General features: G+C 40.0%; 3 protein-coding genes and 1 pseudogene across 6 annotated transcripts in view; 2 read left to right on the top strand and 2 right to left on the bottom strand.

The window, feature by feature from the left end:
- UTP23 (UTP23 small subunit processome component) overlaps positions 1 to 46 on the bottom strand; it is a 7,089-nt gene extending 7,043 nt beyond the window's left edge. The window contains exon 1 of the mRNA XM_081111639.1: positions 1 to 46. This exon is cut by the window's left edge and continues 342 nt beyond it. The gene's annotated coding sequence lies outside the window, so the exon portion shown is untranslated.
- A 15,044-nt stretch (positions 47 to 15,090) lies between these two features.
- On the top strand, positions 15,091 to 19,439 carry LOC308533252 (E3 ubiquitin-protein ligase RLIM-like; the record flags this gene model as incomplete). Its single annotated transcript, XM_081111090.1, has 2 exons — positions 15,091 to 15,328; positions 17,266 to 19,439. The coding sequence occupies 2 exons, from the start codon at positions 15,091 to 15,093 to the stop codon at positions 19,437 to 19,439; spliced, it is 2,412 nt and encodes an 803-aa protein (XP_080967216.1).
- A 10,159-nt stretch (positions 19,440 to 29,598) lies between these two features.
- On the top strand, positions 29,599 to 115,270 carry EIF3H (eukaryotic translation initiation factor 3 subunit H). 3 transcript variants are annotated; one of them, XM_081111560.1, is made up of 9 exons: positions 29,681 to 29,815; positions 46,575 to 46,625; positions 46,701 to 46,731; positions 99,457 to 99,624; positions 101,098 to 101,197; positions 102,390 to 102,539; positions 109,582 to 109,702; positions 113,008 to 113,140; positions 115,020 to 115,270. In XM_081111560.1, exons 1-9 carry the CDS (start codon positions 29,684 to 29,686, stop codon positions 115,115 to 115,117), a joined length of 984 nt encoding a protein of 327 aa, XP_080967686.1. In that variant the 5' UTR covers positions 29,681 to 29,683; the 3' UTR covers positions 115,118 to 115,270. The 3 variants fall into 3 exon arrangements, with proteins under 3 accessions (XP_080967685.1, XP_080967687.1, XP_080967686.1); XM_081111559.1 differs by having other exon boundaries at positions 29,599 to 29,815; positions 46,575 to 46,731; XM_081111561.1 differs by lacking the exon at positions 102,390 to 102,539 and having other exon boundaries at positions 29,663 to 29,815; positions 46,575 to 46,731; positions 115,020 to 115,248.
- On the bottom strand, positions 32,991 to 33,480 carry LOC308533166 (large ribosomal subunit protein mL42-like; annotated as a pseudogene). The gene has a single exon. The product of its transcript is annotated as a large ribosomal subunit protein mL42-like (transcript).
- Positions 115,271 to 144,179: the final 28,909 nt, after the last annotated feature.

Raw genomic sequence — 144,179 nt, 5'->3', positions numbered from 1 at the left:
CGGTTTACCTCACCTCGAGCGAGCGTGCGCCTCACCCACGTGCCCGCGCTCTAAGGGGCGCCCCCTCGGGGCCGGAGCTTGGGCCCGCGGCGGAGCTTGGGCCCGGGAAGGACAAGCACTGGGGACGGGACGCACATGCGCAGTTATGGGCTAGAGTAAACCTTTACACCGCGTTCAGCGCGTTTCCGGCGTGCAGTCAGCTTTTCAGAGACTGGCCATGTAAGAGTCAGTGGTAATATTGAGCCTTAATACGTTACAGGCACTAGTCTAAGTAACTTAACCTACCTTAGTCTCTTTAATGTTTATAATTCCCAAGTGAGGGAAGGAAAGGGATGGAAGTATATCGGACAACTATGCGCAGGTTTGTACTGGTTATCCTATATAATAAAAGCATAGTATGCAAATTGTCCCCTTGACCCAGAGTAGTCCGGGAGTTCGACCAGCCCGACCAGGGGAAGGGAGGGAATACCCGGCCGGTGGGCAGGCAGCCACTAGGGACCCTACCAGGGCCTCTAGTCTTATTATAGGGTGTCCCAAAATTCACGCAAGACTTGAATTTTGAGTGAGCATTAACAATAGCAACAAAAAATAAAAGCCTAATTTTACTTGGTTTATTGAATCAGATTCTAATATCTGTTGCCCTTTGATTTCAATCCCTTCAATTTGATAAGCATTACCAAGTACCAATTATGGCCCAGGAGCAGGGACAATGAAGACCAATGAAGACCACGGCTTTGCCTATGTGCCAGCAAAGCCGTGGAGGCCATTTACGCGATGTGCTATTCCATACATAACCCTATACTGTATACTTTATGAATCAATAAAAAATTTACAATTTTTAATTATAAACCTGTTTTCTTTTAAAAAATATATATTTTATTGATTTTTTACAGAGAGGAAGGGAGAGAGATAGAGAGTTAGAAACATTGATGAGAGAGAAACATTGATCAGCTGCCTCCTGCACGCCCCCTACTGGGGATGTGCCCGCAACCAAGGTACATGCCCTTGACCGGAATCGAACCTGGGACCCTTCAGTCCGCTCTATCCACTGAGCCAAACCGGTTAGGGCAAACCTGTGTTTTCAATCAAAATTACTTCTTGCGTGAATTTTGGGACACCCTATATAAAGAAATGAAATATTAGATACCTTTACAGAGGGCACATGGTTCTTTAATGTCAGAACCATCACTGGAACCCAGGTCACATGCCCTAAATGCAGATGTTCTTGTGGCTTGACCTCCCCCCATCCCCGACTAGCCTCCATCCGGAGCCAAATGTCAGGGCAGAGTCCCACTGTTTTGCGTCTTCTCCCCTTGAGACCCTCCTGAATCGCCCACAGCGGGTGTGGTGGGAGGAACCATCAAGAGCTTCGTTTTCTGCTCCCAACCCAAGCCCACTTGACTTCTAACAACTACCCATGAAAGCTGGGTGTAGCTTTCACACTGTCCAACAGGGTGGCAGGACTAGACTGTTTTTGAGAACCCTTTTTATGTCTATACATAGTTTCTGCGGCAGGAAGACGACATGCTGGGCTAGTAACAGGGAAGTACAGAGCTGACGGAAAGTTTAGAAATTACTTGGTCAACTTGATTAACGAAGAGAGTGAATTAGAAAAATTTGAATCCCCCCAGTGGCTCATTGCCAAGTATCCACTTCAGTTCGAGGCAAAATAACCAAAGAATGGGGAGTATAGAATTTTGCAGTTTTGTCCTCACCTGGAATCTGTCCCAGCTCTAAGTTTTGGCTAAAGATTCAGAGAAAGAACCAACACAGAAAAATGATTTACAAAGTGAATTGAGATGTATTATTTGTACTTGGGGGTTTTATTTGAAGATATAGATTTATGGAATTGGAACTAAGATATTCTATAATGTCCTGATTCCCAGCACAACATCACTTAGATGACTGCTTTCATTTAACAGAAAATAAATTTAGGAATTGGAAGCCATGAAGAGTTATTATAGGATTGGGCTGGTGGTTCTTGAGTATAATTACTCACTATTTTTCAATCTGAATCCCCTCTTTATTCCTGTGTGCCAAACCCCCATTCTAACTATACATCCACCACAGAAATTATACCACTCCAGCCCTGAAAAACAGTCAAAGCATTTATAAAAATAGGCTCACAGATTTATCTTCCAGCTCCATCACATTGGCCATGTTTCACTACTGAAGAAAATGTGGTCCAGGACTAAGAATTTGAGTCATATTCTAGTTTTGTTTGTTTTTTTTAAATTTACTAAACTAGAGCATAACTTTTTTCAAGCTCTATGTTTATAGCAGTGCCATTTGCACACCTGATCCTTACTTTGCAAACATGAAGACAGTTTATAATGGTGAAGATCAAGTTTAAAACAGTTTTCTTTTATATCAGTGTTTCTCAAAACGTGATCCTGAGACAGGCAGGAAAAGATGTGGTTGTTTAAAATGCCCATTTCTTTCTTTTATTTTGTTTATTTTTGGTTAATCCTCACCCAAGGATATTTTCCAATGATCTTTTAGGGAGAGTGGAAGAGAGGGAAAGACCGAGAGAAACATCAATGTGAGAGAAACACGTCGATTGGTTACCACCTGCACATGCCCTGGACAGAGCCTGGGCCAGGGAGGACCCTGCAACCAAGGTATGTGCCCTTGACCAGGATTAAACCCGGGACCCTAACCTTAAGTCACTGAGCCAAACCAGCTAGGGCTAAAATGCCCATTTCTGATTCAGAATAAGTATTGAGGGAGAGGGATACTATTTAGAGAGGAAGTGACATTTATTACAATTTCCCCAAGTCATTATTATGTATATTAGTGTTTCCAAATGACAGCTTTCAATAAAGCATCATTGTTTATCCAATATAATATGCTTATTAAGTGGTCCACTGAACACTCTTTGGCCTAATGCCAAATAACCTAGTATGACCACAACCAAGGCAGAAACCAAATATGGCCATTATTTCATGATGTATTTAGATATAAGTTTAAATCTGAGATTTTATTTTGAAATTATTATAATTTTATTATTAAAAAGTTGAATAGTCTTTTTTTTTTTTTTTTGGCCTGATGGCACAGGATCAATAATGTCTCGTATTAATAGCTGCTAGTTCTTTTCTCAGGTCACTACACAGGACATTTTCTATGCTAAACAAACAGTCATCTAGGTAGGTAGGGGACTGATTTATTTTTCTTTATTTTTTTGTACTCTTCATGTTCTTTATTATGTCTGGATAAAATATAATTTATAATGTGATGTTGTTGTACATGATTTACAAGGTTTTTATTCGTGAAATTTTGATGAAGCCAAGCTGACATGAGAATGACTTATTCCTATAAGGTGTGACTAATTCCCAAATAAGACTTTTTCATAAAAGATTCATGGCCTAAATGTCATTTACCTATTTGTAAACAATAAATTCAATTCATGAAGGTTATTCATTTAATTTCATAAATGCTAGAATACCAGGTAGTTCAGCAAAGATATCTATTAAGATATTATTCTGCCTTACATTATATTTTAATACTTATAAACATTTAAGTATTTATACTTAACATTCATTAGCTCAAAAAAGAATGCAATGTTCTTCCTCATGTTATCTTGCTAGTACACTCTCTAATCAGTGGTTCTCAACCTTCCTAATGCTGCGACCCTTAAATACAGTTCCTCATGTTGTGGTGACCCCCAACCATAAAATTATTTTCGTTGCTACTTCATAACTGTAATTTTGCTACTGTTATGAATCGTAATGTAAATATCTGATATGCAGGATGTATTTTCATTGTTCGCGACCCACAGGTTGAAAACCGCTGCAAAAGATTTCTGTAAATAAATCTTTTAAAACAACTATAAATTACAAAAATAACACATGCCTAGCCCAGGCCGGTTTGGCTCAGTGGATGGGGCGTCGGCCTGCGGACTGGGCGGTCCCAGGTTCGATTCCTGTCGGGGGCATGTGCCTGGGTTTCGGGCACGTCCCCAGTGGGGGATGTGCGGGAGGCGGCTGGTCGATGTTTCTCTCTCATCGATGTTTCTGACTCTCTGTCTCTCTCCCTTCCTCTCTGTGAAAAATCAATAAAGTATAAAAAAAAAACAACACATGCCAATTATAGCAACTGGAACAATGGAACAGCACAAAGATATTCATCTATTCTCCTCTTGCCCAAATAACACATGTTGACAACCTACTGTGTATTGTTCCATATTCATTTACTTATACAGTTGACCCTTGAACAACTGGGGGTTAGGAGTGTCAACTCCCACACAGTTGAAAATCTGTGTATAACTTTTGAATCCTCAAAATCTTAATTATGATTGTCCCTTGGTATCCACAGGAGACCCCCCTACCCCCTTCAGATACCAAAATCTGCAGATGCTCAAGTCCCATATATAAAACTAGAGGCCCAGTGCACAAAAATTTGTGCACGGGTTGGGGGGGGGGGGCCCTCAACCCGGTCTGTGCTCTCTCACAGTCTGGGACCCCTCGGGGAATGTCCACCTGCTGGCTCAGGCCTGCTCCCCAGGGGAACAGGCCTAAGCTGGCAGTCAGACATCCCTCTGGCAGCCCGGGAGCCCTCAGGGGATGTCCACTTGCCAGCGGGGAGCAGGCCTAAGCTGTAGTCGGACATCCTTAGCGTTGCTGAGGAGGCGGGAGAGGCTCCCACCACAACTGCTGTGCTGGCAGCTGTCAGCCTGACTTGTGGCTGAGCAGAGCTCCCCCTGTGGGAGCGTCTGCCCCCTGGTGGTCAGTGTGTGTCATAGTGACCAGTCATTCCCAGTCATTCTGCTGTTAGGGTCAATTGGCATATTACCCTTTTATTATATAGAATGACGTAGAACAATTGCATACACTCAGCCCTGCAAATGTGTGGACTCCCAAATGCAGATGGAAAATGCTGGTTTTGATCCACAGTTGGTTGAGTCCTAGAATTAGAAACTTGGGGATACAGAGGGCTGACTGTATTTATTGAAAAAAATTCACATATAAGTGTACCCACGCAGTTTAAACCTGTGTTGTTCAAGAGTCAACTGTTTATCATTTGCATATGTATATGCATACATATGTAGAGATTTTTGTCATCCTATATTATTTTAAAAATCAAACCATATTTTATCACTTCTACTCATTTTTCTTTTTTCACCCAATATTCCTTGGGGAATTAGCATAGCTCTCATTCATTATTTTTAATGGCTACATGAAATTTCCTACAAAAGCACCACATAATGGAAATGTGGTACAAACTGTGAATTGCCACCCAATATCTCATCCCTTCTTTTTAGTAACAGAACCCTGATTTTATCTTGAACAGTAATGTGCCAGAAAAAGAGAATCCATTTCCCAGTGTCTGTGTAGTTAGAAGTATATGATGAAGTTCTAGCCAAGGCTATGGAAGTGTTACAAGGGACTTCTGGAAAGGCTGCTTAAAGAAGCCAGCTTAGCTTGGTGCTGGGCATTTCCCCCCTACCCCCTTCCTTCCTACTCCCTGGAATTTGGATGTGGTGAATGGAACCCTAGCAGCCCATTTTAGACCATGAGGTAGTCTTGAGGATGGAGACAACCTCCTCCTCCTCCTCCTCCTCCTCCTCCTCCTCCTCCTCCTCCTCCTCCTTTCTTCTTCTTCATCTCCTCCATCGCCTTTTTCTCCTCTGTCTTCCCCTCCTCCTCCTCCTCCTCTTCCCCCTCCTCCTCCTCTTCCTCCTTCTCCTCCCCTCCCACTTCCCTCCCCCTTCCTCTCCCCTTCCCCTCCCTGCTCCCTTCCTCTCTCCTTTCTTTCTTTCTTTCTTTCTTTCTTTCTTTCTTTCTTTCTTTCTTTCTTTCTTTCTTTCTTTCTTTCTTTCTTTCTTCTTTCTTTCTTTCTTTCTTTCTTTCTTTCTTTCTTTCTTTCTTTCTTTCTTTCTTTCCTCCTCCTCCTCCTCCTCCCAAAGATAAACCTACATTGACACATTAAACTTCTTTTATATGCAGCCAAACCCAATCCTAATTGATAAAGTTAAAACTACTTGTCAGAATTAGAGAATTTTATGCTAACAGATTTTTCCATGAAACTTTGAAGTTAGTTAGTGTTTGCCAATACAATTGCCTTTTCTTTGAATAGGTTCAAAGCCCTAGTTTATAAGTTTTCTCTTAAAGGTAGAATACTTTCTCAAAGAAAAATAAACTAATTCCTTTTTATATATTCTAGAAGCTATCTTGACATTTGTTTCTTTTGTAAGTATAAATTTGATTTGAACTGGGTATGTTAGTGAGATGTATATCCTGTTGAGGAACCTTAGTTAATTATGAAAAACCCAGCTGCTTGGGCAAAAGAAACATCAAGGAAATATTAGTGTAATTAGTGACAATCCAGTTGTCAATGAAAGCAAGCAAGCAAGATTTTTCTGTCTGTTGGTCCAGCTGGTATGCAGCTCTTACTGCAGGTAAATGGCCACCGAGAAACTGTCTCTTAGAAAAAAAAGTTTCAAGGGAGGTCTGTTGGTCAAAAATATTTCTAAACCAGACAGTAACTGGATCAGACGACAGTTGTCATATGGCTGTAAAATCAGACCTGCAACTTTTCTTGCTATAATAGTTTATTTGAACGAAATCACACAGAGACCAAGTGAAGTAAGTCGAAAGGAATTCAGTAGTTCACTGTCATAGATCTGAATAGTGCTCTCCACTGGGATTTTACAACATGTTTAATGGTAATAATTAAAGTGGTAACACGAGCTATTAGAGAGGAGCAAAAACTTTGGAAGTGGCAGCAATGAGCAAAATGTTTTACTTTGATACATAACAAACTGCCATTTGAAATGTAATTAAATAATAACTGAAACTGGTCATACTGTATGGGACCTTTTATTTTAACCTATCAAAGCACTTTAGAAGATTAATGAATTCTTATAAAATTACTCTAGGTCAGCAAATATTATTACTATTACTTAAAGGAGTTTAAAAATTAAAAATTATGTCAGATTATGGCATTAAAAGGATTTTCTAAAAACACCATTTATTTATATTGAACAAAATGTTGAAGACAAGCCTTTCACTCTTGGTTTCATATATATTTTTAAGCAGCAGGAGGACTTCAGGGCAGAAACTGAACTCCTGGTGGCAAGAAATTAAACAGGCTTTCAATAATCCAGTAGAATATTATTTCAAAGTCTCACACTTATTATTGAATTTCACCAATACGAGGTATTAATTTCATGATATTATACTAAATAAAGTTCCCCTTAGAATCTGAGCAAATGTTTTCAATGCAAGATCACTTTGTTTTAATATTAGTTGTAAGTCATAAATCAAAATACCGGGATGAGGAGGTCAAATGTCGTTTTTAACATTATTATTTTAGCAAATATATAGAAAATATCCACATGCTGAGTCGTATGTATGAATACTTTTTCTTTTTATTGGCTCCCTGTTCACCCTCCCCAATGTTCCTTTCATAATATTGAACAAATCACTTAGCCTTTCCAAGGGTAACCTCTCGTAGTCTCATTCCACATAAGTACACAGAAAGGAGGCATATGACTCAAATTGATCCCAATTAGACTAAAGAGAAATACTTTCTTTTTCCATGGTCAAGAGAGAGGTTTTCGTTTTCTTGCAATAAACATTTTTAAAAAGTGTGTTGTGTCCATTGTTACTGGCAGGTATTTTGAGATTGTGGGGTAGTCTGTCTGTGGTCAGAACCAAAACATGGCAGAAGACAGAGTCAAGAGAATCATAAAGATATGGAACTGGAGTCTTCATGCTGCTTTGTTTGGAGTATGCTCCCCTCTAGACATTTAGTTATGTGATGGAGTACATCCCCTTCTTGTTTAAAATGATTTTCCCCCACTTATTTGGTTACTCGTAGCCTGAAGCATATTAACTAATGGAATATTTGTTAAATCTAGGCAAACAAAATGTATTTAAAATGATAGTATTACCTTTTTGATACCTTGTTTTAAGGAAAGTTAAGATGCTCTGCGTATACTCTTGTTTTATCCTTATTGTGAAGAGGCTGCGATGTGGAAGTAGCTGTTGCAATTAGCTGCTTTCAACTGTCTCCCAAAGGAGTCTTTTCCACTCAAGTTAAATATTAAGCAAAGTGTTCAGTGTTTTAAGCCAAATGAGTCTCTTTGGTCAAATGAATATTTATGGCCTTCTAAAACGTGTAGTAATTGAATCCAGAATTTTGGTTTTGGCCTATTTATATGTTGTTTCTTCTGACTTTGCTTGCGTCTAGTTTTTGTTTCTTAGACCTGGCTCATTAATTGTGATGGCACCATGTATTTCTTGGGCAGGGGGTGATGGGAAAGTTATTGCCATTTCCTACTATTCCCCTGGTGGTCAGTGCGTGTCATAGCGACCAGTCAAACGGTCGCTCGGTCACTTAGGCTTTTATAGAGAGATGGGGCTTCCTCGCTTCCTTTGTTTCTAATAGGTACCTGAGAAGAACTACCCCTGGGTCGTATGCCATGAATGCAGTTACTTCCCAAGGAGAGAGTAGTTAGAAAGGTCAGATTACTTTCCACCCTTTCCCTTCACACCAGATGCTAAGTTGGTCCTATGGAGGCTGGCTGGGAGCTCTGAGCAGTAGTGCTCTATGTCTATCGAAACACCACTGAGAGCAGAGCAGGCTCAGCTCAGGTCCAAGGCTGTCAGATGTTCAAAGGTACCTTGCCTTCCACAGAGGTCTGGAAGCAGGCAGCAACTGAATAGGAATACATTGACATTTAAAAAAATTCTCTTGCTCATCTGACTACTGAGTAGGAATAAAGTGACATTTTGAGAAATCCTTGGGCTCCTCTTTGGTGTCTTGACTCTTTTCTTTTATTGCATTGAAGATACTTCGGTAAGTGTTAGCCAAGCAAGGAGAAGCAGCTCCAGCACTGACTGGTTCGAAGGCATGGAATGGTCCAGTGTGACATTCACTGGGCTGCTTTCCCTGTGGGTAGCGTTACTATGCCCCAAAAGCAGAACTAGGCAGACTGTTTATTTCATTTTCTTCACTCAGGTATGCCAAGCTTTCCTTTGCTTCCTGTCCCCATGTAGTACTCACCCATGGGCAGGGCCCACAGCTGGCTTTGGAAGGCCCTCACCATTCTTTCTCTTTTTGCATCTGACTAAATTTGAAATTATTTCCAGAAAATATAGAAGGACATTACAAACTTTAGCTCCTGTGACAGAGATAATGAAAAACATATTGTTGGGAAATGGTAAATTTGTTTTATCCACCAACTGAATATCAACAGTGAAATTAAACCCACAATAACAAACTGCATTTTGTGGGGATGGGGTGGCAGAAGTACAACTTGTAGTTGTGGGTGAGAGAATATATTCAGTATTCTGCTTTAATCTGTTATTTTAGTTCATTAGATTACTTAATCTGTTCTGCATGCTTTAGGTTTATTTTGCCCTTATTTTTCTAGGATCTTCAAGAGGGAGTTTAGGTTATTGATTTGAGATTTTTCCTCTTTTGTAATGTTTGCATTGAGCTATAAACTTCCCTCTCAGCCCTCATGTAGCTGTGTCCCATACATTTTGACATTTTATATTTTCACATTCATTCAGTTCACTGTGTGTGTGTGTGTGTGTGTGTGTGTGTATTTAAATTTCCTTCAAGACTTCCTCATTGGCCAATGGGTTACTAGAAGTATGTTGTTTAGTTTCCAAGTACTTGCAATTTTTTTGTTATCTTTACATTTTGACTTCTATTTTGAATCCATTGTGGTTAGAGAACATATTTCTGAATTATTTCAATGCTTTTAAATGTGTTGATGTTTGTTGATAGCTCAGGATATGATCTATATATCCCATGGACATTTAAAAAGAATGTGTAGCCCAGCTGGTGTGGCTAAGTTGTTGAGCATTGATCTATGAACCTGTCCGGGCAAATGCCTGTGTTGTGGGCTCGATCCCCAGCAGGGGTTGTGCAGGAGGCAGCCGATCAATGATTCTCTCTCATCATTGAGGTTTCTATCTCTTTCTCCCTCTCCCCTTCTCTCTGAAATCAATAAAATACATTAAAAAAAGAATGTGTAATCTGTCTTCGGGTAGAATGCTTTATAAATGTTGATTAGATCCTACTGATTGATGTTGTTTACTTCCTTTATATTCTTGTTGATTTTCTTTCTAGTTGTTCTGTGAACTGTTGAGAGAGGGAAATTGATATTTCCAACTATGATTGTGGAATTGTGTATTTGTCCTTCGCATTTTATGAATTTTTCCTCACATAAATTCAATTTTGTTGTTGGGGCGTACACATTTAGGATTCCTAGGTGGTTTTGGTAATTGACCATTTTACCATTACAAAGTGTCTTCCTCTGTCTCTGGTGATTTTCTTTGCTCTGAATTCTTCTTTATCTGATACTAATATGTCCATTCCTGCTTTCTTTTGATTAATGTTGGCATGATATCTTTTTTCTATCATTTTACTTTCATTATGCCTTTATCATTATATTTGAAGTGAGTTTCTTTTAGACAGCCTATGGTTAGGTCATTTTTATCCATTCAACCAATAGTTGTGTTTTAATTGGTATATTTAGAATAGTTATATTAATCTAATTATTAATATATTTAGACTAAAACTGCTATTTTGTATTTTTTCTCCTATTCTCTTGCATTTTATTTCTTTTTTCTTTTTATTGCATTTTGTGGTTATTGAACATTCTTTAAATTTTCATATTGATTTATCTAGAGTGTTGACCTTTGTAAAACTTCTTAGTGGTTTCCTTGGTATTATATTAGATTTGAATAACTTGCTAGTTTACTGTTAAGTCATTTCACCAGTTTCAATGAAGTATAGAAACTTTACTTCAATATGCCCATTAACCAACTGTTTTTAATAATGTAATTGTTTTAAATATTCTACATATTTTTAGAACCACACTTGGCACTGTTATAATTTTTGCCTTTTTAATATTTTTATTGATTTCAGAGAGGAAGGAGAGGGAGAGAGAAATAGAAACATCAATGATGAGAGAGAATTATTGATCGGCTGCCTCCTGCATGCCCCCTACTGGGGATCGAGCCCGCAACCCGGGCATGTGCCCTTGACAGGAATCGAACCAGAGGCCCTTCAGTCTGCAGGCTGATTCTCTATCCATTGAGCCAAACCAGCTAGGGCTAATTTTTGCTTTTATAATTTTTTGCTAATTTCATAGAATAGGCAACAGCCAATGAGTCTTACATGGAAAATTTGTTTAAAATTACTTTTTGATATCTAATTAGATTACTGATTGTATCACTCCCCTGTTGCAATTATTAGGATCCTTCCAATCATAAGTGATGAACTTCCTTCACAACCTTATGTTAAAAAAATGAAATACAATGTTTACAAGATCTAAACATCCTATGGCACAACTAGCTTCACATATAAGTCATTTTTATTTTCTTATGTATCTGGCTCTTTTCCTGTTTTATTTTCCTCTGTTTCTTTATGTTGATTTTCTTCATTCTCATGTACACAAGATAGCCATGAGTATCTTTATATTTACATACTACCAGCTTAGCAACCGTAGTGAAAATGACTTCTCGTTTTAGTTAACATCTCAAATTTAATTTTTAAATGTACGTTAGGTCACATGCCCATGCTTAAACAATTACCAGAACCAGAAATTTGAGATAAATTAATTGGACATGGCTGTGTTCTTCCTTTAGCCATGACAGTGAATTCAATTAAACCTAAACAAACAGGGCTAACATTGGAGAATTGGGTTTTCTCCCAGGAAAATCAGGGTCTTATTATCATAAGTATTTTAGGTGGATGCTAAGGAGGCAAAAACAAAAGTCACTGTTTTTTTTTTTCTCAAAATAAAACATCTTAACCAGTGTCCTATTTCTTACAGGGAAAAAAAAATACCTCAATTTATACTCTGTGTCAATTATTCCTTGTGGGATTAATTTCAAAACATTTCCACCTCAACCCCCACATGGTGGCCACAGTTACCCAAACAAGCCAAGGTCTCTTCAGTCTATTCCTTTGTCTGACATAGTCTCTCTTCACCAACACATACCCAACTGCCACTCTCCATCTGTAGAAACTCACAATACTATTTAAAGATTCAGATTTAAATGTAATATCACTATGAAACATTCCCCAACTCCCATGAAATAATCAGACAGTTCTCACACTTACACAATACTACATAAATAAACCTATTACAGCATATAGTGTATTCTGATAGTTTCTATGTGATATTTCCCTCACCTGCACTGTGACTTACTTGGGAGTACAGACTGCTGCAACAGTTAACACATCTCTGAAGGCTAGGGTGCTAACTGACGCAGTTTATGTTTGACAATTTAATTATTAAATAAATCAAATGCCATAATGTCTCAAATTTAGCAGCCCAATCTTGTCTTTCCACGAACAACCTGAATGAAGGATTTCCAAGCAAGTGTTAAGTTCTGGTAATATCAATGAGTCCAGAAACTCTTAGAGGTCTCCTTCAGATAGGATTGCAAAGGAGCATCATTTTTACCAAGCCATCCTGGCTGCACTAACGTACATGGAATAAAATCAGCAAAGCTCAGCATGAATTATGGCAGGCAAAACAACTATTGTGGATCTGTTTAAAAAGTGTCTGTGATGTTCTGGCTAGTTTTGTTTAAGTACTATTTATAATACTGATGAGAAAAAAACAAAAATGAAACGGGATGCATTTGTAGAGAATTCCTTAAGGGATTCTTTGCATGAGAGAAAACCAGCCAAATTTGTAATTAATGTTTTGGGGTTTTGTTTTTGTTTTTTGTAAACAGAAGCTTGAAGTGTCACCATAGTGATAGCTGGTTATTGATGGGAAAGGAAGCAAAGGGGGAGACATTGCTGAGCATGTTCAGCTGGGAAGCAGAGGCCTGATTGCTTCACCAGGAAGCTACAGCTTGACACCCCAAGAAATTGCAGAATTGTCCCTCCATGGGATTAAAACCCCTCACTTCTCTCCTCCAGTACTGGATTGTAGGGGTGGGGGGGAGCATGGGGAGGTAGGGACATGCTCAGTAAAAGTAAAAATGGCACAGGGGAGAGGCCCTTCAATCTAACCTGGGGGCTGACTGGTTATTTTGAAAAAGCTCTGGTTCCTCCCAAGCCTGAGAATACCTAAGTCCAGGTGAGCAAAGCTCTTTCTCTTTTGCTCGTGGCCCAGCCTTGTTCCACGCACTCGCCTGTTCTCTCTCCATAGTCATGTGGTCTTGAGCCACGTGGACTCCAAACACGGGCTCCAGGTGGGAGCCTGGATACCACAGCACAGCAATGGATGGCAGCCAGGAGCACAAGCTAAGTCAGCTGAATGCTGGACTAAAAAGCTTTAATATGGCACAGAACCTCTGGACATAGACTCTATTTCTGGCCCTGATTTTCCATGGCAAGATGGACAGAGATGGAACTCAAAGGACAGAACAGGACTGATAGCTGTGTCCTTATCCCCACTTCCAAGAAAAAGCCGCAGAATGTATCAGTTACTCAGCCTGCCCTTATCTCAGCCAATGGGAAAGCGGGGGAAACTAGCCCAAGGCCAAGAGTATGCTAGCCACCCCCCTGTCTTTGTGTAACCAGACCCTAGCTGCACCCTGCCCTTGCGTCACTAGCCCCCAGCCCTCACTCAACCAATCGGAATCGGCCAAATCAGTGGTCAGAGTGTGCCCCCACCCCCCCAAACCCAAGCCCTATAAATTCTTTGTTCCCTTGGGACTCAGGGCTCTCTCTCGCATCCAGTAATGGAGGCAGGGCGGGGGGGGGGGGGGGGGACCAAGTCCCGGGCTTGAATAAAAGACTCTATGCTTTTGCACTGGACTCGGCTCCCTAGTGGTCTGTCTTGGGGGATCTTGAAATCTGGGCATAACAGAACATTGGGGAACTTCTTTAATTTTGCTTCCTGAATAAATTTTGCCATCAGATCTCATCCTTTCTTGAGGGTCCCTGGAAATGCTTTTCCTCGTGAGACCGCAAGAACCCCACTGCCACCCACAACAGAGGAGTTGTGTAATGCAAGATGAAGCCTTTATAAAAGGGAAAGGACCCAGTTAAACAGATTCAGCTATGGGCCTGGTGAAATATAAAACAATGTGGGCTTTCCTAGTGAATATCCATGATTTAAGGAATTATGAGGATAAAAGACAGAAATCCTGTGGCACCTGAAAATGAACACTGTTGCATTTAACTAGGATGACTTTGGCAAGGCGTTGTTTTTTTTTAATCCTCACCCGAGGTATTTTTTTTTTAATATATTTTATTGATTTTTTACAGAGAGGAAGGGAGAGAGATAGTCAGAAACATCGATGAGAGAGAAACATCGATCAGCTGCCTCCTGCACATCTCCTACTGGGGATATGCCCGCAACCCAGGTACATGCCCTTGACCGGAATCGAACCTGGGACCTCTCAGTCCGCAGGCCGACGCTCAATCCACTGAGCCAAACCGGTTTCGGCCCGAGGTATTTTTCCATTGGTTTTTAGAGAGAGTGGAAGAGAGAGGGAAAGACAGAAATATCGATGGATGTGAGAGAAACACATCAATTGGTTGCCTCCTGCACGTGCCCTGACCAGGGCCCAGGCTGCAACTGAGGTACGTGCCCTTGACCAGAATGGAACGTGGGGCCCTTTGGTCTGCAGACTAACACTTTATCCACTGAGCCAAGCCGGCTAGGGCAGCATGGCATTTTGAAAGAGGCTGTCATATCTACTGGAACCAGCTGCATCTGGGTTCTGTAATTTAACATACAAATAGCTATAGCTCATCAGAACCTGAAAAGCCGTCCGAAAGCCTGAGAATAGGTTCATGTGGGTTAAAGGAGGCTTGGGATTGTGCTGGGTACACAATAAGCCCTTGTCAACATTTGCTGGTTTGGACTGAAATGCAACCCAACCTGAATGAGGTCCCTATTTGGTAACAATGGTGAAGATCATGGTTGCCTAGGCAACAATGACTAGAATGCTTGGTATAAAGGTGGGTCTCAACAGTTGACTCACCAGCAGCTGTACAACTGCAGCAGCAGGAGAGGTGAGAGAAACTGAGAGAACCGTAAGCTGAGGTGGATCGGTGGATCGACTGAGTCGTATCCTGACACCGAAGCAGGAAGTGTTTGTTTGTGTATCACCATCATTTTGTAAAAGTCTGATAATTTTCCACTTGTTCGTCAAGATGGAAAACTCAGATTCTGGCGATGAAGGAGATGAATCTGCGGCCCAGCGCAGAAATCAGACAAACCGATTAGCTCGGGATTTTTATCGGTTTGTAAATAACCTGAGTGAAGATGAGTACAATCTTATGAAGAGTAACAATTTGCTAGGCAATCCAGGCGAAAGTACAGAAGAGGAGTTGCAGAGAAGACTTCACCTAGTTAAAGACAAACTACTGGGAAACTCAAATGAAAATACAGGTATACTTTGTTTGTGAGGGGAATAGGATGGGATGGATAAGGAACTTCATAACAGTGAGTGTCAACCAGAGATTATACCAGAGGTGGGCAAACTTTTTGACTCGAGGGCCACAATGGGTTCTTAAACTGGACCGGAGGGCCGGAACCAAAGCATGGATGGAGTGTTTGTGTGAACTAATATAAATTCAAAGTAAACATCATTACATAAAAGGGTACGGTCTTTTTTTTTTTTTTAGTTTTATTCATTTCAAACAGGCCGGATCCAGCCCGCGGGCCGTAGTTTGCCCACAGCTGGATTATACAGAGTGGCACAAATTAATCTAGTGCTAAGTAACTTCTCAACAAACAAACCACAAACCTAGCATTTATTCATTTTTTTGGTGAGAATGTCAAGGTACTTCTCCCCCCCCCACCCCCCCCCCCATTCACATTTGCGTTGTTTTATTTGTGAAATAGCCTATTGATATTTTCTTTGGTTTTCCACCTCAATGGAAAATTCCTCCTCCTACCTGAATTATTTTTTTTCTATATAGACCAGCGTTTCTCAACCTGTGGGTCGCGACCCCTTTGGGGGTCGGACAACCCTTTCACAGGGGTCGCCTAAGACCATCGGAAAACACATAATTACATATTGTTTTTGTGATTAATCACTATGCTTTAATTATGTTCAGTTTATAACAATGAAATTGGGGGTCACCACAACATGAGGAACTGTATTAAAGGGTTGCGGCATTAGGAAGGTTGAGAACCACTGATATAGATATATGACTTCCTCACCAGCAAAAACAAGTATTTCATATCCGAATCAAGTAGTTCTCAACTGGGGGCATTTTACAATATCTAAATATATTTTTGACATCCTGGGGGCAGTGGCTAGGAATGCTGCCCAGCATTCCACAAGGCACAGGATAGCTCCCTAAATAAAGAATTGTATCATGCCAAAATGTCAGTAGTGTTGAGAAACCCTGCTCTAACCTCAGGGCTGGTGGTTCTCTCCCAGTGTGAAGTAGAGACTTTTACTATGTACTGAAGAGGATACTGAAATAGTTTGGTTCTTGAACATGGTCCTATATGCACTATGCTAGGTTTAGTCTACTCATTTATCTAACCTTCAGTTTCATGTCAATTCAAAATCTTGGTAACATTAATAAGTATTCCAATATGTTAAACCTATAAACCTTCTTTATATTTGGGTAATGGCTATAATAGTCTTGTATTTTAAAACAATTTTATATATTATCAAAAGCACTTAAGTCAAAAGCCTAGAAGTAATGTGGACTAGTGAAAATTACCTAATAATGTAAACTGAAGAAAAATAACAAGCACTGTACCTTACCTGGTATTTGTCTTGTTTAACTGCATTAGTAAATTTCGACAGTGGAGTGAAAAAACTGTTGTCACTTGACAGTCCTCTCCCAGGATGTGTATATGATGAACTATTAAAAATAGACCTCCATATTCATTTTTTTAAAATATATTTTATTGATTTTTTTACAGAGAGGAAGGGAGAGGGACAGAGAGCTAGAAACATCGATGAGAGAGAAACATCGATCAGCTGCCTCCTGCACATCTCCCACTGGGGATGTGCCCGCAACCAAGGTACATGCCCCCGACTGGAATCCAACCTGGGACCCTTCAGTCCGCAGGCCGACGCTCCATCCACTGAGCCAAACCAGTCACAGCATTAATAAAACAATTCTCTAAATTTATCTAGGATTATCTCTGTCTTTCAGATAGAATTGAAACTTTCTTGCCTGTACTTGTCAGTTTGCAGCATGGTTTACAAAACAGTCATTCTATAAATGTAAAATTTGTTTACAAGATCTGAGTATTTATCACCATTTTAGTTTGTTTTTGAAACAACGTTTCAGAGTGCTATCCTACGATACTCTAATCTTGGTATTTCCTTTCTGAGCTCCCCACTTTTTTGTTAACAGGTGAAGGAGACTCTCCCGATGATGTGTCTAGCAGTGACTCTTTAATAGACTGGCTCATCTCTTTTGAACCAACGGAAAATGTGACAAGTGGGCAAAGAGAACCCCAACCTTGTAGAGAAGTGAGCCAGGTTAGTCCTCCCAGTGATTTCAGATTCAGTTCTGGCAGTTCAAGTGTGGAGAGTAAATATGTACCATCTATAAGATTTCCCAGAGGACAAAGCATGGAAAATGGCCAATATCACCTGGAAAACCCACAAGCTGAACCACGATTTATAAGACCATCTAAATCAGAACAAAGTACACCCAGGCCATCAGTAAGAGTCACACCTACTAGAAGTCAGAAAAGGGGAAGAAGCAGAAGCCCAGACCACAGTAGAACCAGAGCAAGAACTGAAAGTAGGTCACCTCCACGTGCACTGGGCCCACTTGCACAAAGACTTCATCAGAGTCAATCATCTCCAACGAGTGGCTCTATTAGAGACCAGCTTAATGCTTTCGAGCAAACTAAAAATGTGCTATGTGGGCAAGGAGAACACCAACCTTGGAGAGAAGTGAGCCAGGCTAATCCACACGGTGATTTCAGATTCAGTTCTGGCCATCCAAGTGCAGAGAATAAATACGTACCATCTACAAGACTTCCCAGAAGAGAAAATATGGAAAATAGCCACAGTCACGTGGAAAACCCACAAGCTGAACCAAGATTTACAAGACCATCTAAATCGGAACAAAGTACACCAAGGCCATCAATGAAAGTCACACCTACTAGAGGCCAGAAAAGAACAAGAAGCAGAAGCCCAGACCACAGTAGAACCAGAGCAAGAACTGAAAGTGGGTCACCTCCACGTTCATCGGGTCCACTTTCACAAAGATTCCATCACAGTGCATCATCTCCAACTTTTGAGCAGCCTTTCGTGAGAGAGACTGGGAGATTTTTTAGAACTCGGCACCAAGAAACATCGACACAGCGAACAGCTGCACTTGAATCGCAAAACAGGCATCTTTTTGCAACGTCTGGGACAAGGAATGGTGTTCAAGGAGAATCTTCTCCAGACACAACCGATGACAGTGAATCTTGTGGATTGAGACAGACATATCCAAACATATGCCTCTGTTCTGCAGTAGGACAAGTTCATCCTGTAGCATATTCTGAGAGAGGCAGCATAACTAATAGAACTCAAATAACATCTGAGATACCAAATAGCACTGCCTCTTTAGACAGTGAACAAGGAGAACTTAGGCATATGTTTTCACATTATGAACCGGCAGATATGAGAGCTTATGTTAGTACCATTGGAATTCCCTTTTGTGGAATTTTAAGTACAGGTTTAAGTGATACAATACCTGGTGCAATTCAAAGCACATTAAGGCAGACAGTGACAGATTTTAGTGGCTCAAGTAATCCTATGGACAGTGAGAGTGATTTAGAGAGTATTCAGTCAGTGCCAAGTCGATACATGGAAAGGGCAGAGTCACCCTATGGAAGAGAGAGTTCTCATGGTAGGAGTTTTAGTTCCAGCTCAAATTCTAGCTGTGATTCCTGTTTACATTCCACATTGACTTCTAGTTCAAACTCCAGCTACACATCCAGTTCCAGTTTCAGTCTGATGTCCAGTTCCAGCTCCAGTCTGATGTCCAGTTCCAGCTCCAGTCTGATGTCCAGTTCCAGCTCCAGTCTGATGTCCAGTTCCAGCTCCAGTCTGATGTCTAGTTCCAGCTCCAGTCTGATGTCCAGTTCCAGCTCCAGTCCGATGTCTAGTTCCAGCTCCTTCAGTGATGAAAATTCAGAAATTAGCACCCTGTTCTCTGAAGGCAGTGATGAAAGAAGATTCTCATCATACTCATCAGAAACCTGGGGTGACAGTAGATCTATGACCCCAATAACATCAGATGAAAGTGACTCTTGGGCCTCTCTTGATCAATTTTTATTCGTGAATGATTATGATAACCATCCAACAGGACTCAGCAAAGCAGAGATTGACAACTTGGCTATAAGACCTTTTTCTGAAAATGATACATCGAAAGTCTGTATAATTTGTATTACAGAGTACACAGAAGGCAACAAGCTTCGCATACTACCTTGCTCCCATGAATATCATGTGCACTGTATTGATCGCTGGCTGTCTGACAACTCTACCTGTCCTATTTGTCGCAGGGAAGTAGTAGGTTCTGATTAGAGAGAAAATTTTAATTGAGATCTGAATTCTCAGCTATATAAACTGTTATAATGATGGACAAACAACAGTCACCTGGCTTATACCCACTTTTGGAGTGATGCTTAAATATAACAATCTGAATTTAATTGTGAATCTAAATGAAATAATATGTACTGAACCACTGGTTCTTGAAGGAATTATTGTACTTTCCCAAATTTCTGTTTGAGAATAAAATAAACTGTATATATTTTTCAAATTATTTATTTACTTGCATATTTTTTATTAAGTAATGGTGTCAAGATCCTTTTTTAAAAATATGTTCTTATTGATTTCAGAGAGAGGAAGCGAGAGAGAGCGAGAGAGATAGAAACATCAATGATGAGAGACAATCATTGATCATCTGCCTCCTGCACTCCCCCCTACTGGGGATTGAGCCCTCAACCCCTGCATGTGCCCTGACCTGGAATTGAACCATGAACTCCAGGTTCATAGGCTGATGCTCAACCACTGATCCACACCTTCTGGGCAATATTTTATTTTTCAAATTATAAGAGAAAGTTTATTTAGAAAGTTACAGAGCTAGTAGAAGCGAGCCAGCTGGGTTGCATAGGCTCAGGAAACAAGTTACAGAAGCAATAGAAGGGTCGATGGAGCTTAGGACAAAGAAAGGCAAAGGCAATGTACCTGGGAAGGGGAAGGGAAAAGTGTAGGTGTGCCTCTAAGGGGGAGAGTACACTGAGAATAAAAGGAAATACTACAAAGTCAAATAATATTGACATAATTGACAGTAAAAATTCATACTATAGCAAGTGACGGAATTTCTAGAAAAAAATTAGCAGATACACTGGGTTGGGTTGATCCTTACTTCATAAGAGAAATGTCTTAATATGACATAATCAACCCACATAGATCCTGGGAGTCTTACCTAGTCATGTAAATTCCAGACATCTATCTATAGCCATGCCCTTATATTGGATATGGATGCAAAGAAACAGGAACTCAGCCACAATAATTTTGCAATTTAGGAATTAATTGGAGTCACGTAAGTCATGTTACATTCATAGAATGGTGCAAAAAGCTTTGAAAACCTCTTCCTATCTCTCTCTCCTATCTCTCTTTACCACACCTTAATACTACCTTGACTTTTTCTCCCATTCCCCACTACCAATGTATCAATCAGAGTCCTGGCTGAACATTAACAACACACTTGGAAAAAGTGATGGAATAGCATTTAATAAAGAGACTATTTTTTAAAATGTGCAAGGAATGGAAGAGATGATGAAGTACCCTGAGGCTAGCAACTGTGGGAAGCCTGTATTATCACTACTAGGCTTGAGGGGGCATACAGACTGCAACTCAGAATGTGCTGTAATGGTAACAGAAGGCTACCCAACAAGAGCTGTGTCCTTAAGTAGACAAATGGCAGCCACTGAGGGGATTCATGGAAGTAAATACTCTTACCTTGCTTTCCTCCTGACTTCTAATCTCCTGTTGGTAGTTCACATTAGCTAAACCCAATCTGAAGACACAGAGCAAAAGAGACTGGTTGATAAAGACTGGTCAGCCTCCTGGAATCACAGATTAGGGTAGAGAAGGATGGTGAGTGTATCTGAAGAGCAAATCAGAGACCACCTACCACAACCAGCATTCCCAACTCTCTTCACACCCAGTCTGTCTATGTTTTCTTGCTGCTTCCTCTTGTTCTTTTTGACTCAGCAGTTTAACAACCCTCTTAAATACTCCTACCTTGTATGATAGAAAGGACAAGTACATTTTATCTTTAGAAGTGATGAGGTGAGAAACCCTTAGAACTCAATTCTCTTAAACATTGGTTTGCACTTTGGTTTGCTGTGCTTGTTAACAACTAAAGAAAAAGGGCAGTATAGGTATTTCTTTTAAAAAAATACATTTTTATTGATTTCAGAGAGGAAAGGAGATGGAGAGAGAGATAAAAACATCAATGATGAGAAAGAATCATGGATGGGCTGCCTCCTGCACGCCCCCCCACTGGGGATCAAGCCCTCAACCCAGGCATGTGCCCTAGGCCGGAATTGAACCTGGGCTCTTTCAGTCTGAAGGCCAACGCTCTATCCACTGAGCCAAACCAGCTAGGGCAATATAGGTATTTCTTTAATTTTTGCCACACGAGTATATTTAAGTTTCAATATGTTTTTATATATAAGTTTAGTTCATATGATTATTTTAAGATAGATTCTTATTTCTCATAAAGGGTTTTATGGTTTATACATGCCTCTTAATCTTTGTGCGAATGATCCCAAAGCACTTAGTTGCTGTTGGAGCCTCCTGAGTTGCAATCTGAAAGTCTTAAAAATAAAGCCTGAATTAAAACATGTCTACTAACTCAGTGTTAATTGTCCCCAGTAAAAATAAAAGTATCACCCCAAATCATTACTTAAAATCAAATTTCAGAGTAGGCTTCCTTTCCAATCCAAACATAGTTAAGGGTTTTTCTCATAATGCAGCCAAAAAACTCCCTTTTTTTTTGGAGGGGGGGTGGGCAGGGAAGGGTATATTGGCCAGTCCAGAATATTTTACTTAAAAATTTCAATCCTGGTTTAGTTGAGAATACATTATATTAAGACCTACAGTAATAATCATAATAGTCATAAATTGTGTGCAGTATGAAACCTATGTAAGTGTGGATAGTGTTAAGCATAAACCTGCTCTAAAAATTTAATCAGAATAATCTCTGACCTTTATTTCCTATATGAATTGCTAGTAGCCACAGTAATTGCACAGAACTATAAAACATAATGGGAAGCGGAGGTGAAGTTTTTAATGTGTCTTTGAACTAGCATATTTTTCACTCAGAAGATACTTGCATGGCCAGAAATGTAGAGTTAGATCAAGCCTCTAAAGTTTCACATTAAATTACAAAAGTTGTGTGAATATTCTGGTTTTTTTTAATTAAGTATTTCTCATACCAGGTCTACTTCATTTAAGGTAAGTAAAATAATTATAACAGTAGTTGGCTTTCTTGCTATCCTAATTTTTTGCTTTAACCCTAAAACATTTAGGAAACTCAAAAGAAGGAAAGTCTACTGGAATTACCCACATTTTTGTTTATTGTGCTCTTTCTTCCTTAATGATATTCCAGGTTCTTTCTTTTATTGTTCCTTTTCCTTTTAGAGAACTACTTTTAGTCATTCTTTTGGGGTAGGACTGCTAGTAACAATTCTCTTAGTTTTTCTTTATTAAAAAATGTTTTGATTTCCTTTTATTCCTTAATAATATTTTGGTTGAATACAGGTTTCTAGGTTGAGCGTTCTTTTTTTTTTTTTTTTTTTTTTTTTTTATCAGTTGAAAAATATTATGCAACTGCCTTCTGGTCTTTGTTTTCTATTGAGAAATCCATTTTAGTTCCAACTGTTTTTCCCTTATAAAGTAGGGCCTTGTCTCTTGCTGCTTTCAAGATGTTTTCTTTGGCTTTTAGAAGTTTCACTCTGATATAACTTGGTGTGCATTTCTTTGGATGTATCCTATTTGGAGTTTGCTCAAGCTTCTTGAATCTGTAGGCTATGACTTTCCCCTAATATTAAGGAAGTTTTCAGGCGCTATTTCTTTAATAACTTTTAATCCCTGCTCCCTTTCTTTTCTCTTTCTAAGACTTCTATGATAGGATTGTTATATTTTATTTACTTACTTACTTATCCTCACTTGAGAACATGTTTTTATTGATTTTAGAGAGAGAAGAAATGGGGAGGGGGGGTGAAGAGAGAGAGAGAGAGAGAGAGAGAGAGAGAGAGAGAGAGATCAATGTGATAAACATCAATCGTTGCCTGCTGTACTCACCCTGGGGATCAAACTGGCAACCTAGGTATATGCCCTGACCCAGAATCAAACCCACAACCTTTTGGTGCACGGATCATGCTTCAATCAATTGAGCCACTAGAATAGGGCAGGACTGTTATTTTTTTTTTCTTATAGTTCCACAGTTCCCCAAGGCTCTGTTCATTTTTTTGTTTTTGTTTCAGTCCACTTGTTTTTTTTATTGTGGAAAAATAACACAAACTTTAACGTTTAAACCCCTTTTATTTTTTTATTTTTTTAAAAGATATATTTTAGCCGAAACCGGTTTGGCTCAGTGGATAGAGCGTCGGCCTGCGGACTGAAGGGTCCCAGGTTCGATTCCGGTCAAGGGCATGTACCTGGGTTGCGGGCACTTCCCCAGTGGGAGATGTGCGGGAGGCAGCTGATCGATGTTTCTCTCTCATCGATGTTTCTGACTCTCTATCTCTCTCCCTTTCTCTCTGTAAAAAATCAATAAAATATATTTTTAAAAAAAAGATATATTTTATTGATTTTTTACAGAGAGGAAGGGAGAGGGATAGAGAGTTAGAAACATTGATATGCCCTAGCTGGTTTGGCTCAGTGGATAGATTGACGGCCTACAGACTGAAGAAACATTGATGAGAGAGAAACATCGATCAGCTGCCTCCTGCACACTCCCCACTGGGGATGTGCCCGCAACCAAGGTACATGCCCTTGACCGGAATCGAACCCAGGACCCTTGAGTCCGTAGGCCAACGCTCTATCCACTGAGCCAAACCAGTCAGGTTAAACCCCTTTTAAATGTACAGTTCAGTGTTATTGTGTCCACATTATTGTACAACCATTACTATTTTTCCACCATCCCAAATTGAAACTCTCCACTTATTAAATAATAACTCCTTATTCCTCCCTCTTCCCACCTCCTGGTAACCATTATTCTACTTTCCCGATAAATTTGACTATTCTAGGTACTTAATGTAAATAAAATCCTATAATAATTGTTTTTGCATCTGACATTTCATTTAGCATATTTTTAAAATTCATTCGTGTTGTAGCATGTATCAGACTTTCATTTCTTCTTAAGGCTGAATAATATTCAATTTTATGTATATGTCACATTTTGTTTATTAATTTATCTGTTGAATAGTTTTCAACTTTTGGCTATTTTGAGTAATGCTGCTATGAATACTGGTGTACAAATATTTGTTTATGTCCCTGCTTTCAATACTTTTGGGTATATACCTAGACGTGGAATTGCTGGATCATTTGGTAATTATTTTTTAAAAATATATATATATTTCTTTATTGATTTCAGAGAGGAAGGGAGAGGGAGAAATAGAAACATCAATGATGTGAATCATTGATTGGCTGCCTCCTGTACGCCCCCTACTGGGGATTGAGCCTGCAACCCAGGTATGTGCCCTTGGCCGGAATCGAACCTGGGACCCTTCAGTCCACAGGCTGACACTCTATCCACTGAGCCAAGCTGGCTAGGGCGCATTTGGTAATTCTATGTTTAATTTTTTAAAGAACTGTCATACTCTTTCTCACAGTGGCTGTACCATTTTATATTCTGTTCATCTGTGTACAGATTGGGTAATTTCTATGTTGCATCTCCAGTCACTGATTTTGTTTCTTCTGTCCTTTCCATTCTGCTGTTAAGCCCATCAGGTTTTTATTTTTAGTTTTAGTTATTGTATTTTTTAAGTTCTAAATTTCCATTTGGTTCCTATTTATATCTTTTATATCTTGGCTGAGACTTTCAATTTCTTTGTTGAAACATTTTTTAAAAAATATATTTTATTGATTTTTTTTTTTTTTTTACAGAGAGGAAGGGAGAGGGATAGAGAGTTAGAAACATCAATAAGAGAGAAACATCGATTAGCTGCCTCCTGCACACTCCCTACTTGGGATATGCCCACAACCAAGTTACATGCCCTTGACCGGAATCAAACCCGGGGCCCTTGAGTCTGTAGGCCGAAGCTCTATCCACTGAGCCAAACCAGTTAAGGCTTTGCTGAAACATTTTAAGTGTGCTTATAATTGGTAGTTGAGACAGTATATGATAGCTGCTTCAAAATCTTTTCAGGTAATCCTAACATCTCTGTCATGTCGGTGTTGGCATCTATTGATTGCCTTTCTTCATTCAGTTTGAAACCTTTCTGGTTCTTGATGAGATGATGACTTTTCAACTGAAGCATCGATGTTTGCATATTTTGTTATGACACTCTGGATCTCAAGGCCGCCTGTTTTAGGTGGCTTTCTCTGACATAGCTCTGGCAGTGGAGGGAGGGAGCCCTTCCTTTTACTGCCCCATGAGGGTACCAACAGAAGTTCCATGTTCAGCCTTCACTGGCTCTCTCAGGGGTGGGAACAGTTCTTTGTCACTGGTGGGGGATGGAAGTTCCTGCTCCAGCTAGGCGTCCAGTGATACCTCCTGGATGAAAGGGTAGGATTGCCTTATTACTGCTTTCCAGGATTCCTTCATGGGGTTGCTGGTCTCCTTACTGCCGTGGGGGATGGAGTGGCTGCCTCATTATTGTCTGATAAGGGTTAAAGGTCAAATTCTATACATCATCGCCACTGACAGTGTGCAGTTATCGGAGGCTTTTTGTGTTGTGTTTTGTTTTGTTTTATTTGTACCTGTTGGTGTTTCCAGGTCACTGGACTTCAGCTCCAAGCATGGAACATATGTGGCAATCACACCTCTCTTGTTCTTTGGGTCCCAGTGTCCCTAGCCAGTCTTCCTTCTTCTTCCCACCTTGCAAAGTCTTCTCATTTTTCTTCTACCAATAATGCCCAGGGGTTTCGATGCACTTATTAGGAGAAGTAGGGAAAAATATTTTTACATCTTCTCAGAAGAAGTCTGAATTTTGAATACATTTTAAGATGGAGCCTAGGGGAGTAACTGATGGATCAGGGGGTGGGGTGAGAGGGAAACAGAGGAGTCAAGGGTTTTGGTCTTATTAACGAGAAGAACAGAGCTGTCATCAAATGAGATGGGGAAGACTATGTGAAGAATTTTTTTTTTTTTTTTTTTTTTTTTTTTTTGCGGGGGAGGGAAGTTGGAGCTCAACTTTGCAAAGGTTAAGTTGGAGGTACCTGTTGGACATTTCAGTGGAGATGTTGAATAGGCAGATAGGTAGACATGCTGGTGTGGAGTTCAGTAGAGAGGTCTGGGAAAATATAAATTTTGGATTCATCAGTATAATGCATAAAGTTTAGAGGTTTGAGAGTGGATGAGGTCACCATGACGGAGTAGAGATAAGGGAACGAAGATGTAGAAGAATGGAACTCTGGTGCAGTTTCTTCAATATTAAAAAGTTGGGGAAGGGTAGAGAAATCATCAATGGTGACAGAAGAAAGGAATAGCCAGTGAGATAGGAAGCAAACCAGAAATCCAAATGAAGGAAGTGATATTGCTTCTATATTGACTTCCTATTTCAAATTCTACTTCATGTGTCTCTCCCTTCCTCTCTTTGTACAGATGCTCCTAGATTTATGAGGTTAGGTCCCTATAAACCCATTATAAGTTGAAAATATCTAAGCTGAAAATACATTTAATACACCTAAACTAATATCATAGCTTATCCTAGCCTACCATAAACATGCTCAGAACACAATATGCATAAGACGGTGGCAACACAGTATACTGATGATTACTTACCATCTAGATCTCAATTTGACTTGGGAGCTGTCAATATCATACCACATATTGCTAGCCTGAAAAAAGATCAAAATTCAAAATTTGAAGTATTAATTGCTTTATTAATTAATTTGAAGTATGGTTTTTACTAAATGGTTTTGCACCATTATAAAGTAAAAGATATCTTAAGTCAAACCATTGTAAATTGGGGGTGTCTGTATTTATATCTCTTGGCTGTGGGCTGTTTCATGCACAGGGGGCCACATGCACTGTTTTCTTTTTTTTTTCTTTTTTTTTTAAAATATATTTTATTGAGTTTTCACAGAGAGGAAAGGAGAGAGACAGAGAGTCAGAAACATCAATGAGAGAGAAACATCGATCAGCTGCCTCCCGCACACTCCCCACTGGGGATGTGCCCGCAACCAAGGTACATGCCCTCGACCGGAATCGAACCTGGGACCCCTCAGTCCGCAGGCCGATGCTCTATCCACTGAGCCAAACCGGTCTTGGCACACTGTTTTCGGTCAGGTTGAAAGAACCCATGTAGTGTGATTAGCACACATGTCTGGAAAATCTTAGTGGGATATTTCCAAGGCTAAAATATTACAAAGCAATTTAAAACTTTACTTACCAGTTTTATTGTGACTAGTAATATTGGTATTGTAATTTTGAAATGAAACCATATATATAGCAGGATAAAGCAATCAGTAAATGTATTATTATTTGTAAGTAACCTGGATGCTTTCTGGTGCTCATCATTCCAGCTAGCCAATGACAGGCACAAACTTCTAGATCTGGTTCTTCCATGAGGGATTTTCTTCTTTTCTTTTTATTTTTCTCTTACTGATTTCTAGTGTAATTCTACTACAATCAACCTTCAATAGTTCTAAACTTGTGGAGACTCTCTCTGTGGCCCAGGTTGTGGTCTGTTTTGATAAATATTTCATGTGTACTTGAAAATAATGGATACAACTTTTTATGTTGTATCATTAGGAATTTTTCAGGTGTAACTGTTTCTGTTCACAGATTGTAATATGAAACCAGACCCTCACAACAAAAATCTCAGGGCAGGAAATACCCTTCATTGGTGTAACCACTTCATCAGTTCTGCCTAGATATTTATTTAATAAGTAAACATTTCCAACATAAGGACTAGGCAAAATGTATTTGGAAGCAGAGAAAGTTATAAATTCCTTATCTAATATGATTTTCTAAAGCTGTCAAGTATTCCTTTAGATACTTGAGACTTGGCGCTAGCCAGTTTGGCTCAGTGGATAGAGCATCAGTCTGCAGAACTATGGGTCCCTGGTTCAATTCTGGTCAAGGGCACATACCTCTGTTGCAGGCCCCTCACAATCAATTGATGAGTTTCTTTTACATCGATATTTCTGTCTTCCACTCTCTCTAAAATCAATGGAAAAATATCCATGGGTGAGGATTAAATAAATAAATAAAAATAAGTACTTTAGATGTGTATTTCACACAAGTCAGTGTTATTTTTACAGAATATATTCGGAATCATACTTCAACACTTTGCATAAAATAACTTCTTGGTCCTTATGTAATCTTACATGAAACTAATACCAGCAAAGGGCTATTCTGGTAATTCTGAAAAAAGAATTTCTGTATAATCTAAGTCAGCCGTGGGCAAACTATGGCCCGCGGGCCGGATCCGGCCCGTTTGAAATGAATAAAACTAAAAAAAAAAAGACTGTACCCTTTTATGTAATGATGTTTACTTTGAATTTATATTAGTTCACACAAACACTCCATCCATGCTTTTGTTCCGGCCCTCCGGTCCAGTTTAAGAACCCATTGTGGCCCTCGAGTCAAAAAGTTTGCCCACCCCTGAATTCTAAGTGGTTAGAGACAGTTATCTAAAATTACATAAGACAAAATGCAATACTGCTCACCAGTAATGAACAGAATAAGGTTGGATAATTCACGTCTGTTTCCTAATGTGTGTAATGGGAGTTAGTGAAACTCGTCATAGTTTGCAAGATTGGGAATTGGGATTAATAAAAAAATTAGAAGTGAAAGCATTTTTACACATGAGACATCATGTAAGTGTGAATTACAATGCTATTATCAATAGCCTAATAGAGACTGACTAAACATAAAGTGGAAACATTTTATTTTTTTCACCAAAATAAAAAGATTAAAACGGCAAATATTCAATATCGTTGCTCTCAAACTCTTTGCACACTATAAGTTAATAAGACTAATGTTTTAAACATTAGTTTTTCACCTTTACACATTTTTCAATATCTATTTCAGTGGATGTTTTATAATGTGCATAATACATCAATACAGTAGCACATAAATAAGTTGTATTAATTTCTTAGGGCTGCTGTAACAAAGTACCACAAACTGCATAGCCTAAAACAGCAGAAATGTGTGGTCTCACAGTCTGAAGTGGGGGTGTCCTCAGGGCCATGCTCTCCCTGAAGGCAATAAGGGAGAATCTGTTCCATGCCTTTCTTCCATGCCTTTCTCTTTGTTTCCGGTGTTCCCGGCAATCCTTGGGCTCCTTGGCTTCTCGACACATCACTCCAATCTCTGCCGCGTTTGTCACAAAGTCTTTTTTTCAAAAAGTCCACTTCAAGCATTTTATGGGGGGGGGGGGGGGGGGGGGCAAGCCGCAAACACACAATGCGCATGCGCAAAGGATTCCGTTAGGGGAGGAGTTGAAGGGAGGCGGGGCCCTAGTCTAGCCTTTCCTCCCCGCTCCGCCCCTCGGACGGCGCACTGCGTATGACGTCACGTGAAGCTCGTACTTCCGCTTCCGATCACTCACGTTTCTCTTTCTTCCTGTCCCGCTGGAAAGATGGCGTCCCGCAAGGAAGGCACCGGCCCGGCCACCACTTCTTCCAGCTCCGCCAGCGGTGCGGCCGGGAAAGGCAAGGGCAAAGGCGGGGCCGGAGATTCGGCCGTGAAGCAGGTGCAGATAGACGGCCTGGTGAGTGGGGTGCCGTCTTCCCGGGCCCCCGCGGGGAGCGCAGTTCCCAGCTGGGTGCCGCCCGGCGCGCTTGCCGGCTGCCTCCCCTCTGGGCCACGTGAGGCTGGGCCAAGGTTTTCCCTGAAAATCCTCCTCTTTCGTCTCCGCTTTTTGTTCGGGAGGCGCTGCAGCTTTCTCTGCCATCTGACGGGGGAATTGAGGGCTGAGAAAGGGGACCGAGGCTCGGGGCGTGTGTGACAGGTCCCTGGGGCCTTGTTTGGAGGTGCTTGGGAGAGAGGACTTGGAGACAAACTCTTCTGGGCGACAGGTAGGTAGGTGACCCCTGGGTGTCGAGAAGGAGCTAGCACTCGGGGGCTATGGGAAGGGGAGAGCAGGGTAAACTTGGCTTCCGTCTGCTTTTTATACTTCTATTAAAAGTGTGTGAAAGTCCAGATCTTGTTAACTGCCTTTCTGAAATGTTTTCAGTGGCTTTGCAGTGAGTTCAAGGCCCACCAAGATGTCCTTGCTTTTGTGTTTAGGTTTAATTCCTAGTATTTCCAAACTTCCTAGGAACTGTACATTCTAGCCACACAGAACTATTTGGTAAGCCTGATGTTGAATAGTATTTGTTCCTGACATCTTGATAGTGACCAGTTGTTTTTCTTATATTCTTGAACCTTTTCTTTCCTACCTTTGGTCTTATTTATCAATTCCTCTGTTTCTTTAATATTACCTTTCCCTTCCTGTCTTAACATTTTCAAGACATTCCCATAGTAAAATGTTCAGCTCTGTCTCTTAGCATTCTGTGTTCCCTTCTCAATCCCCATATTTTTCCTCTTGAAGTCAGTGGTTAAAAATTGTCTATAGTAGCAGTCTTCCACTTTTCTTTAAGTCACTGCTTTTAGAATCTGCCACCACCAATTTCCTATGTCTTTAAAAATATAATCGATAACATTAGCAAAGAAGTGTAAAAAGGAAATCAAAATGTCATACATGCAAAATAGTGTCTATAATACATCTATAAAAACAAAAGCCTAATATGCTAATTAGACTGAACAGCCTTCCCAACGACCTTTCAGCCGAAGCTGGGACTGCGAGGGAGCCCGGATCTGGGGTGCCAGAGGGAAGCTGGTGCCGGCAGCCGGGGGAAGGAAGGCCTACTCCTGCACGGATTTTGTGCATGGGGCCTCTAGTGATTTGAATAATCACAAAATACATATCCAGTCACCCGCTATTCAGCTTCAGAAACAGAACATTACAAATATCTTTGAAGCCCCTTTCCATTTCATCCTTTTCTCCTATCCCTTCTCCTCACCCTATTATCACTATTGTGATCTTTGATTCAGTAATTTTTTTTAGTAGCTTCACGACACAAGTATTCCTAAACAGTTTGTTTAGTTTTGCCTGTTTATATTAATACATATGAGTGAATTAAATCATAGTATGTTTTCCTATGTCATATATATATATATATCTGTGTGTGTATATACATATATATACATATATACACACACACACAGTCACACCATGACTGAGATTAGTCCATTCTAGAGTGAGTAATTGTAATTCATGGATTTTCATTGCTATACAGCATTTCATTGTATGGCTATAACATAAATTTCTTTACCTGACTGTTAATGGACAACTACGTGGCTTTTTTCCTTGTGTGAAATGGTATCTCCCAATCATTTAACTGTCCATTCTGTTAGACTTGTCAATGTGTTTTTTACTGTACCCTGCACAGAATCAGTGCTCAGCATATCTTTTTGGGATGGAGGAGTGGATCTTCATTGTAGTCAAATGGTCTCATTGTTCCTAGACAAGATCAAGCTAATTCTTCCTGTTGAGCTTATATAAAACCTACTTTGTTCTCCCAAACCAGAATGAATCTTATCTTTCTTATGTGCATTACACTTTTGATACTTACAAAGTATGGTCCATGGACCAGCAAAACAAGCAGAATTGGCCTCGGGTAGCTTGTTAGAAATGTATAAATAAAGTATCTCACAATCTCAGGCCCCTTTCCTGACCTAGTGTATCAGATGATTTATAGCATATTAATGTTTGAAAAGTACTGCTCTGGTCCACATTGATCTTTTCCTTTCTCGGAACTTTTTATGATGATGGCTTGTATTGTTCATCTTGGCATGTGATCATACACAGTTAATTAATGGCTTACTGTTTATGTATTTTTCCTTTGTCTCTGAGATGGTAATCTGAAGGCTAAAGTGTAAAACATTTGTGTCTTACATAGTTCCAGTGCTTAAAATCCATTACCTTTTTTTAAAAAAAATGTTTTTGTTGAGTTTTAGAGAGAGAGGAAGGGAGAGGAAGGGATAGAAGCATCATGATGAGAGAGAATCACTGATTGGTTTCCTCCTGCATGCCCTGTACTGGGGATTGAGTCTGAAACCCCCGGCATGTGCCTTGACCAGGAATCGAACCCGCGACCTCTTGGTGCATGGGACAACATTCAACTAACTGAGCCATACCAGGGGACAAAAATCTATTAACTTTTAAATTTTGTTTTCCCTTTTATGTAAAAAGTTGCCTTATTGTTTAAAATTATTAGCTACCTCATCCCTCCTTTATTGGAAGTAAGGTGGAGAATGTTACTAATAAATGAAAAAGCCTGAGTTATATATACTACTTTTAAAAAATATGTATTTGATTTCAGAAAGAGGAAGGGAGAGGGAGAGAGAATCATTAATTGGCTGCCTCCTGCATGCCCCCTACTGGAGGATCAAGCCCACAACCTGGCATGTACCCTGACCAGCAGTCAAACTGTGATCTCAAGAATGTGTGAGAAAGCTAGTATAATCTTTCTAATCTGTCATATTCTAGGAGAAGATTTGTAGCTAAAAGAAATCAATTTAGTAAATAATCTAAAGTTGGAAAAAGGCAACCTTTAGTCTCTGGGTCATACAGATTAACATATTGGGGAAAACAAGGTATATTAAGGAAAGTTAGGGAAGAAGTATTGGTAGGTATTCCTAATTAAGGTAGTTTCCTAACTAAGTCCATCTGACTTTTCCATCGCAGTATGCTTCTAAGATTTGGATAAATCCTGCAGATATTCTGGCCATTGTTTCTTTTCCTTAAGGTCAGAGAGCTTACTGAAATTGAAACCTATTGCCTTTAAAAATATTTTTTCTAACAGGCCTCCTGTGTTCATGGCATGCACATAGTAGTGAATATATCTGATTGCATTTTCTCAAATGGCAAATGAGAACAGGACAGCATTTTACTGAAAACCTCAATATCATCTGTCTTTTGGAGGATTCAGTTTCCTACGATGTGTATGATACTGTCCATAAGGATACCAACGGTGATTAGTATTGAACATTTTGCTAAGTTGTTCTATCATGGGTCCTTGCTCCAAGTGTTCATCTTTTACTTCTAATCTGGTTTTCAGTATTTGATCCTGTGTTTCTTCATAATTATGCACAGGATCTGGCCGAGGGATAGGCTTGGTGTGTTCATATGGAATATCCACAGAAGGATGGTAGCAAACTACCATCCTGCCATCAGATGTCAAAGCAAGTTCTACTTTGCAGTTATAGTCATCTGGAGGAGAAGAGTATGTGGATTTATAACAAACAGAATAAAGCTCCATTTTGGATTGGAAATAAATGTTTCAGAATAGTTCTGTTTGATATTACCCATTTCACTGCTGATACGGCCATGGTGAATCAAGATGCTTATTAGGTGGTATGGAAAAAGATTTGAAGAAAAAATGCTTTTAAAATTTGCTTCTAGGCATACCTATTTTCATCCCTTGATGTCTGCTCACCGCGAGCCCACCCTCTTGCCTCCAGCCTGGCTTCTTATTTCTTGTCACTTTTGGCTTCAACTAGTCTCTATAAAATTATAAATTCTGATCTTCTGCTTTATACCCAGGATTTCATGAGTTTGGCTGAGCAACTCGAGGTGTTTTACACCTTGGCAGCATTTTCTGGATTTTTAGCTCAGTTCTAGCCCCAGTATTGGGGAGAAAAGCCTCTACAGAGCATTGGGCTTTGAAGAGGGTTTTTGCCAGTTCTAATTTTTGTGGTCAAATATTCTCACTTTTAATTTACCAACTCCACCTTGGTTTCTCTGATGAGAGCTTCCGATTTCAGCACTTACATGAAAATTTAGATGCATTTGCTTTTCTCTTGTAAATTAGTTTATAAGTTTGTTTTTGGAAAATATTGAAAGTATGGTACTTGGATATTATATCATTTGGCAACTTATGAAAAAATATACTCCAAGGCAAAATATACTGAAAACTGTAGTTTTTCTAATAAGCTTCTATTTGTAGATCATTCTATAAAATGGTTATATCCTGTAAAGATTAAGATTTAATAGCAAAGTATAGTATAATTTACACATCCATCTATGTGATGGCAAACTGTATTGTTTCATTAAACCTGAAAGGACTGAAATGTATACTACTTTGTGCCAGAATAGTGTGCTGTATTTTTTTTTTTTTTATGTTTGTACCAAGCCCAAGCATACAAGAAAAAAAAAAAAATTGATTCAGCAAAATAATGGTAACTCAGTATTAATTTAGTCAAAATACAAAACTTTTTTACTCTTTGAGTCTAAATATCGGCTGTATTTTGGCATACAATGTTAAGATTTATATTCCCCCCAAATAGTACCTAAATGTCAAGGGTATAAAACAAAGACAGCCCTACCTGGTTTGGCTTAGTGGATAGAACTTTGGACCCGGCGGACTGAAGGGTTCGGGGTTCTATTTTGATCAAGGGCACAATGCCCAGGTTGTGGGCTCGATCCCCAGGAGGGGGTGTGCAGGAGGCAGCCAGTCAATGATTCTTACTCATTGATGTTTCTCTCCCTTTCCCTTCCTCTCTGAAATCAACAAAAATATATCAAAAACAAACAAAACCACAAACCATTATTTGTAAGCAAAGTTTGGAAAAATCACAAAAAACACACAACAATAATTAGCTAGATTATAAGCTCATAACAGGAGGTTGGTTAGTACCATTAAGATTTTGGGCTTTACTAAAACAGCATAGTGTTTTTCCTATGCTTTAGTAAATGCCCAAATTGAAGTTAGCAGGTTAAAGGTTATGCATTTTCTTAAGTGTGTTGCCAGATTGTTCTCCAGAATAGTTGTATATATGGTGCAGTTTACTCCGCCCCCCCCCCCCCCCCCCCCAGTATTGGAGTGCTGTGCTATTTCTTGGCACTGAAAGTTGTGATTTTCAAAAATCTTTGTCTTTATTTTAAAAATTAACCATGCTTGTTAGTATGCTTATTACAGAGATTCAATTCAGTAAATATTTCTTGTCTGTTAGTGGTAACACCAAGTTACCCAGACTTCTGGTATCATCTTTGATTTTTCCTTGGATCCTCTTGAGGTCACTTATATTTTAATCTTATAACTGTATTGTCTGTACTCTTCATTTCTTGCTCTCCTTTCTGGTTTCAAAACGTTTTTATTTGCATATTAAAAAATTGTGCATACCAATAATTAAAAGGATTTTAACCAAAAGAAAATGGCACTCTGGTTACTCTGCATTCTTCAGCCTGCAGGACATCTTGGACCAGCTTGATGTTTACTCTGGATTTCACTGTTGTCCCACCGAGTTTCTTCCTTCACCAACACATGAGTGCTGTTCCTTCCCTGCCAGCCAGACAGGCAGATGGAGAGGCAGGTGCCTCCTCCTTGGTCAGTAGTTCTCTGATGGGAAAAGGGACAGCTCAGTCATTTAAACTTGATGGAACCTCTTTGCATTTTACAAAGTTAAGCAGTTAAAAGAAGAATGCAATACTTGTGGAATGTATAGTCCATACTGATGGTGCGTGTACGATTTTCTTGCTTGTTTCTCCTGTTCAGTCATTTCTTTTGAAGGCAGTGGTTTTTCGCTCTCGCATTTCTGTCTTCAATTTTGACTTACCAAATTTCTCAGTCTCAGCCATATCAGGTTTGTCAGACGTGGTTGCAGAAGAAGTGGAGTGAGGCCGAGAACGAGAGGAGTCAGATCTGCTCAGTGGCTGCTGCCGAGCCTTGGTCTCTTTCCTGAACTGTTGGAAAGGCCTCATGTGACAGACTGGCCTTACAGATTCCATTGTGTACTTGACCATCACACACAGTGCTGCTGAATAAATAATCATATTCATATTAAAAGGACTATTGTAGTCCTAGAATGCAAAAACCTGTTGGAAATTCTCACTACACAAAATCAAACTTTATAGCTTGACTTTTAAGATCCTCTTTACCTTTTGCTTTTAGTTGCCAAGAGATGGCTGTAGGTACTGTTTTCAAGTTTGGTTTAAGGGTAGTCTTTGAAACAATTAAAACCAAGATTTTTTTTCCTTTGGCTATAAGAAAACCCCTGTTTTAAATTTTGTGCAGATGTGCCTAATCTTCAGTTTTGTTTCGAACGACCTCATTGGCAAGGGGGAGAATTTCCCTCTCTACTCCGTTTTAGTTTTTTCTAGACTGATTAGTTCTGGACTAATAATAAAGCTAAAAATAAAACAAGACAAGCTACATAGAAAAACTGATTTAACACATGTGCATGGGAGAAATCACAATATGATGCTCAGATCATAAAATGAAGCTCAAAGAAGTGATTGAACCAGGCACCTTTTAATATTTTTTAGACAAACAATTTGTGAAGAATTCACAGGACAAAAAGTTAGTGCTCCTGAGAAAGGAATCTAAGCAAGGTTTGGGTATTAGTGAGGAGTCTGAACAAAGTTTGGGCTTGGGTAGTAAATTAATAAAGTGTTTATAGAAGCTCTTTGGCTCTGGATCTCTTAGCTGTAGTGATAAGGGTGTTTCTCAGCCCTCCTGGAGCAGGGAGGGCACCTTTCACAGGGGAGATTTATTTCCTGCACTCAAGGAGACAGTGGAGGGTCAGGTGCTCTTCTGTCACTGGCTGCTTGTCAAGTAACCTTAATTCAAAGTAATCAATATGCCATTAGGGGACATTTTGGGGTGGCCTGTCTCAAGCCCAGCATCCTCTTCAGGAGAAAGAAGGTGAGTAATCACTTCCTGCGATTACTGTGGCATACTTCTTATACTGAAAAACTAAAGCCCTTTTAATTTATTAAACCTATTTAATGAAACAGCCATTACACTAGATACACATGGTACACAAATCAAAAGATGAAAAAGAGTACGTAGTGAAAACTTTCATTTCTGTCTTCAACCACCGTCTTCCCAGAGGCAGTCACGTTACTCTTTAATGTTTCCTTCTGGACCTGTTTTAGGAAGCACTGCTTCCTGTTAAAGAAACAAATGAAAACCAACCCAAGTCACTGAAAGGCCTTTTAATTATGCAGTGGTCCATGCTTTTTGGTGTGTGTGAGATTGGGGGAGGGCCAAATGGGTGAAGGGAGTCAAAACTATAAACTTCCAGTTATAAAGTAAGTGTTGGGGATCTAACATACTATCGTTAATATTGTAAAGCATATTTGAAAGTTGAGATAGAGCTTGAAAGTTCTTATCACAAGAGAGAATATTGTAACTATATGATCACTTACATGAAGTACCTAAGAAGTTAAACTCATAGAGATAGAAAGTTAAGGGTAGTTGCCAGGGAATGGGAGCGGGGGAAACGGGGAGTATTGATGGGTATATACTTTCAATTTTTCAGGATTAAAGTTCTAGAGATCTGTTGCACAACAGTGTGAATATACTTAATACTTCTGAACTGTACACAAAAATTCTTGAGATGGTAAATTTTAAGTTATGGTTAAAAAAAAAGCACTTACATATATAAACTATTGATTTTACAAAGATTTCAGATTTCCGACCAAATTTTTTGGTCTACTAAAATGAGTTCCGATGGAAGCATGTTTCTAGTTGTTGTGTGTCTGAGTTTATTCACGTTTCTAGAGTACTGTGTGTTTGGTTGTGTGTGCGTGGGTGCATGTGTATGTTAAGTGAGAAAATAGAAATAATATAGGAAGAGTGGGCCTGGATCGCTAGGGTCTGCTAGAGTGGCAGGGGCTGGCAGAGGGCGGTGAGGGGCGGTTGGGGACTGCCACACCGTCCTGAGTGGGGCATGCGGCAGGTGTGGGGGACACACGCGGTCTTCATAGGTGCCTGCTCTGTCAGGATGGGGGAACTGCCCTGCATCTTCCACCTGGGGCTGCTGTAGTTCTTGGTGTGCCCGCCCTCCAATTCAGATATCCATGCTTCTGAATTTAATGAGCTAGATGTGTTAGGAAGAAGACAGCTAGTTCATAATAGTTTTGACATTTTTTTGTTTTGTTTGATGGAGGAAAGAAATTTTGTTCCAGCTAAGCCTGTTTAGCACTCTTTTTACTTTAGAAAACTACTTTCCAGCTACGTGTGGGAAAATTTGCAGGTTTATGTTGAGTTGGTAAAGTAAAAACTTAATGTTATGAATTGAACATCATTATCAATTAACATTTAATTGTTTTAATTGCGAGTATACATTTGTATGTTTGATTGCATCATTGTAGTTTGTCATGACTGATTTTTATGATGAGAACAGTGCTATTTTGTTGAATTTCTTGAGGCTACATTGCCTTTCTCCCCCTTTCCCCAGCAATTATTAGTTGATTTAACTTTAAAACTGTGGACTATCAGTGAGCATTAGATCCAAGAGAATAATAATGAAATATGCTCTTTCAACTGAAATATTGAAGAAGTGATATTGATTAAGTGTATTGGAGCATTGTAACTAATCCCATATGTGTCAGAGCAAAATATCTTTTTCCCCCCATTGAAGTTCCTTAAAATTCTTTCACATCAAAACTTAACAGCAGTGATTTAAATCCTGTTTATTATTTGACTTAGCCAGTTATGAAATGGAACCCCAATCCCACTCGAGTCATAAAATGTGTTAAATTTAAGGCTAATGCTGCTTTCTGCTTTTTGAATTTACATTTTGGCAATAACTACCTTCTTTGTTCAGTGTTAGAAGAAATGATCTAGGCTTAACCAAATAAGAAAACTGCCAAGTTCACAGATCAGTCATTGAAAGATGCCAGAATTAAATGAAAGTCTAGATATTGATTTTACAGAACATGCTAAGGGGAGATTCTGTGACATTACAGTTTCTTTGAGACTAAAATTCTTTTACAGTAATAGCTGTTCTTTGATGGTGACTGATGTGAGAAATTCAGGCTGTGGACCTTACCTCCCAGAATCTATGAAACTGGAATAAAGCCTGCTAGGAATCATGCATCCTGCCCTGACCTCTTCAACTGGTCAGCAACTGGTGCAGTTTGGGGTTTGTCACTTTATTTCAGACTTTTAAGAATCTTCGGAGTGGATTTAGTCTTTATTTTTAGCAAGGATAATGATGTTTATAAGGAAACATATACATATTTAAAATATATATACATACATACAAACACATGTACACACAAATATTTTGAATAAATCAGTTTAATCTCACTTTTGACTTGAATACAGATTTTTAAAATGTCCTAAATCCCTGTAGGTTGATATGACTAATAAATTTTTTTTTTTTAAAATATATTTTATTGATTTTTTACAGAGAGGAAGGGAGAGAGATAGAGAGTTAGAAACATCGATGAGAGAGAAACATCCATCAGCTGCCTCCTGCACATCCCCCACTGGGGAAGTGCCTGCAACCCAGGTACATGCCCTTGACCGGAATCGAACCTGGGACCTTTCAGTCCGCAGGCCAACGCTCTATCCACTGAGCCAAACCGGTTTCGCCTGACTAATAAATTTTTATAAAAATATAAGTTGGTGTCAGGTGGTTGATTTTTAATAAGCATTTACTAAGTTACATCCTTTGAGGAATAGACTCTGAACGTTGTGGGGAGACAAGTCTCAGTGCCATATCTTGCATATTCTAGTCACTAAATATTTGTTGGATAGATGGTTGGATGAGTGGAGGAGGTTAGATGGAATATTTATTCTAATAATAGTAGTTGTAACTTTTTGCTGAGAATTTAATATGCACTGTGTACTTTGGATGTCTTTTTAATCCTTGCAATAATGCTATAGGTAGTCACTGACTGACTTATCTCTATAGGATTTTCATACCTATTTTAGCTAATAGCATCTCCCTCTAACCAGAGTCTAACAATATTTAATAGGATCATATCTAAAATACTGTTGTGATCACAAAATACTTGATTTTCTTTTTTTATTAGTTTTAGTGGTAAAATGTTTTAATAGTTTCAGCATTTCTTCATCTGTGAGTTTTTAAAAAAGATAACAGGTAAAGTCAGCATTTGCTAGGTACACCATACAGGTTGCAATCTCTTAGTATTCTCAATGAACTCAGCTTTATAAAGGTAGGCTAAAATGATAGATGGTATTATACAATATAAAATTACTTTGTCCCTAATAATTTTACTGGTTTTCAACATCCTTTTTATGTGTATTACAAGGATGGTGGGAAACCCACTGCTTTCCTGGTGAAGATTTATTATCATTAGTTTGCACAAAGTTTGAGTTCATAGTTTGCTGATTTATAATTGGCTTATGTTAGGTTTCTCTTAAACAGATCTCTCTGCTTGTTAAAAAACAATCTATATTCCCCTGATAGTGTATACATATACATATTTTCTGGTAATTTGTATATATGTGTGCAGTAGCAAATTTGAATAGTTGAAGAGTAACCATAAAAACAGGAGATTAGAATTTAAAGTCAGCTGTTCTAAAATATGAGCCTTGTGATAGCAAAGGCTTATGTGTTTCAGTTTCATTTTCCCAGGGCCTGGCAGAAGTAACTAGCCTTCAAAGTCACTCAGCAAGTAAATACCTAGATGAATGTATTAAAGAGTGAACAAAAGAATTTGAAAATTGCAGAATTCTGGTGATTCTGGGCGGGGCTTTCAAATATTTCTGTAGTAACTAGTTTTTGTAGACATCATGTTTGATAGAAAATTATTCTAATTTATCAGACAGCATAATTTTTATTTTGGCCAGATTTAAATTGTTCCTTGGTACGTGAAAGTTTTTGATAAGATTTTGGTAGAAAGGTCTTAGTGATTCTGATAAACGTTCCTTTTTAGGGCGGATGGAAGATTTTATTCCTCATGCTTATTAACTCAGATTTTAGGTTTATTGACTTCTGGTATAATTTGGATATTTTAGGTTATTATTTTTATTTATCTTATAATATCAAGAATACTTTCTGTCTTAGAAGTGACTGTGTTGCTTGTATGTAGCCTTTTTGGAAAAAGCCCCACACTTTAAAAAATAATGTGTTCCTTAGAAATTACAAACTAGTCTGCTTTGCTCTTTCAAATTGTCTGCACTGAATAATAATAATAGAAAAAATTGGTTCTTCTTGAGTAATTTCAGCAGACAGGACATCTGTTTACTATCTTGCAAGTTGGGATTCCTTGCTAAGATCCGCCCAGCCTGAGAATGTGTAAACCTCAGAGCTGGAGATAGTTCTAGAGACAGCTGACCTATTCATAGAACAATACTCTTTGGGGCAAATCAGGTAGGTTAATAAGCATTTAGAGCCATACTATGACAGTTTGGGAGGTGTAGAAGAAGTTGGTAATTTAAGGTTCTGCTGCTCAGTTTCCATTCCTTTAAGCATAATTTATAGAAAAATCCTTATTTACCCACAGTTTTATAGGATAAAGGAACCTGGTCAGCATTAATACGTAAGCAGTCTTAAATATGGGTCAAGCCATGAAGCCTAAAAGTCTTTGTTATGGGACACTTGAATGCTTCTCAGATGGGTTGCAACAGCACTTTTCCTCTCATTTCTATACTGTGGAGATTCTTCCAAGGGCTTGAGTACTGCTCATGAGGGGGTGATATTTATGCTTTTATACTAGTAAATAAAATGTTCACTTTTAAGCCTGCAATTCTCAGTGTACTCACTTTTCAGCAACACAGGGAGTCTTAAAACAGGAAAGGAAAGTTGTGTTTCAACCAGTTATGTGCATTGTAATCACCTGAGGAGTTAAAACAGAAAAGGAAGGCTGGTCCATACTCTCATTAAAAGTTAGAATGAAGCCCGGCCAGCATGGCTCAGTGGTTGAGCATCAGGAGGTCATGGTTCCTGGAGGAAGGAACCAGGAGGTCATGGTTCGATTCCTGGTCAGGGCACATGCCCAAGGTTGTAGGCTCCATCCCCTGTAAGGGGTGTGCAGGAGGCAGCCGATCAATGATTCTCTCTCATCATTGATGTTTCTATCTCTCCCTCTCCCTTCCTCTATGAAATTAATAAAAATATATTTTTAAAAAGTTAGAATGAAGTAGAATTTTAGAATAACCCGCAGAATCGAAAACCAAAAATAGGAAGAAACACCCCCCTCCCCCCAAAAAAACAACAATAACAACAACAAAAAGAAAAACAAAACAATATTGGAGTCCCAGCTCAGGTCAGTTAACTCTGAGTTTCAGAGGTTGGGTTCAGCATCAGTTTCTTTCTGTTTATTTTTTAAATACTGATGACTATAAGACTCCTCTTCATTTAAGGCTCCTCAGGTCATTTTGATAAGCTGAGAACAAGTGCTGTTCTAAAGTTCCGGAGTATGTGGGGTCATTTGTGACACTTTATAAACCAAATCTAATATAGGAGCATGTTTTTGTTTTGGATAACTATTAAGCTTTCCATATATCTATTTTTAAGTAAGAACAAAAGCAGCATGGAATCAATAAGATTAATTAAAAGCGTTAGCACTGTTTTATGGATAGAAGCATGTGATTGGTTGGAGGGAGAAAAAAGACATGGAGCAGGACAGAAAGGGAACTTCTGTGACAGAACGTGTGGCTTGTGAGAATAGTGCTGGTGATGATTAAAAGCTGCATTGCATTCTTGCAACTAATGGAGGTTTCCTGCTGATGCTACTTGACTTCTAGTGATTAGGGCAGGACAAATTTGACCTCTATCACCATTCCCTATAGCCGTGATGGCGAACCTATGACACGCGTGTCAGAGGTGACACGCAAACTCATTTTTTAGTTGATTTTTCTTTGTTAAATGGCATTTAAATATATAAAATAAATATCAAAAATGTAAGTCATTTTTTTTACTATGGTTGCAAATATAAAAAAATTTCTATATGTGACACAGCACCAGAGTTAAGTTAGGGTTTTTCAAAATGCTGACACGCTGAGCTCAAAAGGTTCGCCATCACTGCCTATAGTCTTGTCTTACTCCCTCACCCTGTAACTCCACACTGAACTACTCCACGCACAAAGTGCTGCTTCTGCCACCTAGTCACAGGGATTTCTTCCAGGTCTGTTGCCACTGCATTCTATCTGTTTCAGCCTTCTTATTATAAACACTTAATGGGACACTTAAAGTTACTCATTTATTGTGAGCTACTGTAACTAAAAGTACTTTGGGAGTCAGAAGTGAGATCACCTTTCTGATTTAACCTGTACGATAACCTGTTTCCTTATCTGTCAAGTAAATGGGAAAATAATATTACTGACTTCATAGAGTGGTTATAAGAATTATTTGAGTCATTGCATGCAAGATAGAGGACTGCTTGACATAACATAAATGATAGATAAATGTTTACCATTCACCCCTTCAGCAAATGTATTTTGAGTATCTTTCATGTGCCAGCACCTGTGGTAGGCACAGGTGAGTGAAGCATCTCTTCATGAGCAGAACATTGATTCAGCCACTTAAGTACCCATAATCTGTGGAACATTTTTATGTATACAGTAAATTTCTGGTTATTTACATAGAATATTAAAAGCCCTTCCTGTATGTCAATTAGTTACTTTTGATCAGGGATTTCTTTTGAACATCTCTCAAGTTTGTAATATAATTCCACCACATTATTTTTGAACAAAAGAATTGAGATTTTTAGTGTATGTGAAATAGGAAGGCCATAAAATGTCAGATTGAAGAATGTCAGCTTAGTTCTGATAAAAATGGTATTTTTGTCCCCTCATAATGCTTTATTTCATCAGATTATATTAAAATGGCAAGATCATATACACTGAGTGGCCAGATTATTATGACCACCTGAAGTTTGTAGTCACATTAGCTATAATTTCGCGCTGAAGTTGCTAGAGGGCCAGACCATTATAAATAGGAAAGCAGGTTGTTTACCACGACAGTAGAAGTGATTTTTTTCCTGAAGATACGGGTAAACAACGCGATTTAACAGCCTCAAAGGCTGGTAAACAACCTGCTTCCCTATTTATAATGGTCTGTCCAGAGGTCCTCAAACTTTTTATTTTTTTTTATTTTTTTTTTTAGTATTTTTTTTTTATTGCTTAAAGTATTACAAAGGGTATTACATATGTGTCCATTTTATCCCCCCGCCCTAGACAGTCCCCCAGCCTCCCCTATCCCCCAGTGTCTTATGTCCATTGGTTATACTTATATGCATGCATACAAGTCCTTTAGTTGATCTCTTACCCCCCTACCTCCTGCCCCCCAACCCTCCCCGGCCTTCCCGCTGCAGTTTGACAGTCTGTTTGAGGCAGCTCTGCCTCTGTATCTATTATTGCTCAAAAGTTTATAATGTTCTCTATTATCCATGAATGAGTGAGATCATGTGGTATGTTTCCTTCATTGACTGGCTTATTTCACTTAGCATAATGCTCTCCAGTTCCATCCATGACGTTGCAAATGGTAAGAGTTCCTTCCTTTTTAGAGCAGCATAGTATTCCATCGTGTAGATGTACCACAGTTTTCTAATCCATTCATCTACTGATGGACACTTAGGCTGTTTCCAGATCTTAGCTATGGTGAATTGTGCTGCTGGTCCTCAAACTTTTTAAACAGGGGGCCAGTTCACTGTCCCTCAGACCGTTGGAGGGCCGGACTATAGTTTTAAAAAAAACTATGAACAAATTCCTATGCACACTGCACATACTTATTTTGAAGTAAAAAAACAAAACGGGAACAAATACAATATTTGTATTTGCATGTGGCCCATGGGCTGTAGTTTGAGGACCCCTGGACTCTGGCCCTCTAGCAACTTCAGCGTGAGATTGTAGCTAATTTGCCTACAAACATCAGGTGGTCATAATAATCTGGCCACTCAGTGTATACTGTAGTTGGAAATTATTTTAGTGCTCATTATGCTTTTCCTGAAGGCTTTTTATTTTGGACAGCCACAAATGCTAGAGAGAATTCATCCTTAAAGTGGCAAACTTCTTTCCTGAAACGATTATCTGTCCTAAGCTTGCCTTCTACAACAGTGGTCCCCAACCTTTCGGACCTCGCGGACCACTGGTTGGCAACCTCTGTTCTAAGACACATCCTCTGGTGCCTCAGTATTTGGAAAGTGCTCATTGTGATTGTCCCTACTCGAGAGAAATTTTAATTCATTGAACTTGCCCTCCTCACAGGGTTTTAAGCTTTCTGTCTTATAATTACCCCTTTCTGTGTGTACTTATTCACACTCATTGATTTTGCCAGGTAGTTAAACCACTGTGCTTTTCCCATTTCTCATTTGGGTACTGACTTTTTGGTCATCGTAGAGAACTGAATATAACAGGTCAGCTGTGCTGCAAAATGAGATAATTTCTCTTGGAGCACTGTACTTCTGTTGATGCTGATAAAAGTTGCATTGACTATGGGCAGGCATATCAAGTTGCTGTGCTGTTTGTTTACATTGCCCCTCCTTCAATCCCTTTAAAATTCATTTTTGTTAAATTGAGGCAGTTTTTAAATAGAAGACTTTTTGTTTGTTTTTAAATTTGTACTCACACAAGGATATTTTCCCACTGATTGATTATTTATTTATTTACTTATTTTAAAGAGAGTGAAGGGGAGGGAGGAGGGGGAGAGTACTATTCAAAGTGCTTTACATATATTAAGCACCTCATATATATACATATATTCGTGCACCGGTGGGGTCCTTCGGCATGGCCTGGGAGGATCCGGCCAAAACCAGCTCTCTGACATCCCCCAGGGGGTCTCAGATTGCAAGAGGGTGGTTCTCGGGTGACGCACCCCAGATCAGGCTCTCTCCTCTCTGGTTCCGGGTGTGTCATTCGAGAACCTCAGCTGCCAAGTCACCACAGCTGGGCAGCTCCTGCACTGAGCGTCTACCCTCTGGTGGTTAGTGCGTTTCATAACTACGGGTCAGAGTGTCTGCCCCCTGGTGGTCATTGCGTGTCATAGCTACCGGTCGGACGGTCACTTAGGCTTTTGTATATATAGATGGTTACTGTTACTGTGAACTTTTAATTGTCCAATGGAACAGTGGTTACCTCATCTTTATGGAAATATTACAGGAAATATAAGAATTGTTTTTCCTTAGAGGTTATTTGGTGTATCTTTCTGGTTGAGGAAAATTAGGTAGTGCTGGAGTTTTGGTTTTTGCTTTGTGTTCTGTTGCCAGTCAGGTCCCTCTTTGTTTTATGTTCCTGTTGGTGCTTCCTCTGACGCTCTGTTCAGGAACCACCTTGAGATGTTGAGAACTTGTAAGAGGAATAGTTCTGCTTTCAGACATTCAGATAATTGAAGTCTTTATTTCTGTCTTATTGATGGTTCTGTCAGGAAGTTAACGGGATCACTTCCTCTGTAATAACCTCAGGTCGAGGTGATATTGTTTGATTAGACTGAACAAACTCCTGGATGCCAGATCCTCAGGGAGCCTTGACCTGAAAGGCTTGAGTGCTGCATGAGGATATTTTTGACATGTCTTCAAACTCGAGGCGTTTCAGATGTACAATTAGACTATGTGCACTTTATTGTTTGTGTAAGGGTAAAGGAAATGATTTGAAAGAAATTTGGTTAGTCCTATTATATAATTTTGTGGTTTTTGAAACCCACTAGTATGATTTATTTTTTCTTTGAAATAAAGGAAATGTAACTATAAGAATGGTATTTAAGCTCGTTTCTGTGTTTTCTTTTAGGTGGTATTAAAGATAATCAAACATTATCAAGAAGAAGGACAAGGCACTGAGGTGGTTCAAGGAGTGCTTTTGGGCCTGGTTGTAGAAGATCGGCTTGAAATCACCAACTGCTTCCCTTTCCCCCAGCACACAGAAGATGATGCTGACTTTGATGAAGGTAAGCATACTCATCTCAAATGTGTCTTTGCAGTACACACAGATGGTTATTAATATAATTCCCACTATAACATTTGATTATTAATACAATTAATAATCTATCAGGGTGGCCTAGTTCACTTGATTTCTGAGATTTTTTAAAAAATTATATAAATTCTCTGAAATGAGGATGCATATAAAAAACTTTATTAGTTTGGCCTTTACTTACTTGGAATTTGTGATTCTTATTTTAGTAGTTTGGATAGGAGCTTTACATTGTGAAGCACAGGGATCATCATTATGTGTCCATCCATTTTTTTCTATGGTATTTTGACAATGTTTATGAAGAGATGAGCTGAGCTCTCTGTTTCAGAAAGATTCTTTTCGAGCATTTCAGTTTTGTGCTACAGGTATAATTGCTTTGTTGGCAAAGGCTAATAGTTAAAAACTCACCAAAGGCCAAGGGTGATAATCTAAAGATTTTTTAAAAATCTAGTGGAAAATAATCTCCCTGACAATAATGTTGAATATCTTTTCATATGTTTCTTGGTTATTTGCATGACTTCTTTGGAGAAATGTTTATTCAAGTTCTTTGCTCATTTTATAGGAGTTTTTTTTTGTTCTTGAGTTGAATGAATTCTTTTTCTGTTGCAAAATATTAATGCCTTATCATATATATGGTTTGCAAATATTTTCTCCCATTTCATAGATTGTTTTTTCATTCTGTTGTTTCCTTTGCTGCATAGAAGCTTCTTAGTTTCATGTAATTCAACTTATCTATTTTTGCATTTGGTATACTATTTAAGAAATCATTGCAAGACCAATGTTATGATGCTTCTTCCCTTTATTTTTTTCTAGGACACTTATGCTAGTATTAGAGTCCCAGTGCATGAGATTCATGCACTGGGATGGGGGGTGGGGTCCCTCAGCCCAGCCTGCGCCCTCTTGCAGCAGTCTGGGACCTCTCGGGGGATGTCCGCCTGCTGGCTTAGGTGGTATTAAAGATAATCCCTCTCACAGTCTGGGACCCCTCGCTTCGTACTGCCCACCTGCAGCAGATGTGTGAGAGGCCACCGCCCCTGCACTCGCCAGCCGTGAGCCTGGCTCTCTGCTCCTTAGTGCTGTCTCAGAGGCGGGAGAGGTTCCCGCCACTGCTGCTGGGCTTGCCAGCCATGAGCCCAGCTCTGGCTGAGCGGCGCTCCCACGGAGTGCACTGACCACTCTACGTTGAGCATCTGTCCCCTGGTGGTCAGTGCACGTCATAGTGACCGGTTGTTCCGCCATTTGGTCGATTTGCATATTACTCTTTTATTATATAGGATTATACCATTTTGGTTGCTGTTGCTTTGTAATATGTTTTGAAATCAACAAGTGTGAGACCTCCATATGTCCCCTCCCCCCCAAATTTTCCTATTGTATGGGTATATCCCGGAATAGAATACTTTTACATGCTATTTTAAGTTATGCTAAAAACCCATTGTTTTGCTTACTGCTTTTCCTTTATTTTGTGCCAACTCAAACTATTATCTTCAGGGAATGATTTTTTTGTTATTGAGCAAGCACTGGGCTAGCACTTGATGTTTATTTTTTTTTATTTATTTTAAAAAATACGTTCTTTATTATTCTTTTTAGAGAGAGGGAGGGAGAGGGAGAGGGAGAGGGAGAAGGAGAAACATTGATGTGAGGGAGAAATATTCATTGATAACCTGGGTATGTGCCCTGACTGGGAATCAAACCTGAGACCTTTCTGTGCACAACGCTCAACCAACTGAGCGACGCTGGCTGGGGCAATGCTTATTTTCCCATTGATTTCTACCTCCCTGTGTAGGAAGCACGTGCCTTGGCTTCATTTTATAGGTGAGGAAACTGAGGCCCAGAGAAGGGACAACCTTCTCAAGGCTTTGCAAGCACCAACTGGCCCACCAGCTTCAGGGAAGGATCTTTTCTTCTGTCTTCTCCCTTATTGAAAGTAAAATACTCACCAACTACTTCATAATTTTAGTGATTACGTATTTTGAGTTGCTTACCTTTTTCTTCTTTTTTTAAATTAAAAATTTTGTTTTTGTGCCTCAGGTAAAGCATACATTTTAAATCTATGATCCAACAGTGAGATGTTTTAAATTAGGGGTTGGCAAATTAGAATTCTTGGACCTACTTTTACATGTAACATATTATTGGAACACTGTCATGTCCATTCATTTCTGTATTTTCTGTGGCTGTGTGCCTGTTACAGTGGGGTAGTTGAGTACTTGAGAAAGACCATATGGGCATCAAGCCTGAATTTTATATGTCTGACCCTTTAAGAAATATTGACCAGCCCCTTTTTTATATATAGTTTTTTCTTCTTTTCCCTCATTAGGTTGAAGAATAAAGTAGTAGTTCTCTCTTTTCATCACAAATTGATGACCTTTTGTTTGTTGTTTATTTCTTCTACATGTTTCCCTTAACATTGACTGAGTTCAGAATGTATTGTGGGCACTGTAATTAAAATGTTGCTATTACTGGATGTTTGTTTCACTGGTACATCTGGAAAGTATAAGAATAGGTAGTGTTTGCTTTAATTTAAATCCTTTTTGCCTTTAAGAAAACCCCCATATATTGAATTGCCGCTGCTTAGGGGAACTGTCTATATACGTATATATAATAGGGAAGAAAGGCAATGAATTCATGGTTGCAGACTTGTGATCAGATATTGTGGAAAGGAAATGGTGTGAGGCCTATCAACTTGGGTGGGAATCGAAGCTCTTTACTTATTAGGATCTGTATGACACTGAATAATTTCACTTCTGATCAGATTTTTTTTTCTGACTTCGTAATATCCTTCATTGATTTAGTACATATTGTTCTTACTGAGTACTGGAAACATAGCTGAAGGATAATTTCCTTATAAGATTATTAACATTTTGGAGAGTGCTACCTTAGATTATGTTCAATAGATTGATCAAAATCAAGGAAACTTGGGGCATGAAGCTTTTCTCTTTTTGTTTCTGCCATGAATTCACATTTTGTTGTTGAACATGTGATAAACTCTCCTTTGAGTGGTTTAAATCTTGGATACACTTTTATATAACAGAATTAACTTTTCCAGTTGCAAGTAAAATAACTTGCTCACATTAGAAAATATAGGCTTAAAAAAATGAGGAGAAAAACTCATATTAAAATTCCCATTAGGGGGCACTATTATCAAGCTTAGGAGAAGTAGAGACTAATTTGTTTTCTCAGACATGCAACCTGAGGCTTGCTAAAAGGGAAAAATATTTTCATCTGATAAGATTCAGATACTGTTTTATACAACTGAATTCCTTAAATATGTTATAAAGTGCACTGAATTAAACACAGATCCAATAACTCACTGTCTTGTTTTTCAGCAGACTAAATCAATTTAATATTGCAGGTGATATAGGAAGCCTACTTTATTCTGCATCAGAGCCAAATCCATAATTTTCATATTTGGAGCGGACAAATTTTTTATTTTGCTTTCTTTAAGTCAGCCCAAAGGATGATCCTTGACTTTAAATAAGTTTCCTTCCAAAATGAAGCATGGAGACTGTATTTTACTACGAAAAAATGCAGTTAGGGGAATGAGTTGATGTCTTATTCAGATAGTATTAACGTGTGCAGGATTTGTAATTACTAAAATAATTCCACACAATGAAGTAATATATATGCAAAAATATATAAAATGAACAAAGTAGCTTTTTTGTTCCTTTTTAGGTACTTGAAAATTATTTTCTTTTTTTTTTTAACTTAAATTTGGTGTTAGAGTAAGAAATACTGCTGACTGCTGTACATAATTATTTTATTAAGCTTCCAAAAGAAAAGCAATGGTGAAGAGTCTTAAACAGATTTTTCAAAGGCTAAAATGTGAGTTGGCAAAAATGTAATTAAAATAAAATGTATTCAGCGTAATTTTTCACAGCATAGGTGTTGTTTTTTGTATCACAGGGTTCAGCGAGAGAAGGTTTGTGTAGTTATATTATTTGCAATACTTTCTATATAAGTAAGTTATATTTTAAGTTGGAAAAAATCTCTGCTTAATTACTTGCTTCCTGAAGACTCACCTTTCTTAGTTTGCCTGCAATCCACACCCAGTGCAAAACTGCTTGAAACATAGCTGATGCTTACTATTTTGGCTTTGTATTGCTTTTGAGTTCAGCGAAGTGTTGAATCAGGATAGAGAAAGCTTTTCATATTTTTTTAGACAGATGGGTACATTTTGTGAAAAGACATGATGTTTACTTATTATTTTGTATTATCTTCTATCTGTATGGATCAGTGAGCATTGTGATCTGCTTGACAGAATCTTTTTTTTTTTAATCCTGTTTCTGGTCCTGTCAGGTTGCTCAGTTGGTTAGAGTGTTGTCCCCATACACCAAGGTTGCAGGTGTGATCCCCGGTCAGGGCACATACAAGAATCAACCAATGAATGCGTAAATCAGTGGAACAACAAATCGATGTCTGTCTGTCTGTTTCTCTCTCTCTCTTTCTCACCCTCCCTTTTACTCTCTGAAATTAATAAATAGAAAATTTTAAAAATTCTGTTTATTTTATTGCATTTTTATAAAAAAGCTTTTCTTGGAAGAAATAATGGATAAATTGGATAGTTTTGGAGTGTTTTGAAACATACTGGATAAGTAGGAACATGTTTACTTTGTGACCTCAAATCATTAAGTTAGAGGTATGATAAAATGGTTCAAATATCTCAGAAAAAATATCTTAGTAATTCATTTCAGCTTTTTCCAGCAAATTACATATGAGTAGGTGGTGAAAAAGACACAAAGGTAAGAAATTCTGGTTACTGCTTTGAAAGATTTTAACTGGGGGAGACAAGTATGTAAATAAAGAATTGGGAAACAGAATTGATACAAGTCTAGAGTGAGGAAAGAAACAAAAAATGATGGGGATATCCAGCTATGAGCTACTAATTCTTCTTGGAGTGCTTTGGGGGTGGTGGGGGGGAAGGGGGTAAAGTGTAATTTTGAAGGTGAATGTCAATTGTATTTTTAAGTATTTTTTTAAGGAAGTTATGTCTTGTGAGATATGTATAAATATTCCCATTTCTAGTCCCTCAAATAACACAATCATCTCTAGAAATAAAGAATAAACTCTGTAATATAGATTCAACTTGTCATTCTTACTGTTGAGATAACTTTTTTGACAGTATTTTTCAAATTTGTTGCCGATTTTATATTCAGTATAAAAGTTGTTTTCTAGGTCTGGGCTCTTGATCTATGAAGGGACTCATGACAAGAACTTAGTAACATGTTTATACAAACTTTGGACCCATGCTGCACTTAGCTGTATTTAAATATTTAGTATATATACTTAATAAAATTTAAATACTTAATAAAATACATGTATTTCATTTAAAATGAAACATTGTGTAGGCCAGTAACTGGAGAGAACCTGTACACTGAATTAGGCTATAATTCTGGAAACTGATCTCTGTTGTTTTTCATGATATTATTTTGAAAATGTTAAATCATTCACATTTAATGATTTATCATAGGGCAATGAACTGTAGACTGTTGCTTGCTTAACTTATTTCGATTGATTTAAAACTAACTTAGAACCTTAAACTTACTTTGTATGATCAGTTTTTGGTCTACTAAGGTGATTAGAATACAAGAAGTAAAATCCAAATATGAAGCATCAACTCCAGTATTTTTATGCTTTTTGGTTCTTTTTTTGGGTGTCTTAAGATAAGAGTAGGAACAAAGTCTAGCTTCATTTTGAAAGCGTGGAAACTATTTTTGCGTTTACTTCATGTTTTAAAACTTAGGGTTTTCTTTTTTTAAATGAGTTTAGAAACTCACAAACTCACAGTGCATGGAAGGATATACTACTGAAAATGTGGTCAAGGTAAAGAATTTTCTGCTTAAAGAAATTAAAGCGCTTTACACTATACCTTCCCTTGGTCCCTAAAGCGTAAGTGCTATGGTTTGGAAAGAAGCCAAGTAAAACCTGTTCAAATTTTGTGCAGACTTAAAGTAATACTTTAAGATTTGAAAATTACAGGTGGCTATAGTACTTAAATAGTATTTAAAATTCCTAAGTTTCCCAAGTCTAAAGATGTAATACTTAAATTACTATTCCCAGGGGTTTAAATTTTAATTAAATAAAAATTGTCCTAGTTTTGAACAACAACATTATGTATAGATAATTGAATTTACTTCTAAACTTTAAGATAATAACCATTAAAAACGAACAGTTTGGCACTAATTAAAATGTCAGAAAGCCACAGTTACAGTGTGTGACCAAAGATCTTTGCTATTTCTGTTTCTTTTTTTTCTTCAAAAATTGTTCTAACCAACACAATTTAAGCTTGCTTTCTACCTTACCCAGAAGTGCTACCAAGCTCCACTCCCCAATTAAATACATCAACTAATGTGCAACTTTTGTAGATTGATAGGTTAATTATAATGAAATATGATGTTATGTTGTCAATACTGAGTTTTCCAAAGTGCCCTTTATATTAAGAGTGGTACTTTAGTCACGCTAATGAAGTATTCTCTTTGTTTTATATTTCTCACTAGGTGAAAATTTCATATCTCTTGAAACTTTCACCTGTTTGAAATTACTCTTCATGGTTTACCTATTATTAGTTTCAGAGGTGTTTTAATACCTTTATCTCTATTTCACCGTGAGGACTTTTTGCTGTTTTTAAAATTTGTATTTATTTATTTATTTTTAAGGGGAGAATGATGATTTTTATTTTCTTTTTTAAATATATTTCATTGACTTTTTTACAGAGAGGAAGGGAGAGGGATAGAGAGTTAGAAACATTGATGAGAGAGAAACATCAATCAGCTGCCTCCTGCACACCCCTTACTGGGGATGTGCCCGCAACCAAGGTACATGCCCTTGACCGGAATCGAACCTGGGACCCTTGAGTCCGCAGGCTGACGCTCTCTCCACTGAGCCAAACCAGTTAGGGCTGCTGTTTTTTTTTTTAATCAATAATTTTTCTGAGTACATTTTAGATGCTTTCTGATATATTTGAAAACAAAGGCAATATTTATTTTGACTTAATAATAGAATGGCATAGGTTTATAATGCAACCCTGCATCTCCACCCTACCCTCATCCCCATTCACGTTCACCCTTTGTTTTCTCTAATATTTAACCTACGGACACTTTACTATACATAAGGAAACCCTTTCTTCCTTGCTTGATTGGTGGAGGATCATAATATTATTCCAGTGGTCTTTGCAGAAATGTACCGGTCTTGTTTCTGTTTTGCAGAATTGGGTAGGAGATACCTTGTAGAGACATCTTTTGGGGACAGGTTTATAACCCCCACCAGTAATTGGCTGTAAGAGCCCGGCAGCACAGTCCTGTGTGGGGCTCTGGACTCGTGGCATGCTGTTAACCACAGCAGGCAGCAGTGGCCGCAGCAGCCCCGTTCCACAAGTACCAGTTGTCCCCAAGCCACTATAGCTTCTAGGTTCATCTGCTCTCACTTTTCACCTTTTCTTTTCTTTATTCCTTTGTTATCTATTCATTAAATCAATATTTCTGTGGGAACTACGTGCCAGGCATTTCCACTGGTCATAGCATACCTGTGTCTCTGCTAAGGCTGTTTTTTGAAGTGTTCATTATTTAAACAACTTAGCTATTCTAAGCAGTATATTTGTATAGAAACATAGGAAGATTTGTTAGCACATTATGTTAGTGAAGTCAGATTATTAGTATAAAGTGGAGATTATGCAGCTATTCAGGTGAAACATTTTTGTGTAGTTGGAGAATAATTTGATTTACAAATGTATATATGCAAATCTATACATTTCAAAGTTTGCAATTCAAAGTGATTCCATTGCTTTGTAAAGTAATTTTGTTTCTAAAAATTATTCATCATGTTTTCATTTTCATATTAGGAATATTTTGTTTTTATTTTTTAGCTCACTTGGCAGTGACTCCCAAAAGTTTAAAGTTTCTTTGTCAGTAATTGAATTTGTAAGTAAATGTACTCAGTATTTAAAGTATATTACCAAAATTCTTAAGGTAATATGAATTATTTCTACTTAATTTTATTTTAAATTTATTTTTTTAATCCTCACTCGAGGACATGCCTAAAGAGAGGAAAGGGGGGGGGCGGGACAAGAAGACACTTGCCTAAAGATAGGGGAGGGGAGTAGAGGGGAGGAAAAGAAGCGGGGAAGGAGGGGAAGGCAGGGGAGAGGAGGAGAAACAGTGATCTGTTGCCTTCTGTATGGTCCCCATCTCCCTGACTGGGGACTGAACCTACAACCCAGATGTGTGCCCCTACCCAAATGGAACTGGCAGCCTTTCGGTGCACAGGGTGTTGCTCAATCAACAGAGCGACTCTGTCCAGACTTTGCTTACTTTTACAGTTTCTTCTTTTCTTCCTCTTACCACTCCCACCATGACTACACAGATAAAACAAAAACATTAAAGGGATTCAGTGCTAGAAGAGAGTGAAAGGTTGTGTGAAATGAGGTAATGTAATACCTTGATGGATATTAGCCTTTTCTCTGGTGATAAAATGGGGCATGGGATGGTATAGACATAACATGAACTATAAAAATCACTGTAAGCCTTAACTCGGTTACTTTCCTGCTCTTTAAAAGATACTTGACATAACTAACAGAGAGATTGATGTTTTGTCACAATCCAGATTTGTGTTTACAAATTGTCTCCTCAAACTATGGGCAATCTGGTAAAAAATTATAGTAGCCAGTTCTGTATATATGGACATGATGTCTGCACACATATACCATTATAGCTCTCACTGAGAAAATTCCTAAAATCATTCCTATATACACAGATCTTGCAAACTTTCTGAAAGGTATAATAGGAAGGAAATTTAGACTGAGTTCAGGCGAAAGCTCTCTTACAGTTGGCTAACCACTGATTGTAACAGTGGGTCTCTCCAGCCGCAGTTTTCACTTTTGCGGAGTAAACCACAGTAGGAACTTCCGTGATTCCTTTTATACTAAGAGTGTGTGTGTGTGTGTGTGTGTGTGTGTGTTCTAATTGATTTCAGAGAAGAAGGGGAGGGAGAGAGAGATTGAAACAACAATGATATGAGAGAATCATTTATCGGCTGCCTCCTGCACATCCTCCACTGGGGATTGAGCCAACATCCCAGGCATGTGCCCTGACTGGGAATTGAACTGTTATCTCCCGGTTCACAGGTTGATACTCAACCGCTGAGCCATGCTGGCTGGGCTGTGATTCTTTTTTATTTTATCTTCACCTGAGAATATGTTTATTGATTTGAGGGAGAGAGAGATGTGAGAAACATCGATTGGCTGCCTCTGATATGTGCTCCGACTGTGATCGAACCCATAGCCTTTTGGTGTATGGGATGATGCTCCAACCAGCTTAGCCACTCGCCCAGGATGGAACTTCTGTAATTCTTTTAGCAGGTGGGAAACTGAGGCCCAGAGAGGCCCAACTCTAAAATTAGTGGCAAATCCTGAACTAGGAACCCTGCAATTTAGAAGGGTTGTCAGTAATCCCAGTATTTTGTCAAAATCACTGAGTGAGTGATACAGATGCCTGCAGGTAGGTATGATATATTAACTTAAAAGGCTACTTTTTGGTGTTATCATTTAGTATCAGCACAGTTGGAATTAAATGATTGTTAAATTTAAGACTGGACTTAAGAGAGTTTCCTAAGTTTGAATGTATATACACCAGATATTAAATAAAAATAAAGGGCAATTCTAGTTTTCAGTTCAACAGAAATTAGTGGTAGTTAAGTATAAATAGTCAGCTCAGATACTCTAAACCCAATTATATACTGCAAGTTAACACAGCTTCTGGTTTTTTGTTACATGGAATAAAGAAACTAATTGAAAATGTAGATTGATCTGGGTAGGTTCAGGAGAAAAGTGTATTCTTATTAAAGGCCACTGAATGCAGTTACAAGCAGTTTGAGTAGATGGTTTAATCTGATTTAAGAAATCAATGTCTGATTGATGACACGGGAAGAGTTTGTAGAATGCATTGCTGTGCAGATGACTTAGACAGTACTGATAAATCTGGTCATGTGAATTTCCTTCCTTACACAGTATGGTTCGTGGTATGTTGTGCAGTGCTTCCAATCTGCTGTGACTGCCATCTGCACAAGCAGAGTAAACGAGAAGCGAGCATGGAAAGGAAATGCATCAGTTAGTTGTAAGGAATCTGTGAACACTGGGTGCCACTCATGAAACACTGAGCAGTTAATGATTTTCCTTTGTAACCAGTACAACTAGCTGTCTGTAACTGGGAGGTGTGCAAGTTGTACACAGTTCACCTTTTCAGATATCTTGGTGCCTATGGTTGAGACCAACTGGGGAATCCAGGGACAGAAACAATGATTAAGCTTCCATTATTTTATTTTTCCCTATTTTTTTGTTGTAATCTTTTATTGCTTCAGTATTTGGCACCATTGTTGAGGTAGATCTGATAATCACAGTATTTTTACTTTGCCTGAATGGAATCTTTTTGGAAACAAATTATGATATAAAACAAGTTTTCTGAGAAACATTTAAATACTTTTAAAAAACCTTAAAGTTGTAACCAACAGGGAACCATATGATGGAGAATTTGTGTATGAATAAGAGGACATGACTGGCAGAATCTAACCTGTATTCCTTTGTCACTGGATAAATCTCATTTCAATTTAAGGTTTATAACTTGTAAAATAGTTTTTTTTTTGTGTGCATATGGTTACCTTCTTGAGGTAAACATGTGAACCCTATAAAACTGTGTTAACTATGAATCATCTGGTACCTCCTTAGAAATTAACATAACCTTATATAGATGACTAATAATACAAAGCCATTGTGGTTTCTGTGGTTTTTACCAAGCATGGCTCCAGTTCTAAAACATTTATAATGAAACCTGCTCTCTTTAAAAATTTTTTTAGACAAAGAGTTGTCTTATCAGCAACCTTCAGTAACTTAAGCAGATCCATAACTGGGGGGAATTAATAGCAGAGAGTTTTTGTTGACACCAGGAAGTAGATTAAGTAGTGCAATTGTGGTAATGAGTACCATATATGATAAGCCTGAGCCACCTGGGTTTTATTAGGCTGCTTGATACTTTGATCACAATATTATTTCAAGGCTTGTCTATTTAAATTGCTAAGTTTTCTTGTCATCTTTGTGATTTAGATCATAGTTTCTTTCACTGCAAAGAGATTTTTTAAAAAAAAAAAAAAGGGAAAAGAAAGGCTCTAGCCAAGTGAAAAATTCTGCATAGGTACAAGTTAACAGCTAAGCAAGTCATCATAGAATGAGAAAATCTGTTAAACATAAAATGAAAAATTGAAAGTATAACAGTTGAATATCAAGTTCTTCTGACCTTGCTTCTCTTTAGTTTTTGCTTGGATCATAATCACACTTTTGTTTATCATGTGGTAATGGAGTACTATAAGGATGTTGGGTATAATTATTGTTTGGTATTAATAAATACACTTAAAATATATATTTCTTGTTTTGAGACTATAGTATTGCTATTGGTTTCCCTTTAGTTGATATTAAGTAGTTTTGATGAACATTTTGAGAATTTATGGAAAGATTTTTAACTACTTCACCCATAATGAATGAATTACACTAATCACAGAATTTAATTTGTTTGATAAATCATCCTGCTTTGTCTTTGAACTTGAAATTTTATACTTTAGTTAGTCCAAAATAGATGAATGAAATTTTTAGTCATCAAAATCAACAGACTTTCCACTAATTTTCTTTACTATAGAAGTAGTGTTTTACAGGTATTTAATGGTATCTTTGTTATGTATTTAAGCAAATGTTTTAGCTTGGGAAAATAAATTTTCATTTTGACTAGTAAAGGAAGGACGGGGAATATTTAATAATTTAAGATGTTAAATTACTGCTAGCATAATGATAATCATTATTAAGTGCCATTTTGAATAATACATGTAAAATGCTTTGTAGATTTATTCGCATACTCAGTAATTTTCAGTTTTGATTTTTGAGTACTCTTACAACTGTTGTAATTTGGCTAGAAGTTTCCATGTCCCAGTGTAACTTTTAAATCTTGTTAAGGGCTAACTTAAGATGGTCTTTTTTAAAATAATGATTTGCCCTTGGCATTGAAACAACAGCCTTTTTGTTTTCCCTGATAAGAAAAAGAAAAAAAGTATTAAAAATAGGAAAAGATTTGAACCTTAGAAAGATTGTTTACCAAGAATTTGTAACATTCTTATTTTTTGAAAATAAGGTAGTAGCACTTTAAGTTTTAGAGGTATGTGAACACTCATTGATTTAGGCAAAATGAACTCATGTAAGAGGCAGAGGGATAGATTTAGGAACAAGCATGTGGTACAGCATAGAGAAATGAGAAGATACGTTGATTACAGCAAAGAGTTTAGGGGAATGGTCTGAAATAATAACAGGGTCAGATTACGGAAGGCTTTGATGCATGGAAAAGAAGCTTAAAACTTGAAGCAGTTGTGAGTTATCCTAGGTTCCCCAGCAGAGGTGTGATAGTATAAAATCAATATTTGTGACTAGAGGCAGGAAAAACAGGCAGATAATGAGGGTTTGGATGAAATGTGGATAGTAGCAATAAGAATTGGAAAGGTGAATACTAGAGAGAGATATGGAAGAAATGGCAAAAGATTGAGTTCAAGGGTATATACCAGGGGTGGGCAAACTTTTTGACTCGAGGGCCATAATGGGTTCTTAAACTGGACCGGAGGGTCGGAACAAAAGCATGGATGGAGTGTTTGTGTGAACTAATATAAATTCAAAGTAAACATCATTACATAAAAGGGTATGGTCTTTTTTTTTTTAGTTTTATTCATTTCAAACGGGCCGGATCTGGCCCGCGGGCCGTAGTTTGCCCACGGCTGGTATATACACATTTTGAGGGTTTGGCTTCATGTATCAAATAATTTTAATATCTGACATATCCTAGGAGAATTAAATTCCTGTTTGTCATCCCTTTCCCTCTTGAATCACTGTGAAAAGCACTTGTTCTGTGATAAAGGTATGTGTGGCAGAGCAGATGGGTATAGGAAATGTAAGCTGTTGATAAGCACCAGGGGGATTCCTGAACATTTACTAAAATATTAAATATTTAAGATTTTAAATCAGGGAGCCGCTTGGGCCATTTTGAAAGTACATATGTGGTTTGGAATAGTCAATATATATATATATAGATATATAGATATATAGATACATCTATATATCTATATATATATATAGATGTGAACTGATATTTTTAGTGCTGTCTTAAGAATTAATCTATATTATAAAGCTCCAATGAATAGAACTAAGATCTGCTAAAAATAGAAATGAGTGAAGTAAATGTACTTCACTTCACTCTTCCAGCAGAATAGTCCATTCATGGGTGGGTTTCCTTAGACTGTTGTGTCCCATCTTAAGGATAGTTTTTGCAACTTGTTGGATTCATTCATTTAGCAGAACTTTGCCAGCTATATTAGGAACTTTGCCAGATAGTGGAGAACATGATGAATACGTGGAGGAGAGAGACAGTAATATATAGGTAAACAAATAAAATATTTGCAACTTGTGCTAACTACTGTGGAAGAAATAAACAGATGCATTAATGGGTGGTGCTCCACCATAAACAGGTCCCTCAGAGAGTCTCTAGTAGATATATTAACCGAAGGATATAGTGAATTTATTTGAAGTGAAGGATAAGAAAGAGCTTCTGTGTGAAAAGCTAGGAGTAGAAGCAAACCAAGTGCACAGGCCACTCCTGAAATGGGAATGAGCCTGGCATTGTTCAGCAACTCTCCGAAAGCTAGTTTTTGTAAATCCTGCTAAATGAGACATTAAAGGGCTGTGTCTTTCAGAGCCTTATAGGAGTTAGGGTCTTACTCATTAAGGCAGCAAGAGACTACGGAACTCAAGGGCTTTAAGTTATATGTAGTAAACTAGCTGAATTGATGACTATCATGCTCTTTATAATTCTGTAACTTAATCAGGACTTTCTTCTTGGTGTTGCATTTGAAATATTTATGGGAACTGAGCTTGGTTTATTTTTTCCAAGAAAGTTTATTCATGCTACTAGATAACCTTCATAAATAAATTTTTCTGGTGTCTATTTTTTGTTATTTTTAAAATTTGGGTATATGTTATATATTATGTGCCTTAATATGTAACTTTTCATACAGAAGGACATTTGCTTTACTTATATACTATACCATCTTCAATATACTTTTGGGTATCTGAGATCATGCAGGTGGATTAGGATCCATTTCTGACAGAATACCAATCAGATGTTGGAGAACATTCATAGTAGCTCATCAGCATTTCAGTATCAGAAATATTTGGTATAGCAGTTAACTTTTTCTGGGGTGATGCAGTGTTACTGGCATAGTTCTTTCCCACTGCAAAGTGCCTTTTGAATAGAGGAACTCCCTGGAATTTTACATTTAGGGTAAATACAACTTTGACCACTGTCACAGAGTATGCTACCAGTGTGAGAGCTACATATTGGCACACAACCTATGAACTTATTTAAGAGACGAAGAAAAAAAAATGCTTGAAATAATTTACTTTAAAATAGCCTTAAATAGCTTCTCTGGTCTCTCTTGGATGTTTGAAATATTCCAGCTTTTAAAGTATCAAAGTTAAGAAACTAGGAAAAGATATATTGAAGTTTTAGGGACATTCCTTTGACTTCCCTTTTATGCAGCTCTTAAACTTTATTTGAGTATTGGTTCCAAGGATCTCTTCATGCTTGTGGACTATCCTCACTCTTCTGTGTATGGCATAAAACAGCAACTTACATCAAGAGTTTACTATCAGAAAAATAGATATTTTTACTAGTTATTAGAGCAGTATCAGGCTTTCTTTTTCCTCTATCTTCTTAACTGGGAAAGATCTTTACAAAGTAAAAGCTTTGAAAGTTAACCACTGGGAGGCAATGCTCTTAATGTTGTCATTTTCATCCTTAGTGTTTATTATACTGGTAACGATAACATTACAACCACAGTCGTAATTGCTAACATTTATTGAGCACTTGCCATGTGCCAATCCTTGTGCTGAGCACTTAATATGCATTCATTTAATTCTGTGGCTACTTTATGAAGTAAGTACTATACTGTTGTTTCAGGCAGTATGTGGTTATAGCCAAATGGTTGGTATAGGAAATGATTTCAGAAGAGAAGTCACTTCAGCACTAGGTTAAACTAGTAGAATTTGAGCTGCATATTGAAGATGTGGTTCCTGCATCTCTCTCTGAGCTTATCTCATATTGCTAAGGAAAGCATCAGCTGTACTAAGCCATTTTGTTCTGTCTTGTTCCTGGATGGTATCCTTCCTCTTCACCCCTGCTGATTAACTCCTTATATTTTCAGGACTCGGTTTATCCTCAGACATGCATCCTCCTTCTCCCCTCCACCATGCCCCCCCCCCCCCCAATATCCTTGAGACTGCCCTCGCTGCATGCTCTATATGCTTATTCCTGATGGTACTTATCAGACTATATACATTTAAATCTCTTAATTTGAAATAATTTTAGACCAGAGAAGTTTGCAAAGAGTTCTTGTATACCTTTACCCAGCTTCCCTTAATATTGACATCTTATATAACCTTGGTGCATTTGTCAAAACTAAGAATTGGTATAACACCATAACTAAACTACAGACTTTATTTAGATTTTGTTCTGTTCCAAGGTCCAATTCAGGATACCATATTGCATTTAGTTGTCATGGTCTCTTTAGTCTTTTTCCATCTGTGTCTTATCCTTCTTTTTTCTGACCTTGACACTTTGAAAAGTACCCTTAGCTATTTTGTCCATTGTCAATTTGGGCTTGTCTGATGTTTTCTTATGATTAGGTAGAGGTTATGGATTTGGGGGAAGAATAGAAGTGAAGTGCCTTCTCATCACATTCTCTCAACATGTCTTAGTATTGGTGATATTAACCTTGTTCACTTGGTTTAAGGGGTGACGTCCAGGTTTCTTCATTGAAGAGTTACTGATCTTCCCTAGAAGTGAGTTAGCTCCTAAGTCCAGCCCATACTCAAGAGGAAGGGAGCTAAGTTGCACCTTTTGGTGGGAGGAATATCAAACAGTTTCTGGAGATGTATGAAAAAACACCCCAGTAATAAATATTTTGAGTACTATCAGACTATATTTTAATTATCTTTTCAATTATCGTTCACTTTTACTAGACTGGATGCGCATTGAGCTCAGGGGCTAAGACTGATTGGTTATTTCCCTTGTATGTAGAATAGTGGCATATGGTAAAAGCTCAATAAAATAGTTGATGAATGGCTAGAACTGAAAAAAAGAGTTTGTGAATTGAATACAAAACTAAAGTAGTTAAACTTGATCCTGTAGGAAGTGGAACAGTATTAACAGTGTTTGAATAACATGACAAAAAATTTTACTGTTCTAGTTTCCTTTGTTTTAATTTTGTTTGTGATTAGGGAATATTTTCTTTCTTAATTTTAATACAGTATTTAGAAAAAGTGTTTTTTCTTGTTAGCTTTGAAGGAGAACTGATTAGAAGAAAAGAATTTTAAAAAACAAATTTAGACCAGAAGTCTTATTTTATGATTAAAGATAGCTGGTTAAATGTTTTGAGCATACTTTATATTTAGAAGGGTGGATTTAACTTGGGAAAGCATATAATTTCTAAGTAAATTAGCAGTGATAGAAAATCCCTTCCTATTTCTCAAAAAAGGTGTTTAAAATTGCCAATGTTAAGTTTAACCTCACTATTGCATTAAAAAGAGACCTCTCTGAACCCTAAGTGTGCTAAATTTAACTTCCTTTTTGGATGCCCATTTTACTTATGGATGCCTTTCTGGCTTCCCTTCTAATTGTATAAATCTCTTTCTTCCTTTCCTTCCTTTCCTCCCTTCCTTCCTTTTCTTCCTTTCATGTTGGTTGATCCACTGGAAACAAGAACAGTAAGTCATGCTTGCATTTGACCATTGACTGATTTCTTTGCTAAGTAGTAGCTAAAAAGTGAAGAGGAGTTTTTTAAAAGAACTTGAAGATTTTAGGAGATTAATAAGTGAGTTTTAATCTTTTGTTTCAGCTGCCATTGCCCCCAGCCCGAAGGATGAATTTTCTCACCTGCTCTTTTCCCTGGGCAGTTAAGCAGTTCTTGCTCTAGTGCCAGATTATCAATGGCTACTTAAGACTGTTAAAATATTCTGCCTTCTGTTTCATTGTTTCCATTAAAAAAAAAGTCTGCATTGTCATTTGCCATTGATCTTATGGGCCCTTGCCCTTAGAAGAGCATAATAACAGCACCTGTGTGTTCATTAAACTGTTTGGTGATATTTAAGGAAAAGATTTTTGAGCTTAGAGGAATCAGATATTGAGTGTTTTACTGATAACAAAGAGTATTGGGAAATTGAACTATGTAATAAAATGTAAATGTATATCACCTAAGCCATATATACTATATATATATTTTATAATTCATAAGATGATAATAGTTGGGTGATTTAAGAATAGTGGACCTGTAACTCAGTGGGTTTAGGTATGCACACCCATGTGTGTGTATATATATACACATATGTGTGTAAAGTAATCAGGGCAAGTCAAAATTTCTATATACAAATTCTTCACAGCCCCCCACTCTGCCCTTTACTAAGATGAGCTACTGCTATTAACATTGTCTTTTAATCTTTCAGTATAAAAAAAAATTAAAACAATGAAATTTAGGGGTTGGCGACATTAAAGAAGTAGGAGCTGACATGAGAAATTGGGATTTCCCAGAATGAGGAAAGAGATAGGTGGTAGAGAGAGGTTTTGAAATAAGAGCTACTGCATGAGAAGTTATGTTAAACATTAGTCTTTTTAGCTTCAGTTTTCTCATTTATAAAATGGCGATAGTTGTACCATTTTAGTGGGCAACTATGCAGGCTTTTGTGAGTATTATGACAATACTCAGATCTATTTTAAGAAAAAATATTAGACTGAAGGAAGAGCATTGGTAATGGGAATGAAGAGAAGGAGTAGATACGAGAAATTTGATGCCTTCTGAGTAAAGCAGTAATTTGCATCAGTGAGTGACACCTAACTTGACTTGTAGACTGGACTTGTTATGATTGGGAAAATTTTGGCATAAGTTCATTTTAAAAGAAATGTGTATGGTTTACTTCTTTGAATAATCAGTCATGTCAAATTTATATCAGATTGATCAACATGTTAAAGCTATGGTAAAAATAACTACTATTATATTTATTTTGTATGTGAAATCATAGTATCTAGTAGTTATGATAGTGGCCCTCAGGAGTGGTAGTGGAGGCATAAGCTCTGGAATTAGACTTGTATCTGATCTGATAGACACTGTGATAATACATTTACCCGTTAGGGTTGTTCTGGGAATTAAGTGAAAATGTATGTAAAACATAAAGGCAGTACATACTAGAAATTGGTTTTTTTTTACAAATGCATAATTTTAGGTACATTTTGGCATCAATTTTGGGTTTATTGTATACCTGGAGGCAAATGAAATGTATAGGGCCTTATCTCCCACCACAGCATAATTTAACTTAATCAATTGAGATTATGCTTATCAAATTTCAAGATCAAGCCTTATTGAGTAGACTAATTTGCATTGTATAATTCAAAGTAATCAGGGCAAGTCAAAATTTAGAGAAGATTTTTAAATAGCGTGATATTTAATAGGAACAAATAAAGGTTTAGGCCCTGAGGGAAGAAACATAAACCATTACTAATTCAGTGAGGAGGACAGGCTCAGCTAGTGGTTTCCGGAGAAGGGGGTAAAAAAATAAGTTCGTAACATAGTGCAAGGGGAGCCTCACCTCCTTGTAGGAAATGGGACAATGGCTTGAGTACAGACCGAGAAGGTTGTGGTCATCCTGACAATTCCAGTTTAATTTATAAGCTCACTGGTGGAGTGAACTTCACTCTGTTTCCAGTCTGTAGGAAGGTATTTGAATTGATAGTAGAACAGAGGTGGAAAGCCAGCAACTACCAGCATTTGAGTCTGTAAAGGCAACAATGGGTCTTCAAATAGGCATGCATTTAAAAAATAAACATTTTTCTAAAAATCTAAAAATGTCTTCTTTTTAAAAAATTTTATTCAGGCCCTTTAAGGAAATCTGCAACTCTTTGGAAAAGCCACTAATACTTCTGTGCCCTTATTGTATGAACGAACATGTTTTGGTGTGCTTGCCCTTTGTGTTTGGCTGCATATACGGTTTTTGTTTGATTTGGTTTTTTTTTTTTAAAAAAACTTTTTGGGTTTCTGTTCTTTTCATTCTGTTTTTGAGCAAGGCTGTTCTGCCTCATATATTTTGTAGTCATATTTACACTTCATCAATTTTACCCTCACAAATTATTTTGCTTTTTTTTTCCTCAAGAAGGGTAAGCATGATACAGTGATGAAATATATGAGTGTATAATAGAAATTCAATATCATGCTAACAAAAAACAACTGTATTGTAAGTATTTTGAAGCCCTAATCATGGAACTCTATATTTTAGGCAGAAATACTTTCTACTGTGCTATGGAGTCTGATCCTTGATGCAGTCATGAAATATGCTTATCTTCTATTAAGTTTCAATCATTATTTCTATTTATTACTAGAGGCCCAGTGCATGAAATTTGTGCACTGGTAGGGTCCCAGCAGCTGTGGCCAGGGCCTTCCTCCTTTCCCCCAGCCTTCCCTGTCCCCTGTTTGAACTCCCGGTCGAGGGAACAATTTGCATATTATGCTTTTATTATATAGGAGGATATTAGAGCTAGAAAAGTTTGAATAGTGTCAGGCAAGAACCATTTTCTAGTATTTGGGGGGAGGGATGGATATATATATATATATATATATCTGTATCTACATATATATATATATATATCTGTATCTACATATATTTTTTAAAATATGTTTTTATTGGTTTCAGAGAGAGGAAGGAAGAGGGAGAGAGAGAAACATCAATGATGAGAGAGAAACATTGATCGGCTGCCTCCTACTGGGGATCAAGCCCTCAGCCCAGGCATGATCCCTGACTCGGAATCAAACTGTGACCTCCTGATTCATGGGTCGATGTTCAATCACTGAGCCCACTGGCCGGGCTGGGGGAGGGATATTTTAAAATATCTATAAATACGAATGGTTTTCTCTTTAATTCAATGGGTTATTATAGTTATTATTTATTTTGATGTTTGTTTTATCCCTGCTTTGATCAGTAGGCTTCCATTCAGGATAGTTGTGTCCTTTTGCAATGTCCCTGTCAATTTTTCAAGCATTTCCTTGCTGTATGACATAACATGATATCCGGACTCATTTCATACTTTCTGTGTCACAGTTATTTCTCAGAGGAGCCCTATATCCTCCTGGAGAAGAATGCTATTTAAGAGACAAGAACTGGGCACTGAGTCTGCTCATTGCTATTAAAGTAGCACTACTTCTGGACCTTTTATGCTGACAGACCTATGGAAAGTATGTGTTTAAGTTCACCAATAACATACAGATAAATATGTTACTTCTGTATTTACCTATACTGAAACCATGAGTTCACACTGAAATGTCCAACTCCAGTGTACTACAACAGAGTTTATTCTCGTTTTCTCTCTTTCCATATAAGTAATTCCCTTCTTTGGCAGTGAAAATACTCGCCCAAATTATAATACATTTATTTATTTGGTTAATTTCTCCTTTATGTGACTGATGTATGTCTGCATTTGCACCTTGCCTGTGCAGATGCCTTCCTCCCCTTCTCAAGCTCTCCACATGCCATCCAATCTCCCATGCCACCTTCCTTACCCCAGTTGCCCTGCCTTCCTTACCTTGCTCAGATGCTGACTGTTCCCCACTCTCCCACCTTCTTCATTTGACGGAATCTCTGACTCCCCATGCCAGCCACCCTCTGTTGACCACCTTTCTTATCCTGTTTAGGCTTGGACATTGCTCTGGGCCATTACACACCCCTCTCTCCCAAGGTATGGACCTTTTCTTCAGGGAAAAAAAAAAAAAAGTGCCTATGCACAACTAGGCACACGCCTTAAAGAGATTAACTCCAGTTTTTAAGACCTTTGCATTAGATGGGATTTTCTTATTGCTATAAAGGCAGTGTGGGCATGATCATGGGATAAATACAGGAAATGTGGAGAGAAACGTTTATTTTCTCTCTGTTACTATGCTGGAATACAGTTCCATGAGTTAGTTTCAGCTAATGCTTCCTTCTTTGAAGGGTTAAGGTAACTATCTGCATCACATTGTATCTATCTTATCTGAACATATACAATCTTTATTACTCAGCTCTTGTGTATTAAGCTTATTTTCATTGGCTCCATTTGTTCTTTGTTCTAAAAACACTCATTGTAATTAATGATTGGATGAAAGAATGTAACTTGTTCCTGCATTCTGCTGATGGGCATATTTATTTAATTCAGAATTTTATATTCATTTACAAATATAATTTGGAGGATTGTTCCATCTACATTATTACTTCTAAACTTGAGGCTAGAAAAATTGTTCTCACCTGTATTGATGAATTTTACACATTACTATTTTTTAACAACTTTATTGAAGTATACTTTCTCTGCCATGTAATTTTCCCATTTAAAGTGTACAATTCAGTGGTTTTTAGTATATTCACAGATATGTACAGCCATCCCTACAGTCACTTTTAGAACATTTTCATCACCTCATAAACCTGTGCCCTTTAGCTGTCACATCTCTGTCTCCCAGCTTCCACCTCTAGCCTTAAACCACCATTAATCTACGTTCTGTTTGCATAGATTTTTCTGTTTTGTACATTACATATAAATGGAATCATATATGGTTTTTTGTGATTGACTTCTTTCACTTAACATAATGTTTTCAAAATTCTTCCATATTGTAGCATGTATCAGTACTTCATTAATTTTTTTATATATCTATGGTAAAATGCAAAAACAAAATTTGTCATTTTAACAATTTCAAGTATACAATTAAGTGACATTAATTATAGCCACTATGTTTTACACTCATTATCACTGTTTCCTCAAGTTTCTCATCATTCCAGACAGAAACTCTGTGCCTATTAAGCTGTAACTTATCATTCCTTCTCTGCCACCCTCCCCCCTGTCAAGCCTCTGGTAATCTTTAATTTATTTTCCTCTCTAGGTACCTCCTATAAGTAGAACCTTGCAGCATTTGCCCATTTGTGTCTGGCTAAGTTTCTTTAGCATGTTTTCAGGGTTCATCTATATTGTAGCATGTATTAGAATTTCATCCCTTGTTATGGCCGAGTAATCACATTTTATTTAGTATTTATCAATTGATGGGCATTTGGCTATTATGAATAACGCCGCTGTAAACATTTGTATACGTTTCTGTGTGGACATTTTTAAAAAAATCTATTAAAATTATTCTGAGCTTTTTGCCTCATTTAAAAAAGTTTTAAAATATACAATTTATTGCAGAATATATTCACAGGAGAAGTTCATACAACAAATGCAGTTTGGTGACTAATTATAAAGCAAATATCCACATAGCCACTACTTCTTGAGTCAAGAAATAAAACATGGGTAGCATCAGAGGTCTCCCTGTTATGCTGCCTGATTACATCTCCCTGTGTTCCCCTAGAACAGTGTTCGGCAAACTCACTAGTCAACAGAGCCAAATATCAACAGTACAACGATTAAAATTTCTTTTGAGAGCCAAACTTTTTAAACTTAAACTATGCAGGTAGGTACATTGTTATTAACTTAACTAGAGTACTCATAAGCTGGCTTTTGCTAAAAACGTCCTCAATCTGATTGAGGTATGTTCGCTGAGGTTGACCCCTTCCAACTCTCCCATCCACACTTGTCTTGTATACTTGTTTCGTCTATCTTCTTTCGTTCATCCTCTCTGTATGTCCAAACCATCTCAACATACCTTTCTCAATCCTCGACACTACATCTTCTTTCACTCCACAACGTTCCCTAAAATTAACTTAATAAACTTTACTTAAAGTTTTAAGTCTTAGTTAAACTATAGGTACGTTGAATAAAACTTGATATCATACTAACGATACTATTTATTGATAAAATTAAATTCCTTACAATTTACCTTACAATATCCATAAAATTAAATCATGACAATGACTGGCAAACACTAATGTGAACAATGGCCTTGCATCTCCTTGGAAAGTTTGGGTAAGTCAGGTTTGTATGTTGTTGTTTTTAATTTTAGGCACGATTCTCATCAATAAGACGACTTCTCAATTTACTCTTGATAAGGTTCATGCTTGAAAATGATTGTTCGCGTAAATATGTAGACCCGAATAAGAAAAGAACAGCAAACGCTAGTTTTTTCAGTTGTTTATATGGGTCAGGAATACTATTCCAGGTGTTAAAAATAAACATATCTTCCTTCTCCAGGTCTTTCAAAGCAGACCGCTTGTGCTGTGAACTAAGTTCACATTTGTTTTTCTCCAATATTTCTATATCAGCACAAAGACGTTCAGATTTCGAGCTCCACAGTTCTTTGTTTTTTAAATCCAGCAATTGCATTTCAAAGTTGTCAATGTCAATATTAAAGGAAGAAAAATTTAATTCTGTTACAGTAGCATTGAGAGGTTTAACAAAGGCTAACGTTACTTTGCTGTTTCTGAATTCCTGAAACCTGTTGAGAAAAGCTTTCCTCATATTTAAAAGTGTTGTTTTGAAATAGCAAATGTCAATATCAGGATTATTTTCTTGGCGATGTTTCAACAGGCTTGGAAAGTGAATCAAAGTTTCTCTTTGAAAATCTGGAGCAAAAAGAGATAAGATGTTTTCAAATGAAATAACTTCTTCTAACATCGAAAAAACTGTGTTTCCTTTCCCCTGTAGTTTACGATTAGGCTGATTTAGATGAGACGTAACGTCTACCATGAAATAAAATTTTTGGATCCACTGATCGTTCGTTAGGTTCTGGATATTGAACACCCTTCTCAAGGAGAAATGCTTTAATTTCTGTTAATAAGGAAGCGAAACATTTCGAAATGTTTCCTCTTGATAACCAACTTACCTTGTTATGCAGCAGCAGATCTGCGTACTCACTCTCCATTTCAACTAAAAATTCTTTAAATTGGCGATGATTAAGAGCTTTAGCTATAATGGAGTTGATAATCTTAATCACCAATTCCATAACATTGCAAATTTCTTCTGGAAATTCTGCGCACAAAGCGCTTCTTGATGAATGATGCCATGGTAAGTAAGTATCTCGTGATTAATTTTTTCTTTCAAAATAGCAACAAACCCGTTTCTTACGCCGGTGATACTTTTCGACTTGTCTATTGAAATTGAGACAATTTTACCGAGTGGAATCTGTTGTTTTTCAATGCCCTCAATTACAGCATATGCTATATCCTCTGCACGTGTTTGACCTTTGAGTGGCAATAATCCTAAAAGTTCTTCTTTAGGACCTGTAGATGAAATAAATCGTACAAAAAGTGAAACTTGCACTGTATCATTTATGTCACAAGACTCAACTGCTATTGATAAAGCTGAAACCAATTTAAGATCTTCGACTTGCTGGTTGGTTATATTCAAAGACATTTTGACTCTTCTGTCTTTCACTGTTTTAGCAGACAATGGTAACTCTTTAATTTTTTTTAGAATATCTGCTTTGTTCTTAAAATCCCGAAATAGCTCTTCGGATGCATTTATAAAACAACTTTTTATGTATTCGCCGTCTGTATATGGTTTTTCTTTTTTTTTTTTTTTTTTTAATATATTTTATTGATTTTTTACAGAGAGGAAAGGAGAGAGATAGAGAGTTAGAAACATCGATGAGAGAGAAACATCGATCAGCTGCCTCCTGCACATCTCCCACGGGGGATGTGCCCGCAACCCAGGTACATGCCCTTGACAGGAATCGAACCTGGGACCCTTCAGTCTGCAGGCCGACGCTCTATCCACTGAGCCAAACGGTTTCGGCTGGTTTTTCACTCTTAGCAATCTCTTGACTAATTACAAAACTTCCAATATTAACATTGCTGGAAGATTGCATCCAGTAATTAAATACAAAACTTGATTTTTCTTGACTCTTCTGAAGTTCCTCAACTGCTTTCTTCCTTGCATCACCGACAGGATATTTAGTACTAAATGACACGTGTTTAGTTGTAAAGTGTCTCTCCAAATTTGATTTCTTGTTATGCGCCAATTTTTCCTGACAAATAAGACAGGTCGGAAGGCCATTTAAGTTTTGAATAAACGTGAAAGTCTCGGTCCATTCAACTTTAAATTCACAGTTTTCGTCTTCCATTTTTGTTTGTGCTTCTTCTTTGTAGCCTTGTCAAACAGGGCACCTAAAAAATGTTTCATTTTATAATAATAAAGCCACCAACACAAAAGAATTACAATTCTTAAATTGATGACAAAAATACCTGTAGGATTTGCAGCTGGTTGGAAAAATACAGGTAACTTTATGCTTCGGGTAGGTACTTTTGTCACCCGCGTGCGATTTGCGGATGCGACCAGCACTAACCACTGCACAGTGAGACTGCTGACTGACTGGCTCACTCAACTCCGGCATGAATCGCACCGCCTCCCCCTCGCTGGCCTCCCCCTCGCTGTGTATCCCGCGGCCCGCCTGCGCTGTGCCTCCGTCGCCTGACCGACACCCCCCACTTCTTCTAAGGCCACTTCTTCAAAATAGACTCGCCCAGGCCGAAAACCGACTTCTGCGCATGGGCCATGAAGTTTCAGTCGCACTGTATGTGCGCGCCCACACGTGGTATTTTGTGGAAGAGCCACACTCAAGGGGCCAAAGAGCTGCATGTGGCTCATGAGCCGCGGTTTGCCGACCACTGCCCTAGAAGTAACGAGTATTCTGACTTTTTTGAAGCTTAATCTTTCGTAATTTTATCAGCTGTTTGTATGCATTATGAATTTAATTTTGTTTCTGAATTTTATAAATGTATTGACTTTCTTCATGTCTTGCTTCTTTTACTCAGCATTGTATTTGTGAGGTTCATCCTCCCTGTAGTTCATTCATTTTTCCTTGCTACATTCTATTGTATGACTATTTCACATTATTTATTCATTCTATCCTCAGTGGACATTTGGATTATTTCCAATTTTTATGTAAAATTTCTAGATTTTTAAGAGCCCTGGACATGTCAAAACATTTTGTATGTTAAAGTTGGCCATTTACAATCCTTATTTAAGGCTTGAATACTGGAGAGATTAGATGCCATTCTGTGTTTAGCTCATACTTGAGAAGACATTTCACTACTGTCTAATTTGTTTGTGGTGAGTTTGACAGTAGTTGCTTGTTGCAAAATTTTTGGAACTTTCAGGTGTTCAGGTGTTTCTTTAGTTTTTCCCAGTAAAGTGAATACCATCTATCTATCTCTCTCTATATATAAAAGTTTAAGCAACTGTTACAACCGAATGACCGAAACAACCAGAATGACCAGTTGATGAGTTGCTATGACGTGCGCTGACCACAGGGGGCAGACGCTCAATGCAGGAGCTGCCCCCTGGTGGTCAGTGTGCTCCCACAGCAGGAGCACTGCTCAGCTGACCGACCTGTCCTGGCTGCCCACCAGCCCGGCAGCAGCCACTCACTCCCTCATTAGTCCTGCAGATCGGGCCAGGCATCGATGGACCAGCGCCACTGGCACAATCCCAACAGCACTGCTGGCCTCCTGGAAGTTGGCCTCGGGCACCACGGCTTCTTCCCTTCCCTAGACGCTCCTCAAGGAAGAAACAATATAAAAGCGGCTGCCAGGTGGTTCCTGACAACTGCACAAATGTCAGTGGGATAGATCCGGATCCCGGGCTGGCAAGGGTGCCTCACTGCTTGACCGAGGGTCCATCAAGTTCTGCCCCCCCATTCTCCACCCCCTTTGGGACCCCACCCGTGCACGAATTCGTGCACCAGGCCTCTAGTATAGATAAAAATGAGGGAAATTGTGTGTTAAATTGAGCCAACTCAAAATGATATTTATCTTTGTATTTCATTGCTTTGCATTGACCAGTAACATTTTGTTGTGTTTCACTTAAGTTGTAGTCAGAATGTGTCCCCTGACCTTCTGAAGTACTTATTTTTAACTATCCTTAGCTTGTATTAAAAGTGTAAGCAGGCAGTAGCCAGAGCTGATTCATTCTAGATTAGTGTCTTGGGCATTTTAGGTTTCTTATTTGAATGAATGATTGCTTTTGTGGCTGCCTTTCTATTATAAGTATCTTTAGAAGGAATCGTGAAGTACATAGAAGTTTTTCAAATGTAGATGGTTTTCAGTAGCCTTGAAAATTATTCAGAAATGAAAGAGCAATCATGGTAAACACTGGAAATGTGCAGTTTAAAAACCCTGTAAAAATGCCCCAATTAAACAAATGTCTCCTGGCCTTCTAAAAAAAAAAAAAAAAAAAAATCAGAGCCAAGTAGAAAACACTTTATAAATCCTATCACATGGCTGAATCAATTTTCTTGATTTCCTACATTTATTTATCTTTAGATGATATAGTAACAAAAGAATCTACAATAAAAAAGCATAATATGCTAACTAGACTGGACAGCTGGACGACCTTCCAGATGAAGCTGTGGCCACGAGGGTAGATGAGAGCCTCCAGGGCTGCGAGGGCCGAGCCCCTTGCACGAATTTCATGCATCGGGCCTCTAGTGTAATTATAAATTGTAGCAGTTGTTTATTTGAAAACTTGCAGGTTGCAAGTAAAGTTGTTGAGAATATTCCATGTTTCATGTTAACTGCTCAGTCTGTTCACATTAACTAACTTCAGGTTTTCATTATCATCTCTTGCCTGAATTACTGTGATAGCTTCTTAATGGGTTTTCTTGCCCAAATATTTTCTTATTAGTCCTTCATGGACTCCAAAGAGATACCTTAAAACAAGAGTCTGAGAGTGTCACTCCCCTACCTAAACCCTCTTTTTAGCATCTCAAGTTTCCCTGGCTTGGATGGAGACCTTTGCAATTTGGCTCAGGCCTATGTTTTTGTCTTTTTTCGTGTTCTTTCTCCTGTATACATTCCATAGTATGAGATTGCTTATAGAGTTCCCTAAAAATTCTTTCACACTTCTATGCCTTTGCGTAGTGGTTTCCTCAGGCCAGAGGATTGCTCTCACTTTTTCTGCCTGGCAAACTCTTAAACATCCTTCAAAACCTAGCACAGGCTTTTTTGAACCTCTGAAAACCTTTTCTAATGCTCAGTTCCCATTGTCCTCTTGTTAATTCTGCACCCTATACTCTGTTGAATTTATTGCATGATATTGTTGCCTACCATGTGGCTCTCTTACCTATTGTGAAATGCTTGAAGGCAAGGACTGAGTCTTAATTTACAGCTGGCTGTCAGCTCTTACCTCAGAGCCTAAAAATAGAGATAGGAAATACTGGCAGAGATCATCTGGAATTGGAGTTGGGACTCACTCTGTAATGACTTTGAATATCTTTTCACATCCTCCTATTTTTCATATAATATGGATGATTTGAACCCAGTGGTCATTCATCTTTTATTTTCCAGGATATGTTATCCTTTCTGATTAGTAGGTAGTCAAGATATCCACAGAACCACCACAGACATACAAAATTAACTCCATAGAGCTTATCATTGACTTTGAACTTGGTATAAAATCAGTTCCTGATGTGATGATAAATGTTTTATACTTAAGTAATATGGTTTTAATTCCTAATATGGGACCCAAAATAAGTTTCATAAGTAACTTTTGTAAACTATTCCCTAAGGCTTTTGTAATTAGTTGTTTCATCCAGTAGTAAAGAGGCAGAAATGGGAAATCTATTCATTCTTTTCATTGATGACTTCCTGTGTTTAATAGTAGAACTAGTCTGTAATTGTATTCTTTTTTTTACTGCCAGTAAAGTTTATTGTATTAAAATGCTGGGTAAAATCCAGTGTCTCTGTCATGGGTACTAATGGAAGTAGCTGATAGTGTGAGGTGATGGAAACATTTTATTTCTAAACACTTTTCAGTTTGCAGTTGATTTCTGTTACTCTAGGGGCCTGATCCTTCACAGCTGTTAGAAAATGTAAGTGGGTTCCTCCCCTGCTGTGCAGATCTTTCCTTGTTTGGGAACCTTTCATGGCACAGTAGGGGCTTTTAAAAGTGTCACAAATGTAAGGCAATTTATACTGCAGTAAGCATGGAATTTTGTTGTTGCTGTTTATAGCAGAGCATTGAAAGTTAAAAGTAAATGGAGGAGAAAGGCTCCTGAGTCTGGTGTGCTCGTGAAAGTAGCCTATTTTGAGTTAATAATGCCATCTCTTCTGGTCATCTGTACTTTCTCTGTTTTCCTTTTCTCTTTCTTCTACTCCCAATTGTCTTATTGTGATTTGAAAAATAAAAGCAGAGTAGATTGATGAATCACAGACAAGAAATAGCATACATCCTGTCTTGATTAATATACTTGGGAGAGGGCTGTATCAGCCTTCACATGGTAGAAGCAGTATATTGGATAGGTTTTGAACTGGTGTGTACCTATTACAGAAATATTTCTCCAAGCACTCTGTGAGGCCCAGTTGTTAGCACAATTGCCTAGAAAAAGAAAGCATTCTGTGGCTGAAGAAGATGCTTTTTAGTACCTTTTTATTCTCCGTTATGCTTTTACCACTTAGCAAGGAGATTATAGCTGTCACACTGGAATGCTAACTTCGCAGCAGATGTGATCCTGAAGCATGTTACACATTCACCAGATGTTCTGTTTCTCTTTAGGGCAAACTTCTGGTTAGTTTCTTGTATCAAACACTATAAGAAATCAGAATTTGATGTTTATTTTAGACATACTGTGGTTGTTTATAAATAAGAGAGAAAAGTCACAGTCCTTTATAACCTGAAAAACTGGGTGATTTGCATAATATTAAATGAATTTGCAGCAGCTACATTTTATAAATCTTTTTTTAGTTGATATTGTGTCTACATTCTGTATGAAAAAGTTTGGGAAATACATATTTCAAGAAGTACCCCTTATGAAATAAACACTAGTCATATTCTTTGTTGATTGTGCAACAAATATTTATGATTTACATGCTCTTTCCAAATGAGCATTTGAAGCAGCTATGAAAGGTTTCTTGCTAATTTGACAATTTAAAACATTTCATAATTGAACAAATTGTGGATATTCTTAATCATAACATCTGCAGGATGTTGATTTATAAACACTATAAAATACTGTGTTCTTTTCGTGCTATGCATACTTCCTGTAGTGTATGCTTATAGTTCAAAAGAAGTATTTTCTTATCTATTTCCTTCAATCTTTGATTTTTAGCACTAGTCATAATTCTGAGCCTGGAAGAGATTTCATGATATTCCAAATTTCCATGTTTTTCCTTCCCATCAGTAATGGTCCAGCAGTTTTATGTAACTTTAAGGATTATTGCTTTGAAAAAACAGCAGTAATATCTAAGGAGAAATGTATCATCTTGTTTCTTAGGAATAAAAGGAATAGAATAGCTGTTGGGTAATTTAATAATTGAAGGAAGGAAAGAATCACAGTTTTTTCTTTTGGGAACTTTGCTTTATTCGTGTTTGCTGTACATCTTCACTTTAAGGCTCCCAGCAAGAACAGTTTTATAGTGGATGTGTTTCAGAAGATACACTCTCTGTTCTTCCTGTTTTGAATAAAATATTTTGGAAAAAGCCCTTATGTCTGCGAGACTTCCACTGGTGAGAACTTGATCCTTTCCATCAGTCACTGTGGCTCTCTGTAGTGGTTGTAGCATAAATGCTTCTCTTTGAGATTAAAACAGAACAGCGACAGGCTCTTTTATTAATAATCAAACGAAAGACTACAGATATGTGATTAGTCCTATTTCAAAACAGGGAATTGTTAGAGACAGGTATTATTTTCTTCTTTTAAACTCTGTGTTTTAAAATTATACTACTGTAGTAGACAATACTTACACTTCCTTTGTCTGTTAAATGGAGATAGTAACAGTACCCACATCATAGAACTATTGGGAGGATTATCATAAATACATGTGAAGTGTGTATGCTAATAATAAATGTAGGCTGCTATTAGTCACTTTGTGCCTTAAAAGAAAAGATAAAGATAGCTAAGATGAAAAAGAACTGGATGTATGTAACCTGATTGGGTTGTATGTACATTACTCAGTGCTGACACGACCTTAGCATTTACAAAACAAGCCATCTTCACGATAACCAAAGATTATGTTTTTTGCATTGCCTAACTTTGATATTGTTTTCTTATAGTCCTTTCTGTAACTATTGACATCAACCATTTTTTTAATTCAAAAATTTTTGTAGTTTATTTAAAATTTTTTAGCTTATGTCATCTATCCCTATGTATACACACCATTGCCAAGTTGAGAAAGTTAAATAGAAGTTGGTATGAACTGAATGTTTGTGTCACTCCAAAATTTATTTTATATGTTAAAGCCCTAACCCTAATGTGATGGTACTTGGGGTCTTTGGGAGGTAACTAGGATTAGATGAAATCATGAGGTGGGGCCCTAGTTCGATAGAACCTGTGTCCTTATATGAAGAGATACCAGAGAGCTGGTACCCTCTCTCCCTTCACAAGGAAGAAGGCAGGTAAGCCAGGAAGAGGGCTCTCGCCAGGAACCAGATGAACCAGTACTTTGATCTTGGGGGTTCTGCCTTCCAAAACTGAGAAAATAAATTTCTGTTATTTAAGCCACCCAATCTATGATATTATGTTAAGGCAGCCCGAGCAGACTGATAAATAAGTGAAGTTCAACAATGGTGGGCATATTAAGGAGATAAAATGCATTATATAGGGCATTGCAGCCAGGAAAAGGTGTTCTGTTTAATGTATGGGGTATGGCTCTGACCACTTTTATTCCTGATCAGAGAGCAGATATCTATTGAAATTTTTGTTTTATGACTCCATCTGTAAAATGTTACTGTTTAGTAGGATGGTAGGTACTTTGAGATATTTTGACCTTAAATATTTATGCAAGTTGATTTTTTTCTAGATAGGGACTTAATGTACTAGTCATAATTCAGTGTCAGATGATTATCATCTAAGCAGAGGTCTCTGTGGAAAAGTTCATGCGTTACAACCATAGCAAACAATATATCGCAACAGTTCATTTTTATATATCTCCTTGGTGAGGTTGTAGAAGAGAAATAACGGGCATTTGGAAGATAAGACTTCACTCTTCACTGCCCCATATCAAACATTTCCTGCTCAAGTGTATTCATACTGCTCTTCATGTCCTTAATCAAATTTCATTTTAATTTTGTAGGGAAGGCACATTTATTATATATAGACCGAACACTTAGAATAATTTTTACTTTTTACCTATTATGAGTAATTCAACCAGAACATGGATCTCCTACCGTCTTGAAATGTGACCTGTAAAGTGTTTTGAGGACATTTGAACTGGGCTGCCTCTGGGGACAGGAATATCTTTTTAAAGTTTTCCATCTGCTTTTTGAAGTCCTCGGAGAAAGTGTTTATAACATTTTCTAATCTATGTAGAAGTAAAACAGGAGAGAGATGCTTGGAGAGAAAGACATGGTGGTAGTGAAATCAAATAAAATGTGTATTTGCTAATTATTCTTAGTAAATTTTTATGGCCTCAAATGAGAAACTTTTTCACTTAAATTAGGCTTTTGACCTCTCTGTTTTGAACTGATTGCCAAGCTTCCTTTTCCCAATGAAATGCTTGAGGAAGTAGTCTTCTCATCTTTCTTGTACTTTCTTAACAGCCCTCAACTGATTTTAATTTTGAGTTTTGCTGAGAGCTTAGTGTGTCTTGATCCCTTCAGTGTAATGGACAGTTCTGCAGCAAATGGACCCGACTCTTATGCTCTTTGATCAGATCATAGCCTTCGACATTATGAATTTCTGTGTCTAGGACCCTCTGTGCAGTTCCTTAGAAACATCTGGTTTACCTCTTGAAATGCTTCTGTTACTGAACTCCTCAAATTCTTGCACCACTCTTTAGTTTTTCTCTTCCTATCTTATCTATATCTTTAAACTTAACTATCACTTTTGTGAGCATGTGATTTTTGTTATGAGTTAGAGAACAGAATGTACTCTATTTGAACTTTTAACCCTTGCTAAGTTTTTCTTTTTTAAATGATTTTTGGATTATAAAAATTTAATAATATTTCAGAGAATTTGGAAAAGAGGAAAAATTCTCCATCTTGTCTCTTTAACACAATGATGGTTAAATAATTTGGTGTTTTTCTTTCGAAAATTTTAAAATATGCTTTAAAATTTTTAATGTTCTTATTCTTTTGTATCTGTTTCACATTATATTACATATTGTGTTATTGAATGATCTTCAGCACCATTGTGGAAGTGGTACTATAAACTTTTGAAGGTATGAACACATGGCTGTGAATTAGGTAGTATCTCATTTTTTGTGATTATAAACATTTTTGATTACCACTTAAAAATATAACTTGGTATTGTCCCCTTTCCCCCAAATTTTACTGATTCCCAGCAAAGGAAAGTCTACCTTTGAGTTGTGGTGGTCATTTAACTAATACCTTACTTAAGAAGTATGGGGAATATCTGATTTATTGATTAAAATACAATAAATTAAAATGCTCAGTAGGTGGAAGCTATTCTTAGAACCGGTCTTTTTCTTTTCTTACATATATTTTTATTGATTTCAGAGATGAAGGGAGAGGGAGAGAGAGGTAGAAACATCAATGATGGGAGAGAATCATTGATCAGCTGCCTCCTGGGGATTGAGCCGGCAACCAAGGCATGTGCCCTGACCAGGAATCAGACCCTTGACCTCCTGGTTCATAGGTTGACACTCAACCACTGAGCCACACTGGCCGGGCAGAACCAGCCTTTTTCCTTAGAGGTTGTTGCTTTTAGTAGTATATGAGAGTACCATTTGAGTGTGACCATATACTTTATTATACGATCTGGGCACTTCAGTCCCAAACCAATGCTAAATCATGTGGAACATCAGGACAAATGTAAACTGGGATCCAGCTTTATTGAAATATACACCATCCTGTGATTAAACCACATCTTAACCATAAGTGGCATTTTTTTTAAAGTCACATTTTTCAGGTGAAAATTACACATTTTAGTTCAAATTTATTTGATTACAAATACTGTTGAATTATAGGTTGCTTTGAATAAGCCCAATGGAGTGAAATTCTTCATTTAAAAGTAATTGTAAATATTATCTTTATTTTTTTACAGTGCATTATTCTAAGAGCGACGTTAGTAAAATTTGCTATGTAATGTCGAGTCATCCTTTCTAAATTCATAGACAGTCTTGAGCAGTGCTCATTGAAGTTTCTAATAACCTGGCATCTTTGCAGTGTTCCAGATTACTTTGAATATTTTTTCTCCTTTCCTTAATATATATATATATTTTTAATATTTTATTGATTTTTTTTACAGAGAGGAAGGGAGAGAGATAGAGAGTCAGATGAGAGTCAGATGAGAGAGAAACATCGATCAGCTGCCTCCTGCACATCCCCCACTGGAGATGTGCCCGCAACCCAGGTACATGCCCTTGACCGGAATCGAACCTGGGACCCTTCAGTCCGCAGGCCGACGCTCTATCCACTGAGCCAAACCGGTTTTGGCCCTTTCCTCAATATTAATTACTCTGGATAAATCTGCATATTTTATTATTATTCTTATATACCATAAGGAGAGCTGTTATACAATTCATCCAAATCTTTTTTAACAAATCTTTTTTATTTACTAAAGCACCCATTTGTGCCAGGCATTTTGCTTGGTGCTTGGGACACAGTGGCTTCATTGGGAAAATGTAGATATAGCAAGGCAACTATAGCATAGTGGGCTAATCTTGTGAAAGCAGTAGTATGGTGCACAAAGTGGGGACACTTAACCTGAACTTGGGGAACCTGAAAAGTTTCCAGAAAGAAGGGACTTCTGAACTAAGACCTGGAAGATGAGTAGTATATGTTTAGCTTTTCTCTTGGCTGCCATGTATATTAGTGCTGCTGTATTAATTAATATATGGTTCAGATTTGTGGTCCACCCACCTCTTGTCCTTTCTTTTTTAGAAAGATATATTTTTATTGATTTCAGAGAGGAAGGGAGAGGGAGAGAGAGAGATAGAAACATCAATGTTGAGAGAGAATCATTGATTGGCTGCCTCCTGCACACCCCCCATTGGGCATAGAGCCCACAACTTGGGCATATACCCTACACCAGAATCAAACCCGGGGCCCTTCAGTCTGGAGGCTAACACTCTATCCACTGAGCCAGACCAACTAGGGCTCTTGTCCTTTCTATGATTAGTATTAGTAATATACCAAGAGACAAGCTTATGAGATGGTATGATTGCTGTAACTGGTCCCCAACTTTAGGCTCTCAACTGTACATGTATCTGTTTCTAGTTTTTCTAAACCTTTAAAAAATTCTGCCTGTTCTTGGGCTATATCACACTTAGATAGTAGTGAATTTATAAGTTAAGTCTTAAAAGAAACATTTTTAAAAATTTCACTTTTTACCCTCAAATTTGAGGCATTGAAACCATTGTGTACATATCAATTTTACATATTAAGGTATAAGATAGATTACGACTTTCCTAGAAGACTCTTCTACATTCTTAGAAATGGTTAAATTCTCAAAGTATAGTGAGTTGGTCATTGTGTCTCAGGTAATAGTTTAATAGGGTAGTTTGTTTTGGTTACATCATTTGCATATTTTTGTTGAATTTGGATTTTTAATTTTTATTATTGTTGTAATTCCATCTCAAAGATGGGGGGAGAGTGGTTAATTCAATCATGAAAATGGTAACATAATCACCACATCTCAGGATAACATGAATGTGACAATTGAACAGGACTCCAGTGCCTAAATCAGTGTCCTGAGGAGAGTTGGGGTTTGCTCCAGGAACATTAGGCAGTGTTTTGGGGAGACATGTTTGGTTGTCACCACCTGGGAGTGTGTTACTGGCAGGTGGTGGGTAGAAGGTGGTGCTGGGAAATATTCTACACTCCACAGGACAGCTTCCCACAACAAAGAATTTTCTGGCCCCAAATGTTAGTAGTACCCAGATTGAGAACCCCTATTCTAAGTGGATTGTGGATCTATATATGGTGAATTTAAGAATGTGATGACTTACATAAGCAATTGGAAAAAAAAAAAAGTGTGAATAGGAATTACTATGACACATGCCTGGAAATAGATTTTATTGACTTTTTGAGTTATTTGCCTCTAGTCCCCAAAGTTTTTGGTTATCCAGAGAAAAGAGTATGTATTTATTTATTCATTATAGCTCATAGAATACAGTAGGTCCTCGGGTTATGTCCGAGTTCTGTTCCTATGGCGCGACGCAATGTGATTTTTCTCGTAAGTCGGAACCCACTTACATAAGCACCTACATAAGCACCTACGTATGTCACTCACATGGAGCACGTGCACAGCAGTAATTAAGTGAAACAGTAAAAAAAATTTAAAAGAAAGATAATTCCTGACCTTTACTTGTGGTAAATAAATAATAAAAAACATAAAGCACATATGTACATACGTTGAAATGACGGAACTTTTTTTTTATAAATAAATGGGAGATGGTGATGTAACCACGAAACGATGTACGTTGAGTCCGACGTAACCCAAGGACTGTTCGGATCAGTACTGCTAGAGTGCAGTTATATGTTTTGACAAGAAAGGGCCACTGGTACCAGTGCCCACTGGCCCACTGTCTAGCTTCATTGGCTCTAGCATTCTCCACTCCTCCTATTTTTGCACCTGAATGTCTATGAAATTGGGATGCATTTTTAATGCATGGTATCTTATAATTAAAATTGCCAGCCCTCTTGTCTTTTATTATACTCGGTGGAATTTTAGACTTGATAAAATAATGTTATTATGCTTTCCAATCTTACTTTGCACAGAAGGAAGTAGTAAAAAAAATAAAATTAAATTGCAATCTCTGAGAGTATTTACCTTAAGTCTATGCCGAGTGAGAAATGTGTGGCAGGAGATCGAATGACTTGCTATTTCATACTGCCTGTGCGGAGAAAGATGCCTGCATGAGTCATGGACATGGGAGAAGAGATTACATTGTTACACCTTCTTTAGGATACAGTCATTGCCAATAAAAGCTATTTCCATTCCTTTAAATAATTTGCTAAAGCGGCATGTTTTAGCCAAACATGTAGTACCCTGAATAGCTTTACAGAATTACTTGTGAGTGAAAGTATTACAACTTTTAACTTTGAGGTTATGATACTGGGATGAGTAAAGTGTTCCCATTGCATCTAAATACTGCAGTAGGTTAGGAATAGTTCCAGTGCTTAATGAGATCAAGGGTTACAATCTAGTTCCCAGAATTTCTCCAATTGAAATATTAATTTTCAAGTAAAGTGTGTTCCTTGGACAGAGATTTAACGAGAAATCTCCATAATTTTGGAGTCTCTGTTGTCCATATATGTAGGATCCTGAAAATGCTTGATGCTTTTCCTTATGACCTAGTCTGAGTAAGGAGCTTCCAGTTTCATAGAAATAGAATGAGAAAAGAAACCTCCTGACTGTAATGCAGGCCATTGACCTCCAGGCTGTCTATTAAAACCCTGGAGGTGGATGTAAATCGTCTCTGTCAGAAATATACGGCAGTTTTGTTTTGTTTTTAATTTATTAAAACTTATATAATTAAAATTAGGGTAACAACTTTCTAAAACTTGAAATTGGTGTTTTTCATGAATGTCAAATGTCCATTAAATGATCTGTAGATGATACATTTTGAGAGGCAGTGTTCTAGTGCTTGTTGAAATAAAATTTTAAGTGTTGGGAGGACAAAAATCTAATGACCTACCAATCTCTTCCTCCTCCTTCAGGGTTAGCCTCGAACTTTTGTACCTTTTTCTTCTCCCCCCTCCCCTCCCCTCCCCTCTCCTCCCCTCCCCTCCCCTCCCCTCCCCTCCCCTCCCCTCCCCTCTCCTCCCCTCTCCTTCTTTCCCCCTCTACCCCCCCCCCCCCCCCAAGGGCCGGAGAGAGAGAGAAAGAAACATCCATCAGCTGCCTCCCATTAGTGCCCTGACTAACTGGAATTGAATCTGCAACGTTTTGGTGCATGAGACAAAGCTCCAACCAACTGAGCCATCCGGCTGAGCCACCAGGCCAGGGCCTCTTGCCCCTTCTTAAACTTTGTCCTTGTTACTGCTGCCCTTCTTCTGGCCACCCTTGTTGTTAGAGTTCCTACACCATATTTTTAGTGAAACTGACTTATTTCATTTATCCATCTATACTATTAGTACTTGGAGACACAATAGAGATAATTAACTCAAATTTCAAAACTTATTTGTGGAGGATTCTTATCTGGTACCTGCTTTAACTCTTTTAAAATATCAGATTTCTTTCAAGGGTAATTTGACTACTATTTACTATTATAACCATCACTATGTGATTAGCATTCAATCAAATCATTTTTTCATTTGAGGTAAATTAAAAATTGGTTGATTTTAAAACTTTATTTTTTTCAGGCAGTTTGGTTATTTGGAGGGGTTCTGCTTCATTGTAGTTAATGGCAAAGCCAGAATTGCAGTGCAGGTCTCCTGTTTTCTCAGCCTGCAACTACTCTTTTGCACTGTATTATTTTGCAAGGTAAGAAGCCAGGCCTTTGACTTGGAAGATTGATCTCCTCTTGGTAGTTATTAATAGTTTGTTCACTTTAAAGGCCCAGATAGCTATGTGGGATTACCTAGATTTTTTTTTTTTTTTTTTCCAGGGGGAACATTAAGCATTTGCATAGTCTCAGGAATGTCACTCTGTGTGTCCTGTTCCTCTCCACTAGAATGTCAACTGCAGGAACTTTTCTGTCTTCATCATCCTGTGCTGGACAGCACCTAAAAGTCTGGCCCATAAGAGCTTGGAATCAGTACTTGTCATGTGAATGTATGAATTTTCTGTTCAAGATTTCCTTCCCCAAAATAAAAGGAGGAAACATCTATAAGCCATTTGTAATGCCTTTATCTAACTGAGTTGTAATCCTCTCTGCAAGGAACAGACATACATCCTTTGGAGATAAAGGAGGGTGGTGTTGGTGGTGTTTGTTACAGTGGTATTACCTGGTTTGAAAATGCTTTGAAATATTGCATATACTCTGATTAAACTTAGCTTTTTAAGTAGGGATTGTTTAATCAGCCTTTGGCACATTTTCAAAAGCCTCAGCATAGTTGCTGGCCCAGTACCTGTGGACACTAGTGTCTGGGACAAATTTTTTGTTGTTGTTAATTCTCACCTGAGGATATTTTTCCCATTGATTTTTTAAAGGGGGGGGGAGGGGGAGGAGAAGGAGGGAGGGAGGTGAGATAGACTCATCACGCCCTGACTAGGGCTGGGAATTGAACCTGCAACCCAGGTACATGTTCTTGATCAAAGCTGTGACTCTTCAGGTGCAGGCCAACACTCCCACTTGGTAACATCATCCAGGGCTGGGACAATTTTTTTGGTGGAATTGGGTGGGGGAAATGATCTGAAAGAAGTTCAGTGAAAGTAAAACAAAGATAGTCCTTCCCCATAGAGTTATTTGTGCTTCCCTAGATATTTATTTATTTATAGTTGTGCAGTTTATTTTTATTCCTATCAATGTAGCCTGTAGAGGTTAATTCTATTTCAAACATCTGGCAGGATCCTGCCTGCCAATTGTGGAAGGGAATTATTTGGTCTGTTTTGTAGCCTTCCAACATCTTTCTGCAGTAATTTTCTTGGCTTACACTGTATTTCATCTTCCTCTCTAATCCAAGAGGCCCTCCATAGAAAAGCATCTTCAGGAGCTTCAGATTACTTAATGACAACTGACTCGACATGTGGCTTCTAGAGCTCTCTGTATAAAAACTTCAAAAGATAACAGGACTACTGAATTGCTTAAGGTTGGTTTTAGTGTGTGCCTGTAGAGCCTATACCTTCAAGGTGCATTTGTTACCTAGCAGAGTACCATTTGTGCTGAGCATATTTTTATAATGTAACGGTATTGCTAGAGACGCACTTTCCCACAAATAGAGAAGGGTTCTCTCTCTATTGCAGTGATTTTCAGCCGGTGTGCCTTGGTGCACTAGTGTGCTGCAAGAATTGTTAAAATGTGCAATACATGATTATGTAGTCAGGGGCACTGACCTTTTTTCCCTTAGCTTGTCAAATTAAAAAAAAAAATGACAACAGCCAACACAACAATAGTCATTTGGTGTGAATGAATTGAAATACCCCCTTTTTTGAGGGGGTCAGATTGGCAAGAAAATCTTTAAAAAAACTTTTTGTGTGTGTGCCTCAGAATTTTAGTAATTTGTTGCCGGGGTCCAACCCCAGCAGGTCCAGGGGTTCCCAAAGGTGTGGACGGAGTCGGCGAAGAAGGAAAGACTCGGAGACAGTGTTCAGTTGATCAGCAGCCTAGCCAGGATCTCCAGCCAGGATCTCCAGCCAAGTTCTGGTCTGGATCTCCAGAGAGGTTCTGCTTAGGATCTCCTGCCAGGGTCTGTGTCCATGTTCTCTTGCTAGGTTCTCCAGGTTCTCCAGCCAGGTTCTGTAGCCATGTTCCCTCGCTGGGTTCTCCAGCCAGGTTCTGTCCAGGTTCTCCAGCCAGGTTCAGTCACCAGGTTCTAGTCAGGTTCTCTTGCCAATTTCTGTAGTCAGGTTCAGTCCAGGATCTTTTGCCATGTTCTCTCGCTAGGTTCTGTCTCTAGGTTCTGAGGCCAGTTTCTGTCCAGGATCTTTTGCCATGTTCTCTCCAGCGAAGTTCTTCTGTCTCTAGAGAACGTTCTGTGTAGGTTCTGTCTTCTAAGTTCTGTGTGTAGGTTCTGTCTTCTTAGTTCTGTGTTGTTACATCTGTATTTATACCAGTTGATTCCAATCCTATCAATCTCTATTCCATAGGTTAGGGCGTTTCTTATCTCCGTTTCAGGGAGTAAAGATTATGTAGCTTAAGCATGATTGTTCGTAGTTAAAGTGATTAATTACCCGCCTGGCACTTAGTTAAGAGGTTTTATTCCCTCCCTAACTTCAGGGGAAAATCCCTACCTGGGGAAACAACCTTTCTCAGAGAGGAGACCTTGGTTAAAACACATAGTTCCAAGAAGGTGAGCAAACATATTAAGAACAGTATGCCATATATGCCAGGTCCCTTGAAACAGCAAGGATGGACCGGCTCCCGGCAATTTGTTTGTGTGCTTTGAGATGAAAAAGGTTGAAAATCGCTGCTCTGTTAGGATCACCACTCCTGGCCTTTAGAACAGTCTTGCCTTGCTAGCTCCCATCAAATCACCTTGTGGGTTAGGGCATGTATTTTCCTTTTCCCCTTGGGAATTACTAGTTTTGATCACAGAGTGATTTAGGTGAAGCCTTCATCCAGCTTCCTCATGGTAGACTTCCTGGTCTGGATAGGACAAGGGTAGGAGTGACATTCTGTTGGGTCTCCTGCTGAGAGCTGGGTGTTCTCTGGACCTTTGGCCTGTCGTTCTTGCTCTTCTCTATGGTGTATCTTTGGTGATCTTAGTGCTGTCTGTGCTACTATTTGGCTGCCACTGAACTGAACTGATTACTGTCGCACACTGAGCCACTCCCCTTCTTCCCACCACATACATACGAAGGAATGAAGTTCCGTAAGAGCCAGGACCACATTTGGATGATTCTCCATTGTATCTGTTATGGTTACTCTCTTGAATCTTGATGCCTTTTGAGAATTTGTGAAAGCCTTGGATCCTTTTTCTACAGGTGCATATGCATATGGTTTTGGGAAAAGGAGATTGCTACAGGAAAGGTAACATGGCCTCCTTAAAAACAAGCCACAGGTTTTCTAACCTCAGATTTATTGTGGTTGCTGTGAAGATTTCTGCTTGATCATTTTCTCAGCATGGTAACTCTGTATTCCTTATCCTATAAAAATAAGTTTGGACAAAGAGGAGCATGTAGGGAAAAAGATGGGAACAAGAGAGGGTGAATGAAGAGTGCGGTTATAAGTACCTCTGTTTTTCTGATTTAAATGCTTCAAAGGAAATTATTTGCCCTTACTAACCTTTTCTATAATCTCTGTCACTTTTAATTCTTGCTAGCTTTCTCTTCTTTTGTTTGCAGTTAAGGATACTCTTAAAAGATTGCCTTTCAGTCTTTTTTCTTATTTTTTAAATGTATTTTTATTGATTTCAGAGAGGAAGGGAGAGGGAGAGATGGAAACATCAGTGATGAGAGAATCATTGATTGGCTGCCTCCTGCACGCCCCTACTGGGAATCGAACCCGGAACCCTTCAGTACATAGGCCAGTGCTCTATCCACTAGGCCAAACCGGCTAAGGCCAGGCTTTTTTCTTTTAGCACCTTTAATACTGACTTTCTAATCCAAATTGTCCTGATGTTTGAAGGTAAAAGAAACTATCTTTGGATATTTGAGGCAACCAGAGTGGATCATCCCACTTAGTGATACTCGGCCCATTATTGGTATAAAGCTGTTTGTTATCTATTTGAGTTTAGCTACTTCACTTGGGTGGGCTGCATTTCCAATAACCTTTACTCAGTCCTGTGGGTAAGCTGGCACTACTGCTCAGTCCTCCCTTCCATCCCCACCCCCATTCTCAGTGTTGTTTTTAAAGTCACCTGTTGGGGAGAGGGCAGGGAGCTATTTCCTTTATTTGGAAGATTTATAAATAGGATCAGGAGATAGAAGCCTACAGAGCGCAAGCAATTATATTGTTATGTGCACAGTAATAATAGAACATCCAAGATTACTTTTTCTTGAAATCTAATTTCTGTACCTTGTCTGTGTTATTGAATCTTTTCTTCATTATACTGAATATAATTAGCTTATAGGTTTTTTTCTAAGAAGTATTTTTCCTCTTACAATTTCTTTTCATGGTAGATTGTTTTTTGACCATATTCACATTTGTACATATGAATTCTATTTCATAAAGTGGATGTTACAAATTCATAGTCCTTTTTGTTTAAGTCACATATACAGTGTCTAATCTCTTTCTCCATTTTCCTGATTTTTTCCCCTACTCCCAATATGGAGATGGAAAAAGGGGATAAGTTTGCACAACACTCTAGGACCACTGTAGTCAGACCCAATTCTCCAAAAATTTTTTGACTCTGGTAACTAACCTAAACTGGTTTATAGGTAGCATTTTTGAATAATAGGTGATGTTGCAAGTCTGTTGAGCTCTTTAGTTTATTCAGTGTATTGAGCTCTTGTGAAGTATTTAACTACAGTATGAAGTAGGTACTGTTTTCTCTCCCATTTTACAACGGAGCAGATCCAAGCTCAGATAATTTGTAGTAGGTTACACAACTACTGTGTGATAAAGATGGTATCTTTCTTAGCTTGGGCTGCCTTAACAAATACCATAGACTGGGTGGTTTAAACAATAGGAATTTATTTCTAAGATTAAGGTGCCAGCAAATTTGGTGTCTGGTGAGGGTTGTCTCCTTAGGTTGTTCACAACCACCTCCTCACTGTATCTTCACTTCAGTCCTCAGTACTGTCTGTGGGGAAAACATACACGTGCGCACACACATGCGGGGATGGGGAGGGGAGATATTGCATGTTTTTCTGGTTTCTCTCATAAGGGCACTAATCCCATTGTGAGGGCCCCACGCTCATGACCTCAGCTAAACCTAAGAGAGAGACAGAGAGAGAGGGAGAGAGAGATTGCATGCTTCTCTGGTTTCTCTCCTTATAAGGGCACTAATCCCATTGTGAGGGCTCCACCCTCATGACCTCAGCTAAACCTAATTATTTCCAAAGGCCTCATTTCTAAATACCATTATATTGGGGGTTAGGCCTTTAATATATGAATTTGGGTTGGGTCACAATTTGATCTATAGAAGATGGTATTCAGACCAGTTTGGAAACTTGAGATTCTAAGTAAGTAGTCTGGCACACCATCCTATTCCCTGCTTCCATAGTTTAGGAGTGCTGGTACCCAGAAGGCAAGTTGGCCAGCAGTAGTGAATTCTATCAGTATGGGTGTACATACTCCTTTAGTATCATATGTATTGCACAGTTCTTTTGCCAAAAACACACAAAATCACACATCCAAAGAAAACATGGAAAATAAGAGTAAATATAAGAAAACGAAAGTCATCTATGACCTCACTCCCTGGAGAACTATTGCCATTACCATTTTAGTATATTTCTTTCCAGTCTTCCTCTTTAGGAGAAAGGACTTACATAATGGCTTTATATGATTCATAGTTTTATGTTCTGCCTTTTTTCTTTTAGCATCTCATCATTCCATGCCAGTTATATTTTTTAGAACCATTCTAAATGATTTTTGCCTTGAAGAAAACAAATTTGAGAGCTTCCAAGAAGGTAGATGACGGTATGAGCTTAGTGTGGGAGAAGTAGTCAAGATTGATGACTCAGAGCCCCTCAATGAGAGAGAAAACATAGAAGTGGCAGGTGTGGAAGGTGGAATTGATAAATTCAGTGTATACTTTTACAGAATGTAGTACCTATGAGTTCCCCTGAAAATGCTCATTAAGTAAAGAGCCATCTGGACTGGATGTCAGTTTTTTAAAATTGTCATCATCAGCCCTGGCTGGTGTGGCTGAGTTGGTTGGGTATCATCCCATTCATCGAAAGGTTGCTGGGTTCGATTCCAGTCAGGACACATGCCTGGGTTGTTGGCTTGGTCCCTGTCTATTAAAACCCTGGAGGTGGATGTAAATCGTCTCTGTCGGAAATATACGGCAGTTTTGTTTTGTTTTTAATTTATTAAAACTTATATAATTAAAATTAGGGTAACAACTTTCTAAAACTTGAAATTGGTGGTTTTCATGAATGTCAAATGTCCATTAAATGATCTGTAGATGATACATTTTGAGAGGCAGTGTTCCAGTGCTTGTTGAAATAAAATTTTAAGTGTTGGGAGGACAAAAATCTAATGACCTACCAATCTCTTCCTCCTCCTTCAGGGTTAGCCCCAAAAGGGGGCGGGGTCAGCTGGCCAACCTCCTGCAGCCCCTCCCCCTGGCCGACCCCACCCCTGATTGGTCCTTGGTCCCTCCCCTCAGCCAGCTGAGTCCTCAGTTGGCCCCCCCCCCCCCCACTCCAATCGGGCAGGGCTGGCTGGCCAACCACCCATGGCCCCTTCCCCAGGCCACTGGCCCCCAATTGGCCCCCATCACCCCATTCGGGGGCAGTCCGGCCAACCTCCCACAGCCCCTCCCCTAGCCCCATTCAGGGGCAGGGCCGGCCAGCCCACAGCCCCTCCTCACGGCTGGGCTGGCCCTAATCAGGCCGACTGGGGCAGACCCACTGGCCAACCTCCCACTGTCTCCTCCTCTTGACAGGCCCAGCCCCAATCTGCTGATTGGGGCCGGGTGGGCCGGCTGGACCCCACCCGTGCATGAATTCATGCACTGGGCCTCTGGTATTTTAATAAGCACCTAACTGTGCCGGCATTACTTTAACACCTGATACAGAGCTGTAAATGTGACATGGGTGTTACCTGTCCTCTTGAAAGAGTCTGTTGCATGAAAAAAATATATTTTTCTAAATCTCTAAATTCTCATTTGGTCTTCTAATATATCAAGCTCTTAATTGTTGCAAGAGATAGCAGTGGCCAGTAGGTTTATTCTTTAAATGAGACTTCTTTGTGGTGAGAGGTAAGGGGTCTAAAACTCTTGGTACTGTCAAGGTGAATTCACTTTGTTTGTAAAAACAGATCTCAAATGGCATCGTACAATTAACTTAGTCGCTGTTATCTAATATCCACTTATGTGCATGTGTTTTTATGACCAAGGGCATATATATTTCAACTTCTGATAACCTCAAAGAAATAGGATCTCCTGGATGTGTTTCATGAATTGGGTAAGAAGATAACAATATGAATTTGTTACAGTTTGGACGTGTTATTTTATTATTTTCTGTGAAGAATCTAGTTCATTTCATAGAAGACTTCTTGAGACACATTAATTATTGATTTCCAATAATTTTCAAAACTCTTAAAAGGTTTAAAAGCTGGAGTGACAACCCCCTTCCTCCCATTCCCTTGTTCTCAGCTTGGTATTAAGAAGAGATTGTCAGAATTCATCAACATTTTAAAGAAGAAATTAAATCACTAGGACAAATGAACTATTTAAATATTTTCTGTAAGATTATTAAGAAAGGAAGTATTTTTGTTACTCCAATTTAAATGGAATAGGTAGAGTAGAAATTATATTGGACACTTTATTGTGAAAAATTGAACTGTTACCACACTTGTTAGGCAGTCACGGGGGGTGGCCTTCATAACAGATGTACTAATTGAAAGAAAAAGGGTGAATATGTGGTACAGACTGGGTGAAGATAATATGAAAGTTTTAAGAAATGTGTGTACGCCATTGTTCTCTCCACCCAAAGAAGACTCGTATTTAATTCTTTTTCCAAATGCACATTCTGTTTGCGTAAATCTACATCTGCTACTAGCTTTGAACATTGCCTGAAACGTATGTGCAGCTTGGCAGAAAATCTGATATGAAGAGAAAAGTACAGGATCATTTGTCTTGTTAAATAATGGAGCAGAGCCTTCACAGTTCCTAGTCTCCCCGTGCTTGCTGGTGTCCACGGTGCTGCTGGGAAAGCGGCTTGTGATTATTTTCTTAACAGTCCTGCGTGGGTTAGCCCTCTGCTAGAACAGATAGGAGATTCTGATGTATTTCACTTCCCTATTCTGATTGTTGAAATCATTGATTTGTTTCAGAGTTGTGGAGTTTTGTTTGTTTGTTTGCTTTTAAAGCCATCTCTTGATTGGGCTTAATTTGTTTCTCTGCTACGAAGAGTGTGTACTAGATCTGGTCTCTGTTCCCTTACTTGATGTGTTTGTACAGGTCATCTGTGATCTGAGCCAGTTCTTAGTTATAAAGCAATCTTGGCATAAGTTTCAAATAGTAACATAGAATAAAATATTTTAGGAGTTTGATTACATATTTGCTATAATTATCAACTTTGACATTTAAAAATCTTTGAAGGCAGTTTCATCATTTAAAATCTTACTGGACTGGTAAATTATTGGTTAACTTAGTGGTAGTATCAAACAGGTACATGCTGTGGTTTCTGAAAACCTTTAGAAATTGTGGATTTCTGTTGTATTTCTTTATGCTTTATTTATTCAGAAATAATTTATACTTTGCCAGTAAGAAGAGATGAATTTTTGTAAATGGGTGGTTGCCTGGGCTTTGAAGTCAGATTCTGAAGTAAAATTGAGTCCTGCCACTTTACAAGCTGTGGGAAACAGCTTTCTAAAAGGATTTCAATAATCGTGATTAGCTCGTTAGAGTTATTGTGAGGAATAAAGTCAGATAACATATGTAGATCACTTAGCAGGAAGTCTGACATAATAAGTGCTCACTAAGTGCTAGTTTCTTTCTTGGTGCTTAGCTCTACCCTTTCCCTTCAGGCTATACAATCTCTATATATTTCAAATATAATTTTATAACATTTTAGGATTTGATACAGTATTAAGTCATTAAGACAATAGATCCATTAAATTTATAAAATTTAGATTAGGTTACTTTGTCCTTTAAGAATTCCCTAATGAGATATCTGTAAAACATTTTCTTCCCCTTGATCTGAGGGAGCTCAAGTTTTAGAGTATACTGCAGCTGTACAGTAACTGTCTACATTCTGCTCATCCCTAGCCTGGCCAACTATGGGCTGTTCTTTGTTCCTGTTTTTCAGAGAGAAATTGTGTTTCATGAGGGCTCCCTTAAAATAATGAAATAAAAAAGATAATTTTAAAAATGAGAATGAGAAATTGAAGGTGAAAAGAATGCTAGCTAATTATTCGACTCCTACTGAAAAGCTTCTAATCCATTGTCCTCCTGGTGATTGTTTGGCAGAGTAACTATAGCATTTAAATATAGGACAACATATTATTTTCAGTGTTTTCATATTTGGAGACAAAACCAGAGAAAGCCCAACAAATGTGGTGGATTTTTAAAAAATATATTATCTATTTTAGAGAAGAAGGGAGGAGGAGGGCAAGATAGAAACATCAGTGATGAGAGAGAATCATCAATCAGCTGCCTTCTGCAAGCCCCCTACTGGGGATCAAGCCTGCAATCCAGGCATGTGCCCTGACTAGGAATCAAACCTTCACCTACTGGTTCATAAGTTGACGCTCAACCACTGAACCTGGTTGTGGTGGATTTTTGAAAGGAATAGTTATTGGGCATCCTGCCTCAGTTAAGACAGTTTTTTCTCTCAGCTATTTAAAATTGACTGTTTTGCAAAGGCTATCTGGAAAAAGTGAATATGAGTATATTGATGCCAGACTTCAGGAAATTATTTAGTTTTGTAAACCAGGCTCTTCTTTGCTTTGGAGAGACTTAACAAATTAGGACAATTGCAAAGGTTGGAGAGATTTTTAAAACTTCAGCTCATTTTTACAATCCTTCAAAGTTTTGTAGCACCACCTCAGTTACATCTAAGTGTAGCTTTTGTAGAAAATTGAATTGGCTTAGTAGTAACTACTAATTTGTCTTTGGATTTCATTTGCTGTGTACTACTTCGATAGGGTGTTAGCTTTTTAAACTACGAATGTTTCAAAAGTTCTTTTCTAAACTTTTCACTATGCAATTCTGAGCCCTTCTGTTGAATATTATCATAAACTCTAAAATAGTCCCCCCTCTAAAAATTTTTCCCCCTTGCAGTTCATCTTTGAGAAATTCCCCAGGATTATTTAGCCATTAACTCAGAAGTGAGTATCATTGGTTGAAATTGCTGCTTGGGTTTCTGTTAAATAAGAGAACTTTACAACGAAAATGAAAGCATGTCTAACCTGGACCAGCTCTACAAAATTGCCTATAAGTGCTTGTTTCTTACTTCATTGACCTGCATTAACTCAACAGTGCGGGAGTTGAGGCACTTTATGTCAAGGGGCCCCATTTTTCCTTTCCTCTTGTTTCTTTGAAGAGATTCTCTTTGTTCTTAGGTGTGAGGCACTCCCTAGATAGGAGTGAACCTTATCTCTGCCTAGTCACATCGTTTATATCCTCCTATTAAATAAAACTCCAGCCCAGGAACATGTGGCTGGCTGGCATGAGAAGGCAAACAGTTCCAGCTCCCACTTGCTACAGCCTGTGGGCTGACACAGCATTGTCACAGTCACTTCCAGACAATATGAGCCTGAACCCCGTGCCTGGTAAATTAGTGCTATAGCTCAGTTGGGTTTCTTGTTTGTGTACCTACCCACCCTTAATAAAACTCCTGAGAGAGACTAGCATAGTCACCCAAGCAATGGCATTTGTCCCGGAGATCAGAATCTGGAATGACCATTCCTTATTTTTTTTTATAAAATTTACAAAATTTAGATGTCACCATTTCAGGATTTTTTTCTTTGTCTCTTCTGTAGGCCAGAGAGGTGAGTAGGTGTGGTGGCTGAGATCTCTTCATTAATGGTGCTGCCTGGAAGCACACTGTTGAGACAGTTAGTGCAGTGGTCGTCAACTTTTCAGACCTCACCGACCACCAGTGGCCCACGGACTATAGGTTGGCGACCACTGGTTTAATGGACAGTCTGCTCTACATTTCTTATCTCTACTTAGGTTTACTAGGATGCTTTTGCAGGTTTTTGGTTTTGTACTTTTGAAAACTTGGGTTGGAGGAGGAGAAAAAACTGAGTGGATTAAGGAAGACAAGGACTACATACCAGAAGGACACAGACCTAAAAGTCTGCAGAGATAAAGCAATTCACTTGGCTGTTGGTGAGTTGCTTCTTGTTCCTTGGCTTGTATATACATAGAAAAAAAAAATCACTTCTTAAGAATTTTGTTGAACCAAAATGACCTTTTCAAACCATGCAATTATTGGAGTTTTATATGAATAATCCTGGGAAGGACTGGCCCTCAGTGCTCCCCAACTTTACTTTGGAGCTCAAGCACCCCATCCTTACCTTGTCACAGATCACTTGTAGTCCTTGTTTTTTCATGTGGGGTCTCCAAGAGGACATTGTATCTTCTTTTTTGTTTGTTTTTTTTAGGTTGTGTGTTTTTGTTTGATTTTTAAAATTGGGGTGTTAATTCCAAACCAAGATAGAGAATGTCTGGAAATTTCACATAGAATAGGCCCAGCATATTTTTTTTGTGTGTGTAATAGTGAAATATCATTGCATTGCAGATTTTCAAAAGCATTTTTGTCAACTCGTCTCTCATTGATCTTAACTGTTAAATTTTTATATGCATCTATAATATTTAGGACATATGAAAATTTTAATGACCTTAAAAACAAGTTTTTATTGAAGTCTTGCAAAATCTGTGTCATGGTTTTCTGAGCTGTAGAAGCAGAAAGTGGAAGTGCCTCCCTCTGTCTCCAGTAATATCTCTCTATTTCTATATTCTGATTCTCAGAAATAAATACAATGGAGGATGATGGTAGGTAACTCCATAGGATGGCAGGCCTCATCCCTTAGTCTCTTCTCTTGCTGAGAGAAACACTTCATTTTCATTCTTTTCCTTATCCAGTGGGCTGTAAGGTAGGTAAGACTCTGGATGAAGAAGGAATTTGGAGGTTTGCTACTAATCATATAGTTCTTTACTGCCTGCATCCTGAAAATGCTATTGGGGAGACTTAGTAAGATATTACGGAATATCTTTCAGAGAAATGCATTGCTTTTTAAAGTATTAATAGATGCTGCCTCAAGGCCTGTTTTAGTTTATAGAAAAATCATTACTTATAGTTACCATATCTGATGAACAGTGTGGAGTCATAGCATTTTGCCTGGGATGAGCTCAGATCTTTCTGGAGATGGGAAAACTAAGCATCAGAGAAGGCTCATTAACTGGACAGCAAGATTCCCCACGGGAGAAATCTCAGAGCTGGCGTGAGAACCTCGATCTCTAGATTCCAGTCTTTTCTTCTTTTCTACTAGAATCTAACTTCGGTCTATGTTATAGCTAAATGGTACACTAACATGTGCTTTGGAAGTATTGATTGTTTAAAAATTATCCTAGAAAATCATGTGTGTACTGTCAATTGCTTGGTAATCTCTCCCCATCCCTTCTTCCCCGTCCCTTTAAAATAAATGGTAATTTGTCTGGTTCTCCCTTTACTTGTGATATTGAAACTTTTTATTTGTAAGTTAAATTGGATTAAATTTTGTTGGCCAAATATGATTTTACTTTACTTTCAAAAAGTTATGGAATTTTAAAGCAGTAAGAAACCATAGCAGTGGTTTTGTCCTAAATTTATGTGACTGATATGAATCTGTTAAACTAGCTGGGAAAGGGGTCTCGTGTGCTAAAGGGACAAAAATTTAAGAGAAAGATAATTGATATATTATTATTATTAATTTTATTCCTCTTCTTGAGACCATCATATTGTGTATAAAAGGAAAAATGGAAAAAACAATGTAATTCTTTCTAAAAATATTTTTATTAATTTCAGAGAGGAAGGGAGAAGGAGAGAGAGATAGAAACATCAATGATGAGAGAAAATCATTGATTGGCTGCCTCCTGCATGCCCCCATTGGGGATCGATCCTGCAACCCAGGCATGTGCCCTTGACCGGAATCAAACCTGGGGACCCTTCAGTCCCTAGGCCAACACTCTATCCACTGAGCCAAACCGGCTAGGGCAGTGGTTCTCAACCTTCTGGCCCTTTAAATACAGTTCCTCATGTTGTGACCCAACCGTAAAATTTTCATTGCAACTTCATAACTGTAATTTTGCTACTGTTATGAATTGTAATGTAAATATCTGATATGCAGGATGCTCTTAGGCGACCCCTATGAAAGGGTCGTTCGACTGCAAAAGGGGTCGCGACCCACAGGTTGAGAACCGCTGGGCTAGGGCGTCAGTGTAATTCTTGAGTAGTTGATGAGTTGGCTGTTATTTTTTAATTATAAAATATAGAACCTCCCTTGGAATAAGCAGATTTATAATTTCTTTGCCTAGAAACAAGTGTTGAAAAATAAGACCGTATCCATCCAAGGAAGGTTCTTTTACACTTTATGATCCTGAATTTTATTTGCTTTGTGAAATTGTAGTGTTATAACCAAGGAAATGATAGACATATAACCTTACTTTTGTTGAAACCTGATTGTGCTTTAAAAATGAAATGGTTAGATTTTGAATTAAGAAATATATTTACTCAACATAGTTATGCTTTCATTATGTAGAAAGAGCTTAGATGTTATATTGACTATAAAGTTTTCTACTCTATCACATATTTGCTATTCATTATTGGGTTATATTGCTCTTCTAACGTTTTATTTATTGTCAGTTTGCACCTATTTTTCTAGTAATGCTGCTTTATTATATACATTGTAGTTATTAATCTGACAGAAGCAAAAGTCATCCAATCTTTTTATTCCATACATGGAGATTAAAATAAAGCTCTAGTCTAATAAAAATATTATATATTACTTAACACAAAGCAACACAGAAATAAGAAAAAGGAATTCTTTTTTAAATTTAGCATATGCAGCAGGGGGCACCAGATGAAGGCAAAAATGAATTCTTATATTTTAAGCCGGCTACAGCTTGTATCCTGTTCATGTTTAAATAATGTGGTAGTTGTTTCCCCATTAGTTTTCTTAATGGTTTTAACTTTTCAGTTCTCAAAGCTGTGTTGAAGAAGACATAACAAGTCTCACTTATTGATTCCAATGAAATTTCTTAAAGCCAGTTTAGTAATTAACACATTTTTTTTCTTAAGCATATACTATTTTTAAGGTTTTCAAAGGGGGAGTGGAAACTACATTTAATAAATCATCTCTTGTTTAGCACAGGTATTACTGTGTTTTTAATACCTTTTCTACAAAATGTTTTTTCACTGATTAAAAAAGGAAAGTCCCAGTGATTTGAAATGATTTGAAAGCTTATTTTTTTCTTTGTATGTGAGCTGAATGAATTTTAAGTCTTGAAACCTGTTCCCTTTAGCTAATAAATAGTTGTACAGAAATTATATTGATGGCATAATTCAATAATTTCTCTCTTATCCCCCTCCTCCCCTTGTTTAGTCCAATATCAGATGGAGATGATGCGGAGCCTTCGCCATGTCAACATTGACCATCTCCACGTGGGCTGGTACCAGTCCACATACTATGGCTCGTTCGTCACCAGGGCGCTCTTGGATTCTCAGTTCAGCTACCAGCATGCCATTGAAGAGTCTGTTGTTCTCATTTACGGTTTGTAGGAGTTTCCTTTATTATTCTTTTCTTCCCTTAATATTATTACTGCTACTATTTTTGCTTTTTGTCTTTTTGCCTCTAAGAGCAGCCTGGCAGGGCTTCTCAAGTAAATACCAAGCCTGTTTCTGCAGCAGCCTCAGCAGCAGCTAAGTCTAGACAGGGTTTCCTTCTTTCTGTTTATTTTTCTTGCTATCAGAGCCCTGATGTGTACATTTTGGAATGCTGGAGTAGCTGCTTCATTTTCATTCCTCCATCTCCCCTCCCTCATTTGAAGGGGCTGGTGGAACTAGACCAGATGTCTAACAAACCCCGATTGCTGGAGTGTCTGGCTCTGTACGTGACTGACCAATCATAACACAGCGTGCCAAGTTTTTTTTTATACCTCTGACAGCAGCGTACAAAACCTGGACTGTTTCTTAGCACAAAGATTTTTTTCTTTTCGGCCTATTTAATGGTGTTTCCTCAAGCTCTCCAGACCAGATGTTCTGTGCTGTATCAGAACTGTAGGCAATTTAACAGCTTTATAGCCTCCCCCTCCCCGAACACTCACAGTTTGCCATATCTGGCAGACTTGCATATAGTTTCCAGCTGAGAAGTAAATGTAACGTCCTGAGTATCTGTCAGAAAAAATACTAATGAATACGATCAATCTTATGAGCTGCCCCAAAATTGTTTCAGTATGTTAACAATTGGATTACAGTAAAGAACAAGTTGTTAAAGTGTACTTATATTGGCTGGAAACATTGCATCATCAGACCTTGATGAATTTTCCACTTGCTTCAATCTATTTTGGTTTTCATTTTATCACCTATTGCTAAAAGTTTCACTGTGTTAAGTTTCAGACAACATGAATGTTAACACAGGTTTTAGGCGAATATTGGCATGCCAGAGCCGTTATCATGCAGCAAGTGCTAAGCTCCCTTACTCATGGACTGTTTAAGCAGTTAGTTTTGACATAATGAATTTCTCTAAAACTAAAAGACACTTTTGTCATAGCACTTTGACTTTAGTGATTAAAAAAAAAAAATCTGCTTTAACAAAGAAATTTAAATAATGCATATTAATATGGATAAATTTTGTTTGCAGGGCTATTCAATTAAATTATTTGACCGAAGAACCACACAGTTGCATGCACTGAATTTTAATATTTAATATTCATCAGTATTTTTCTTCTAATTATAACATATATATATAAAATGTATAGAACATATATTTGATTTTCATCATGATTGCTGGTTCTAGCTGAGGAAATTATTTTACCTATTACAAGTAGGATAAGTTCTTCCATTTTCACTTCCTATTTACTATACTGGTTTGAATCTGTTTCAAATTGTGTTCTGATTATTTATTTTGATCTTTATTTTGTAAAGATTATATGTTAAATAACAAAATGTGCCCAGAACCAATGTCATTCAAGCACTCGTCCTGACAAAATTCTTAGTAATTTTTTTTCTCTTTTTCTCATTTGAGATCCCATAAAAACTGCCCAAGGGTCTCTCTCCCTGAAGGCATACAGACTGACTCCTAAACTGATGGAAGTTTGCAAAGAGAAGGATTTTTCTCCCGAAGCGTAAGTGTTTGGGGGCCTAAAAGGCACACAGTAAAGGACTGGGTGTTTTTCTTTTAAGATTTTAGTTTGCCACATTTATTGAATCCTTGGTGGCATGGAAATGTTTTTGCCATGTCGACGGAAGAAGTTTTCTGCATGGCCGAGTGCCACTTGATTTCTTCCTTTCCATGTTTAAACTGTTCTGTATGGAGTATCTCATCTGTTGTTCTCACCACGGGCGGATTCAGTTGGAGTGGGAATTAATTAGCTACTAGGCTTGAAGAAAAAATGATTAAATAATGGGAGGTGGATGAACGGTCATCGGCTCTCAGATCAGATTGGAAACTCTGTGTCAGTCTGGTTATGAACTGTGTGTCTTATTCTGAGCTCCTGTTTCATGGGTGGGTGTGTAAACATTTTAAAGATTCAGTAAGGAATGCAGCTTACTGGAAATATTATGGGTGCAAGTATGCATAGAATTAATGAAGCTGTTTTGTGATCCTACACAATGGCATTGGAATATTTATGTTAAAAATTCTAAGAAATACTCAGAATTCTTCATTTTGTGTTCATTATAGGAATTTTTATTTCTTATTATAGTGGCTTTAACTTCATGTAGGATCGACAGACAGTTCATTGATAGTTTCTCTTTTGAAATTAAGGTGCAAAGAATTTAAAAAGAAAAGCTAACTCATGAAGAGTTTCTGGGTATGGTAGCTATAACTAAACTATGAGAAGTTGCATTCTTGCAAATTTACATCTGAAGCATTCATGTGCAATATTCTATGAGTAGTATTCTGCTAGTTGTTAATCTCTCCATTTCAGTAGGCTTTTAAAATGAACTTGCCAAAAACTTGAGTATTTCTCTTTTCTAGCTATTTATTTTAAATGTTTAGAGATAGATTATATAACATAACTTCCTATGACACATTTTATTATCAAGTAAAATTTGAAGATGCCTGATTACAAAGAGGGAATAGTTTCTTTTGCCAAGAATCTTATTTTCTGGGCTTATAGTGCAAACTCAGATCATTTTCAGTTATCCAAATCTCTCGAGTTATGCTCGACTGTAAAACATTCTCTCCCTTTTTAGAGAGCTCTAATGAAACAAAGATCCTGGAGAGGGCCTGTAATTAAGGGAAAATGTATGAAGTAGTCAATTTAACATTTATTTCTGACCACCAGGCTAAAGTATTTTTAACACGCTTCACAGATTGAAAAAGGGAAGTATCACCTTTGAGCACATGTTTGAAGAAGTGCCGATTGTAATTAAAAATTCACATCTAATCAATGTCCTAATGTGGGAGCTTGAGAAGAAGTCAGCTGTAGCAGATAAACATGAATTGCTCAGTCTTGCTAGCAGGTAAGAGGTCCTGCCTAATGAATGTGCCTTTTTATCACTTGCTGCAAAAGATTCTTTTATTTAGACTAACCTATCAAACAAGAAAAAAGAATTACTTAAGCACATTTGGAGGTTACTAAGACATGTAACAACATGTAGTACTTGTCCTGCCTTGCTAAGATCCCAGGAAAAATGCCAAACTGATAAAGTGAAGCATTGTTTGAATACAAATTAGTTCCTGTTCTAGCAACCCTCCGCTGCCTTTGCTGGATCATTTTTGCTCTGATAAGGTAAATGCCCGTAGGGGAGGGTTTTTATTTGGCTCAGAGTTATTTATTGTACATTGCCCTCAGAGGCTATGTTACTATGTCTAGATATTTAATAATGCTCGGGAGAAAAACAAAAAAGTACTTTTTTCTTTTACTGGCGGCTCTTGCCCTTGTTCAGATGCAGACTTTATTAGTAGAAAGCTTCCCGTTTGATTTCCAGCTAAACTTAGAATTTTCTGGACCTGACACTGTCTTGCTATCTTAGACAGTGGTGACATAATTTCCTTCAAGTGGCTGCTTTGGCTATGTAGTTGCTAAGGTTATTTATTATATTGGTAAAACACTGACTGAAGTGTTCCAAAACAGATAGTTTCCTTTATGAAATTACTGTCCTCCCCTCCCCCCCTCATTTATTCTCTTAACAGAAATATGAATAGATTCCTATATATAGCTTCTCTTCAAAGCCCTTTAGGCTTGATATTAGTAATTGTTTTATGGTGGGTGGAGGCTAACAACAGATACATATAGTGAAATTAAATGGACAGAGTCAGTAATCAATCAATATGCATTTGTTTGAATGTTTTTTTTAAGCAACCATTTTAGAACAAAAGCTCAATTATTTATCAGTTTTCAGTTATCCCAGATAGAAGCTTGTACAACAGAACAATATAGGATTCTTTGTTATAAAACAAGTGCGATAAACCCAAAGGACCAGAGAGCCCGGTGTCTTCTCCAGTGTCTGGGATGGGCAGAACTGTGGTTGAAGTGCCACTTTTCATTGCATGATTGTGCCACAGGCCCAGAAAGTCTTCACAGGGGAAGGAGAAGGAAACTGGATGGTGAAGGAGCGCTAGGTGAGACAGCCAGGTTTCGAGACTAATTTGGCACTAAAGAATACGCCGTTTAACTGCAAACATAGCCATAGTAATTCTCCAGTTCGTCTCTTTAAGGAGGTCATATTTTTCTTTACTGCTTTACAAACCCACTCGGCACACCTGTATTTAAGGCTTTGGGCTAAGAACCTTTTTCAGCAGGGTTACAATTTGATGAATTTAAGTATATAGTTATATAAAAATTCTGAATTTACTATGTGAAAGCTTTTGCTTATATAATTTATGTCTTCACCTTTTCCCAAGCTTCCTTACTGAGCACACAAAACACATTTAGCCCTTCTGTGCTTTAGCATTACCAGTGGCCTGTGATGTTTGCTTATCCAAAGCGTCAGCTCTAAGGGCCAAGAAAAGGTTCCCAATTCTCCATAGCTGCCAAGATCTTCTAGACAAATACTTCATGATAGTGTTTATCTTCTGTATTTTGTGTGAAATAAGGAGAGAGGCCTTTTGCTCTTCATGTTACATTATTTTAAGAGTAAATTGGTATTCCTGTTGGGAGAGAAAACTTGAAGCAGAGCTTATGTCAGTGGACTGTTAAATTGACCCAAATTGATAATACTACTTTAAAAACTTTGTTCATCTCAAATTTTAATTTATAACATTAATCAGACCAGTTGCCATAAATTTTTTTTCTAAGAAACCGCATCAGAAATTATTCTTAAGCATCTCCTTAAACATTTTGCTTGATCTTGCTTTTCACAACTCATACGTGGATACCAATTCATTGATTTACCTGGTAAATTTGCCTGTGTTGTGAATAAAACATACTACAGTTCCTTTCATTTAAAAAATTCTAATTTTATTAGATGAAAGTTCTAGTAATAGCTATTTTATAACAGCTTTTATTAATTTTTTAAAAAATGTGTTGCATAAGCCTTGAGCTTTTCACACATGAAAAAAACGATTGTTTTTAGTTGCTTTTAAAAAAAAAGTAAACGAAGGGTGGGCATCATACTTTAAAGGTAAATTGATACTCTAGCCAGAACCGACTTATCATTGCATGTCTTGGTTGACATCTGTTTAAGTTATCTGTGTTCAGTTCTTTGTTTCCTTGGCAATAAAAGAAAAGGCTATTTTATTGGAACTCCTAACAATAACTCCCTGTTTTAGAATTCTAGTTGAACTAGTACTGAAAAGATCCCCATAAAATTGCCCTTGGTAATGGACCTGTGATTTCCTGGTATCTGTGAAATAGTTATATATTACACTTAATTCCTTTTGCCTTACAAAGACTATTGTGTAGATTTTTTAGACTTTTTTGTTTGTTTGTGTTCTTTTACTATAATTGCATTTACCTGTAATACATAATGATAGTACTTTTTTAAAGACAGTTTTTGGTGGAGAGGAAGGGTTTATTCTAGTAATACCTTTCTCATTGCTACAGTGTAGTCAGCCTCCAAGATTTAAGCTCTAGAAACAAATCTTTCTCTGCATCTGACAGTAACTTGCCTTCATGGTTTTTCTCCATTGTCAATGTGCACCCCCATTCTCACCTCCCCAGTTACCTGCTCATAGGATTGATGGTGAACTTTCTCTTTTAATGGTTCCACTTACAGACATAAATGACTTATTTAACAGCTATAACCGTGTAGTTAATTGTGGCATTTCTTGCATTTAATATCATTTGGGGGCCCTCAATTCTTCTAAAATGAGATTAAATGCAAGAAATGCTATAATTAACTTAGGCCAGTCCCAGCCCTGCCTCTCCTGCCTTCTCAGTATCCGAATTTTTTCCTCTGCCCTCCTTTCTCAGATATCTTCAGTTTCTCTGGGCTATTTCTTTTCTACTATGTTTATTGACTTGTTTTTCCCAATTTTAGAAATTTTTGAAAATGTTTAACTCTTCAGAAAAATAATACAGTGAACACTCATATCCCTTTACCTAGATTCACCAGTTGTGTATCTTGCCACATTTGCACTGGCTCTCTATCTACTACATACATTAAAAATGTGTATTCCACCCCATACCCCAACCATTTGAAAGAAAATTACAGACATTGACTCTTAACCCCTAAAGACTTGAAGTGCATCTCTTAAGAATAAGGACATTTAAACTTGTTTAAGTCTGTCTCATTTTAAAATTGAAGTTACAAAAAGAACATCTTTTGAACGCATGCCATTATTATCCATTTCCTTTCACCTTTTGCTTCATTTTCTTTTTTTTTTATAGTCAAATTTTTTAATAGAATTTTCTACATGTTGTGTGTTTTCTCATTTCCCACTTATCTTCAACACTTAGTGCTCCATCTATTCTGTGTTGTTGGAGCTCTCACTAAAGTCACAGAAGATGCTTTTATCACTATAACCCTTTCTTCCTGAAATAGTTTCTTTGGAGTCTGAAACCTTAGCTCCTTATTCCCCATGGTGAGCCCTCTTCTGCCCATCCCTGAATATCCGTGTTCCTCGGGTCTGTCTTCCCCGTGTGCACTCCTGGAGTGACTTCATCTGACTCCCACATCTCTGCCTTCGGCCAGGACCTCATTATTTCTGCTCCTCATTCCTCTCACAGTCTCCTAACATCCTGCTTTTAACCTTTCCCTTTTTCATTGGAGTGATCTTGCTAAATGCAAATTATATGTTCCTCTTACTCCTTTGCTTAAACTTTTTTTCCTCCAATTAAGGATTAGAGTGTAACCCTTAGTATTTAACAGTGCTGGCGAAGTTAGTATGTGCTTGCTTCTAAGAGTCTCTGTGCTGTGACTGTGTCTGCCTTAGTTTCATTGCTCTTTATTTCCTCTGATCTTGCCCTTTTTCTGCTCTCCTGGTGTATGAATTATTGTAGTTCCTCAAGTGCATTGTGCTTTTTCATGGGAGTCTCTGAATATGCTGCCTGTGCCTAGTATTTGCAGTGACCCCTCCTGCCTTCCTTATTTGTCTCCAACTCCCATTTCCAACTCCTCTTCAAAATCTCAAAATTCAGCAGTCACATAATTCAGAAAGTCTCATCTGATCTACCAAACTATCTTTTATGCTTCTGTTCTGTTATAGCAGTTATCACCACTGTGTTATATTTATCTTTTTGCCTTCCTCTCGCTAGAATGTGTTGAATGCAACAGTGGCATACAGAGTGTAACCCTTCGTATTTAACAGTGCTGGCAAAGTTAGTATGTACTTGATAACGTGTTGGAAGGATACGTGGGAGATAACACAATATTGTTAAATTTTATCCCTGAAGTTATTTGGAAAACAGTGTGACTATATAATGAAATGGACCAGAACATTTGATTAGCTATGGGGAAACAAAGTTGAAAGTGATTCACAAAATTACAATGAAATAAGATAAATAGGAAATAAAGCTTTAATTTGAAAAAAAAAAAAAAAAAGCACTTGATTCTTAGACAGGTTAATTCACTTGGCCAAGGTTATGTAGGTAGTGCCAGACCTGGGTTTAAACGGCAAATTGATTTACACACACACACACACACCAGCAGACACACCAGTTCTATGCTCTTCTATTTAAGGAAGAGCCAAAAACTTTCTAATTTTCTTCAAGTTATAGATGGAATCCATATAGAATTCATATTTTAACTGGATTTACTTTGATTCATTCCCAGTATTTCCAGTCTCTGTCTTCCTCAGCTTTCCCCTTCTCTGGATGCTAAAACCAACCATGCAATTGCTTAAAGCAGGAAACTGGGAGTCCGCCTTGATTCTTGATTCCCTGCTCAGTTCTGCACACTTTTCTCCATGCTCACTGCCCCACCCTAGGCCAAGCCAGCTCTGTTTGTCTCTGTACTACCACAGGAGAGGTGGCGTGTGTAGTTTTAAAAGTAGAGATAAAATTCACATAGAATAAAACCCACCATATTAGCCATTTTAAAAAGTACAATTCATTGGTTTTTAATGTACTCAAAGTGTTGTGCAACCATCACCACTAATTCCAGAACATTTTCATCACCCTGAACCAGACACCCTTACTCCCTAAGCAGTCACTCCTCCTTCCCCATCCCCTGGCCACACTGATTACTTTCTGTCTGTATGGATTGCCTATTCTGGATGTTTCATATAAACGGAACCATTATAGTAAGTGGCCTTTTATATCTGGCTTCTCTCTTAGTGTAATGTTTTTCAGTTTCACTCATGTTCAGTACTGCATACTTTTTATGACTCAGTAGTATTCTGTTGTACAAATAAAGCACAATTTATCCATTCATCCTTTGATAGACATATGGGGTTTTTCCACTTTTTGGTTGTTATGAATAATGCACCTATTAACATGCATGTACAAGTTTTGGTGTGAGCATGTTTTCAGTTCTCGAGAATATATCGAGGTGTGGAATTGCTGGGTCATCTATTAACTCTATGTTTAACTTTCTGAGGAACCATCAAACTGTTTTCCACAGCAGCTGCACCATTTTTTTTTATTCTTACCACAATGTATGAGTGTTCCAGTTTCTCTACATCCTTGCCAGGGTCCACAATAGACTCTTAACTGGTTCCCTGGTTCCTACAGTCCAGTCTGTTCTCTGCATGGCAGGCAGAGTGGTCTTCTTTCTTTCTTCCTTTCCTGTCCTGTCCTGTCCAAAATTTTAGAGGAGGAAGAGAGAAAGAGAAACTTCCATCAGTTGCCTCCCACAGCCAGGCTATGTGCCTGACCAGGAATTAACCCGCCACCTTTTGTGTAAGGGGCGATGCTCCAACCAGCTGAGCCACAACAGTCAGGGCCAGAGTGGTAATTTTAAAATTTAAGGCAAAACACGTCACAGGCATGTAGAACTCCAGGGCAGCATTCACCTGAAGGTGAAGAGTCTCATTCACACTGTTAATTAATGGGCCCTGTGTGGTGCAGCTGATGACTTCCCATATGTGCTTGTCTGAGCTCTCTACCCTATCACTGTGCTCCAGCCATGCCCATCCTCTTCTTTTTATCTGTCTAGTTCTCTTCCATGTCAGGCCTTCAGCTGGGTGCTTTCTTCCACCTTCATTCTTCCTTGCCTGGCTGATTCCTCTAATCCTTGCTTTCACCCTGTCTTCTCCTTAGAGTGATATTCTGGCCGTACTACTTAAAGTGTCTCTCTACTTCCCCCTTTCTTTCTCCTCATCCCCCATCAATTAATAAGCTCAGTGAATACAGAGACCATGAATGTCTCATTCACTGTTGTCTCCCTGTATGCTAACACTGAAATGGGACATAATTGGTTTTCAATGAATGAATGAGTGCTGTTTGTCAGCTAGTTGCTTTATAGTACACACATGTAGTAGCAGGCCTTCCCATGGCAGGAGGTAGTTGCAGGCAGAAATCAGTATGATGGTTGCCATCCTAGCTGGGACATCAGTGACGCACATAAAGTGACGTGCATTAGTTTCATGTTATAAGAAGGTTTTGGTAAATGAGATGCAGTAGAAATTTTTGGAGAAGGAAAGAAGTATAAGCGACTACATTACAGATTCTAGGAAGGGCAAGAGGAAAGGAGCCCCCTTTCTTGCTTCACTTGGCTTTACAGAATCAATGCTGCTGCTGCTGCTAATTTAGAATCTACTAGATAGAGACATCGTGTGCCAGAAGTCTTAGTCTGTTTGCATGGTTCTTCCTTCCAATGGTTGCCGATTTAAATGTTCTGGAGCACAGTTTGGGGAAGGGGATGCTAAGGAAAGGGGCTCAGGAGTACTGAAACTTGGTTGTAAAGAAAGTATTCATTGGTAATATCCTGCCAGGTGTGTTGAACAGTTCCTACCCTGACATGCGAATGCTCTGACAGAAGGAAGCTGAGCTATTTCAGATATGGAAGGTTGAATACCAACCTGACTCAGATTCTTTCCTCTACCCTTGCTTTCAAGTATACTGGGCTCCTATTCTTTTAGCAAATGGCAGGTAGGTTTAATATCTCAGAACTCTTCAGAGCAGTGGCAGAACCATAACTTGAAAACATGACATGTCATTATATTTACTTTACGTTTCAGCAATCATTTGGGAAAGACTCTACAGTTGCTGATGGACAGAGTGGATGAAATGAGCCAAGATATAGTTAAATATAATACATACATGAGGAACACGAGTAAACAGCAGCAACAGAAACACCAGGTTGGTATTACAGAAAAATTTGACAAACAGAATTCATTTCTAAGTACGATGCTTCAAGAGTCATCTTCAAAGACCTAAATTAACTCTGATAAAGCATTGAGATATAAAGCGAGTAGCTCTATATCATATCTAAAAAGATTATTCTTTATGTAGTATGTTCCTAATATGTTATTTATAAGTTGTACTTAAAAATACCTGTCTTAGAGAGCAAGTGTATAAGCTCAAAGTGTAATGCCAAGGTTATGCAAATAAGAGTTACATTTATTGAGAAAATCAGAGGCAAAGAGATTCTAGAGTGTCACAGCTCATTTCTTTACTAACTATAATTGGTTTGGTAGTGGCTCATTGCAGCATAGTTAGCAATCTTCAGTTCATTTAAAAAGCTGAGCTATTGTGATTAAGAGCAAGCAATTTTGATAGGAAATAATAGACCAACTGCTGTGAAATAGATGGTATAATATAGATAAAAATCCTAGAATTACCTGAAGACTCTCATATACACATATACTGCTATGACCATTTAACTTTTTCTTTATTAGCGTTGCTGAAGGCCACATGATTTTCACAGTTCCTGGAATGTTGTTTTGGGGCTATATTGCTCTGCAATGTTTTTAATATTTGATTCATAGATAAGTGGATTCCAGAATGTTTATATGGGAAAGTGTTTGTATATAACTATTTTGTGTTCATTAAAATGCACTTTAAACTAGATGTTAATAGTAGAATTCTAAGATTAAGTGGTTCTGAGAGAGTTGTATTAAAAATATTTTTATATCAGTGTTCATTTATTTAGTGAAATTTAAATTCTTTGTTTCTGCCATACTTAGAATTATAAACACGCATATAAATCTATAAAGTATTTTAGCTGAAAAAAATGGTGGTGAAGATGATGATGGTGAAAATATCTGATAAACTGAGGGGGGAAAATACTCCACCTGGGCTGTCAAATTGAAAAATCTGTCACCTATGAGACTATTGATTCTGAAAACCAATCTTACAAATATTTTTCAGATTTCTAATCTGTTTTAAATTTTTGTGTTTGATGTTTATTCTTACTGACTATTCATAACCCCTACTAAGTATAGGAATCTTTGCAAAGCAAGTTACTTATCTACTTTAGGAAGAGCTGTCATTTCTCTTGGTTTTGTAGGACTCCAAGAACTTAAAATTTTAAGACACTGTGTGGGATGTTATTTTCCCCTGCTTTTGTAAGCAATCTACAACCATGAGCTCTTGATTGTGATAAGTTTGTAGGTGATCTATACCTTTATTTATATCCCCACCTTCTCTCCAGAGAATTGTAGGAATCCAGAGTTTGAATGAAAGTTTTGGAAGCATTATCTGAGCTAATATTCATTCTTAGCTATAGACGTAAAGCACGGGTTTATCTGATATTAATACTAATAGTAATTAGTAGTATAATAATAGTGATGATGCTAAAATAATCTATATCCTACCTAATAATAAACATGGTAATTAACCGTAACTTCGCTGCCCTTCCCATTGGCTAATCAGCAAGATAATGCAAATTAACTGCCAACCAAGATGGCGGCCGGCAGCCAGGCACCTGAAGCGAACAGGAGGCTTGCTTGCTCCAGTGATGGAGGAAGCCAAGGTTCCCCGCCTGCCGCTGCTGGCCTCTGAGCTTGCACTCTAAGCAACTATGTTGCAATTATAGAAGTTAAACAGTCCCCAGAAACCTGCTTTCAGCTGTCAGAGCTGGAGCGAGTAGGACCGAAACAGTGTTACAATTATAAAATCCAAACAAACCCTAGATTCCTGCTTTCAGCAGCCGAGGTCTCAGAGCTGGAGCCGAGCCTCAGAGCTAAAGCCGGCTCTCAGCTCCAGTGACAGCCATAGAAGGTAAATAAATCCCAGAATAAAAGAAAAAAAGGAGAGGTTGGGAGCTTCAGTCACCTGCCAGCCTGAAAACGGCTCTCAGCCCCTCACCCAGACTGGCCAGGAACCCCAGTGGGGACCCCCACCCTGAAGGTGGTGTGACCAGCTGCAAATAGCCATCATCCTCCAGGCTGGCCAGGCACCCAAGCGGGACCCCCACCCTGAAGGGGGTGTGACCAGCTGCAAACAGCTGTCATCCCCTCACCCAGACTGGCCAGGCACCCCAGTGGGGACCCCCACCCTGAAGGGGGTGTGACCAGCTGCAAATAGCCATCAGCCCCTCACCCAGGCTGGCCAGGCACCCAAGCGGGACCCCTACCCTGATCCGGGACACCCTTCAGGGCAAACCAGTCAGCCCCCACCCGTGCACCAGGCCTCTATCCTATATAGTAAAAGGGTAATATGAAAACTGACCCTAACAGCAGAAAGACTGGGAATGACTGGTCACTATGACACATACTGACCACCAGGCGGCAGACTCTCAATGCAGGAGCTGCTCTCTGGTGGTCAGGTTGCTCTCACATGGGAGGAGCTCTGCTCAGCCACAAGCCAGGCTGATGGTTGCCAGTACAGCGGTGGTGGTGGGAGCCTCTCCTGCCTCCTCAGCAGCGCTAAGGATGTCCGACTGCAGCATAGGTCTGCTCCCCGCTGGCAAGTGGACATCCCCCAAGGGCTGCCGGGCTGCCAGAGGGATGTCTGATTGCCATTTTAGGCCCAATCCCCCAGGGAGTGGGCCTAAGCCAGCAGGTGGTCATCCCCTGTGGGGTCCCAGACTGCGAGAGGGCACAGGCCGGGCTGAGGGCCCCCCCCCCCAGTGAACATATTTTTGTGCACCGGGCCTCTAGTGAATATATATAAAAGCCTAAGCGACTGTCCAGCTGTCTGACCAATAGCTATGATGCACAATGACCACCAGTGGGCAGATGCTCTACACAGGAGCTGCCAAGCTGTGGTGAACATTATCATCAGTATTGTTGTTTTGGTCAGTAGGGATAAAGTTGAAAGAATTCCCAATGTGGTAGTTCCATTTCTTAGTTACTAAGATTAAGATGACTCGTACTTACAATGCTGTCATTTACCCCATTGTCATAAATGGTCATGTTTCTCCCTTTGATGCACTGACTAATCCTGAGCTGCTTTGCCTTGTAAGCCTCCTGTTTCTCACATAATCGGTTGTGTTTTTCCAAATCGTTAGTCATAGACTCTTAAAGCTCAGAGTGACTGGAATTTACAGCAAAGGAATTTTCTTCTAAGGTTGCAATATTTAGTCTCTTAGAAGCAAGAGTTACCAAGAATTAACCCTGATAAACCAGATTGGAATTCAGAGCTGTGGTCACACTGAGGGAGGTCTTTCTTTCTCCTCTGGTAGAGAAAAATAACCAAGTCCTTTACCCTCTGAACTTTAGTATCAGCAGCGTCGCCAGCAGGAGAACATGCAGCGCCAGAGTCGAGGAGAACCCCCACTTCCTGAGGAGGATCTGTCCAAACTCTTCAAACCACCACAGCCTCCAGCCAGGATGGACTCTTTGCTCATTGCAGGTACTGTCAGCCAGCGCAAATGTGGCCGTTTTCTCTGTTCTTTAGAAAGTAGGCGGCAGAAATTTGAAAAAACAGAATGTACATCATAAAAGCTAGTGCATTTAACATGGTTGAATGACGAATTTGAGTCTAGTACCTGCAATTTCTGAAATTAAAGAATTTGTCAGTCTTTTATTTTCCAGGTCCTTTCAGTGCTTCACTGTGTTTCTCCGAACATTTTTGAGATGGCATTATAAACTCTGTAAAATGGGAAGGTTTTATTTGTGTTATCTTCATGGGAAGTAAGAAAACCTTTTTACAGTCTCGTAATGTAGCAGATCCTTTAGCTGGAGCCTTTTGCTTTTCCTGTTGGAGCACAGCACTGAGCCCAAGTCTGTGTGGGAGTTTGAATTGAATTGAGTTTTCTGACTCAACAGCAGAGTGTTTCCCTTACTTAGACTTAAATTGTAGCAACACGAATGCAATTCTGGATGGACTTGCTCTGGGGTTACTTAACATTTAACACCTCCTTTAAGTGGTAGAGTTTTTATTTCCTACTCTAGGACTTGATTTAGAATATTTAACATTCATGATCTTACTAGCTATAAATAACTTACTTCTATATAAACATTAAATACTGTTCGATTCACTACCTTATTTCTATATACACGTTAAATACTGTTAGAGGCATTTATTGGAGTAAAAATCCTACGCAAAGAAAAGCTGATCTTGCCTGAACCGATTTGGCTCAGTGGATAGAGCGTCAGCCTGCGGACTCAAGGGTCCCAGGTTTGATTCCGGTCAAGGGCATATACCTTGGTTGTGGGCACATCCCCAGTAGGGAGTGTGCAGGAGACAGCTGATCGATGTTTCTCTCTCATCGATGTTTCTAACTCTCTATCCCACTCCCTTCCTCTCTGTAAAAAATCAATAAAATATACTTAAAAAAAAAAAAAAAGAAAAGCTGATCTTTTACAATTTCCATTGATATATTTATATTGATCTATTTTTAGGGTGGAGGAAAATCTAAATTCTATAAAGCTTTCTTGTACCCACATAAATTAAATTTGGGAAACTGAGACACATTCCTTACTTAAGGTCCAGTGCAAGCAGAATTGTATTTCTCATACTTTCAGAAAGTATGTAATTATTGCAGCAGTTTAGATCATTAGTTTTATGACTTAAAAGCAGTGTGTGTCCTTTCTTCATGGGGATTCTGTCTGCTCTGCTCTGTGGTGGTTTTGGGGGCGGAGGAGTGCTCAGTGTTTCCAGAGCACAGACTGGAAACCACTGTACTTGCTCAGGCCTGGGTCAGCTGGGTCGGTGTAGCTTGCTGTTCTTTCCACCTGCTACCAAGACCAGTGCTGTTTTCTACCTTGTACAGTGTTGGTTTCAGCTACACAGTCAGCACATTTTGATTGACAGCTAATATGTTCTTAACTACTGATGATCTTTTTGAAAGTTGTAATTTTTCTTCTCTGTGTAACCAAGAGCAGAAGATAGCTTAAGATTCTCAACCTGTGGGTCGCGACTTGGGGGTCCAACAACCCTTTCACAGGGGTCGCCTAAGACCATCGGAAAACATATATAATTACATATTGTTTTTGTGATTAATCACTATGCTTTAATTATGTTCAATTTGTAACAATGAAATTGGGGGTCACCACAACATGAGGAACTGTATTAAAGGGTCGCGGCATTAGGAAGGTTGAGAACCACTGCTTAAGAACATCTAACCTTTATTATCTCTATGGAAAAATAGAATTGATTCTTATATCCTCTTAACCCAAAACAAAATACTGGTGGTTCTGTGCTGTGTTGATCTTCTTGTTTGAGTTCCAGATCATTTTATAATTTGAGGAACATTACAATTCTTTCTCTCACTTTCCCAAATGCACAGGCCAGATTAACACTTACTGCCAGAACATCAAGGAATTCACTGCCCAGAACTTAGGCAAACTCTTCATGGCCCAGGCTCTCCAAGAATACAACAGCTAAGAAAAGGAAGTTTCCAGAAAAGGAGTTGATGTGGACTCTTGAGATCACAATGGTGCAGCTCTTGGAAGAAATATATTTGTATCTTGAAAAGTCTTCTAGTCAATAATAAAATATTAATTAAACAATCTTGAGTGCTTGCTCATTTGGATTGAGACATATTAGTTGCTTATTTTTGTCTTCCTTCTACCTATTTATTTCCAAAATATAAAAATCTTCACCAGAAATTTCACCAGGCTCTGACCTCCATCCATCACTTTGGCTACCCCTGGGCTGCCACTTCTCAACCACACAGTCCAATACTGCTTGTCCCAACTCCTGACCCAGAGGCCTGGAACCCAGTGTGAATCCTAGCACTTCATCATCGCTCAAGCCCCTGGAATCCCAGGCTCCATGTCTTCGCCCCATCGGCCTCCCCACAACCCCCCTGCAGGCCTGGAATCGCTCAGGGAGCTTCCCAGAGGTCCACCTTTTTGTTTCCTCAGGTGATAGTTGGCCAGTCCTCATGCCCATAGACCACTGGGCACAGGTATTTAAAAGAAATCACTTTACCAAAGGACTATTTTGTATGACAACAAAATTCTTTCTGCGTGTATTTTTAAATTTAGAACTTCATATTTATCCTTTTCATACCATGATATAAATTCTGCTAAAAGCAGGTTTTGGGGAAGGAAGGAAGATTTGGGAAGACAGTAGTACATTGGAGAAAAACTACTTTATTAATTTTGAGTTTGAAAGGTCATCAAAGATCCTGCTGTTTGTGTAATTCCACAGTCAGACTTACCTGCTGGTGGCGGTGTGCCTGTGCTACTTGTGATTTTCACCTTGGAGATGTAGATCCTGGAAGATCATAGGAAGGAGTGGACAAAGGGTAAGAAGGTAAGAATTCTCTTTTTCAACAACATTGTTTTGGAAGCACCGAGGGGCTCTGGGATCAGGCAGCCTGATCAATGTCTGGCTCTTTTCCCTTTAGTGTGTCCTTAGACCAGTTGCTTAGCCTCGCTTGGGTGAAGCACACAGCACAGAGGTGGTATTTAGCAGACACTCGAGGCTATTTGGGCTATGGGGTTATTAGCAGGTTTTTGCTTTAAAAAAGCTCAGGTCCTTGATCACTGTAGAAACCAAACATTTGCTCACGTGTGATTTGTTATTTGAATCAACACCCGTTTGAGCATTACTGTTAGGCAGAGGGGTATTATCGGTAAACAAAACTGGCCATGGTCCCTGCCCTTGTGGACTATATATATATACTCTGTTGGTTACCTTCCCTGCATTCTAATCGCCTGGACTTGGAATACATACTATTGAGTTGAACAAAGCACCCTTCAAGTAACAGCAAAATGAAGAAAAATCAGTTCAAACATAAGCTTAATTACTCTTTTCCTCCTGGTGTACGATTAATTTAACAAAATTCAATTATGTTTTTTAAAGGTGTGATTTAAAAAAATTTTTTTGTGTGTAAATTCCATATGACTGTTTAGATACCCATAACTCAGTAATACGTGAGTACATGGTTAATGGGAGATTGCAGTCATTTTTGAATTAGGAATTACTGTGGTGGGAAAACTGTTTAGGAAAACATGTCAATGGAAATTAAGTTTCCACAGTATGTAGCGTTAGGGAATAACTTCTGTTCTGCATTTGATGTGAGTGCTGCATTCTGACATTTTTCAGGAACAAATACATGTGGTTCATTTTCTATAAATATTTGCAGTTTCTTCAAGTTGAAATGAGAAAAGCTCATAAACTGAGTACCAGGTCTAATAAATCATTCACTTAAGAACAGAAAAGACAGAGAAATCTAGTATGTTAATCTAAACGAAAATTATTAGTCAAGAAAGTAAAAACGTTTGCCATTAACCCCGTAATCATTGATAATGCCTTATAAGATTTTAGAAAACAGATTATGCTTCATTAAAAAATACCTGAAGGGCCGAAACCGGTTTGGCTCAATGGATAGAGCGTCGGCCTGTGGACTGAAAGGTCCCAGGTTCGATTCCGGTCAAGGGCATGTACCTGGGTTGCGGGCACATCCCCAGTGGGAAATGTGCAGGAGGCAGCTGATCGATGTTTCTCTCTCATCGATGTTTCTAACTCTCTATCTCTCTCCCTTCCTCTCTGTAAAAAAATCAATAAAATATATTTAAAAAAAAAATACCTGAGGGAATGAATAATGAATCTTGAGACTGCCCAAAATACCTTATCCTTTTAATATCGAGGTAAAGTAAAACCTTTTTTTCCTCATTTTTGAAAATTGAGATGTGGTTATCTAATATTGCCCTAATTAATGGAGGTTGTTGTGATTTCTCATTTACAGAATCTAAATATTTCATATTTAGTGTCTTCTAAAATGTTACTCCATTCATGCTTTTTATAATGTTCTTTAGAAAACCTACATTGGCTTCACTTTCAAATTGTGCTGGCATTGAACTCTGGTGTGGATATCAGGATGTTATGAAATAACTTCTTATTTGAGTTGTAAACTCCATTTTTATAGTAAACATTCCTCATTTAAATTAAATATATGATATACCATTTATCAATTGTTTCCCTTTCTTTTCTCACTGGGCATCTTTTGCTATCATAGTTCTTTCATAGAAATGGAGCAAGGGTGCTTAAAGGGATAATACTAAATGGGGCCAACCAAAATAGCTACAGGGCTTGTTTTAACAGAGCATCCTCCCTTATTTGGGATGTATGGAAGGGCTGACAGTGGTTAGTAGATAAGTAGCGAAGGGAAGGTGCAGATGTGTGCCTATCATATTAATGCTGACACAGGTGAGGGGAAAGCAGTGGATGGTTTATGCATCCCCTGACCCAGGGCTGCACTGGAGTAGTGAGAACCTGCTTGTGTCTGAACCTCTGGATGGATTGGGTTGATCTGACTCCAAGTTACTCAAGACTGGGCATGAGTAGGTGGAGATCCAGAGCCTCTAGGAGGTACAGTGCATTGGAACAAACAGTTGTGCCCTCATTCCCACAGCCTTGAGCTTTTTACATAGATGACACTCCCTATAATGCACCTTAAGCCTGCTTGTTCCACAGCTCCTGGCAGTGCCCAGTATGGCTGTACTTACTTCTCAGTGGTGATTTTAGGGATGCAGTCCCTGGATGCAGAAATGGCTTTCCAGGGCCACCACTCCCACATTGGGGAGTGTGGACCACCTTGTAGGGATTTAGTCTACCCCAAACATTTCTTGATCTGTATCCTCCTCGTTCTCATGGGCCACTCAATCATATGAAGTTTTTTAGAGTCACAATTTGATTTCATGGGATTGATGTTAGAATTCCTTACAACTGTGAGGCCTCCATTTTGAATCCTTGAATCAGTGGCAAGCCATCTACCAAAGATGGGATGCAGCCTCGGGCCTCACTAATGTAAGTATTCCCAGGAACATTCGTGATCTGCAGGGATAGTGGATGGGGTGCTGAATCCATGCTTCTTGGAAGTTCCTTTTAACAGGTTGCAGATACATATTTAGTTTCTTTCCATGTGCATCTTGTCCCCTTGAAAAGTATAAGAAAGTTCTGATCCACTGGTCTTGTGCTACAAAGAAAGGTAAAAAGATGACTTTCTGTTTTAATCCAAAAATTACTGATTTTATGTTTGGACAAAAGTGAGGGACTCTACCATTTCTTTTAAAAAGAATATATATTTTTATTGATTTTAGAGATAGGGAAAGAGAAAGAAACATCAATGATGAGAGGAAATCAGCTGCCTCCTGCATACCCACTGGGGCCCGAGCCTGAAACCTGGGCATGTGCCCTGATCAGGAATCGAACCGTGACCTCCTGGTTCATAGGTCAATGCTCAACCACTGAGCCATACCAGCCAGGCTCCTACCATTTCTTCCTCAAACCTGTAACAATGCAGGGTGGCCCATTTCCAAGCATCCTTATTTAAAATAACTCGGTCATCTCAGATTGCAGCAGGGATATATTCTTGCTTCTGGCATTTGTGTCAACCCAAAGACATAAACTCAGGTGTCACTACTACTTCCGTAATATTTTTTTTTCATTGACCCCTCTCCAGGGCACAGCCGTTTCTGGCATCTTCCATCTTCCTCTGTGGCCATGGAGGCAGAGGGTTTGTTTAACTTCCAGCAATGTTTACTACTTCTGACAGCAAATGGTCCTTGCCTTTTCTTCCTGGACCGTAGTCTCTATTGCCAGTGTTTTACTTTGTATGTATTGGAAACGGTTCTTGTTTTGTCAAATCCCCTGGGTAATCTTTCCCCACCTTTGTTTATCTTGTCATTTGGCTTAATTCATTCCTAAAGTCAATCTGCATGTGATTCCTTAGTTTTGATTCTTTACCCTTCTCTATTTTGAGGTTTTTAAATTGCATTTCATTTTTTTAAATAGCTGCAAAGATTTAATTTTTTTTTGCCCTGATCTAATCATGCCTCTCCGAATGCCATAATTCTGCAATCAGGCGGGCGAGTGTCCCAATAACCTCATCCCCGATATCACAATGGTGAGGGTCTCTTTCTCTTTGATGCGTACAGCTCCCATTATTGCTAATGAAAGGTCTTCATGTGCATTAAGGGGAAACTAGTCCTCTAATGAGATACAGAGAGGAATTGCAGCTGGTGATTTCCACTTCTAGCCACTGTACTATAACAGAAACGCACTCTCAGGAGGCAATGGGCCAGAGAAATACAAAATGCATGTGCTGCCTATGTAAAATATCCAGTCTGGTCTTAATGGATGGGCGCCATTGTTTTGGCTTGTGGTTTCTGATGTTTCATATCTGCCAAGGGGGACCCCTATTATGGAGGCAAAGACCCTGATACTTGGAGAAGAAAGTGAATAGACTAATTACGTTGTATTTGAAGCAGCTTTTAAGAACAATCTTCAACATTAATATCTTACAGTTCACAAAGCACTTGTATAATTTCTCATTTGGAAGGAAATGGGAAAGGGACACAAATGTGTTGCGTAGTCAATGTGCTTGGTACTGAGAATACAAAAGGGAGGAGAATTACTGCTCAGGGATGGTGAAATCCGACTTCAAAAACATGATTAGAGCTAACACACTCCTAGGAGACGGGGCCAGGACCAGAGCTCAGGTCTTGGGTTCTCTGACCAGTGAGTAAGTGGCACAACCTCTGTAATAATACTTTGTTTCAAAATAGCTTCCAATTTGGGGAACTGTTTCACTCCCTAACTCACCCCACCCCCTAAATGCAGAGGATCCCAGTGATGAGTTCCCAATGTCCATGTGTATCATTGGACCCTCGTGGACACCTCGCCCAATCAGTAACCCCTTTCTGGTGAACAAGAATTGAGATTGAGGGAGCCCATTGTCCATCTCGTCTCACTTCCTGAGAATATCTAACCCCTGGTTAAGCCCTTTGTAACCAAGGGCCGAGAAGCTGTGAAGAGCACAGGAAAAAGCAGAGAGGGGCGAATGTGAGAGAATGCTTCCCGGTTCCCAACACCTGGATTTCCTGGTTCCAGCCCCTTTCTGAGGCGTGTTTGTATTCTTGCCCTTGGGTCTCACAAAACCACGTTTGAATCTTCTTAACACTGCCTTTTTGTTTTCCCCTTCAGCCACTTTATGTTGGTTTCTGTTGCTTTCCTCCTCAAAAATACTGAGTCCAACTGAGGTATGCATCCAGGCTTATTTGCTATGAGGCCCTAATAGTTTTGAGAAGGTGTAGCCTTAGGAGGCGATGGGAGAATAAAAGTTACATTGCAATTATGTTAATAGAATTTTAAAGCAGAAGGCGGCCTAGCCTGACCTCTTGGCCACCACCAGCTCTCCCATTCACGGCTATGGGAACAGGCACTGAGGGCTTTAAATATTGTTTCCAAAATAGCCGAGATCTTCTGCTCTGCTTCTGTGTTATTCTGCATCTCAACATTTCTTTTATTGTTATTATTTAAAAATCTAATTTTTTTATGATTTCAGAGAGGAAGGGAGAAAGAGAGAGGGAGAGAGAAACATCAATGATGAGAGAGAATTATCAATTGCTGCCTCCTGCATGCCCCCTACTGGGGATTGAGCCCATAACCTGGGCATGTGCCCTGACCGGGAATCCAACTGTGACCTCCTGGTTCATGGGTTGATGCTCCACCATTGAGCAACACTGACTGGACTAAGTTTTCTTTTTCAATTACAGTTTACATTCATTATTATTTTGTATTAGTTGCAGGTGTACAAATCACATTTCTTAGAGTTTGATGATTGCCCTTTACCTGCTGAGCCTTTCTCTTGGTGAGATGCCCACTGCTCATGGATGCACTGTGGCGTTAAGGTGTGTTCCCTGTAGCATTTGGCGCACAAAGGCTCACACTGTCAAGAAGGAACAGGGAGTTGGGGGCTAATGAAATCCCCCTTCCGCCTCCCATCACCCTGACGGTTCCGGCAGGGAAGTGGATGTGAGAGGTGGGCTCCTGCTGCTTTGCTGAGATTGGTGGTATAAGCAGGTGGCGGGGATTCTAAATTTGGTCTGAGATGAAAACATTTCAAGCAAATAAAATTAAGCTTGATTCTTTTGACAGTGAAGTTATTTCTTTAGAGATGCAGATGTCAATTTATGAAAGTACAAATCAGTGTTGGAAAAAGAATACTTGAGGAGGTGTGTGTGTTTGTGTGTCAGAGCTACTCCTGACAAAACGCTTTGGAAAACTCGCCTGTCTCTGCATCCTGAACTTGAAATGAGATGGTGTGTGGAGTCCATTCCCTCCCTCTCCCCAACTTACAGGAGGAAGAGAGCTGTAGCGATTTGTTAGGAACAAAGACATTTGCATTTGCGATGTTCATGTCATTCTGTTCATGCTCTGTGAATTCACAGATGTACAGAAGCTCAGCAGTCATCTGGGGTAGGAGAGGCAGACAGGGAAGGTGTTGATTTTGCATTTTGACGAAACCCTGATGGGGCAAATCTCAGATGACAATCTTCTGTCTTGTATCAACGACCAGTGGCACTTGTTGGGTGCTCTGTGGAAAGTGGCTGGAGGCTGGCTAAGGCCTCCATGGATTCTGGATGAGTGTTAGCAGTAAACCACGGCTCCCAATTTAAAGCACCTTGCGATGAAAAGATGATTCTTCTCCTGCTGCTCTTATGTACTAGAGCTCTGGCTCCAGGAAGAAAAGTCAACCAGCCCTCCAGGAAGAGCGGCATCACTTCTGAGTCTGTGTCGAACTTGGCAAGTGGGCTCCAACTTTGCACATGGAGCATCGCTGTGGAATGAAAGTGGAATCACAAACTTACCTGTTCAAAATGGTGCTACTTGTGGGTTTTCCTCTGCACTATGTTAGCGTAAGAGCACCTCCTGGTGGTGACTCAGCAGACAAACATCAGGAATGAAAGGGCAGTAAGTCCTGAAAGGGGCTTCCCCAAGGGCTGTGGTTCTCTAAGTGGCCCCCAGAGGAGCATCTGCTATGAACTTGTAGGAAATGCAAATTCTCGGGCCTCAACCCAGACAGGGAATCCGGAGCCTTGAGGGTGTGGCCTAACCACATGTACTTTCACAGGCGCTCCAGGTGATTGGATGTTTGCCAAAGTTTGCTCTGGAACAGTGGTTCTTGAATCTGGCTTCAGGTCATTATTACCTGGGGAGTTTTTACAGTCAGGTGTGAAATAAAGCCTGGAAATCATCCCCCCACCCCCCAAGTTAACAGAGATGATTTGGGGAGACATAATGCAATAAAGTATTTTAGAGTAGCCACCTCTGTTAGAGGTTGAGGGTAGCAGGTCAGGTCATGAAGAAGGAAGGGGAATCCAGATACAGCAAAACATGATAAACTCAGGCCTGGAGGAAGGGAGTGTGGGGCAGGGGTGGGGAGAAAAGGGAGAGGGAGGGAGAAGGGAGAAGACAGGACGCCCTGCAGGTCCAGAGAGCATCCTACTCGGGAGCCTGGTATGCAGGTGCCCGAGCGTTCCCTTTGAGAGGCCTCAGCTTCCCAAACCAGGTGTGCACGGAGAGGATAGCAGGGCTGTGCTTACTGGCTGCTGACTGCAGCGGACCAGGCGCGGCAGCTATAAGGACAGCGGAGTGTGTGCCACTGCACAGTGAGGAGCCTCAGTGACGCGTTCTGTGCTGAGATCTGAGTTGTAACCCGGCAGCAGGAGGGAGAGGGATTAAGACAACCTGCCTCCTCCTACCTTCACTCTCAACTCCCCCTAATTAGAGTCAGATTTGAAAGAAGAAGGGAAAACAGAAGATTTAAATACGTATTATTTTTCTAGCAAAAATGTAATTGCTAAACACAAGCCCCGTAATGTAGGGCAAAAACATGTTGATGTTGGCACAAAGAGCCAGCCACCCTGTTCTTCTCTGTCTTCGCATTCAGTCCGAAGCCCGTGCAGTTCTGCCTGGACGAAAATCTCCAAAAGATGGCCCATTCCATCTTTGGAGAGATTTCTTGTGTGTGGGAGCACCATGGATAGAGTGTTACACCAGAGCCCAAGGGGTATCCCCATTGGTGAAGGGAGTTCCTCCCGACCACCTTATAAAACTGGCGAGGAGCCATGCACTTTTAGCCACGGGCAAGGTTTTGCAGGCAGGGCCAGAGCAGAATGGGGACTGTGGCTGCTGGGAAGGGGGTCTGCGCTAGGAGGCCCAGGAAACACTGGAGGCAGTCAGACCGGAGTTCTGGTTTCTTGCTGCCGACATCTCTTCCTTCCTCTCTACTTCAAACTTTTTTTTTTTTTTTGCAGTTTTCTGAAATGTCTTTTTTTTTTTTTTCAAGTATGCATATAGAAATTTAGATTTAATTTGTTACAGCTTGCATTTCAAACTCTGGAAAAATGAGAAGTAATTGGAAGATAACAGCGGCAGCTGCCTAACCAGTTGTTTAAAAATATGGCAATAAAGTATTAAATTTGAGGCTTGCTATTTTTATGCACGGATGTCTGTCACTGGTTTTGATAGATTTCTAACCTCACTTCCAAGTTAATATTTCTAGGAGGGGGAAGGGGAGGACACCTATGACAATTTAGGGACTTATATTATTCCCAAAGAAAATTTGCAGTGAATGAAGCCCTGATGTAAACCTTACATAGAGTAGCAATTATTCTCTTAAAAAAAGGGGGGGGGGGCGAGTTGGACATCTAAGCATATACCAGGTTGCTCAATTGACCTGCACTACAAGGCAGCCTCAGATTTTGGATGCTACCATTGGGGAAAGGCTGACTGGTCTGGTACATCGATCGTAAGGAGAATTTGGAGGGAGAGGGAGCAGTTTTGATGGAAGAGGCAGTTTATTTGCATTAGAAACGGGAGGTATGGGATGGTGGACGTGTAGTAAATGCACATCCAATGCCACACAGGACGGAGCTTCGTTATTCCTGTAAATGGAATTAGCCCGCAGCAACAGCATGAACTATTCGGGTTATTTTTCATGAAAGTGGAGTTCCATTTGCCCGTGGAGCAAGGTACAGTGTGTCTCAAATTGGGCCTGTCCAGAGCAGTTGTGTGGGCCTTTTGGGGGAGGCGGCAGCCAAGGACAGGGGACAGCAGGCTCTTTGATGGGGATGGAAGGAGTGGAGAGGTTTCCCAAGGAAGACAAGTTTTGTGTGATATTCATAGGTGCTACTTGGGGGCAGGGAACCCACAACTTTTCTGGTCAAATAAATTAGAGAAAGGCTTGCTGAAACAGCATTAGACTGTTTCCAGAGTAAAGAACAAAAACCTTTTATACGTTAGTGAAGTGTAAAGTTGAGTTAGTGGCTGCCCTGAGCACAGAGCTGGTTAGTAGCTGCGCCCTTTCACTTAACTGAGTGCCTAGGGGCCTGTTGCCACACTTTTAAAATGGAGATAAAGAATTAGCTTGACCTCCGTGGAATTGCCAGTATTAGACCTACCTACGGAAAAAAATAGCAATTTCATATGGTTCCACCCAATTTTATCAGCACACCATGTATGTGTGTAATTGTGCATTAGATTGTTGGGAAAAGTATGTGGGTAGAGCTCTTTGCACTCACAGTAAGTAGCAAGGCTGTGTGACCAAAACTATGACCACAAGCAGTTGATCCAGGATTGATATGGATTCTGGGGATGGGGGGAGAGGGAAGGAGGTCAGCAAAGGACTGAAAGTGAACATTTCAGGCCTTGTGCGCAATACAGTCCCAGTGGCAACCACTCAGCTCTGCCCTTGTAGTGGGAAAGCAGCCACAGACAATATGTAAAGAAATGCTTGTAGCTGTGTTCCAATAAAACTTTATTTATTAAAAAAAGGCAATGGTCTGGATTTGGCCCCCTGCCTATAGTTCTCATATCCTGACTTTAGCCCAAGAAAGACGTCAGTGGTAAAGGTGAGAAGACTGGACTGGATGTTTGGAGACCTAGGTTTTGTTTCCAGATCTTCACGAAGTTGACTTGGAGCCTCATCTGGCTTGTCAAGTGGCTTGGTAGTTTCTGTCCTAATAAACTCAGAAACTGAGGGTAGCATGGAGGAAGATGCTATAAGGCAGTCTAAAACCTATGCAAGTATATAGAGGTATTTGCCTAGTGCCGTTAACTGCGGTTCTTCCTTCGTTCAACAAATTCTTTCTTAGCCTCCTCTCTGAACCAGTACCTTGGGGATGTGATGGAGAATTAGACAGATGTTGCCCTCGTTTCATATGGTGTATACATTCTCTTGGTGGTATTTATTTTTGGAGCATTGTTACATGATTTAAATGGAAAGTATGCTATAAGATCATTGATCCTTCCACTTTTTACAGAAAACGCTTTGTCCCGAGTAGAACAGAACAAGGTACATGAGAAAGGAAGTTCCTTAAATAGAACCTAGTCCAGAGGAGAAGAGAGAGCCTTCTCCCTAGATACTTACTGAACAGGACTTCGGATGAAGTTCGGCATGCTGGTATTTGAGCGTTTGCACAGGCTTGCAAGAATACTATATTCTGTTTATACAGGGGACTCCGCTTCCAGCCACAGATGTTTCCGGCACCTGGTTAATTTATCCAGGAAAGGCCAATGCTCACTAAGACTCCCAAGTCCCAGGGGTAAGTTTTATGGGTGGGGAAACTGAGGTATGGAAATTGGTGATGGGATTGGCTCAGATCACAGCTCGCTTGTGGGAGGACTCTGGCCAACACAACGGGAGGTCCTAGGAATGGGACCAAGGTCTCCCTCCCTGGGCCTCCCTGCTCTCTGAGCACCTGGGACTTCTCAGAACCCCAACTCCAATTAGGCTTAAGAAGTACTAGAGGGACTCGCGAGCCTGCTGGGGAGAACCCGTTTGACAAAGGAGAGGCTTGAATCAGGAAACCAGATGTTGGGTCAGGGCGAGAATTTTGGCAGCATCTGCTGCGAGTTGGAGGCTGTGTGTGTCAGACGAGCGGACAGTGTGGAAACCGTCTCTCTTCTTCCTTTCTCAGGCTGGTTTCTTTTGCCCCTTGAGGGGCCCGTATTGAGGTGTCTCTCCATGGAGAAATATCCTGGAACCAAAAGGGATTCCTGTTCAGATGGTTGTGATATCATTTCTCACTTTCAGTTTTAAATTATTATTATTATTTTAAATATATTTTTATTGATTTCAGAGAGGGAGAAGGAGAGGGAGAGATAGAAACATCAATGATGAGAGAGAATTATTGATCGGCTGCCTCCTGCATGCCCCCCCCTGGGGATTGAGCCCAAAACCTGGGCATGTGCCCTGACAGGGCATCGAATCATGACCTCCTGGTTCATAGGTCGAACACTGAGCCACACCAGCTGGCCAGTTTTAAATGATTAAGCACGCCCAGAGTTGGAGCTACATGTCTTATTCCTTCTCCCCAGTCTGTGGTGGTGGTCACCAACCAGGAGGGCAGACCAGAACCTGCCACAGAGGTCCAGGGGGCTTGAACAAGCTTATTAAACAGTATGGTTTAATTTTGTGTTGGGGGAATTGAGAAAGAGAACCTATTGTAATTTGCCTATCTTGCACTTGCCAAAAGTGCACTTCCAAGAGTGGAGCTCAATCAAACTTTCATGGCCACTGGGGATGACCAGTCAATCTAAAAATTGCTGGGAGATTTTAATGTTTATCAAAAGAAGATTTAAATGTTTATTTTTCTTTCAAAAAAAGAGGAAAACCGAAATAAAAATAGGCTCTTTTCTAGTGGTCTGGCTGAAACAACAAGTCCAGAGCAAGGCATTCTGGGACAGTCACCGCAGTCATGTCAGGACTAAAGAGAAGAAAGGAAAGGGCTGAGGCGGCTTTCCTCAGGGATAAGAATGGTGAGCAAGTGGCTTTGCACTGCGTCAGGAAGCCAACTGGTTTGGGTTCACCAAGCCTGGTGAGAGCCAGGGTGCCAGTCCGGAGCAGCCCTATTGCTGTGACCACAGGTCCCTGGAGCTTGCGTCCAGCAGGGAAGTCGTGGATGTCCCTGGGTGATACGAGGTCCGAGCTAAGCAGGACCTCACCAAGTCAGGATGTGGGGTGTGCGGAGCCAGCTCAGCCAAGGGTTGCGCAAGCCTGAGGGAGGGTGGCGAACGGATGAAGAAATGACAGACAGACAGAATATGCTGGGTCTAGGACTAGGTGGATCTTCCTGTGCCCGGCTGAGGCCACAGAGACAGATCCAGAGGCAAGCTGAGCCTTTATTTTATAGCCAGAGGTAAACAAGGTAGTGGTCACCATAGTTACAATGTTCTTGTGAGTTTCACTTATTTTGGCAGCACTTGCTGCACCTCCCACAGCCCATTAGCTACCCAGATAGGATTTAGGGAGCGTCATAAGGTCAAGTCTAATTATGCTAAGAGGACTGTGCCCTCTAAGCTGGGACTGGTTTGTGGCTTTGCCAACAGGTCAGTCCGAGGCTTAAACCTGTAGCGTCGCCCTACAGTGGGGGTCACTCTTAGCATCTGGAGCGGTTCAAAGGTGCATTAGCTCCTTCTTTGGAAGGAGGGGACAAGACACAAGGATGTCAAGAACAAACCCCATATTTGCATACAATGGTTTTAAGCCACCAAGATTTGGGGAGGGTTTGTCGCCAGAGCAAAACTTAAATGGTTGTGATTTACTAAACCTCAACTTTCTCCTCTGCAAGATGAAAGTCAGAGTAACTCATCCTGTTCTGTGAGAATTTAACAAAGGGTGTTTACAAATTGTAGTCAATGCCTAACCATAAAGGTGGCTGTGTTGATGCTAAAGTTACAGTATCAGCTTTCTTCTTCCGCTGTCAGTATGGTCACTCTTCCGATGGAGAGGCTCTGGTATGGAGTCGTGGGCCACGTCCTTGGAGCTGGTCCCACGGGATGAGTTAGCTTTGCTCTGATCCGTCCACACTCACCGGTCCTCACCATGCCTGCATTTATTCATTTTGTGCATATTCATTGAGCACCTCTATACACCGGGACTTGTGCCAGCCCTGGGCAAACAGTGGGGAATAAGCAGGAATTACTGCCTGCATCAGTGCGCATGCCCGGGTCCTTAGGGAAGCAGGTGCCCTTGGAGGGAAAAAAGGCGAGGGAGCTGGAGGGGTGGGGAGGGCCTGCAGATGACCCTGTGAAGGAGAGAGGGCGGACTGAGCATCAGGTAGCAAGAGTCCCCGACTGCAGCCCAGTTCTAAGGAAGTTGGGGAGCCCTGGATGTGAAGTGGCTTGTCGGGAGTCCCCGTCTGGCAGGAATGGCCCGAGGCCAGTGCTGTCCTCAGTCAGTGGCTGGGAATAGCCCATGGGCAGTGAGGCCTGGGCACAGTGCGATGGTGGATGCAGAGCACAGCAGCTGGGCCCGGCTGTCATTTACCCTCCCTGCAGCCGGGGACCTGAGTGGCATGTTTTAGGGCTGGAGTTTGCAGTCTAGAGGGGGAGACGGGCATTAAACAAATCATCAGACAAGCTGTCAGTGCTTTGCCGTTGTGATGAGAGCCATGGTGGTGAGCAGAGAACCTGCTGCTAGTAGGGAAGGTTAGGAAACCTTCCTGGAGGAAGGGGTTTCCTGGGGCTGAGGTTGGGAAGACAGGTGGAGGCTGGCCAGGTGAAGATGGGCTGGAGGAGAGAGGTGGCTTGTCAGGAGTCCCCATCTGGCAGGAATGGCCTGAGGCCAGTGCTGTCCTCAGTCAGTGGCTGGGAATAGCCCGTGGGCAGTGAGGCCTGGGCATTTCAGATGGGGTGGGGGTGGGGGTGGGGGGGGAGAGAGAGAGAGAGAGAGAGAGAGAGAGAGAGAGAGAGAGAGAGGAGATGGAGAAGGAAAGATAGCAAAGTTGCTATCTGATAAATTGTCATAGAAATATAGAAATTCTGGGGACATCTGATAAATTGTCATAGAAATAGAGAAATTCTAGAGACTTTAGAAAGATCATTTCTGTCCTTTCCTTTGAGATTCCATGATTGCACTATTTTTCCAGGAACAAGAACCACTCCCCTGAACTCCCTCAAGTGCACACTCTCAGACCCGATTGAGCCCTTGTACATAAACTATCAAGGGAGTCTGGATTTATCTGCTCCTTGGGGGACACGGGGACATGCTGCCTTATTGATGAAGACTACCAGTCACTGATACCAGGGCCGTCAGTGTGAGGAGCGTCCCCAACCACCTCCACCCTATGAAAACATGGTGAAACGCTGACACAGGTTACAAAATCGGTCCTGGGAGTGTACCTGGAGGACACAATCTGTCACTTTAATGTTTGGAGCCTGACAGTAAGAACCTAAGCATGAGGCTGATGGTGTCCTGCCCACCCAACCCCCACTGCCTCCCAGCCAGAGGCCCTGTGGAGTCCTCGGTGTGTGGGCGGCTCTGGGCGTCCCCGGGTCACCCTGGCGATGGCAGAGGGTGGCTCTTGTGCACCCACAGATTCCTGTAGGTCAGAGTTGGGTGGGAGATAGAAACATCAGTGATGAGAGGGAATTATTGATCAGCTGCCTCCTGCTCGCCCCACACTGGGATCGAGCCCTCAACCTGGGCATGTGCCCTGTCCAGGAATCGAACCATGATCTCCTGGTTCATAGGTTGACGCTCCACCTTTGAGCCATGCCCAGCTTTTATTAAACACTAGAAACCGCCGATTTCTAAAATAGGCCAGCGTCCTTCAAACCTGTTTCCTCTCACCTAACCACCACAGCCGGCCCCTCTGATCTGGATTAGCAAGGACACCTGTCATGAAAGCAGCTCAAATATTCCTGGCCTCTTGGGACAGGGACCCCACCTGTAGCCCTGACATCGCCTGTTTCTGTTTGGTGCCCGTGCCCCTATGGGACACTGTTGTCTTTCCCGCTTCTGCCTTAAACATATTAGCAATATGTATCATCTCCGCGGCCGTCGCCTGCAGGAGGAGAGCATTTGCTAGTATCACCGGGAAGAAATCAGTTCTGCGTGATGAAGCGCTCCATTCCGCTTTCTGCCCGTCTGTGCGCCTGAGGAATGATTCTTATTAGATTAGGATTTGTCTTGGGCTGTATTGGCCTCGAGTGTTTTATCGGCTCTTGCTGGAGGGAGGAGCGCTCCCGCCCACACTCCCCCCGGCTCATTTCCCAGCCTCCGCATCTCACTGTGCAGCTGCTGCTGCTCTACCCGGCCCCAGGAGCCGCTGACAGTGACTGGCAGAAAAGTGCTTCCATGGGCATATACATATATTTAATGGGAAAGAAAGGGAAGAGGAAAGGGAGGGAGAGAAGCAAGCAAATTGAAAAAGAAAACAACCACAGAAGTTTTGCGGGAGGATGACAAAGAGCAACCAGACCCCCGCTTGCCTGTTGTGATTGGAGGACCAAGATGCTGGCCCTTCGCGTTGCAGCCACCAGCGGCACTCGCTGTGTCGCCCGCGGGACACCGTGTTTGGAGCTGATAGGTCCTGTGTTCAGCGTGTTGCCCGGGTGCTTCTGGCTCGCCTCTGCAGCCCCCGTGTTGCTGGCGTTTAAGCAGCGAGAATCCGGGCCTTACAAAGGGAAGGAGGGTGGGTGAGGGCTCACATAGTTTCCTCGCACCCCCCACCATGTGAATTGTGGTTCAGACACAACACAGGAGCCAGAATGCCTGGACCCAGACAGGCTGGGCGGCCAGCTCCTGCCTTCTAGTCACTTTCTCCACTTGGGTGTGTCTCCGTCCTTTGGGAAGAGAGAGGTTTTGGGCGTTGTCTGCACAGCATTAGAGAAACCGTGTGGGAAGGGTGAGCTCCCCGGGATATTTCCCAGGGGCTGCAGGTAGATGCCTTTTGTGACTTGATCTTTCTAAAATGGAGCTCTGAAGAGGCCCCGTACCCGCACCCCCCCCCCCCCCCCCAAGATGAAGGTGCTGTCAGGGTTGGTTCCTGGTGAGGCCTCTCTTCCTGGCTTTCAGACGGCCACCCTCTTGCTGGGTCTTCTTCACATGGTCTTTCGTGTGTGTGTGGGGGAGGGGTAGAGGGAATGAGTCTGGTATCTCTTCCTCTTCTTATAAGGACACCAGTCTATCAGAGTAGGGCCCTACCCTTTTGACCTCATTTAACCTTCATTATCTCCTTGAGGCCTTATCTCCAAATATAGGGGTTGGGGCTTCAGGTGTGGAATTTTCAGGGGACACATTTCAATCCATAACACTTCCTCTCTCCTACCAGGGCCTCCCATGGGTAAAGCCAATGGCCGCCATGGGAACCTGGGAAATGACTTACAAGGATCAGGGCCTGTGAGGTAAAGAACCAAGCATGGGGTCAATGTGTACTGAGTTACGTTGTGTATGTGCTTATGAGTGTGGCTATATGCTCAAAATTGGGGTTCTGTTAGAGGGAAATGGAATGGGCACTGGTGGGCAGCCAAAGTGTGCACCTCCAAGAGATCCTGAGTCTCTGCATCTGGAACGAGCCAGGTCTCTTGCCTTGTCCATGTTTGCTCTCTGCCTGGAGCCCCCTTTTCTCTTTACTACCCTTTTACCTGGCTGAGTTCTCATCCTCAGTGCCATCTCGTCTATAGGTTGGATTCTTTCATGTTAAGTGCCAGGCACTGTTTTAGGCTCTGGTGCCTAAGAATCAACCAAATACCTGCCTTCGGGGAGCTGACATTCTAGTTGGGGGTGGGGGGAGATAAATCAATAAATGAGCAAATAATAGTGTTTCAGATGGTGATATAAGAAGTGGAGAAAAATGAATCAGGTGAGGAAGGCAAGGAGTGGCAGAGGCACAGGCAGTGTGTGTATTTTATGGTAGATTATTGGCCAAGAAGACCTCAGAAAGAAGTGCAGTTCACCCTTGAACAATGCTGGGTTAGGGGTGCCAATCCCCCCACATAGTTGAAAATCCATGTGTAACTTTTCACCCCTCAAAACGTAACTACGAATTGCCTACTGTTGACCAGAAGCCTTACTGGTAACATAAACAGTCAATTAACACATACTTTATATGTTATATTTATTAAATACTGTATTCTTACAATATAGTAAGCTAGAGAAAAATGTATGAAGAAAATTGTAAGGAAAAGAAAATACATTTACAATATTTATGAAAAAAAAAATCCATGTTTCAAACCCATGTTGTTTTAAGAGTCAACTATAATATCTGAGCAGAGAATTTAAAGTCAGGAGTCACAAGGGCTGTGACAAGCTGAATAAGCACCCCCACACCCCCATAGGTTTACATCCTCATCCCTAGAACTCATCCCTGTGATTGTATTACCTCACATGGTAAAGGGACTTTGCAGATGTGACTAAAGATTTGAATGGGGCAATCATCTTGGATTTTCTTGGTGGGCTCAGTGTCATCACAAGGAACCTTATAAGAGGGAGGTAAAAAGGTCAGAGTCGGCAGGAGGAGAAATGATGACCAAAGTAAGAAGTTGGAGTGATGTGAGGAAGAACCAGCCAGCCAGGAATACAGGTGGCCTCAATGAGCTGTCAAAGCTAAGGAGGCAGATTCTCCCCTGAAGCTTCCAGAAGGAACACAGCTCTGCAGGTTCCTTGAGTTTAGAGCTCTGGCCTCCAGAATGGAAATAGAAGACATTTTTGTTCTTTTAAGCTGCTCAATGGTAGTTTGTTACAACAGCAACAAGAAACTCATACACATGTAACTGGGAGAAGAGTGTTCCAGAGAGACAAGCAGCAGGTACAAGTGTAGAAAGGTGCCTGGTGTGTTGATTCCATTTGTTGATTATTTCCACCATTAACAAATTTATTTATGGTAAATATTTTGTGAAGCACTTGTCATATGATAAACACTTTTTACCTCTACCCACAAGCTAGGCTTGCCTCACTGTTGAAAGTGCTTGGTTTTTGTTGTTGTTGGTTTTGTTTATTTGTGTGGTTTTTTTGTTGTTGTTGTTGGGGTGTGTGTGTGTGTGTGTGTGTGTTTCTCCTCCTTGGACTATAAACTCCTTGAGAGCAGGGACCTAGTTTTTTCATTGCTTTGTCCCCAGGGCTCGCACAGAGTAAGGACTTAAAAAAAAAAAAAAAAAGCTTCATTTTAGAAGTTGAAGATTCTTCAAGAAACTTCCAACCCACGGAACACACAAAGGCCTGTAGAGTGGTCTCCTTGGGTATTGATGTAGCCACTGTTGCCTGGATTGTGGATTCAGCATAGAAAGACATGGGGGCATCAACTGGCTATTCCCATGGTTTTCAGAACACTGAGCTGAGGTTCGGACATGTTTGATCAGGTTCCATTCTCATCCATCGTAAGGCCTGGGGAGGGGGCGTGAGTGGGGTCACTCATTAATGGTGATGGGGCTCAGGGAGCACTGTGCTGACGAGGGCAGACCCAGGACCTCAAGGTCACCACCTCATTAAAGATTTTGCTGCTTAGTCCCTGTGTGATCCTTTCTGAGCCCAGCTGCCATGGTAACTGGGAAGTTCTCAAAATCCTTCTGCAGGTCTGAGGATGTACTCTCCCTGCCCGCATCTCCCTGGGGTGGTCTCTGGCTCCTTGTCTGCCTCCCAGCTCAAACCCACACCACACCAGCTGGGGAGAGGCGCTTTCATCAGAACCCTTGGATGCGGTTCGGGGGGCGGGGGGGGGGGGGGAGGGCTGTACCCTGATTTTCAGGCTCTCTGCTCACCAGCGTCTTCATTATTTCACACTCCAAATACTTGAAACTGCCATTGGGTCACCCTCAGCTCCCTGCAATTAACCATTGGCTTTGAAAATCCAGCTGTGCTCAGCATTTCACTGACGATTACAGATGCAGGCAAGGAGGTTGTCGCTAGACGAAGGGTCCTTGCTGGAGGAAGGAGGAAGGGAAAGTGTCAGAGGAAGAGGAATGTCTGGGTGTGCGTGCAGGGGGCAGCGGGTGCTGGTGAGAGAGAAGGGCAGCAGGAGAGAAAGTGCAGGAGTGCAGAGAAGGGCTGGGGACGGTGTCAGCGCCGAATGTTAGGACAAGACAGGGACAACGGGCCCACAGGGAATGAATGGGGAAATGGGATGAGAGGTGGGTGTGTGTGTACACATGTTCGTGTGCTGAGGTTGCACTTAGGGATGGAGGGAGGTTGGATGGATGTTTATGGAGTTCTAGAAACAGAGCGAGGGCCTCTACCTTTGTTATCTCAATGTGAGTCCCCTCACATGTGTAGGTGTAGGTGTTGTTACCCTCATTTTATTGACGAGGAAATGAAGACTCAGAATGTTTAAGCAGCTTGCCCAGAGGACACATGGCAACGCCGTGAGTGCTAAAGACAGGATTCTAACCCAACTCACGCTGACTGTGGGTCGTTGGCCCACTCTAGTATTTATCATCTCAGATTATCTTCAAGTTCTCAGCACAGTGTCTGGCACATAGTGGACAAACCCGCAATAACAGCTTTCTTCTCCTCTCCTCTCCCTCTCCTCCTTCTTGCATCTCCCTCCTCTCTCCTCCATTATTTCTCCTCACCCTTCTCTTCTCCTTTCTCCTCTTCTCCTTTTTCTTATTCCTCCTCCTCCTCCTTCATTCCTTTCTCTCCTCCCTCCTCCTTGTCTTCCTCTTCCTTTTCTTCCTCCCTCCCACTCTTCTTTTTATCCTTATCATCACTGATTCTTAGAGTTTGGAAAACATGATATCAAGCCTCTTTGTGGTTTATTCTAAGTCTTAGTTCTAAACGTGCCAGGTATAGTCAGGGTCTCAGCAAGAAACAGAAGACATGATCATGTTGGGTAAATTGAGGAGTCTTGAATAAAGGAACTATTTAGAAAGGCTTAGGAAGGATGTGGGGAAGACTCAAGGGGTATAGCAAAACTCTGAACCTAGGAGCACTAGGTGCTGGTAATACCCCTAGGTCTGAAGGGGCAGCGAGAGTGTGCCAGTTGACTTTTGCTGTGATAACAAACAGCCACGTGGTAAGGACACCCAAGGGTCCCTGTATAGATTGGCCACCCTCACCCATTTGGCTGCTTGGGTCAGAAACTTGGGGTCTGCTCACAGATCGAACCGCCTCTGTTGGAATGGGGAGAAGCTTCAACTTCATGCTCCTCCCCACGTTACCTTAGCATTCCACTTTATGGGAGGTTCTGCTTTTGAATGAATGATATTTTGTTTTTATTTGGTATTTTTTCCCTGTGTGAATGCTTCCTTAGCCAAAAACCTTAGAGGAGAGGAGGAGCTTGGGAGGAAGATTTGGACACCAAGCCTCATTCCAAATCTAAGCTTACCATCACCCTCAGGGGCATATGACAACAAACATTCATTTCTTGTGCATGTTACCCAAAGGTGGGGGGCTGGCTCTGCTTCTGCTCCACTCTGCTGGGCCCCACTGGGCTCAGATGGGCTCCACGGGGCTTAGCTCTGCTTGGCTGGCTGAGCTCATCAGCGAGCCCAGGCTGACTCGGATTGGGACATGCTGTCCTCACAGTGGAGGGCAGAGCCAGAGCGCGCAAGAGCCACACACGCTGCTTCCCTTCTGCTGAGGTGAATGCCGTGCCTGCCTGTGTTCCACTGACCAACGCAAGTCACATGGCCAGATCCACCATCAGTGGGGTGGGGGCTGTCCGCTACCTTGAGAGAGGAAGGTCTCTGAGCAGAGGATGCAGTCTGACAGGGAGGGAGTGGTCACTGGAACCTGGAGGCAGAGAGGACTGTGAGGAGTGGTCTGCCTGCCTGACAGCAGCTGTGGCCATGCATCCAGGGTGCAGCCAGGAATGGAGCACGGAGCACAGAGCACCTAGCATCTGGGGGACTCCATGCCCCAAGCCTGACTCCTTCCTCCCCCAACACTGGCCAGTTCTCCCTGTGCCCATCCTTAAGTAGAAACCAAAGGCAAGAGCGCTTATTCTGTGTCTTCCCAGGTCAGTTTCCTGGGCCAGAGAGCCAGGTGGAAAGCATTACAGAGGGAATCTGGAGAGGCAGATGGGAGATGATTTGGTTCCTACTCAAGGGCATTATAATCTGATTCATAATAAGGACATTAATATTGCAGAAAATGTACCACAAGCATTTCTTACAAGCCAGCAGTTCCACATTGCTAAATAACTCGGGAAGAATTCCAGGCTGACGGCTCACGACGTTAAAAGAGGAGGAAAAATTAAGACGACAATCAATCTTCCCTGAGATCAGGCTCTAAATCCTGGGGGAAACCCTTCTGGGTGACACAAGGCATAACCTTTAACAGCTAATAGTCTAGAAAACTGTTTGCATCTGACCATTCCGCGTCCCTAAGTGGTTTCCCTTCCAATGTTGTCATTTGTCTTGTGATATTTACTTTATTGTGGTAAGTTGCGATGCTTTTTTTTTCTTCTTCCTTGGTGAGCCTGTGATAAAATAAACTCACCAGAGGAAGATGAATGCCAACTTATTAACAAGTGTCACTTAGCAGGGAATGGAGCCTAGCTGGCCCAGCAAGAGGCATCGGAGTTCTGCATGGCTCACCATCAATCTGGAGAAGGTGCTCATGTAGGCATTTATGTGCTGATGTTCGAGCTCTAAATTCTGAAAGATCTTGCGCGAGATGGTGAAGGGGCCCATGGGATCTCTGCGATGCCCGGTGGCTTTCTGTTCACCTTCCTCTCCTCGAATCTTTTCTCAGTTCTTGAGGACATGATACCCTCATGTGTCCCAGGTTGTCCAGATACCCTAGGCCAGTGATGGTGAACCTATGACACGCGTGTCAGAGGTGACACGCGAACTCATTTTTTTGGTTGATTTTTCTTTGTTAAATGGCATTTAAATATATAAAATAAATATAAAAAATATAAGTCTTTGTTTTACTATGGTTGCAGATATCAAAAAATTTCTATATGTGACACGGCACCAGGGTTAAGTTAGGGTTTTTCAAAATGCTGACACGCCGAGCTCAAAAGGTTCCCCATCACTGTCCTAGGCTCTAGGACCGGGAGTTCACCATCTGGCCTTCTCTCCATGGGGAGAGGAGAATGCTCAGGATCTTCTCCCCATGGCCTCACCTCTGCCCAAAGGGGGTGAGGAATTCTGTCTGCCCTTCCATTGCTTTCTTCACCCATTTTCTAGCGCCCTTTTCCTCACTCCAATACAAGAGAAAGAACTGCCAGTGTGGGTGGTCAGCGCCTGAGACGTGGATGGACCTCATCCTCCTTTTTCTCTCTGCCTGATTCTCATGTCTCCTGCGGGTCCTGCTCCCATGTGGTAACGACACCCAAAGGCCCCTGTTACAAGTTGGACATCCTCATGCAGTTGGCTGCTCAGGCCAGAAGCTTGGGGTCTGCCCACAGATCGCACCTCTGTTGGAATGGGGAGAAGCCTGGACTTCACGCTCCTCCCCAAGTTCTCATAGAGTTCCACTTCATGGGAGTGTTAGGGGTTTGTTCTGCGTTTACAAGAATAATATTTTGTTTTTATTTGGCATTTTTCTGTGTGAATGCTTCCTTAGTCAAGAACTGTAGAGGAGAGGAGGAGCTTGGGAGGAAGATTCGGGCACCAAGCCTCACCCCAAACCTAAGCTCTTTCCTGAGGCTTAATTCCCTCGCTCCATCCAGCACAGGATGTAGCCGAGTGCATTCGGGACAGCACAGAGGACTGAGTGCTGAATGAACTGGGTTCCAGCCCCAGCCTTGCCCACAGATGCGACTCAGCGATGAGACTTTGGCTAAATCATTAACACCCCTGGATGTTTCCCATTATCAGACAGGACGAAGTTGCAGCTAACATAAACCGCTCTGGCTACTTTCAATCAGAAAGGGAACTGGGCGCTCATAACGGCCTTACATGGCGGGAAGAGTGGGCTCAGCCTCGGAGTGCCTTCCAGAGGAACATTACAGAAGCAGCCCGTGTGGGGGCGCTGCCCCCTTGGCAGCCGGGGAATCGGGAAGCTGACAGAGCCATTGATGGGTCCAGGAACCTGGATGTGATCCAGGGATGGATCACAACGGCGACCGTTGCCTCCAGGCTGTTGCCATGGCTTCCAGATCCACATCGGCAAAACATGGACCTCCCCTACTCCGCCTCTTTCCTCCCTGAAGTCTGAGATTGGACACTGAGACCTCTGCCATTGCTGCTGCTGGAACCCCCCTGCAAGCCGGTCAGCAGCAGCCAGCGCCACAAGGACCCGACATGGAACCTGTGGGAAGCTCTCTCTCCTGGGTGTCATCTGTGTTCCCACAGCACTGTTTGTTTGTTTGTTTAGCTATTATTACATCTCATGACATGTACTGTCTGTGCCTTCTCTTGGATTACTCTTGAATACAGAGATGTGTCATTTTCACTTCTGTGTCTGCAGCGCATGGTTAGCAAAGAAATGTTGAATAACAGCGATTTTAATAGCTCAAACCTGTTTATATTTTAAGAATAGTTTCTTTCTGCAGGTGGCTTTAAAAATATTTACTGGGCCTGAGCCGGTTTGGCTCAGTAGATAGAGCGTCGGTCTGCAGACTGAAGGGTCCCAGGTTTGATTCCAGTCAAGGGCATGTACCTTGGTTGTGGGCACATCCCCAGTAGGGGGTGTGCAGGAGGCAGCTGATCGATGTTTCTCATCGATGTTTCTGACTCTCTATCCCTCTCCCCTCCTCTCTATAAAAGAATCAATAAAATACATTTAAAAAAAATATTCACTGGGACACAGCCAGGTTTCTTAATGGGAGAAGGTAGTCCCTTCTTCTGTTTTCCATCCTTTAGTCTGGAACTCAGATGTGGTGGCTGGAGCCCTAGCAGCCATGTTGGCTCCAAAGATAGTGGAGTAGGAGGGTGAATGGACCTGGGTCCTTGAAGACTCTGTGGAGTCACTCTCTCAGCTCTGGACTGTTGACCGCTGAGCTTCATTTTTTGTGAGAGAACAAAATCTTGAGTGTTGAAGCCACTCTTCATCTGGATTTTCTCTCACAGGAGGCCATACCTAGTTTTGACTGATATAAACTCTCACTGGCTCACTGATGATCTTAACTCAGTGATGGCGAACCTTTTGAGCTCGGCGTGTCAGCATTTTGAAAAACCCTGACTTAACTCTGGTGCCGTGTCACATATAGAATTTTTTTGATATTTGCAGCCATAGTAAAACAAAGACTTATATTTTTGATATTTATTTTATATATTTAAATGCCACTTAACAAAGAAAAATCAACCAAAGAAATGAGTTCACGTGTCACCTCTGACATGCGTGTCAGAGGTTCGCCATCACTGTGTCAGACCCCAAGGTCTTTCTTTGTGAGGTACAGGGTCGAAGGGCCTGGAGATAGGTCTGACACAGGATTGTAGGGATCAGAAGGGGGCACATCTCAACTCTTTCTGAGGTGGGTAGAATCCCTTCAAGCTGGTAGCATGCCAATGCTCTGGTGTCAAGGTGAGCTCCTAGTTACACAGCAACTTGGACTACAAAATATATGTTCCACTTACTTGGTTCTCTAGGAGGGCCCAGCCCAAGGACACCATACATTACCTGGGAGGGCTAGGACGCCTCTTTGCTTTGTCCCGGTGAAGGGGAGTGTATGGCAGTGTGACTCCTCATCTGAGCTATCACCTTGCTGGGGGCACTGACTCCTAGGATGTCACTAACCCTGCGGTCATCAACGCAGGATGGGAACTATGGCCCCTGAGATGTTGGAGACAGAAGAGAGTTTAGTCATATCTCGTCCAGCTAATCCATTTGGCAGATGAGACCATGAGACTTTTAGAAATGGGCTGACACGACTAGAAAGAGCTGAGACAAGGATCTGGGTTTTCTGCTTTCCACTTTGATGGGCTTTGCCTGGTGTGTTAGTCCAGATTCCCCAAAAAGCAGATGCCAAGACAGGATTAAATATGTGAGACTTTTCTTAGAAGAAAATGTGGAGGGAACTGGAAAAGCTTGGGAGAGTTGGCAGGCCATGATGCAACTCTGACACCAAGTGAAGAGGGTGGGGAGAGCTGGGCTGAAATGTTGTAGATGCCGCGTAGCACAAGGAAGGCCTTGAGGCTGTTGGTGAGTCTTTGACCCAGTTGGCCATCACAGATAGAGGTCGGCCTTAGTGTCCGTGACACAGGAGGGGCCAGCCCATGGGAAGTGTGGCCTTAGCACCAATGCAGCCGGGAGTTCAGAGCTGAACCCCGTGGTAGATTATGCCCCCTGCAGTGAGAGGTCTACGAGGTACATTCTCATGGCTCCCATACCGGGCATCGATCCTCTTCTCGCCCTTTTGCACCAGTAATTTAAATTACTCTCCTGTGTAATTTATGCGTGTTTTTATAGACCAGTAGGCAAGATAGGTACATCTTTGTGTGGGGACTGACCATGCAGTTGAAGCGATCGAGGTGCCCTTTGATGGGGAGGGGTCCAGTCATTGCACCTGACAGGCGTGGCCTAAATGTCAACCATGGAATCAAAGCAACCACATTACCCGTCTTTTCCACATTTGTTTAGGGGCAAGTCAACAGGTTTGCTGGGTAAGCTCACTGGCATTTTCTAGAAAATTGTATAAAGTGAGATCTTAGGCAAAGTCCAAAGGCAAGCATGGGGCTAATTCTTCGTCATTGCCTCTCCATACGTTTCTCTGCTTGCTCCCTTAAGTCAGGGCTGCAGGGCAGGCGTGGGGTGCAAACCTGTGTCCTGTGCTGTGGACTCTGCCCCTCGCGTGCCATCCAAAGAGCCCTGCAGAGCATCTGGTGAGATGTGGAGACTCAAGCGCTTCTTCTGCCCAGTGACTGCTCAGCATTCCCGAGCCGGGAATCCTGCAGGCCCAGCGCCTGTGCCCCACGAAGCGAAGCGGTAAGCGTCTTGGGGTGGGGCTGGGCCAGATGGAAAGAGGAAGTCTGTAACAGCAGGCGCTGCCCCCCTCCCTCCAGGTGCTCTGTTCCTCATGCCGGGTGCTCACGTTGCCAGAAGGAGGGACTCATTTACTTTACATTCAATAAACATTTATAGCACAGCACTTCTGGGGGCCACCGCGAACAACAGAACATGATTTTCATCCTCAGGTATCACCATGCAGTGGTGGATGGACTCCCACACAGGGAATGAAAACCAGGCTGATGGGGCAATGTGAGCGGAGCGAGAGCAACAGCCAGGGAGAGCCAGGGTGCGCTCCCAGAAGCCAGAGGAAGAGCGCCCAGCTCAGCCTGCAGGGCTTGGGACTGACTTTCTGGAAGAAGCCCTGTCTGGGTGTTAAATGAAGCTTAAGCTCACTACTTAAGGAGGGGCGCGGGGAGGCGGCTCCCGATCTGGTGAACAACAATGTTGTGTGCAGTCAATCGCAGGCAGTTGGTGTTGCTAGAACAGCAGTTCTGAAGTGTGGACCCGGAATCCCTGGGCGTCTCTGAGATCTCCTCAGGGGCTCATGATGTCTCATGATCTCACAGATTTACAAGGGAGTTTTCCACGTTTTCCTATATGAAGTGGCATATCATAACAGATTCAGTGCAGAAGCAGATTTGAGAATCTAGCTGTTTGCTATGTAGCCAGACCTTTAAGAGATTTGTAAACATATAAAACAATACCATGCTTTTCACTGTCTTTTTGTTTTAGAAAAGCAACGTTCTTTTTTAATCAACTATACGTTATTTATTTAACATTTAAGGGACTCGTTATTGTTAGTTTAAAAGCAGTTAATAAAATATTTTTTTAAAACTCTCAGTTTAAATTTCTAATAGAATAAGCCATAGATACAATTTGTGTAAACAGTAGCTCACTGGAATCCTCAACATTTTTCATTTTATAATTAAATTAAATTAATTTTTAAATATAGTAATTTTCATTACTGCTTTAGCGATCACAAGGCATTTTATCATGTTGCTATGACATAATTTATTTGACTGATTCCCTATCCGTGTGCTCTTAAGTAGTTTTAATTATTTTGGCTCACCATATTCTGGCATTCAGTACTGTGAAACTGATAGCTAACAACATTTTGATTTATCCTTCCAATGTGAAAATATATTTTTTCTTCCTTGATTCTTGTGTGATCTGTTTGTTACTGTTTAATCTCAGGAGTTTTCTCAGACTGCTCTTTCTTTTTCCTTGTAAGTCATGGGTCATTTTGATATTCAAATTCAGGTCTTTCTCCACATCAGGGAAGCTTTGTTACTATTCTATCATATTTGAATTCTCTCCCTGTCACATCAATGACTTGTGTTTGTAGCTCCTTTTCAGTCCTCCATGTATCTTATTCCCTTTGATCCTTTTCACTGCATCCTAGAGCCATCCCAAGCTCATCCGCAAACACATAGATATAATTTTCTGCAAAATAGATACTGTTTTTCTTTCCACTGTCTCTAAAAAACAGTTTTTAATTTTTCTGTGAATTCCTCCTAAATTTTACAATTTTACTCCATGTTGCTGGATATATGGCCAATTAAAATTATATGTGTCTTGCACAGTTTTTTACAAAGATGAAGTTTGCTAGAATTTCTTTAACCTAATAAAAGATGGTCGCCATTTAATTGGCATGTTATTTCACCTGCAGGGAGTATAATTATCCTTATCTGTGGAATTCAGGTGCATCCCAATTTTGCCTACTCCATTCAAAATCAGTTTGTTCAGATCCGTTCCAGGTCTGAAGTCAGACCCCACTTCACACGGACAGGTAATGCTGCCACACGGGCAGGGATGTAGCTAGAAGACATGAGGCTCCTGGGTCTGAGACAAAGTACTTTCCACTCCCACCAATAACAGTAGTCAGAGTATTAGCGTGTTACCACCTCCCCTAACCTCACTTCCTATGGAAAAATATAAATAGGGCCAGGTGCTGTGGACTGAATGTGTCTCTTCAAAATTCATGTATTGAAGCCCTAACCCTCACTGTGATGACACTTGGAGGTGAGGCCGTTGGGAAATAATTCGGTTTATTTGTTTTTTATTTTATTTTACACATTAAAAAAACCTGGAATCCTTGACATTTTTAAACAAGTGTATAAAGAGGTTGCATTACATTGCCAAAGGGATGCTGCATGCATGCTCAAGGATTTTGAGATGGAGAGATTATCCTGGGTTATCTGGGTGTGCCACGGTAATCAGACTCACACTGTCCTCCTACTGCCTGTTTTTTTTTGTGTGTGTGTGTGTGTGTTTTTAATATATTTTATTGATTTTTTACAGATAGGAAGGGAGAGGGATAGAGAGTTAGAAACATCGAGAAGAGAGAAACGTCGATCAGCTGCCTCCTGCACACCCCCTACTGGGGATGTGCCCGCAACCAAGGTACATGCCCTTGACCAGAATCGAACCTGGGACCCTTGTGTCCGCAGGCCGATGCTCTATTCACTGAGCCAAACGAGTCAGGGCCTGCCTGGTTTTTAAGCTCTCATTTCCCCAGCCTCTGTCCGATGACCTGGTCCCTGTGCCTCTACACGGATCACATGCTCTTCTCCGCCAGCACTTCCCCACTCCCAGGCAGAGGTAACCACATTGTCCTCCCTGCTCCCGGAGTGGATGGGGGTGCCTCCCTGGAGAACTCACTTTAGCTCACCCTATCTCATATGTGCTTATGCACAGCTCGTTTCCTTCAGAGTCATACATAAATGAGATAAGAGGGACCACAGTGAGCCAAGGCAGGGTTTTATTGACTTATTGTGCCACCCCAATAGTGTCCAGCACCATTTCGCTTTTGCGTGGCAACAAACCATCCCCCAAGTTTCGTGGCTTACAACAGCACACCTTTTCTTTAGCTCCCGGTTCTGTGGGTTTCTGGGAGGCGCCTTCGGTTTGGGCCAGGGCAGGTGATCTTTGCTGGGCTCTTGCAGGTGCCAGTGGAGCAGACAGGCAGCCGGGTTGGTGGCTGGTTGAACTAGGGTAGCATCCCTGACATGCCTGGCTGTCGGCTGTCTGTAAACAGAGACCCCTTGAGTTCCCTTCGTGGCTGGTCCTCCGAGACCCAGCCTC

This window comes from Myotis nattereri, assembly GCF_964212035.1.
Source record: "Myotis nattereri genome assembly, chromosome: 17".
Classification (NCBI taxonomy): domain Eukaryota; kingdom Metazoa; phylum Chordata; class Mammalia; order Chiroptera; family Vespertilionidae; genus Myotis; species Myotis nattereri.
This window is presented reverse-complemented; position numbering and strand designations above follow the sequence as displayed.

Coding starts and splice junctions, on each gene's coding strand:
- EIF3H (XM_081111559.1), top strand. CDS start 29,684: ATGGCGTCCCGCAAGGAAGGCACCGGCCCGGCCACCACTTCTTCCAGC. Junction 99,625..101,097: donor GTCTGTTGTTCTCATTTACG/GTTTGTAGGAGT, acceptor TTCTCATTTGAG/ATCCCATAAAAACTGCCCAA. Junction 109,703..113,007: donor AGCAGCAACAGAAACACCAG/GTTGGTATTACA, acceptor TCTGAACTTTAG/TATCAGCAGCGTCGCCAGCA.